General features: G+C 43.1%; 3 protein-coding genes across 4 annotated transcripts; 2 read left to right on the forward strand and 1 right to left on the reverse strand.

Annotated features, from left to right (window-relative positions):
• Window positions 1-6,748: 6,748 nt before the first annotated feature.
• LOC115119893 (versican core protein-like) lies at window positions 6,749-66,970 on the forward strand. Its single transcript, XM_065011419.1, has 12 exons — window positions 6,749-6,812; window positions 10,884-11,270; window positions 12,634-12,808; window positions 13,148-13,275; window positions 15,962-16,255; window positions 52,659-52,772; window positions 53,695-53,808; window positions 56,507-56,665; window positions 57,115-57,197; window positions 64,098-64,242; window positions 64,742-64,924; window positions 65,010-66,970. The coding sequence occupies exons 1-12, from the start codon at window positions 6,749-6,751 to the stop codon at window positions 65,213-65,215; spliced, it is 2,052 nt and encodes a 683-aa protein (XP_064867491.1). The 3' UTR covers window positions 65,216-66,970.
• On the forward strand, window positions 35,945-40,101 carry LOC135565340 (mucin-2-like). Its single transcript, XM_065011805.1, has 5 exons — window positions 35,945-36,045; window positions 36,371-36,491; window positions 36,537-38,890; window positions 38,963-39,684; window positions 39,980-40,101. Exons 1-5 carry the CDS (start codon window positions 35,945-35,947, stop codon window positions 40,099-40,101), a joined length of 3,420 nt encoding a protein of 1,139 aa, XP_064867877.1.
• A 12,857-nt stretch (window positions 66,971-79,827) lies between the features above and the next one.
• Window positions 79,828-103,544, reverse strand: LOC115119892 (hyaluronan and proteoglycan link protein 1-like). Of its 2 annotated transcripts, none has more exons than XM_065011421.1 (4): window positions 103,247-103,544; window positions 87,979-88,329; window positions 82,573-82,875; window positions 79,828-82,357 (listed from the first exon to the last, which is right to left on the reverse strand). In XM_065011421.1, the coding sequence occupies exons 1-4, from the start codon at window positions 103,344-103,346 to the stop codon at window positions 82,068-82,070; spliced, it is 1,044 nt and encodes a 347-aa protein (XP_064867493.1). In that variant the 5' UTR covers window positions 103,347-103,544; the 3' UTR covers window positions 79,828-82,067. The 2 variants fall into 2 exon arrangements, with proteins under 2 accessions (XP_064867493.1, XP_064867492.1); XM_065011420.1 differs by having other exon boundaries at window positions 87,958-88,329.
• Window positions 103,545-144,179: the final 40,635 nt, after the last annotated feature.

Raw genomic sequence — 144,179 nt, forward strand, 5'->3', positions numbered from 1 at the left:
CCTGGCCTAACCAAAATAGAGAATAAAAGCCTCTCTATGGCCAGGGAGTGACAAAATCAGCCCTTGCCTTAACAGGAAGCCAGTGTAGAGAGGCTAGCACTGGAGTAATATGATACAATTTTTTGGTTCTAGCCAAGATTCTAGCAGCCGTGTTTAGCACTAACTGAAGTTTATTTAGTGCTTTATCCGGGTAGCCGGAAAGTAGAGCATTGCAGTAGTCTAACCTAGAAGTGACAAAAGCATGGACTAATCGTTCTGCATCATTTTTGGACAGAAAGTTTCTGATTTTTGCAATGTTATGTAGATGGAAAAAAGCTGTCCTTGAAACAGTCTTGATATGTTCGTCAAAAAAGAGATCAGGGTCCAGAGTAACGCCGAGGTCCTTCACAGTTTTATTTGAGACGACTGTATTGTACAACCATCAAGATTAATTGTCAGATTCAACAGAAGATCCCTTTGTTTCTTGGGACCTAGAACAAGCATCTCTGTTTTTTCCGAGTTAAAGTAGAAAATGTGCAGCCATCCACTTCCTTATGTCTGAAACACAGGATTCCAGGGAGGGCAATTTTGGGGCTTCACCATGTTTCATCAAAATGTACAGCTGTGTCTCATCCGTATAGCAGTGAAAGTTAACATTATGTTTCTGAATGACGTCACCAAGAGGTAAAACATATAGTGAAGACATTAGTGGTCCTAAAACAGAGCCAAAATGTACAATTGGTTTGTCAGAGGACAAACCATCCACAGAGACAAACTGATGTCTTCCCGACAGATAAGATCTAAGCCAGAACTTGTCCGTTTAGACCAATTTGTGTTTCCAATCTCTCCAAAAGATTGTGGTGATCGATGGTATCAAAAGCAGCACTAAGGTCTAGGAGGACGAGGACAGATGCAGGGCCTCGGTCTGACGCCATTAAAAAGTAATTTACCACCTTCACAAGTGCAGTCTCAGTGCTAAGACATTAATTGTCTTCAGAAAGGCAGTGAGTTGCTGTGCAACAGCTTTTTCTAACATTTTTGAGAGGAGTGGGAGATTTGATATAGGCTGATAGCTTTTTATATTTTCAGGGTCATGGTTTGGCTGTTTCAAGAGTGGCTTTATTACTGCCACTTTTAGTGAGTTTGGTACACATCCCTTTGGATAGAGAGACGTTTATTATGTTCAACATAGGCGGGCCAAGCACAGGAAGCAGCTCTTTCAGTAGTTCAGTTGGAATAGGGTCCAGTATGCAGCTTGAAGGTTTAGAGGTCATGATTATTTTCATCAATGTGTCAAGAGATATAGTACTAAAAAACTTGAGTGTCTCCCTTGATCCTAGGTCCTGGAAGAGTTGTGCAGACTCAAGACAACTGAGATTTTAAGGAATATGCATATTTAAAGAGGAGTCCATCATTTGCTTTCTAATGATCTTTTCCTCAAAGAAGTTCATGGATTTATCACTGCTGAAGTGAAAGCCATCCTCTCTTGATGAATGCTGATTTTTAATTAGCTTTGCGACAGTATCAAAATACATTTAGGATTGTTCTTATTTTCCTCAATTAAGTTGGAGAAATAGGATGATCGAGCAGCAGTGAGGGCTCTTCAATACTGCACGGTACTGTCTTTCCAAGCTAGTCGGAAGACTTCCAGTTTGTGTAGCACCATTTTCATTCTAATTTTCTGGAAGCTTGCTTCAGAGCTTGGGTATTTTCTGTATACCAGGGAGCTAGTTTCCTATGACAAATATTTTTTAGTTTTTAGGGGTGCGACTGCATCTAGGGTATTGTGCAATGTTAAATTGAGTTCCTCAGTTAGGTGGTTAACTGATTTCTGTACTCTGACATCCTTGGTAGGTGGAGAGAGTCTGGAAGGACATCTAGGAATCTTTGGGTTGTCCAAGAATTTATAGCACGACTTTGATCCTTGGTTGGGGTCTGAACAGATTATTTGTTACGATTGCAAACATAATAAAATGGTGGTCCGATAGTCCAGGATTATGAGGAGAAACATTAAGATCCACAACATTTATTCCACGGGACAAAACTAGGTCCAGAGTATGACTGTGGCAGTGAGTATGTCCGGAGACATGTTGGACAAAATCCACTGAGTTGATGATGGCTCCGAAAGCCTTTTGGAGTGGGTCTGTGGACTTTTCCATGTGAATATTAAAGGAACCAGAAATTTGAATATTATCTACCATGACTACAAGGTCCAAAAGGAATTCATGGAACTCAATGAGGAACGCTGTACATGGCCCAGGAGGCCTGTAAAACAGTAGCCTTAAAAAGTGATCTTTTTTTTTGTAAATTGAAATTTGCTATCATAAATGTTAGCAACACCTCCGACTAGGCAAATACAGTGCAAAAGTAGGCTACATCATTCACATACTTTACAGAGAAGGAACACACACGTTCCCACTGTTGTTGTCAGTTTTATGTGATCAACGATCATAGACTGTATTAATGTTTATTAACACATCTAAGCACATAACAGGTGTGGAGGTCCCCATTATACTATGTAGACATCCCAAATGGAGCTGTTAGCCATCTCCACTATCCAAATGGTAAGACTTAAATCACCTATAAGGCATGTAGGGGATGAATTATGTTGGATTGGACATCCCTGTGTAAATAGTTGACGGGATAGTCTGAATACAGTGTCTGTTGGGAATAGTTATTTTAAGGAACTAACAATTCCATAACACATATCATGATAACATTGTTTAATGACAAATTTGTGAATACATATTATTGACCAACATGTCATGCAAAAGTAGGTGAAACATTCTAACATTTATATTATCTTAAAGCACATTTAAATGACAATAATTCATCCAAAAACAATAACTACTTAAACAAATATATGTTCCTATGCCTGGCCAAGCATGATTTTCATAATGAATTGTTTTATGGAGAAGTGTGGTATTCGACCTAAGAATACTGTAAGTAGCTCTGGATAAGAGTGTCTGCTAAATGACTAAAGTGTAAAATGTGAAAATGTTAATATATTATTTCTCCCAAACAAACAAAATGTACTTTATAAAATGACAGTACACATACTGTATCAAGAACTATGAGATTTGATTATAGTCTACATGAGAAAGGCTGCATGTGCATCCCTGGTTTGATTTAACAACGAACAAGCTCTTCTGACAACGATTTCGGAATGGAATCCCTTTTTTGAGTTTTGGTCACACACACACCTCCCCCAGAGGTTCATCCAGCCTCTGTATCATGACAGTAGCCAATGAACGTTACTATCAGCTCGGAGGTAGAGCGGTCCGGCCTCTCCCCCGTGTGGAAAGGACAGGCAAAGGGGCTTCACTGTCAGATCAGTCACTGGCTCTCAGGCTCTGGCTCTGTCGGGTCATGTCAGTGGTCTCAGTTATCCGACCAACTTAGAGCCGTGAAGTAGCCTTGTTCTTAGATCATATTTGCGTTGCCAATGGTGAACTTAATGAAATGCCTGCAACAAATGAAGTGAACTTGCCAACTACTCATGCAGTAGGCTACATTAGATGTTTTCATTTAATTATAATACATTTGCTTGCGTTTATCGCCGGACCCCAAGGTTGGCAGGAATAGGCTTTCGCGCAAAAGTGTATGTTTACGCAACATTTGTAGCTTATTGATTCGATTGGGTTGTATCGAAATTTTGTCAAAAGTGGGCGACCTCATCCCTCTACAGTTGTGTGTGTTGTCCGACCTGTTAGCACAAGGAACTTTATCCAGTTGTTGAATTACACATCAGTCCTTAAAGCGCTCCGTTCCATTACGCGCACCCTTAGGTAGGAGCGGTCTACACCTAGCATCATTTTGGACACCCTTTTATTCCAAAGGAATCCGTCATCTTCAGTATTTTCTTGGATCAAAGTATGGAAAAAACATGATGGCTCTGACTAGTGATTTGAATATTGAACAGAAACATATCATTATTTTGTATTGATTAATTTAATTGACGCATGGGTACATCTGGGTTCCAAATGGAAAGTTAAATGGTTTCATTGCCAACGGTCTGACCAGTGCAAGTGAATTGTGTGGTGTAGCAACAACGTTATTGGATGTGGATGTTCGTGTTAGACAAAGGGTCTAATTATGTATTTTTTTCTCCCTCCCAAAGGTGTCCACAATTTTTGGGGATGGGCAGTGGGCCCCTCCTCTCCAACAGTGACGAAATAACAGTGGGTGTAAAGAGAATTTGAACTTGCAGCCGGTTACCACTTCTTGGTTGCTCTTGCCCGGATCAGAACAAGCAACATACTGGAGTGGGACACTGAACCACAGAAGCAGTGATTGGAGAGGATCGGCGCACCCGGGAAATAAGTGCTTAGTGACCGACTTTCAGATCAAATATTTATTGGCCACTTTTTACGCATGACTACACTGGGAGTAACTGGAATTCCAAGGATATAAACTGATTCTCTTTCTATATTTCATGGAGTTAAAACCTTGTTTAAGGTAATGTTTGTAGTTGTTATTTTATTATACTATATAAATGACGCCTTTACTTAAAGCATCCAGGTATAATACTTTCTAACTTGTTATAAGCATGTATGAGCCTCTATGTCTTATAAAAAATCGTATCATATTTTATGTCTCTATTGGCCTATACATTTTCTTGGACTAGGGATACAATAATTAGTTATTCATTTATTTTTACATTCTATTTGAGCATCCTTTGCGGATGATAGCCTCATTGGACAAACAGTTCAGTGCGTGCATATGTGTAGACTAAGTTGTATTGTATTGTCTGTGTAACTCACAGTCAGTGTTATAAAAAGTACTAAATGTCATACTTGAGTAAAAGTAAAGACACCTTAATAGAAAATGACTCAAGTAGAAGTGAAAGTCACCCAGTAAAATACTAGTTGACTAAAAGTCTAAAAGTATTTGGTTTTAAATAGACTTAAGTATCAAAAGTAAATGGAATTGCTAAAATGTACTTAAGTATCAAAAGTAAAAGTATAAACCATTTCAAATTCCTTTTATTAAGCAAACCAGAAGGCACATTTTTTTTTCAATGTATTGGTGGATAGCCAGGGGCACACTACAACACTCAGTTGAGTGAGTCCGCCAGATCAGAGGCAGTAGGGATGACCAGGGATGTTCTCTTGATAAGTGTGTGAATTGGACCATTTCTCTGTCAAAATGTAACGAGTACTTTTGGGTGTCAGGGAAAATGTATGGAGTAAAAAGTACATCATTCTTTTAGGAATGTAGTGAAGTTAAAGTAAAAGTTGTCCAAAATTTAAATAGTAAAGTAAAGTACAGATACCACAAAAAACTACAAAGGATTTTTACTTATTAAGTACGGTACACCACTGCCCACAGTTCACATTTTGTCCACACTTGTTGGACACCAAATGTTTGTTCTTCTTCTGTAGACTACGGTTGAGGTTTGTAGTCTGACAGGTGAACCAGTTTCACTCAGTTATGCATCACCTTTCTCAAAGTTGGTATTTTAACGATATTGGTCATATCAAGTCCTGATTAAATGTATGTGACATTTACATTAGGTAGCCCACAGGTGTCCCTATATATATGTGATAGTGGGAAATGTTGACAGTGAAAATAATCAATGTTTCACATTTTAGCAAACTCAGAACAAGGAAAGTTCTTGGGGATTTAAACAAGTGTATAGTCTACATTTCTTGCAATGCGCTTTTATGCACAACCCGAGAAAGCATTACAAACACTGGGCTATTGTAAGCCTATTTGGTTACCGCTGTTAGCCTATCCAGTGGTATAGGGAAGTCTAGCAAAATTGAGTTTGAGTCGCTTTAGACATTCACTGGTCGATGAGAGAGTAATCTCGTCCACCCAGCCGAGCCGGCTCTCTCTAGCAATTGAGCCTGGAAACAAGGTTAATGATAGAGCAAGCTGACAGAACGCGGAGCGTTACATCAAACAGACAGGTTTTAGATTAATACATGGTTAATGTGAATTGGCAACTCATCGACTACCCCTCCCCTCAACAAAAAAATAAGGTAAAAAAGTAACCAGCCGCCAGAGATTCTTTTTTCTTTGAATTACTGTTTTAGGGTGGAGTGCATTGAATCAGGACAGCCTGCCAGCCAGCCAGCCAACCCAGCCCCTCTAGACGAACATGTCACACAGCCTACCCGCCCTGAACTCTCTCCCACAATCAACTCAAATAACCGAGTGCCTGCTATCAGAAACATTTATTACCTTTTAATTTCACGTCGGGAAACGTGCCCAGCCGACCGAGAGGCTATAATGTTCCAACTGATTTACCTGTCACTCGTGTTTACATTGCCGAGGTGCAAATTAAATTAGGCCACTCACAGCCAGTCTGTTGAGCGTCCCCCCTTTTCCCCCAAACATTTGTGATTTGACCCAACAGGAGGCTACCTCCATGGGGTTCTCAATCCCACCACCCACATTCGGAGGAAGTGACAAGACAGACAAATTGTCCTTAGCGACCACCGGGGCATCATACTAACCAAGAGCCGCTGGACACTCGTTCTGGGCTGTAGAGTGACACCGCAGAAACGGGGACGGACAGAACCATTCCATTAACCACTATCAGGATTATATTTTCTAATCGATCCGTTGGAGTTCGCCTGTAACAATTAGCTAATTTTGTTGGTCCACCGCTATCGCACACTTTTGAACATGCTGACATGTCAATGGACGCATCACTGTAATGAATGAGGAATGTGTATCTTGCTAGACCTTATAGCAAAAGGCTGGTGTCTCATAACAATCTGTTCATTCATTGTGTTTCCCTCCTACCTTCAGGTTCAAGATGATACTGAAAATAAAACATATCCTCTGGTTATACTGCCTGTGTCAAAGTGCATCTGGGTTCGGTAAGTGTTGCCTACTACTACTTCTACTATTACTACTGCTACTACTACTATTAATAATAATACTTAAGTATTAAGTGGGTTAAAATCCTCCTAGAAGTGGCACAGGTTTTGACAGAGGGACATGTCAAAATGCTGAATTTTGGAACTTTAGCAAGCCTTTATTGAATTTTCCATGTGGTTTATTTATTTTTCAAATTTGACCTTTATTTAACTAGGCAAGTCAGTTAAGAACAGATTCTTATTTTCAATGACGGCCTAGGAACAGTGGGTTAACAGACAGATTTGTACCTGGTCAGCTCGGGGGTTTGAACTTGCAACCTTCTGGTTACTAAGTCCAACGCTCTAACCACTAGGCTACCCTGCCGCCCCAATCCCAGTGGGTAAAGGGCACTATATTAACGGGCACTTAATTGAATATACAGTTGAAGTCGGAAGTTTACACACACTTGTGTATGAGCCAAGTTGAACAGTTTAAAGGCAATGCTACCAAATACTAATTGAGTGTATGTAAACTTCTGACCCACTGGGAACGTGATGAAAGAAATAAAAACTGAAATAAATATTTCTCTCTACTATTATTCTGACATTTCACATTCTTAAAATAAAGTGGTGAATCCTAACTGACCTAAGCCAGGGAAGTTTTACTGGGATAAAATGTCAGGAATGGTAAAAAACTGAGTTTAAATATATTTGGCTAAGGTGTATGTAAACTTCTGACTTCAAGTGTATATAAACATCAAAGCGATGCAAAATGCACTTATTTTGAGGAATGACCCATGCATGTGTTTCAGCACAATTCAGGTAGGCAATTAGTCAAACACACTTTTTGGTACTAAGTCAATTGGAAAGTATTGTGCTTTGGGTGGCAGATATTCTAGCGGTTATAGCATTGGGCCATTACCCGAAAGTTTGCTGGTTCAAATACCTGAGCCGACAAGGTGAAACATCTGTGGTTGTGCCCATGTGCAAGGCACTTAACTCTAATCTGTTCCAGGGGTGCCGTGCTTCCTTTGCTGACCTGTTAAAACAACAGATTCACAGGTGTATGTGAAAATATAATTTGTTTTTATATGGTTGACAGTAACCATTACTGTTATAAGGTCCTAAACGATATCATAACCGCCATCAATAAGAGACTTTACTGTGCGCCGTATTCATCGACCTGGCTAAGGCTGACAAGCTGACAAGGTACAAATCTGTCGTTCTGCCGCTGAACAGGCTGTTAACCCACTGTTCCTAGGCCGTCATTGAAAATAAGAATTTGTTATTAACTGACTTGCCTGGTTAAATAAAGGTAAAATATATATTTTTTTAAAACACCAGATGAGCTTCAATGCCATATAACTCTCCTTCCATGGCCTCCAACTGCTCTTAAATGCACATAAAACTAAATGCATGCTCTTCAACCGATCACTGCCCGCACCTGCCCGCCCGTCCAGCATCACTACTCTGGACAGTTCTGACTTAGAATATGTGGACAAGTACAAATACCTAGGTGTCTGGTTAGACTGTAAATTCTCCTTCCAGACTCACATTAAACATCTCCAATCCAAAATGAAATCTAGAATTGGCTTCCTATTTCACAACAAAGCATCCTTCACTCATGCTGCCAAACATACCCTCTTAAAACGGACCATCCTACCAATCCTCGACTTCAGCGATGTCATTTACAAAATAGCCTCCAACACTCTACTCAACTAATTGGATGCCGTCTATCACAGTGCCATCTACAAGTCCGTTTTGTCACCAAAGCCCCATATACTTCCCACCACTGCGACCTGTATGCTCTCGTTGGCTGGCCCTCGCTTCATACTCGTCGCCAAACCCACTGGCTCCAGGTCATCTACAAGTCTCTGCTAGGTAAAGCCCCGCCTTATCTCAGCTCACTGGTCACCATAGCAGCACCCACCCGTAGCACGCGCTCCAGCAGGTATATCTCACTGGTCACCCCCAAAGCCAATTCTTCCTTTGGCCGCCTCTCCTTCCAGTTCTCTGCTGCCAATGACTGGAACGAACTGCAAAAATCTCTGAAGCTGGAGACACTTACCTCCCTCACTATAGCTTTAAGCACCAGCTGTCAGAGCAGCTCACAGATCACTGCACCTGTACATAGCTCATCTGTAAATAGCCCATCCAATCTACCTCATCCCCATGCTGTATTTATTTATCTTGCTCCTTTGCACCCCAGTATCTCAACTTGCACATTCATCCTCTGCACATCCTACCATTCCAGTGTTTAATTGCTATATTGTAATTACTTTGCCACCATGGCCTATTTATTGCCTTTACCTCTCTTATCTTCCCTCATATGCACATGCTGTATATTGATTTTCCTACTGTATTATTGATTGTATGTTTGTTTATTCCATGTGTAACTCTGTGTTGTTGTATACAGTATGTCAAACTGCTTTGCTTTTTCTTGGCCAGGTCGCAGTTGCAAATGAGAACTTGTTCTCAACTAGCCTACCTGGTTAAATAAAGGTGAAATAAAATAAATGTAAAAAAATAATAATAACTCCATGTCTCACAGCAATGAGGTTTCACCCCAATCAAGAACAAAAAAGCAGACAGACAACGCCAAGTCAATGCCTGTGAGCCCTGCAAGCAGAGTAAGGTCAGCCCTATGATGGGCAGCAGTGGGCAGCTAGAACCTCAGGCCCTCCTTAGCTCTGTACAGACAGGATACCTTTCAATTAGGCCCAGGTCCCAGTCTGGATTCAGCTAAAACAGCTGGTTTCACCTCTCAGCCCTAGTAAGGCCCTCTGTTTAGAGTCCTTGCTCACGGCTGTCCCACACCGCTTCCAAAGCATTCTGTACATCGTTGATCCGAGCGTTCATTGATTCCCTTCAATGTGATAATCCCGTGCCGGTGGCCAAGGGCGATTCATCCCGTTGCCACGGCAATGCATCTGGCATCGTGAGGATGTGCGCTGTGTGTGGTGTGGTTCTAACCGGAACATAAACAGAGACTGGGAGTTACTCTGTGTTGATTACTTTATAAAAAGCAATACTTGAGGGAATTGTGAATAACCTTGCTCCAGAGGACTGTTTGCCTGTCCGACCTGCTGCCAGAAAGTCTGAGTTGTTTAGAAAGACCAGATGCGATGCTCATAAACTGTCATAGCTGTGTCATACTGTAGCTGTGCCCCACATAGCAAACCTGCGGTGTTGGCCTTCATAGAGAGAGAGAGTAACAATATATTTTAAGATAGGTGGACCAAATAAGAGCTTTTACTCTGATGACTTGAAAACTCTTAATTTATGACTTGACATTGCATTTGAAGTATCATTCGTAGTTTATAGGGTTTCCCATACACAGATTAAACCTAATCCTGGATTTAAAAGCATGTCAATGTAGATTATCTGTTGAACGTGCTCCTTAGTCCAAAACCAAGGTAAATCTATGTCTGGGAAACCAGCCAATTCTGTATTTTTAGCTCTGATAGCCTGGAAGAACAGTGAATCCGTTTTTCTTATGGTTCCTGACAGGTAGTATAGTAGTGGAACAACTTTTAAGGCTGCAGACATGCCTTCCCTGTTTGACTATTTTATGTCATACACATTTTTATGACCATACATCACATTCTGTGTATGTCACTGGGAGGCTCCCCACCCATAGTTTTGAGGATGAGGCTTGACTTTCCAAGGGCTACTTTGGTGCTATGATGCATGTCCTTTAGTTGTCTGGGACTTAATGTTACACCCTCTGTGTCTGTTATTGAATAAGAGGTTCATAGCAAACTAGCAATACGCTTGACTAATTAGAAGTCTTTGCAGAGTGTTTCAACTTTGAATAAAAGGTTGAACTTTTTATGAAGACCTTGTCCCAGACTATATTTAACAGATGTTTTAAGCTAGAGGAAAAGCTTGGGTAGTGTGGTTGAAGGGGACAACCTTGAATCAATGTATTGTTTCTTGTTGCTTTTATTGTTGTTGTCCTTTATCACCCATACTGATACTGCACCAGAGTTAAAGTTGTTATTCGCTGAAAAAAACATGCCATTGTTCAGTAATCTCTCTATACATTTTCAGCTGCCTTACCTAGTCTTTTTTGTTTTAAATATTTCCCAGCATCCAACACGTTAACTATGATGAGGCCTGTGAGTGGCTCCCTCTCGGGGAAGGTGGTTTTGCCGTGCCACTTCTCCAATATGCCCACAGCCAAGCCCTCCATCAACGCCAACGGCACAGTGACCCCCACCAGCACAGACTACCTGCGCATCAAATGGACCAAAATGGATGGAGAAAAGGAATCCACGGTGCTGGTGGCCCAAAATGGCATCATTAAGATAGGCTCCATCTACAGAAACCGTGTGTCAGTGCCCAGCCACCCAGAGGATGTGGGGGATTCTTCTTTGACCATGGTGAAGCTCCGAGCCAGCGACGCCGGCACCTACCGCTGCGAGGTCATGTATGGTATCGAGGACACGCAGGACATGGTCAACCTCGACGTCAAGGGTTGGTGTCATCTGTTTTTCTGTATAGTTAGTTTCTCTGCCTATTCCCTTTTGCTGGAGAAAATATCTGCTAAGCACATTGACATTTTGGCAAGTTCACAATGGAAAATGTTTGATAAGCTTATGAAGTGGATGAGCCAACCTTTGAATGAAGTGGTGGATACGTATTAGTAACAAATCAAAGCAATTTCCTCAATGTGTCATTCAGTAAATATGAAAGTAGGGAGCCCATGTGTCGACTGTAGACTTGGGGTTTCCTGCATTTTGTGCTAGAGACACCCAACTCTACATATATCGTCATATGGGGCACATCACTTCTGGAGTGGCTATGCCATAGGGAGGAGTTACTCAGCTACGTTATAGGCCTAAGTATTGTGTGCATTTGATGATACTGGTGCCTGTTGATGGTTCCCATCCTTTTTACCTGAATGGTGAGAGACACTATGCTCTTATAATAAGACATCTTGTTTTATCCCCTTGATTTAGAATAGGAAACAATCATGTTGGAATCATTCATCAGGAAGTACATCTGGTATTAGTGTAACATTCTTTCTCCCAATGTTTTGCAAGAAACAGTTTCTCATTGAAAACAGTGGCATGCAAAGTTAATCTTCTCACCAGGAAAACTAGATATGATCTGATAAAAGACAAACACAGTAAGGTCAGTCACTGATGAGGTGTCAACATACAATTTTGAATCTTGGCATGTTTACAGTCTATGTCCCAAGTGGGATATTATGCAGAACAGTTCCAGAGCTATGGCAACTGAGGTGTAAATCTTAATTTTTGTGTATAAGGATAACTGTGTCCCAATCATTTAATATGACTATATTCTCAATCTTTATTTGGGGAGTTACATTATCTGGCAGACATAACTCATATTCGGGACATTGAAAACAGGGATGGGTTGATTTGGGATCTCTTTGGCTTTCACAGAGACATAACCACCCATTTCTCCAACTTGTTGCAATTATCATTCATTTCTTCAGAGTCAGTCTACTGCCACAAATATGGGAAGTCAGGGTCATGGTATCGTCTCTAAATCATTCAGTGCTATCTTCATTTGTGGTCATTGCAGAGGGTTCTAGTCATCTTAAGCTAAGCTCATCACAATTAACATATTAGACCCCAATTTATTTCACACGTGTGTGCTATTAGACAGGAGTCATGACCCCCAGTGTTTTACTCTTTGATTATTAATAGTTTATTTACTAGAGCACTTTTCTACACAGGAACTCATTTGTGTTTTTGTGTGTGTGTGTGTGTGTGTGTGTGTGTGTGTGTGTGTGTGTGTGTGTGTGTGTGTGTGTGTGTGTGTGTGTGTGTGTGTGTGTGTGTGTGTGTGTGTGCGTGTTTGTTCCCAGGTGTTGTGTTTCACTACCGGGCAAGCACCAGCAGGTACAATATGAACTACAAGAGCGCTGTCCAGGCCTGCCAAACCATAGGAGCCTCCATCGCCACGCTTGACCAGCTTAAATCAGCCTATGATGACGGCTTTGACCAATGTGATGCAGGCTGGATCGCAGATCTGTCAGTAAGGTGAGATGATCTTCCATGTTCTTTTCTGTTTGTGTCAAAAAGTAAATAGACGTAATTGGCTAAATCAGAAAAGGACTCTCTCCCAGGCTACTGGTAACTGGTTGTTACAGGGCCTGAAGTCTAAAACTCTTTAGTTTACCCTCTCTGCCATAGCTGTCCTTGGTCTGAATTTGCATGTGTACTGACATATACTGAGTTTAAGCCAGTGACAGTACCAGCTCTATTCTGACTCCCTGGCTTTCTCATTTATGATATGATGTACAGGTTAGCTGGTACAATCACCTTTCCCTTTGGAGATCAATTACATGACGTGATCTTATCCTCTGTTTGCATGTGTAGATACCCAATCACCAGACCTAGACCTGGCTGCTATGGCAACCTGCAGAGGAAGGCTGGGGTGAGGACGTATGGAGCCAGGAAGGCCACAGAGACCTATGATGTCTACTGTTATGTGGACAAGCTGGATGGTAAGAGAACAACATGTTGGATGTAGGGTCGGCTAGTGGTACGTCCAATGAAAACCAAGATGAGCACATCCAATTCGAACCATACACAGACAAGCTGCTAAACTACACTGATGCTAGTCAGGGGAAGAAATGGGTTTCTACACACCTGGTGATGGAAAGAGTTGGCAATGTACCAATTTAGGGCTTTATTCTGGTATTGTAAGCAAGTAAATGCATGTGGCAAGGCATTTCCTCTCTAAATATTTACTGGATTCTATTTTGTTTGTTGCCTGTTTATAACATACTTGCAGTCTGTAAATGGGAATGAGTGAAGGCTACAGTAACTCTACGTAACTTTGACAAGCAGCATGGTGCTAAACGTTATTCCCCTGACAGGCACAACCATCAAAAGAGACAAACTGCCAGGCTCTTAATGTTGGACCAGATCCTTCCTTCCTTCACAAAGGCTCTAAAAACGACACCAGAAACTATGTGGTGATGGGAGCTTTAAATGCTTCTGGCACCATAAAGGGAAAGCCTGAGAGCGGCCAATACACTTTATTATCTGTGTTTATCCTTCACGCTGAGCCTGCTGACAAATTGAATGTGAGTCGCAGCGTGCTCCATCACTTGTCTCTGAGCGCTAACGTCACTCCTCCACTCATGCTGGGAAAGTATCACACGTGTCTTCCTTGTGGTATTATCAGGTCAAATCCTCTTGGATCATAAGGAGTATGATAATACCATTAGGGTTTTTATTTTATTTTTTATTTTTTCATCTTTATTTAACCAGGTAGGCTAGTTGAGAACAAGTTCTCATTTACAACTGCAACCTGGCCAAGATAACATTTAGTAGTGTTGATCTTAAATGCACAGTTATGGAGGCTAGCTGAGGAACGCATGTAGTTACTCCAGTATAATGTCAGCCAGGAAGCAGCACCCCACCCCACCCGTACCTCACCATGTTCTGCTCACAGTTCAACCCTCTCATTTACAATGCACATACACTGTATGCATGTCAATAATGCACAGTACACAAATACACATTTCTGACGGAATTTAGGAAGGTGAGCTTATATCAAATGTTCATTCTTTTAATGCATTTTATAAAAGTTCAGACACATAGCTTCAAAATTGTATATCATACACTGCAGTTGGGGGAAACATGATAAAAGTTATGCTTCTTTGAAATTGGATAAACTTGTTATCCCACTTTGGAGAGAAGTAGGAGAAAACAGACCTTGAACGATTTTCACACTTCCTAGAGAGCTCCTTTTTGTTTATGCCCATTCAACATTGTTAACGCCCTCTAAAGCCTTAGGCCCACCCATCTCTTAAAAAAAACACATTTAAACGCATGAGTCAGCATGGCATTGTCCTCCAAAAAGTAGTCTGTCTATTGTCCCCCCTCTATTATCTCAGCCAATCATGGGTCCTAACTTTCTCCCTATATAGCTCAGTGTTTTCTCCTTGGCTAAACTAGGCTCATAATTTAAATGTTTTATTCATATTTACGGAACCCATACACATTTGTAATTCAGGCATATGAAAGTTCACATGTTCAAGAAGGCATAATATATATATATTTTTTTTAAATATTTTTTTTATTTATTTTGCTGTGAAGTAGGAAATAGCATCAAACACCCCTGATCCTGAATCCAAAAGGGTATCTGTATTGTATGTACACTGTCATACTGTACCTTATACATACTTCCGCTGTATGGTATATACACTGTCATACCTTATACTACAATGTTTCTGTATGGTATTACTGTGCATATCAATGCATATTTATGGATTCTGAGACTTTCAGTGAACATTTTTCAATGTTTAGCAAGCCAGAGTATACTTCCCTTGACACTGAGACACATGGCAACAGAACAGAAACAGACGGTTGTGTGTTGTGGTATTTAATATGTCTCACGCCTGCTTTATTAAAGACAAATTTAACACCAGACACTGCGACTGGGGATGTCCGAAACTTACGGCAGTAAATCTGTAAGGTTTAAAGTATGGGACAATTCATATGGAAACTACTGAGAAGACAGTGAACGTTACACCCAAATCTTAACTGAAAACATGCCGTTTTTTTAATCCCCACTGTCGCTTGTTTTGAACTAGATTCCACTCCAGGCTGGCTGAAAACATAATCAATAAGTGTTGACATCTTTAAAAACAACTTTGGATGATGAGTAATGAAGTTGACTACATTAACTATGGACTGCCACACCCACTGTGGGGGACCTAATGGCATGAGGGACAGACTGTCTTTGATAGTGAAAACACATAGTCAGCATTGCTAGCCCACCTCAGGATAATGGAATGAATGCTGTACTGTAGTCCTAAATGAATTAGTGGGAGAAGGTTTAGGCCCAGAGCCCTCCACTGCACTGCCACTGGCTTATAGTTATGGCTCTATATCTTCATGACACTGCTACCATGGTCAAAATGGAGTGACATATTTGTTATGGATGATACCAGTATTGTGATACTCGTTAGTATCATGGCAGGGAAACAAACATCATTATGTTGTCATCCAGAGTCACATGTATTTATTTTCCAAGCTACAGCACACAATATTATGCTTGCAGCAGCTTTTTAAAGGACCAAAAAGTCAGTGATAGCACACATATAAGTTGTATTACAACATCCTGATGCCCATTCGCTAGAAAGTCACAATTTACATGTAATGCCTGTTTGTTTTCAGGTGAGGTGTACTATGCGCCTGTGACCCGTAAGATGACGTTTGAGGAGGCGAAGAAGGAGTGTGAGAACAGGAACGCCGTACTGGCGTCGCCGGGTCAGCTCCACTCCGCCTGGAGACAGGGTCTGGACAGATGTGACTACGGCTGGCTCTCCGACGGTAGCGCTCGCCATCCCGTCGCCGTACCCAGAATGCAGTGCGGTGGAGGTCTACTGGGCGTCAGAACCATGTACCGCTACAGGAACCAGACTGGCTTCCCAAAACCCTCCACCCAGCTGGGAGCCTACTGCTTTACAGGTAAACATACATAGGCATCTATGTGGAAAGAGTTCCTTTGGGATTTTAACAGAGTACTCTCGGAGCACACTACTCAGACACAGACTGAGGTCAGAGAATGTTTAATATTTCTGGTCAAGGACAGTGCTGTGATGTCCCCCCTTTAGAGTGCAGCTGCTTCACTCCCACCCACCAATCCTCATCCTGTCTGCACCTTCTCTGACACAAATACTGAAATGTCTACAAAACAGTCCACTCTCAATATGTTGTGTATAACTCACCTTGTATTGAGTGTATGGTTTATTTGTATGTTAATTTTCATGTTTCTTTTGTCAACAAAACAAACTTAACAGATCCCTATGTAGAGTGTTGTTCGTTTCGTGCTAGATAGACTATGTAGCCCGTTACAGTGAATTACTCACCTCATTGTATGTCCTTTTGTGTCCCGCCCTCAGCAACTAAATTGGGATTGGATAACAGTAGAATGAAATCATGACTCTAAACTCTTGCTGCCTTTGATCTCGATGCATAGCCCAATCTAATGGGTGTTTTACTTGATGCATAGCCCAATCTGATACTAATGGACAATTTATTTACCAATAGTGTGTTGGAGGGTCCTACACAGTAGTGTGTTGGAGGTCCTACACAGTAGTGTGTTGGAGGTCCTACACAGTAGTGTGTTGTGGTCCTACACAGTAGTGTGTTGGTGGTCCTACACAGTAGTGTGTTGTGGTCCTACACAGTAGTGTGTTGTGGTCCTACACAGTAGTGTGTTGTGGTCCTACACAGTAGTGTGTTGTGGTCCTACACAGTAGTGTGTTGGAGGGTCCTACACAGTAGTGTGTTGGAGGTCCTACACAGTAGTGTGTTGTGGTCCTACACAGTAGTGTGTTGGAGGGTCCTACACAGTAGTGTGTTGTGGTCCTACACAGTAGTGTGTTGTGGTCCTACACAGTCATTATTTGTCTGGCTGTAATAGCTGTATTACTTCAAAGCTGGGCACATTTAGTGTTTTCTTTCTCTGTGGCTAGCTTTGAATAACCCCATTGGTGCAGTTGAGCAGAGAAAACAGTCACATACTACCTCATAAACTATACAAATATAATATAATACTTAATATACTTATTTGATCCAAGTTATTTAAACTCTATCTAAACATGACATCTCCAGGTGATGCCAAATGACTTGGCCACCAAAAGAAAGTGCAGATACAGGTCTGCCACCGTTTCTCCTTTCCTTATCTTTCTCTTTTCTCCTCTCTCCTCTCGTTTCCGCTGTCAGAGTTTGCCCCTTTTCTGTAACACTCACTTGGAGCTACTGACCAGACTTCTAAAACCAGTCAGCCTTGGTGACCTCTGACCTGGCCTTTCCATCTTTTTAAACGAGGGTCGGCTAGATAAGCCGACCTCTGACCTAGCCATTCCATCTTTTTAAACGAGGATCGGCTAGATAAGCCACCCCCTGCCAGGCCATTGGGCCTCCCTGAGAGACGCTAGAAGTCACAGGGTTAGGAGGTCACATAAAGAGGGCATCCTTACCTCCACATTCCTCTATTCCATTTTAGATCTCCCTGTGTTGCCTTTTAGCTCTCCCTTTTTGGTTTTGTTCTCACCTAAGTGCTTTTCAAGTACCCCCTTTTCCATTAACTCGAACACTTCATCATTTCCCCTTCGAGGAACACAAAAACACCAAATAGACATTATATAAATATTAGTCAGTTAGATGAGTGGCAGAGGAGGAAAATGGAGGGATAATTTGGTCCCTGGACTGGAGAAAACAAAGGACCGGGTAACAGTGACAGCACACAAACATCAGTGAGAAAGTGCACTCCCTCTGCTTTCTAACAGACCACGGTCTGTTTTTCCTGCTAGGGAAAAAATGGTCTCACACCTTACATCAGAGATAGCTGGTAGAGAAGGAGGGAAAGTACGTAATGCTGAACAGCTGTCATTTGCTTTACACAGCCTGTTGCGCCGCTGAGGAGAGGAATGTGTGTGTATGTGTGTGTATATATATATGAGGGAGAGAGGGAGAGGGGGAGAGTGAGTCAGACATAGGGACAGGGAGAGAACGAGCGAGGATGTGCCTTCTGAACAATCAAGCTTTGATCCAGTCACTGAGACCAGACTGGGAGGAATATAGTCTTGATCACTTAGTAGCTTAACCTTTCAGCTTATAGGGAGGGATCATAATTCTGATTAGTCTATGTAATGGGACTATTGGAGGAGCTGTTCCAGTAGCCACATGAAGTCAGGAGCTGGAGCACGGCGAGGAACAACACTAGTAAACCCAGAGACCGTGCGATGACAGGCACAAAGAGACCAAAAAGCAAGAGCTCATCCACAAAACTACAACAATAGACATCTAAAAGTGAATGTGCTGTTTTATTCCAGTGGTGGAAAAAGCACCCGATTGTCATACTTGAGTAAAGATACCTTAATAGAACATGACTCAAGTAAAAGTGAAAGTCACCCAGTTAAATCCTATTTGAGTAAAAGTCTAAACGTATTTGGTTTAAAATATAACAATGTAAATGTAATTGCTAAAATATACTTAAGTATCAAAGTAAAAGTATAAATAATTTCAAATTCTTATATTAAGCAAACCAGATGGCACAATTTTCTTAATTTAGGAATAGCCGGGGGCACACTGCAACACTCAGACATAATTTACAAACGAAGCATGTGTTTAGTGAGTCCGCCAGATCAGAGGCAGTAGAGATGACCAGGGATGTTCTCCTGATAAGTGAATTAGACCATTTTCATGTCCTGTTATGCATTCAAAATGTAACGAGTACTTTTGGGTGTCAGGGAAAATGTATGGAGTAAAAAGTACATCATTTTCTTTAGGAATGTAGTGAAGTAAAAGTAAATAGTAAAGTAAAGTACAGATACCCCAAAAAACGACTTAAGTAGTACATTCAAGTATTTTTACTTAAGTACTTCACACTACTGTTTAATTCACACTTAATGGCTACATGCATGCCGATAGACACTGTTGGAAATGTAAAATTACTGTTCGAAGTTTGTACTTGTTTTAACATTTAAAATGGAAAACTTAAAAAATGACCTCACATACATTACAGTATCTGCCTGTGCTAGTGGGGAGAATGGGGGGAAAGAACGTTCTGAGTGGATCAACATGATAATACTGGACTTCTAGACACAATTTATGACCATTGTTTGGTCATTTGAACCTTTGTTATGATTCCAAACCTCAGGGGTGGGCTTCCAATACTGATGCTCTAGGGACTGTCAACTCCATAACATGTCCAAAAATCATTTCAGAATAGAATTTTAGAATTTATGGAGTGACTAGTGATAAACACTACAGCTGTGTCTCTAAGCGTCATGTTTACACAGAGTTCTTTCATGCCCTACACTCAAATGCCATGGCAACACTCATTTATTAAGCCATGCCCGGTATTTTACTCTGATTTGGTTATTTTTTCACAAGAAGAAACACTTTTGACCAAGTGTTACAAATTATTATAAACTCTGCAAGTATATTTAGAACGTTGTAAGATGAGCCCCAAATTTAGTAAGGGGAATTACTTTTGAAGGGGATTACTTTGCATTGTTTCATAAACAATTAGCCAATAATGCTAATCAATCATTCTTTTGTTGCTCTCCTTTTATTCCAGAGTTTGCATTATTAGACTTATTGTGGCTGTGTGAGATGATGTCATGATAGAGGCTGGGTCTTCTGAGGACACTCACTGTAGGGTTTATAGTGAAGTCTATACTGGCGTCGTGCCATACACCAGCGTGTGTGCTGTATTGTAAGTGGGTAGTGCTGTGTGAAATCTGGCAGATTGAGTGAGTTGGCAAGGTACAGCCAAGACAAACGTACCATTCTGGTGCCAGCCAGTGAGCCTCAGACAGGAACTGGGTAGTTTGAAAATAGAATGAAAGATCCCAGATTAAATAGTTAAGTGGTCCAAAAATAAGACAGTGGGATATGATTTTACTGTCTATTAATCATGCTGTTCTTATGTAACAAAGTATTTTTGGGCCTGACCAAATTTTTATATGTCGGTCATTGGTTCTTTTTGTTTCAGGCACTTTTTTTTGTGCTGGGGATTTCATTGACAGTAATACACTCTATTTCTATTCTTCTGTCCGCAGCTAGGAGGGAGCTGAGAAATCAGACTACCTGGGTGGATGTGTCTGTGGAGGGTTCTACCACGTCCCCCCCCATGCTGGCCACGTCCCCCATTGGTTCCACAACAGAGCTCTCTTCTCTGGACAGAGGCAGCACTACCCAGACCCTGATTTCTGAACTTGTCACAGAGATAGGAGAATCAGCTGAGACAGCAGTGACTCCGTCTATGTTCTCAACCAGCATGGTCCCGCCTCGCCCCACCCCGGTAACACATGAAGATGATCTTGAGGAGGTGACCCCGCTACACACAACCGCTGCTACAGAGCCACACACGACCATTGCCACCATCACCAAGCAGACCATTGACAATGTCATTACAACGCCCTTCCCCGATTCCGATGTCAATGACTTTGAGGGAATCTCAAGCCATGTTGAGTCGTACCCAGGCCGTGGAGACTCGTTCCAAGCTCCACCCACTACAACAGGAAGTCCAACAGCTCCACATCCTGGTGATACTACCTCCACTGCTCTCCCTCCGGCCACTGCAGCCATCCAGGTAGAAGATGCCAAACCTGAAGAGTCTTTAGGCACCATTGTGGCCCAGCCACAGAGCACAGAATCTGGGCAGAGATTGGCCGAAGCCACAGAAGAACCAGAGGATCACTCCATGATTGAAGTCGGCACAGTTCAGCCTGACATTCTTCTAGAGGCCTCTCCAAGCACAGAACCCATGTTTGCTCATGGAAACACAGAGGAAACCGTCCTGGAAGGGATCACTCCAGAGATGACCTTAAACCTGAAAGACGCCCAATCAGTTTCGACAACCGAAACAACTGAATCAATCACCACTGAAGAGACTACAGAAGAACCAATCACCTCTGAGCAAACTACAGATGAACCTATTAGTACCGAGGACACTACAGATGATTCCAGTCTACGTGTAACTGAACTGTCCTACACTCTTGAAACCACAGATGATTCCACAATGATGACTTCCTCTACCACTCTAGATGTGTCAGTAAGTGGTGCTACTTCTCAACCAATTGATCATATTGACGTTGAGGCTAGTGCCCAACCCTCAGCTGTAGAGGTCCTTGAGGGATCCGCTGAAGGAATTGTAGAGAGACTTCCACCAGTTCCTCCAACTCAAGAGGTACATGATGACCCCTCAACCAGCACATCTCCCACCACTTTCCCAATTGTGTGTGATACAGATCCCGGCACCTGCACAGAGCCCACCACCACCCCGACACAACCAGGAACCACACACTCAGCAATACCAACGGATTCATCATTGAAGCCTTTAGATGGCTCAGAAACTGATGCCCTCACCACACACTCATCCCAAGATTCAACCGTGCAAGCCGTCGCTCACCCGGCTGAGACAGAGGGTGTTTCTGAAGCTGAGGCCACCCAGAAACCTCTTCCTCATGATGTAGAGACACCAGCCACCGTGTACAGGGAAGAGACAAGTCAAACACAGGCTCCACCAACTGAATCCACCACACTACATGCAACCGTGACATCCAAGCAGCCTTCCTCTGTGAGCACAACAGCAGTTGCCATTCTCATCAACATTGAGACGTCAGCTGAGGATGTGACCTCAGGCGTCCAGGTCATTGAAGAGTCCACCACTCACATCCCTGAGTTCCCCTGTGAAACCCTGACTGAAGACCCAGACACCCCCACAGACATCGACACAGAATACTTCACATCTGCCCCCATGACCTCCACCGTGATCAAGCCCACCAGGGCTCCAGCCACCGTGGGCCCAGACGGACTTCCAATCCATGTCATCATTGTCAATGTTGACGAGCAGAAGCAGAACAAGTCAGGTAAGAAGAATACCTCTTGTTCACTGTATTCCATTACGTCTAATGCTATGGTCATATGATATAGGCAAACAGAGGTAAACGTTGATCTGTAACAATTCAACGTTTGGTGACCTATATAAAGTATGACATATAAAGGTTAAACTTCCAGTAGCTCTCCAGATTATGTTTATTTTCATGACAGTGATAACCTGGATGTCTGCAATTAAGTTGATTGCAGTGGTTAAGGTTTGCTGTGCATCACCTGGAAAGATCAGGACCTCCCTATAATAGGATTAGGCCTACTACACAGTCATGTGGTGCACATGTGCTTAGTAGTCTTTCAGGTCTGTCCCTACCCAGGATCCTTTATGTCTGCTCTAGTAGGAGGTCAGATGTGTTAGGCTACTGTTACTAGGGTGGGTCTTCAACATGATCACTCTCCTCCTGTCAACTTGCATTTTAAAACATAAGCACAGTACATGTTTTGGTTTAACTGTGAATAACAGCTATTTTCCTTTTCAATATGTTTAGGCATAGGCCAATATGACAGAGAGTCCGTAACGCAGGCATGTGTTAACACTTATTGCCTACTGTGCTGCTGCTCTCTGCCAATGAACATGAATGTACAGTAGAGGGGGTTTTGGCAAGAGACAGTAAGACCATGTGCTGTCCAGGGTGCTGAAAGGGGGGGGGGGTTGACTCTCTGCCAAGGAGAATGCATGTGCTGCTCTCTCTCCCTCTCTCTCTCTTTCGCTTTCTTTCTCTCTCTCTCTCTCTTTCTCTCTCTCTCTCTCTTTTCTCTCTCTCTCTCTCTCTCTCTCTCTCTCTCTCTCTCTCTCTCACACACACACACACACATGGAGGCGCTGCCATATCAGCCTTAGCTTTGGTGTGACTGTTGTTCATTTCAATACCATTATGTTTGTAGTTTTTGGCTTTGCAAATGGTGTAGCTGTTTTCTTTTGGAGATGCTGTAGTCTGGAGGAGCATGGAGCGCTAATATTTTATACTCTCTTGATCGTGAAACAAAGATTGTCTTTGTGTAAACCTATGTGCAAAAACTAAGCATAGTCGAACCGTATTCTGATTTAGCATGGGTGAAGTTAATTCTATTTGACTGGAAACATGCATCTCTATGTATATTGCCACAATGGCTTTTTTTGAGCTGGATACTTGAAAAGGAAGATTCTGACTTGTCTTGTCATTTGGATAGCCAATTATAGTGTGGAACCACTACTGCACTGAACACATACATTGCTATAGCAAATTAGCTTGTCTAAACAATGCTGAAGAATACCGACGTTGCTTTGCCTTTATAGTGTCATACTATTCTCATATTTTACAACATTTTACTCTATATAGGCTACTTGAGTGTGTTTCATGAAAACCTTAGACCAGGCAAGAATCATGTAGGTTATTTACATCAGAAGACCATTTGAAAATGACAGAAGACAAAGGCAACATTAGCATATTTTCACAATTGTACATCTTCTGACACTTACAGAGCAACAAAAAACAAAAAAACATTATTTCTAATCATTAAATATATTAAATATATTTCCACCCCTGTAGACCTGTCAAGGGTCCCCTTGAAAAAAACATTTTTTTGTAAATGTTTTCCTCTCCCCTGCTAGCTAGTGAATTCCTCAGTGGATCCTCTCTCCCCACATCTGTTAAGAGACTACTTGGTTCTTAGTGCCTGGACCACCTCAGTTCAGTCAGTCAGTCCAGCTGAACAGATGTCCAGACAGACTGTGGGTTCAGAGGGAAATTAACACAGAATGAGAAATGGAGAACTTCACACTCTCTCAGAAAGCAGCTGTTTATTTGATTAACAGGTTTTGTGGTCAGCATAGCAGTGAGGCCTCCAGGACCTGAGTTATGTAAATTACCAATGTTAAGAATAACTCTCCCCACGTCGCGTTTTGCTATCGCTGGTATTCTTCTTCACTGAGGCAGCCGCAACAGTGTAGGACGAGGGAGTGTGTGGCCTCACCTCACAGTCAATCGGCCAGTGGGAGGGATTACTGTACAGGTGCCTGATGATTTATTCAGCAGGTTATTGATGGTTGCTCAGAGTGCCAGTGTGTTTCAGGTGTGATTACTCATGCTTTTTGAGTAATGCTGGATTATAGATTAATAGCATGATTGTAATATTTTACCAAGTGTCAATATGCCACTTTTCCTCTTTAATATCAATCAGTGTAAGGCAATAAAATCCTTAATGTGTTGTAAGCAAATTGGCATGCAGTTTCTGCTGAAGTGGCCTTTTACATGTGTCAGTAACATTACCTCACCCACATCAGATTACAGTAAATGGGGATATTTGCTACTTGTCCCTCAGCATTTATGCCAAAATGAGGAGTAGGCTGGCCTTGAGGATGAGAAAGATGAGAAGGAGAACACAGGGGGATACTCCAGTGTTACTGACCCGCTGTGGTGCTAAACTAGTTGTAAAGGAGTGTGGTGATCTGGCACAGTGCTACAGGACGTGCTTGGTTTGGCTGCCATTGAGCCTGGGTACAGGTGATCTGGACTCCCTCTTAGAGTGCAGGCCTGCTGGGGAGAAAGCCAACACTGTGCTCAGAGGAGCCACACAACAGACCCAGGGCACAGCCTGTGCGTGTGTGTGTGCACACACGCACGTAGCTCCCTCTGTCAGCCTGACAGTAAAGGAGGAGGCTTGGCAGCCTACCTGAGTAAGTACAGATGCCTGTCAGCACACTGAAGCCTGGACACCACCTCTAGGGTGATGTCACCACTAAGAAAAAATCTCCCCTCTCTGTGAGGGCATCTGAGTAGCTGGTGGCATGGTGGCTTTTGTGCCACCACAGCAGACACCACTTGCTTATGGGAATTGGCCTCAGTTTTCTGTGCTCACTGGAGTCATTGTAGCCTATAAAAGGGCTTGATAAGTGACAATAATCACTCACATCTCCCTGATCAGAATGAACAAAATGATCCCATAAGGGTACAGTGATATTTTATTGCATGTTAAAATATCACTGTGCCCTTAGGGATAATTTTGCTCATTCTGATCAGGGAGATGTGAGTGATTATTGTCACTTATCAAGCCCTTTTTATAGGCTACAATGACTCCAGTGAGCACAGAAAACTCAGTTATGTGCCCTCCAGTACAAAATGATTCCTCCAAAGCAACCACATGACCTACCTGCCCACTGAATTAGAGTCAGGAGATAGGTCTGGACTCTGGAGCAGTGGTGCTGTGCAGCTGGTGAGTTTTGTGGCTGAGGTCATGATTCGCACACAGCAGAGTGTTTGTGCCTGTCCTCAGCATGGAGCACTGCTCTCCCTCCAGAGCCACTGCTGGCCTGGGTTTATGTGGGCTGCTGGTTTTATTTTAACAGATGTGTAATATGTCACCAGGAGCTTGGGCACCCGCCACGGAGCAACTGAGGCAGGGAGGGCCAAGAGGGAGGCGGGGAGGCATGGTGGTGGGGGTGAGGGTAAGTTAGTGGTAGTGGTGGTGGGGGTAGTAGTAGTGGTGGGTGTAGTGGTAGTGGTGGGGTTGGTGGTAGTGGTAATGGTGGGGGTCGTGGTAGAGGTGGGGTTGGGGGTAGTGGTGGGCGTAGGTCTAGTGGTAGTGGTGTGGGTGGGGATAGTGTTAGTGGTGGGGTGGGGTAGAGGTAGTGGTGGGGGTAGTGGTGTGGGTAGTGATAATGGTGGGGGTAGTGGTAGAGGTGGGGTTGGTGGTAGTGGTGGGGGTAGTGGTAGTGGTGTGGGTAGTGGTAATGGTGGGGGGTAGAGGTGGGGTTGGGGGTAGTGGTAGTGGTGTGGGTGGGGGTAGTGTTAGTGGTGGGGTGGGGTAGTGGTGGGGGTAGTGGTGGTGGGGGTAGTTGAAAGGGTAGGGAGGTTGGCAGTGTGTGGTGAGGTAAGATGCAGTGATTAAAGAGGGTGTGTGTGTGTGTGTAACAGGTGGGTTATTGCTCTCCTGTGTTCCCAGGCTCCACTGGCCTTAAACAAGTGTCAGCCTCTGCAGCTCTCGGCTCCTGCAGGTGTTCTCTCTTCCAGCCATTAATCTATCTGAGCCACAGCTTGTGGGAAACTTTTCTTTTCAGATGGGAGAGAGAAATAGATGGAGGAGGAGTGTGTGGTGAATGGTGAATGAATAACCATTATCCCCTACCCTGGCGCTGGTTGGATTGCAAGTAGAAAATGGTAAACAGATCAAGCCAAAGAATGGTGAGCTGATTACCATGACAGAGAGACGACCACACTGCTCTGTGTTCTGCCAAGCCATTTACCACCTTGTTTATAATACATTTTAGTGCCGTCAGATCAGGGCGTGAAGCACTGGCTGACTCACAACGTTTGTTATTAATAAGGGGAAGGGAAAAACGAGTGTGCATCTCGAGGGGACGTGTGAGGACTTATTTTCCAAAGGCTGTACGGTTGTGTGGGCCGATCATCAGATGTGGCACGCGTTCCTCTCCAGGGAGACACTCTGACATCCAATGGATCTGCTCAGGGTTTGACTCCGAACAGCCGTTCTTGTTTGCAAAGCAGGGCAGGAACAGGATGTCTGTCTTTACTCAGGGCCTTAGTTGACTTGGGGTCTGAGGGGAACCTTTTAGCCCGCAGGACATGGGCTTAAGGGCCGTGTTACACCGAGCATACGCATTCTTTAATGCTCCCCATAACAGCCTGATTGAAACATCACTGCCAAGTATTGTGAGGTATACCAGATGCCATCCTCTTAACTGGTGAAGCATGTCACTTAGTGTGCTTTCCAAAGCAAGGCGTAAAGCGTGTTGGACGATGGGGATAGCTTGTTCGATGTTCCACGATGTTCCACGAAGATGTTTGGAATCCTCAATGTTAAGCCTAAATGTTACATTTCTGACTCACTTAGATGGCTTGTGGTCATATTTTCTTTATTAATTGGGGATATAAATCTGTGGATTATGGTTTGGATAGTATTCAGTTGGCAGACAAGCCAAAGTTTCCAAGTATGTACGAGAAGATTTGATGTATAATATTTGTATTATTTGTAGGCTGGCCTTTAAAGTGACTAGTCCTCTCATGCTATCTTTGTTGTGACGATACTGTGACCATATCAAATCATTAAGTCATAAGCACATAACAGGCATTAGCTGCTGAGCTCTACTTAGTGCCGGATCTTGCCACTCGATTTTACCATCCCCTGCTATTTGTGACTAGACAGAGGACCTAGAAATAATAAAGGTTAACAGGAGTAGAAGCGGACTCCTTCCCCCCCACTGATCACCTAGGCCTAGGTGATCTTACATGATTTCAGGTCCAATGTTTTTGTAAACCATGGAGCTGAATAGAGTTCAGCTGAAAGAGGAAGGGCAAACGTGGAATTGTTTTTTTTTGGATTTCCACTCACTAAATACAGCCTGGACGGAGAACTGTGAAAGTTGAGACAACCCACTGGGCAAAAACTGGTTGAATCAACGTTGTTTCCACGACATTTCAACCCCCTATGTGATGACGTTGAATCAACATGGAAAATGTGTTGGATTTGCAAAAGGTCAGAGCATTTTGTATTTTTTTCACCCAACTTTCAACCTAAATCCAATGTCATGGTGAAATGTGTTGTTGATTTCACTTTGAATTCACAACTTAATTAAATGGAAATGGAAACTAGACGTTTGTGCCCAGTGGGAATGCTTTTCAATTTCCGTATGGATAGGAATGTGTATATTTTCACATAATCTACTCTTTGTATCTTTGGAAAATCCACACCTTAGTAAAATTATAGAGAATGACCATTACTGTGTTCAGTGAGGTTACATTTCAGGAAGAAAGAAATCTAATCATAAGTTTAAGAACAATGTCACAATTGTTCATTTTGTGCACTTTATCAATCACTTTCAATAATTATTGAGTAATAAGTATAAATAAATGCATGAACTAATGTTAGCAACACAATTACTTTTTATAGTGTCATTGTCATGTATGCTAATCAGTCTCTTTCCCCCCTCTTTCTCCCTCTATCCCTCTCTCTCTCTCTTTCTCTTTTGCACTCTTCTTTTCTTTCCATTTCTCTGTCTATTTTCAGTGGATGCGACTCTGCTGATCTTAGACACTTTGAGTCAGTTCCCTATCATCCCTGCCGTTCCTGACCAGGCCACCCCCTCCCTGGTGAATGGTGAGCCCATGCTGGCCAGTGGAGAACCTGACTTATTCTCCTCTGCTGCTGTCACCATCACCCCAATGCTGAGCTTCATCAATGGAAAACATGAGGTGACCCTGGAGCCAGAGAGAAGACGGGTAGAGGAGGAGGTTGGGAGGAGACCAGGAGGAGACCAGTTCCAGTTTGAGGGCAATGTGACCACTCTGGGGGGCAGCGAGGAGGAGATGACCCCCACCGTTTTTGATTACTCTGTGATAGAGATTGGTACTATAACAGATGAGACTGAGGTTCAGAATGAGATCTCTTTGGCGCCCAAGGAGGAACTGTTCTCAACTTCCCCACTGCCTTTGTCAATGTCCACTCTGGACACATTTTTTGAAAGCTATGGCTCTGAGATGGTTCATGTGGAGTCAACTCCTCCTCTGTCACCTCCAGAGCAGGTTGAGGAAACCACACAAGGCCCCGCTGTAAAGACAGAAGTGACTGCAACCTCTGCACCTGTCACAACAATTGTGGAAACCACCCTATCCAAAACAGAGCAAACAGCTGAGGGTGTATCATCTTTTTCAGAAACCAGAGAGGGACCAAGTGACATCATAACTACGTCCACTGAAGCAGTGTCCACTGTTTCACCATCTGGCACAGCAGTAACCAAATCTTCAGAACAAACCCAAACATCTCATACACCCACACCCCCTGAAGGAAGCCAGCAAGTCAGCACCTCTGTGTTTGACAAAGAGGTGGAGGGATCAGAGACACAACCCCCGGATGATGACAGTAATGCTGAGGTGACTCAGCCAGAAGGGTCTGTGGAAGAGCTCTCTGTCTCTCCCACAACTGATCTGCACGTGTCCACAGATGTGCCTGAAAATGCTGAAGGAACAAAGAGCACCTCTGCTGTTCCAGATGTTGTAATCTCCACTCAAACCCCTTTACTGTCCGTCTCTACACCCACTTCTGTTGATGTTGAAGATGGCTCACTGCCAGCGACCCCCAGTGACATTGAGGGCTCCACCTCAGGCGAGGAGGAAGGATCAGCACAGGACACACACACTCCTCAGGAACCAACCAGCACCACTCTGCCTTCCTTAACAACAAGTGCCCAAACAACTTTAGGAGAAACAATCACGACTGAGGTGACGCCATCCAAAGAGGCAGGCAGCACGAAATCGCATTCCTTGAGCTCTACCACTGCTGAATTTTTGACAAGCCAGAAAGAGGGAACAACAATTAGCCAGCCTCTTGTGTCTCCCACCGTGAAAGACACGACTGCAGCACATATGGTTTCCACACCAGAGCAGGAGACCACAGGAGACCAAACTCCTGATATGTTCACAACCAGCTCTCCATCATCCAACATGGAACAGATCTTGTTAGGATCCACAACAACGTTACCAAGAACAAGCTCAGCAGACACTACACAGGAAAGTGAGATAACAGCACCGACCAAAGACCGAACAGGCACAGAGAAACCAGTAGTTGTTCCTGTCATTGATGAGACTGAGACAACTTCAGATGAAGAGGGTTCTGAGAGTCCGGCAATATCTCCAATGTCCAGCAAAGAATTTCCTTCAACAACTCCAATATATAATACTATTCAGATGATTAAGACAACCATGGCAACTCTCTCAGACTTAGTCAGCCGATACACCACACAGGGCACAATTCTGACAAGTGAGGTACCTAAACAAGATGAAGAGACCACAAGCAAAGATAAACCTTCAGTTACCCCAACTATTACGGAGGAAGAAAGTTCAGGTGACTCGGGTATGTTTACTAGCATATCTACTGCAACACCGCTCTCTCCTCTTCATAGTACAGTCAAAACAGAACATGATGTGACCACAAGCTCAATAGCAACCAGTGAGGCTACAGGGCAAACAGAGAAACCATCAGCTACTCCGATTAGTGATGACACAAAGACTAGCACAGCCGTCACCCCAAAAGATGAAGATGAGATTTCTCCGATGTCCACTAAGGAGTCTCTTGTGACAACAGGATCTCCTATGTTCAGCATGAGCAAAATGGAGGATGAGAAATCAACATTATCATCAAGCATTGAACCCAGTAAAAAAGTTGATGTGTCACCAACAGTCTCACCTTCTGTGACTTTCAGCCCAGCTGTTTCTAGTGGAGCTAAAGTGGATACTCAAGTAACTGAGGCAAGCTCAACCCTATCCTCGACAGTGACCTCAGGTGACCAGACAAGTGAGATTTACACCAAAGACACTGCAACTCCCACAGTGTCTTATTTTTATAGCACTGAGAAACCAGTAATTACTACCACAGTGTCATATGAAACAGCAGAGAGTGCAGGTAGAGAGCAGGTTGAGAAACTGGCAGGCTCAGAAAAACCTTCATCTATTCCTGTTACAGAGACAAGCTCAGCTCTCACCACAGATGAAGAGAGCTCAGGTGATCAGACTCCCGATATGTTTACCAAAGAGCCTGTCACTTCAACAGTTTCTTCTGTTTGTAGCACAGTCAAAGCAGAACAAATGACAACCACTGAAATGCCACATGTAATGATCACAACAGGAAAGAGTGAAGATACAGGGCAGACTGAGAAATCATTGGGTTCAGAAAAACCATCAGTTACACCTGTTATTGATGAGGTGGTGACGAGCACAGTTATCTCCTCTACAGACGAAGAAAGCTCAGTTGACCAGACAAGAGATACGTTCACCATAGACTCTGCAACTACAACAACCACCACTTTTCCTCTGTTTAGTACTGAGAACCCAGAACATGTAGAGACTACAGCATCACATGGAACTGCAACAGGGGAGTTTCCACAGACAGCTACTTCTCTGTATAGCACTGAGAAACCTGGACAAGTAACCACTTCATCACATGAAACTGCAACACCTGACACTGCGACTGCTACTACTACAGTTTCATCTGTATATAGCACAGAGAAAACAACGTCACAAGAAAATGCAACAGCAGAGATAGTCACAGAAGTCACAGAGAGGCCAACAAGCACGGAAAAACATTTAGGTACCCCTGTTACTGTTCACACAGAAGAGGATACAAGCTCAAGTGGAGCAACAGCTGAGATGTTCACCAAGGAGTCTGTTGCAACAACTACATCCACATCAGAGTCACTTAGTGCTTTCACTACATCAAGACTAACAGTGACCTCAAGTTCAATCATGACCCTGACAAAGGAGGATGGTTCTGGTGACCAGACACTTGATATGTTTACCGAGGCACCAGTCTCAACAATTGAGTTTTTCAGTAGATATACCACTGTTCATACATCGACTGGACAGGTGATGGAACAAACCGGGGCATCAACACATTCTACCCACAGCACCTCTTCACCCAGAGACTTGGAGGGATCTGGAATCTCAAAGACAGAGGATGACCAAGAGACAACTCAGCCAGAAGGATTACGTGTGGAGGTAGTAGTTGAAACCACCAGTAAACCACAGGACCAGTTCGCTGTAGCCACAGATGAGACAGAAATCAGAGAGACCGAGAGTAAATCTGAGGCTCTAAGTGTTGCATCCTCAACACAGTCCACACAGCTCAGCCAAGAATCTACATCAACCCAAAACCCTATATCCACTAGCACAGCTGAGACAATAGAATCACCTACTGCTTCATTGTCCGAGCAAGGAAGTGGAGACTTGACAGAGCCCTCTATTTCAGAAAGTGATGCCACAGAAGGTGAGAGTTCAGGTGATGACACATCTGCTATTACAACAGTCCCACTGCATACTACATCATCTTCAACAGATTCATTGGTTACAAAATCAGTAAGCACTGAAGTAACTAATGGAACCAAGGGGGTTGAGCAGACAGAAGAACCAACAGGCACAGATGGACCTTCAGCTGGCCCTGTCTCAAGTGTGACAGCCTCAGTGGTCACATTCACTGATGAGGAGAGCTCTGGCTACCTGACACCTGAAATGTTTACCAAGGAATCTACTACATCAACATCACTAGGTTCAGAAGCTTTGATGATCACATATTCCTCCCCAATCATCAGCATTGACCAATTCCAAAGCACAACTGTAGGAAAAGTCATCACACCCACAGAAGAAATAGATGAATCACCCATAGAATCTCCCACTGCAGCAGTTGAAACTTTGGAGCCTTCTGTGGACCAAGCAACTGGACTAGCAAGCACATCATCACCATTTGTCACTGCATTCACTTACGTAGACATGGGGGTCTCGGGAATCTCAGCAGCAGATGACGACCAGGAGACAAGTAAACCTGAAGGGTCAGTTGAGGAGGCACCAGTGGAAACCACCACTAAACCACAGTACCAGTTCACTGTAGCAACCGATGAGAATGAAATCAGAGAGACTGAGAGCACATCTGAGAGTCAAAGGAATGTTTCTTCAATAAAGATCACACAGTCCCAAGAATCCACATCAACCCAATCTCCTTCCATGTCAAGCACAGGTAAACCAACAGAGGCTTCCACAGCTTCCTTCACAGAGCAGGGTAGTGGTGACATGACAATAGACTCTATAGCTGAGGATGAACGGAGAGAGCACGAGAGTTCAGATGAAGACATCTCAGATGTGTCCACTAAGCAACCTGCAAACACGACTGCTCCTCTCCTGTCTAGTCCAGCAACAACAAAGGAGGGATTTACCACATTGTCTGTCAGTGGTGACGCCACCCTTGAAACAGCTGTTGAGGTTGATGCTACTCTATCAATCGGCACAACTGCAGAGGTACCTAAGTTTATTTCTAGCGCAGTTCAGACACCGGAAAGTGAGGTGACAGAAAACGATGCAAGCAGCACAGAGAAACCATTAGTTGCTTTAATTTCAAATGTAACACTCACAGGCGATAAAAGCTCAGGTGACCAGACCCCTGATATGTTTACCAAAGAGTCTGTTACTACAACGGTTTCTTCTGAATACAGCACAGTCAAAGCAGAACAAATGACGTCCACGACTAAAGTTTCTTCTCTGTTTAGCACTGAGAAGCTAAAACAAATATTGACCAGAGAACCTCATGAAACTGCAACAGCTGAGACTGCAAGAAATGCTACAAATACAACTTCATCTCTGTATAGCCCTGAGAAACCTACCACAGTGCAACAGGACACTGCAACAAAAGACAGTGAAAAGACTGCTACAATTTCAGCAACTTCTCTGTTTAGCACTGAGAAACCAAGTCATACAACAACTTCAGTATCAAAGGAAATTGCAACAGTGGAGTCGATAATGACTGCTGCTGCTAATACATTTTCTTCTCTACATAGTACAGAGAAAATAGCTCATTTTGAGACTACCATCCTAGAGGAGGAGAGCTCAGGAGATCTGACTTCTGATATGTTTACCTCTCAGTCAGCTGCCACCCCTCTTTCTCCAGTGTATGGTACAGTCAGACCAGAACAGCCAGGGGCACCATCAAGTTCTGAAATGCCATCAGTTGTTCCTTTTATTGATGAAACAGAGACAAGCACTGCCCCCACTTCAGAAGGGGATAGAAGGTTAAGTGGTTCAACACCTGAGATGTTCACTAAGGAGTCATTTTCAAGAACTGCAACCACATCAGAGTCAGTTAGTGTTTTCACTACAACAAGACCAACTGTGACCTCAAGTTTAATCTTGACCATTACAGAGGACGATGGTTCTGGTGACCAGACCCCTCATATGTTTACCAAGGTATCTACTATTGCAACATCTCTGGATGTCACCTCACAGACAACAATTGCAATTGCCCAGCCTTCAGTCACTGCCATTGTTGAGAAAACAACAGGTTTGATTTATACCCTCAGAGATGAGGGATCAGGGGACACAGCTGAAATTATTCCCCAAGAATCATCTACGACTCCCATTGTTACCCTGATAGATCAGACACGGGAACCAATGGAGACATCAGCTACAGTGATCGGAACCTCACAGAAAGCACTCACTGATATAACAGAATCTGGACCGATTAGAGAAACTGGAAGGACATCAGGTATTCCCCTTATTGATGATATAGAGAAAAGTTCAATTCTTGATATGTTTACCAAAGACAATGAAACCACCACGGTCTCCGCTCTTTTCAGTCCAGAGAAACCAGGACATGTCGGAATCACAGCGTCACATGAATTTGCAACAGATGAGACCTCAAAGACAGCTCCAACTTCTGCTTCGTCTCTATATGGCACAGAGAAAGCAGGACAAGTAACAGAGAAATCAACAGTTACCACTATTACCGGTGACATAGAGTCAAGTTCATTCCTCACCTCTACAGATGAAGAAAGCTCAGGTGACCAAACAACTGAGATTTTTACGAAGACTTCCTCTGTGACACCTATATCTTCTTTGTACGGCACAGAAGCAACAACTTTAGCTTACATTGCTGTCACATCATCCATATCTCCAGACATTGAAGAGGTGTTCAATGACAGTACTGCAGAGGCTTCACTCGTTGAAAATAAACCTTCAACTGCTCAAACTACCAAACAACTTGAGGGAGAACTTACAATCCTCAGCACTGCCCCTGACAGAAGTTCAGTCCTCACCACAGAAAAAGTGAGCTCAGGTGATCAGACACCTGATATGTTTACCAAAGACACAGGAACAATAACAGTTTCTTCTCTGTTCAGTACTAAGAAGCCAATACAAGTAGTGACTACAGCATCACATGAAACTGCAGCTGCTGAAATATCAAAGATTACAATCACTTCAGCTTATTCTCTGTATAGCACTGAGAAGCCTACCACAGCGTCACAGGAAACTGCAACATCAGATAGTAAAAATACTTCTACAACAATAGCAACTTCTCTGTTTAGCACTGAGAAGCCAGGACATATAACGACGTCGGTATCACAGGAAACTGCAACAGTGGAGTCGAAAATGACTGCTGCTGCTTCTACAGTTTCTTCTCCACATACTACAGAGAAAACTGCTCATGTTGAAACTACCATCCTAGAGGAGGAGAGCTCAGGAGATCTGACTTCTGATATGTTTACCTCTCAGTCAGCTGCCACCCCTCTTTCTCCAGTGTTTGGTACAGTCAGACCAGAACAGCCAGGGGCACCATCAAGATCTGAAATGCCATCAGTTGTTCCTTTTATTGATGAAACAGAGACAAGCACCGCCCCCACTTCAGAAGGGGATAGAAGGTCAAGTGGTTCAACAACTGAGATGTTCACTAAGGAGTCATTTGCAAGAACTGCATCCACATCAGAGTCAGATAGTGTTTTCACTACAACAAGACCAACTGTGACCTCAAGTTCAATCTTGACCATTACAGAGGACGATGGTTCTGGTGACCAGACCCCTGATATGTTTACCAAGGTATCTACTATTGCAACATCTCTGGATGTCACCTCACAGACAACAATTGCAATTGCCCAGCCTTCAGTCACTGCCATTGTCGAGAAAACAACAGGTTTGATTTATACCCTCAGAGATGAGGGATCAGGGGACACAGCTGAAATTATTCCCCAAGAATCATCTACGACTCCCATTGTTACCCTGATAGATCAGACACGGGAACCAATGGAGACATCAGCTACAGTGATCGGAACCTCACAGAAAGCACTCACTGATATAACAGAATCTGGACCGATTAGAGAAACTGGAAGGACATCAGGTATTCCCCTTATTGATGATATAGAGAAAAGTTCAATTCTTGATATGTTTACCAAAGACAATGAAACCACCACGGTCTCCGCTCTTTTCAGTCCAGAGAAACCAGGACATGTCGGAATCACAGCGTCACATGAATTTGCAACAGATGAGACCTCAAAGACAGCTCCAACTTCTGCTTCGTCTCTATATGGCACAGAGAAAGCAGGACAAGTAACAGAGAAATCAACAGTTACCACTATTACCGGTGACATAGAGTCAAGTTCATTCCTCACCTCTACAGATGAAGAAAGCTCAGGTGACCAAACAACTGAGATTTTTACGAAGACTTCCTCTGTGACACCTATATCTTCTTTGTACGGCACAGAAGCAACAACTTTAGCTTACATTGCTGTCACATCATCCATATCTCCAGACATTGAAGAGGTGTTCAATGACAGTACTGCAGAGGCTTCACTCGTTGAAAATAAACCTTCAACTGTTCAAACTACCAAACAACTTGAGGAGAACTTACAATCCTCAGCACTGCCCCTGACAGAAGTTCAGTCCTCACCACAGAAAAAGTGAGCTCAGGTGATCAGACACCTGATATGTTTACCAAAGACACAGGAACAATAACAGTTTCTTCTCTGTTCAGTACTAAGAAGCCAATACAAGTAGTGACTACAGCATCACATGAAACTGCAGCTGCTGAAATATCAAAGATTACAATCACTTCAGCTTATTCTCTGTATAGCACTGAGAAGCCTACCACAGCGTCACAGGAAACTGCAACATCAGATAGTAAAAATACTTCTACAACAATAGCAACTTCTCTGTTTAGCACTGAGAAGCCAGGACATATAACGACGTCGGTATCACAGGAAACTGCAACAGTGGAGTCGAAAATGACTGCTGCTGCTTCTACAGTTTCTTCTCCACATACTACAGAGAAAACTGCTCATGTTGAAACTACCATCCTAGAGGAGGAGAGCTCAGGAGATCTGACTTCTGATATGTTTACCTCTCAGTCAGCTGCCACCCTTCTTTCTCCAGTGTATAGTACAGTCAGACCAGAACAGCCAGAGGTACCATCAAGCTCAGAAATGCCATCAGTTGTTCCCATTCTTGATGAAACAGAGACAAGCACCATCCTCCCTTCAGAAGAGGATACAAGCTCAGCTGGAGCAACAACTGAGATGTTCACCAAGGACTCTGTTGCAACAACTTCATCCACATCAGAGTCAGTTAGTGCTTTCACTGCATCAAGACCAACAGTGACCTCAAGTTCAATCTTGACCCTTACAGAGGAAGATGGTTCTGGTGACCAGACCCCCGATATGTTTACCAAGGCACCAGTTTCAACGATTGAGTTTGTCAGCAGTTATTCCACTGTTCATACATCGACTGGACAGGTGATGGAACAAAACAGTGCATCAACACAGTATACCCACAGCACCTCTTCACCCAGAGACTTGGAGGGATCTGGAATCTCAAAGACAGAGGATGACCAAGAGACAACTCAGGCAGAGGGATTAGGTGTGGAGGTAGTAGATGAGACCACCACTAAACCACAGGACCTGTTCTCTCTAGTCACAGATGAGACAGAAATCAAAGAGACCGAGAGTAAATCTGAGGCTCTAGGTGTTGCATCCTCAACACAGTCCACACAGCTCAGCCAAGAATCTACATCATCCCAAAACCCTCTATCCACCAGCACAGCTGAGACAATAGAATCAGCTACTGCTTCATTGTCTGAGCAAGGAAGTGGAGACTTGACAGAACCTTCTATTTCAGAAAGTGATGCCACAGAGGGCGAGAGTTCAGGTGATGACACATCTGCTATTACAACAGTCCCACTGCATACTACATCATCTTCAACAGACTCATTGTTTACAAAATCAGTAAGCACTGAAGTAACTAATGGAACAAAGGGGGTTGAGCAGACAGAAGAACCAACAGGCACAGATGGACCTTCAGCTGGCCCTGTCTCAAGTGTGACAGCCTCAGTGGTCACATTCACTGATGAGGAGAGCTCTGGCTACCTGACAACTGAAATGTTTACCAAGGAATCTACTACATCAACATCACTAGGTTCAGAAGCTTTGATGATCACATCTTCCTCCCCAATCATCAGCATTGACCAATTCCAAAGCACAACTGTAGGAAAAGTCATCACACCCACAGAAGAAATAGATGAATCACCCATAGAATCTCCCACTGCAGCAGTTGAAACTTTGGAGCCTTCTGTGGACCAAGCAACTGGACTAGCAAGCACATCATCACCATTTGTCACTGCATTCACTTACGTAGACATGGTGGTCTCGGGAATCTCAGCAGCAGATGACGACCAGGAGACAAGTAAACCTGAAGGGACAGTTGAGGAGGCACCAGTGGAAACCACCACTAAACCACAGTACCAGTTCACTGAAGCAACCGATGAGAATGAAATCAGAGAGACTGAGAGCACATCTGAGAGTCAAAGGAATGTTTCTTCAATAGAGATCACAGAGTCCCAAGAATCCACATCAACCCAATCTCCTTCCATGTCAAGCACAGGTAAACCAACAGAGGCTTCCAAAGCCTCCTTCACAGAGCAGGGTAGTGGTGACTTGACAATAGACTCTATAGCTGAGGATGAACGGAGAGAGCACGAGAGTTCAGGTGAAGACATCTCAGATGTGTCCACTAAGCAACCTGCAAACACGACTGCTCCTCTCCTGTCTAGTCCAGCAACAACAAAGGAGGGATTTACCACATTGTCTGTCAGTGGTGACGCCACCCTTGATACAGCTGTTGAGGTTGATGCTACTCTATCAATCGGCACAACTGCAGAGGTACCTAAGTTTATTTCTAGCGCAGTTCAGACACTGGAAAGTGAGGTGACAGAAAAAGATACAAGCAGCACAGAGAAACCATCAGTTGCTTTAATTTCAAATGTAACACTCACAGGCGATAAAAGCTCAGGTGACCCGACCCCTGATATGTTTACCAAAGAGTCTGTTACTACAACGGTTTCTTCTGAATACAGCACAGTCAAAGCAGAACAAATGACGTCCACGACTAAAGTTTCTTCTCTGTTTAGCACTGAGAAGCTAAAACAAATATTGACCAGAGAATCTCATGAAACTGCAACAGCTGAGACTGCAAGACATGCTACAAATACAACTTATTCTCTGTATAGCACTGAGAAACCTACCACAGTGCAACAGGACACTGCAACAAAAGACAGTGAAAAGACTGCTACAATTTCAGCAACTTCTCTGTTTAGCACTGAGAAACCATGTCATATAACGACTTCAGTATCAAAGGAAATTGCAACAGTGGAGTCGAAAATGACTGCTGCTGCTTCTACAGTTTCTTCTCCACATACTACAGAGAAAACTGCTCATGTTGAAACTACCATCCTAGAGGAGGAGAGCTCAGGAGATCTGACTTCTGATATGTTTACCTCTCAGTCAGCTGCCACCCCTCTTTCTCCAGTGTATGGTACAGTCAGACCAGAACAGCCAGGGGCACCATCAAGATCTGAAATGCCATCAGTTGTTCCTTTTATTGATGAAACAGAGACAAGCACCGCCCCCACTTCAGAAGGGGATAGAAGGTCAAGTGGTTCAACACCTGAGATGTTCACTAAGGAGTCATTTGCAAGAACTGCATCCACATCAGAGTCAGATAGTGTTTTCACTACAACAAGACCAACTGTGACCTCAAGTTCAATCTTGACCATTACAGAGGACGATGGTTCTGGTGACAAGACCCCTGATATGTTTACCAAGGTATCTACTATTGCAACATCTCTGGATGTCACCTCACAGACAACAATTGCAATTGCCCAGCCTTCAGTCACTGCCATTGTCGAGAAAACAACAGGTTTGATTTATACCCTCAGAGATGAGGGATCAGGGGACACAGCTGAAATTATTCCCCAAGAATCATCTACGACTCCCATTGTTACCCTGATAGATCAGACACGGGAACCAATGGAGACATCAGCTACAGTGATCGGAACCTCACAGAAAGCACTCACTGATATAACAGAATCTGGACCGATTAGAGAAACTGGAAGGACATCAGGTATTCCCCTTATTGATGATATAGAGAAAAGTTCAATTCTTGATATGTTTACCAAAGACAATGAAACCACCACGGTCTCCGCTCTTTTCAGTCCAGAGAAACCAGGACATGTCGGAATCACAGCGTCACATGAATTTGCAACAGATGAGACCTCAAAGACAGCTCCAACTTCTGCTTCGTCTCTATATGGCACAGAGAAAGCAGGACAAGTAACAGAGAAATCAACAGTTACCACTATTACCGGTGACATAGAGTCAAGTTCATTCCTCACCTCTACAGATGAAGAAAGCTCAGGTGACCAAACAACTGGGATTTTTACGAAGACTTCCTCTGTGACACCTATATCTTCTTTGTACGGCACAGAAGCAACAACTTTAGCTTACATTGCTGTCACATCATCCATATCTCCAGACATTGAAGAGGTGTTCAATGACAGTACTGCAGAGGCTTCACTCGTTGAAAATAAACCTTCAACTGCTCAAACTACCAAACAACTTGAGGGAGAACTTACAATCCTCAGCACTGCCCCTGACAGAAGTTCAGTCCTCACCACAGAAAAAGTGAGCTCAGGTGATCAGACACCTGATATGTTTACCAAAGACACAGGAACAATAACAGTTTCTTCTCTGTTCAGTACTAAGAAGCCAATACAAGTAGTGACTACAGCATCACATGAAACTGCAGCTGCTGAAATATCAAAGATTACAATCACTTCAGCTTATTCTCTGTATAGCACTGAGAAGCCTACCACAGCGTCACAGGAAACTGCAACATCAGATAGTAAAAATACTTCTACAACAATAGCAACTTCTCTGTTTAGCACTGAGAAGCCAGGACATATAACGACGTCGGTATCACAGGAAACTGCAACAGTGGAGTCGAAAATGACTGCTGCTGCTTCTACAGTTTCTTCTCCACATACTACAGAGAAAACTGCTCATGTTGAAACTACCATCCTAGAGGAGGAGAGCTCAGGAGATCTGACTTCTGATATGTTTACCTCTCAGTCAGCTGCCACCCTCTTTCTCCAGTGTATGGTACAGTCAGACCAGAACAGCCAGGGGCACCATCAAGATCTGAAATGCCATCAGTTGTTCCTTTTATTGATGAAACAGAGACAAGCACCGCCCCCACTTCAGAAGGGGATAGAAGGTCAAGTGGTTCAACACCTGAGATGTTCACTAAGGAGTCATTTGCAAGAACTGCATCCACATCAGAGTCAGATAGTGTTTTCACTACAACAAGACCAACTGTGACCTCAAGTTCAATCTTGACCATTACAGAGGACGATGGTTCTGGTGACCAGACCCCTGATATGTTTACCAAGGTATCTACTATTGCAACATCTCTGGATGTCACCTCACAGACAACAATTGCAATTGCCCAGCCTTCAGTCACTGCCATTGTCGAGAAAACAACAGGTTTGATTTATACCCTCAGAGATGAGGGATCAGGGGACACAGCTGAAATTATTCCCCAAGAATCATCTACGACTCCCATTGTTACCCTGATAGATCAGACACGGGAACCAATGGAGACATCAGCTACAGTGATCGGAACCTCACAGAAAGCACTCACTGATATAACAGAATCTGGACCGATTAGAGAAACTGGAAGGACATCAGGTATTCCCTTATTGATGATATAGAGAAAAGTTCAATTCTTGATATGTTTACCAAAGACAATGAAACCACCACGGTCTCCGCTCTTTTCAGTCCAGAGAAACCAGGACATGTCGGAATCACAGCGTCACATGAATTTGCAACAGATGAGACCTCAAAGACAGCTCCAACTTCTGCTTCGTCTCTATATGGCACAGAGAAAGCAGGACAAGTAACAGAGAAATCAACAGTTACCACTATTACCGGTGACATAGAGTCAAGTTCATTCCTCACCTCTACAGATGAAGAAAGCTCAGGTGACCAAACAACTGAGATTTTTACAAAGACTTCCTCTGTGACACCTATATCTTCTTTGTACGGCACAGAAGCAACAACTTTAGCTTACATTGCTGTCACATCATCCATATCTCCAGACATTGAAGAGGTGTTCAATGACAGTACTGCAGAGGCTTCACTCGTTGAAAATAAACCTTCAACTGCTCAAACTACCAAACAACTTGAGGGAGAACTTACAATCCTCAGCACTGCCCCTGACAGAAGTTCAGTCCTCACCACAGAAAAAGTGAGCTCAGGTGATCAGACACCTGATATGTTTACCAAAGACACAGGAACAATAACAGTTTCTTCTCTGTTCAGTACTAAGAAGCCAATACAAGTAGTGACTACAGCATCACATGAAACTGCAGCAGCTGAAATATCAAAGATTACAATCACTTCAGCTTATTCTCTGTATAGCACTGAGAAGCCTACCACAGCGTCACAGGAAACTGCAACAGCAGATAGTAAAAATACTTCTACAACTATAGCAACTTCTCTGTTTAGCACTGAGAAGCCAGGACATATAACGACGTCGGTATCACAGGAAACTGCAACAGTGGAGTCGAAAATGACTGCTGCTGCTTCTACATTTTCTTCTCCACATACTACAGAGAAAACTGCTCATGTTGAAACTACCATCCTAGAGGAGGAGAGCTCAGGAGATCTGACTTCTGATATGTTTACCTCTCAGTCAGCTGCCACCCTTCTTTCTCCAGTGTATAGTACAGTCAGACCAGAACAGCCAGAGGTACCATCAAGCTCAGAAATGCCATCAGTTGTTCCCATTCTTGATGAAACAGAGACAAGCACCATCCTCCCTACAGAAGAGGATACAAGCTCAGCTGGAGCAACAACTGAGATGTTCACCAAGGACTCTGTTGCAACAACTTCATCCACATCAGAGTCAGTTAGTGCTTTCACTGCATCAAGACCAACAGTGACCTCAAGTTCAATCTTGACCCTTACAGAGGAAGATGGTTCTGGTGACCAGACCCCTGATATGTTTACCAAGGTATCTACTATTGCAACATCTCTGGATGTCACCTCACAGACAACAATTGCAATTGCCCAGCCTTCAGTCACTGCCATTGTCGAGAAAACAACAGGTTTGATTTATACCCTCAGAGATGAGGGATCAGGGGACACAGCTGAAATTATTCCCCAAGAATCATCTACGACTCCCATTGTTACCCTGATAGATCAGACACGGGAACCAATGGAGACATCAGCTACAGTGATCGGAACCTCACAGAAAGCACTCACTGATATAACAGAATCTGGACCGATTAGAGAAACTGGAAGGACATCAGGTATTCCCCTTATTGATGATATAGAGAAAAGTTCAATTCTTGATATGTTTACCAAAGACAATGAAACCACCACGGTCTCCGCTCTTTTCAGTCCAGAGAAACCAGGACATGTCGGAATCACAGCGTCACATGAATTTGCAACAGATGAGACCTCAAAGACAGCTCCAACTTCTGCTTCGTCTCTATATGGCACAGAGAAAGCAGGACAAGTAACAGAGAAATCAACAGTTACCACTATTACCGGTGACATAGAGTCAAGTTCATTCCTCACCTCTACAGATGAAGAAAGCTCAGGTGACCAAACAACTGAGATTTTTACGAAGACTTCCTCTGTGACACCTATATCTTCTTTGTACGGCACAGAAGCAACAACTTTAGCTTACATTGCTGTCACATCATCCATATCTCCAGACATTGAAGAGGTGTTCAATGACAGTACTGCAGAGGCTTCACTCGTTGAAAATAAACCTTCAACTGCTCAAACTACCAAACAACTTGAGGGAGAACTTACAATCCTCAGCACTGCCCCTGACAGAAGTTCAGTCCTCACCACAGAAAAAGTGAGCTCAGGTGATCAGACACCTGATATGTTTACCAAAGACACAGGAACAATAACAGTTTCTTCTCTGTTCAGTACTAAGAAGCCAATACAAGTAGTGACTACAGCATCACATGAAACTGCAGCTGCTGAAATATCAAAGATTACAATCACTTCAGCTTATTCTCTGTATAGCACTGAGAAGCCTACCACAGCGTCACAGGAAACTGCAACATCAGATAGTAAAAATACTTCTACAACAATAGCAACTTCTCTGTTTAGCACTGAGAAGCCAGGACATATAACGACGTCGGTATCACAGGAAACTGCAACAGTGGAGTCGAAAATGACTGCTGCTGCTTCTACAGTTTCTTCTCCACATACTACAGAGAAAACTGCTCATGTTGAAACTACCATCCTAGAGGAGGAGAGCTCAGGAGATCTGACTTCTGATATGTTTACCTCTCAGTCAGCTGCCACCCTTCTTTCTCCAGTGTATAGTACAGTCAGACCAGAACAGCCAGAGGTACCATCAAGCTCAGAAATGCCATCAGTTGTTCCCATTCTTGATGAAACAGAGACAAGCACCATCCTCCCTTCAGAAGAGGATACAAGCTCAGCTGGAGCAACAACTGAGATGTTCACCAAGGACTCTGTTGCAACAACTTCATCCACATCAGAGTCAGTTAGTGCTTTCACTGCATCAAGACCAACAGTGACCTCAAGTTCAATCTTGACCCTTACAGAGGAAGATGGTTCTGGTGACCAGACCCCCGATATGTTTACCAAGGCACCAGTTTCAACGATTGAGTTTGTCAGCAGTTATTCCACTGTTCATACATCGACTGGACAGGTGATGGAACAAAACAGTGCATCAACACAGTATACCCACAGCACCTCTTCACCCAGAGACTTGGAGGGATCTGGAATCTCAAAGACAGAGGATGACCAAGAGACAACTCAGGCAGAGGGATTAGGTGTGGAGGTAGTAGATGAGACCACCACTAAACCACAGGACCTGTTCTCTCTAGTCACAGATGAGACAGAAATCAAAGAGACCGAGAGTAAATCTGAGGCTCTAGGTGTTGCATCCTCAACACAGTCCACACAGCTCAGCCAAGAATCTACATCATCCCAAAACCCTCTATCCACTAGCACAGCTGAGACAATAGAATCAGCTACTGCTTCATTGTCTGAGCAAGGAAGTGGAGACTTGACAGAACCCTCTATTTCAGAAAGTGATGCCACAGAGGGTGAGATTTCAGGTGATGACACATCTGCTATTACAACAGTCCCACTGCATACTACATCATCTTCAACAGACTCATTGGTTACAAAATCAGTAAGCACTGAAGTAACTAATGGAACCAAGGGGGTTGAGCAGACAGAAGAACCAACAGGCACAGATGGACCTTCAGCTGGCCCTGTCTCAAGTGTGACAGCCTCAGTGGTCACATTCACTGATGAGGAGAGCTCTGGCTACCTGACACCTGAAATGTTTACCAAGGAATCTACTACATCAACATCACTAGGTTTAGAAGCTTTGATGATCACATCTTCCTCCCCAATCATCAGCATTGCCCAATTCCAAAGCACAACTGTAGGAAAAGTCATCACACCCACAGAAGAAATAGATGAATCACCCATAGAATCTCCCACTGCAGCAGTTGAAACTTTGGAGCCTTCTGTGGACCAAGCAACTGGACTAGCAAGCACATCATCACCATTTGTCACTGCATTCACTTACGTAGACATGGGGGTCTCGGGAATCTCAGCAGCAGATGACGACCAGGAGACAAGTAAACCTGAAGGGACAGTTGAGGAGGCACCAGTGGAAACCACCACTAAACCACAGTACCAGTTCACTGTAGCAACCGATGAGAATGAAATCAGAGTGACTGAGAGCACATCTGAGAGTCCAAGTAATGTTTCTTCAATAGAGATCACAGAGTCCCAGGAATCCACATCAACCCAATCTCCTTCCATGTCAAGCAAAGGTCAACCAACAGAGGCTTCCACAGCCTCCTTCACAGAGCAGGGTAGTGGTGACTTGACAATAGACTCTATAGCTGAGGATGAAAGGAGAGAGCACGAGAGTTCAGGTGAAGACATCTCAGATGTGTCCACTAAGCAACCTGCAAACACGACTGCTCCTCTCCTGTCTAGTCCAGCAACAACAAAGGAGGGATTTACCACATTGTCTGTCAGTGGTGACGCCACCCTTGAAACAGCTGTTGAGGTTGATGCTACTCTATCAATCGGCACAACTGCAGAGGTACCTAAGTTTATTTCTAGCGCAGTTCAGACACTGGAAAGTGAGGTGACAGAAAAAGATGCAAGCAGCACAGAGAAACCATCAGTTGCTTTAATTTCAAATGTAACACTCACAGGCGATAAAAGCTTAGGTGACCAGACCCCTGATATGTTTACCAAAGAGTCTGTTACTACAACAGTTTCTTCTGAATACAGCACAGTCAAAGCAGAACAAATGACGTCCACGACTAAAGTTTCTTCTCTGTTTAGCACTGAGAAGCTAAAACAAATATTGACCAGAGAACCTCATGAAACTGCAACAGCTGAGACTGCAAGAAATGCTACAAATACAACTTATTCTCTGTATAGCACTGAGAAACCTACCACAGCGCAACAGGACACTGCAACAAAAGACAGTGAAAAGACTGCTACAATTTCAGAAACTTCTCTGTTTAGCACTGAGAAACCAAGTCATATAACGACTTCAGTATCAAAGGAAATTGCAACAGTGGAGTCGATAATGATTGCTGCTATTAATACATTTTCTTCTCTACATAGTACAGAGAAAATAGCTCATTTTGAGACTACCATCCTAGAGGAGGAGAGCTCAGGAGATCTGACTTCTGATATGTTTACCTCTCAGTCAGCTGCCACCCCTCTTTCTCCAGTGTATGGTACAGTCAGACCAGAACAGCCAGGGGCACCATCAAGTTATGAAATGCCATCAGTTGTTCCTTTTATTGATGAAACAGAGACAAGCACTGCCCCCACTTCAGAAGGGGATAGAAGGTCAAGTGGTTCAACACCTGAGATGTTCACGAAGGAGTCATTTGCAACAACTGCATCCACATCAGAGTCAGTTAGTGTTTTCACTACAACAAGACCAACTGTGACCTCAAGTTCAATCTTGACCATTACAGAGGACGATGGTTCTGCTGACCAGACCCCTGATATGTTTACCAAGGTATCTACTATTGCAACATCTCTAGATGTCACCTCACAGACAACAATTGCAATTGCCCAGCCTTCAGTCACTGCCATTGTCGAGAAAACAACAGGTTTGATTTATACCCTCAGATTTGAGGGATCAGGGGACACAGCTGAAATTATTCCCCAAGAATCATCTACAACTCCCATTGTTACCCTGATAGATCAGACACGGGAACCAATGGAGACATCAGCTACAGTGATCGGAACCTCACAGGAAGCACTCACTGATATAACAGATTCTGGACAGACTAGAGAAAAAGGAACAACATCAGTTGTTCCCATTTTTGATGAAACAGAGAAAAGCACCATCCTTACTTCAGAAGAGGATACAAGTTCAGCTGGAGCAACAACTGAGATGCTCACCAAGGACTCTGTTGCAACAACTCCATCCACATCAGAGTCAGTTAGTGCTTTCACCTCATCAAGTTCAATCTTGACCCTTACAGAGGAGGATGGTTCTGGTGACCAGACCTCTGATACATTTACCAATGCACCAGTCTCAACGATTGAGTTTATCAGTAGATATACCACTGTTCATACATCGACTGGACAGGTGATGGAACAAACCGGGGCATCAACACATTCTACCCACAGCACCTCTTCACCCAGAGACTTGGAGGGATCTGGAATCTCAAAGACAGAGGATGACCAAGAGACAACTCAGCCAGAGGGTTCAGGTGAGGAGGTAGTAGTTGAGACCGCCACTCAACCACATGACCTATTCACGGTAGCCACAGATGAGACCGAAATCAGAGAGACTGAAAGCACATCTTGGACTCCAAATGTTGATGCTTCAAAAGAGATCACACAGTCACAGGAATCCACATCAACCCAATCTCCTTCCATGTTAATAACAGGTAAACCATCAGAGGCTTCCACAGTCTCTTTCACAGAGAATGGTAGTGGTGACATGACAATTGACTCTACAGATGAGAATGATGGTACAGAGGATGAGAGTTCAGGTGAAGACAATTTAGACGTGTCCACTAAGCAACCTGCAAGCACAACTGCTCCTCTACTGTCTAGTCCAGCAACAACAATGGAGGAATTTACCACATTGTCTGTCAGCAGTGTCACCAGCCTAGAAACAGCTGTTGAGGTTGATGAAACCCTATTATCTGGCACAACTGCAGAGGTACCTAAGTTTATTTCTATCACAGCTCCGACCCCGGAAAGTGAGGTGACAGAAAGAAAAACAAGCAGTACAAAGAAATCATCAGTTGCCTTAATTTCAGATGAAAGCTCAGGTGACCAGACCTCTGATATGTTTACCAAGGAAACAGCCCAAACAGAATCCATTGTGTCAAGCACACCAGGCCCAGATGATGAGGGTCATGTCAGCCCAGATACTGAAACCCCCATCAGTCCAGATGCTACACAGCCCCCTGCTACTGTGAATGATCGCACAACTATGACTGATAGCACAACTATGAGTGAACGTACAACACACCGATTCCATATAACCGAAAGAGACCATACTACGACGAGAGCCCGTACAACAGTGAGTGATCATTCAACTGTTGGAGACCACACAGTAGCAAAAGACCACACAACTGTCAGAGACCATACAACAGTGCCTTTTAGATCACAGTCATCCACATTCACTGCTCCCCCCTCTATTATGTACCAGGGTGTTACTGACCAGCAGGTCATGATAGTCACCTCAACAAGCAGCCAAACCAAAACTGACCAGACCCCCACCATGGTGGTGCACGGTACGAAACCATCAACAAGCACAGTTATCATATTTACAGAGGAGGCCGGAGATGAGGACACACTGTTCTCCACTGTTACAGAGAGCATGACCACAACCCCTGAGATTATCACTAAAGATGAAACCATAATTGACGCTGATACTGTGGCAATGGTTGAACTCTCCTCACCTCTCTACCCCACCATCTTTACAGAGGAAGCATGGGGAGTCACAGCCATTACCATGACACCACAGTCCTCAATTACAATGACAAAAGAACCTGAAGGGTCTGGGACAGATGACTGTTTGTCTTCCACAATTGACTCACTGAGTCTGGCCACAACACAAATCCCATCAGTCACCTCTGTAGATATATCTGCAGAGGCAAGTGCTAAGACAACAAGAAGGTCTGTAAAAGTTAAACATTCAGAGACTGTGAGAACGACCACCTCGTCATCTGTAGAGGATGTTTTTAGTGAGGCGTCTACTTCAGTGTTTGTGTCCTCTGTAACTCAAACCACCCAAACCAGAGCTCTATCCACGGAGTCCAGCTCTCAGACGGCATTCTCCACACCAACTGTGTTTATTGATGAGTTCTCCGGAGATGGTGTCACTGGTGAGGAGTCTGATACCGAGCCTACTCCTTCTGCCCCTGTATCATCCCAAGCATCAACTCTCCCCATAGATACAAGCTCACAGACCACAGTTAGCAGTGAGGAATTCCGGACAGATGCAATTGAATTATCCACCACCCCTTCTCCTATTACTGTTAAAGCTAGAGTAGAAGACACATCTGATGAGCATTCTGAAGTGGAGGCCACAACAACTTCATCTAGTTCCACCCAAGCCACCAAGGTGTCTGACACTCCTACACAACATAAGCCAGTGTCCACTGAAGAAGACAAAGAGACTGTGAAACCAACCAGCCCATTGCCTGTTGATGAGTCTTCAGGAGAAGATGACTCTGAAGGCTCTGGATCTGAGACCTTCACCTCTGTAGTGGAGACCTCCCAAACCACAATCCCCACCTCAACAGCTGCTAAGGAGGGTGATGCGACAGAGATTAACATTCTAGTACCTTCATCTTTAGAGGAGGGCATCTCTGGGGATGACATGAAGACTTCAAATCCCAAACCCTCTGAAGCCACTTCCTCCCTGTATAGCAAAGATAAACCATCAGTTGCTTCCATTTTGGATTTAACCTCCACAGATGAAGAAAGCTTTGGTGACCCAACCCCTAAAACGTTTACCAAAGAGTCTGCTACTGTACGTTTACAAATGACGTCCACAACTACGGTTTATTCTCTGTTCAGCACTGAGAAACCTTCAGTTTCTTCCTTTTCGGATATAACCTCCACAGTCGAAGAGAGCTCTGGTGACCATACCCCTGATAATTTTAGTAAAGCGTCTAAAACAACCACAGTTTCTCCAGTTGACAGCACTGTCAAAATGGAGCAGGTAACAGCCACAACAATGTCACCTGAAAAAGCAACAGCAGAGATTGAAAAGACTACAACTACTACAGGGTTGTCTCTCTTTAGGACTGAGAAAACAGAGAAAGCTTCCTCCCAGGCAAGTTTGTCTGTCCATTCCACTGTTGTGCCATCTCTAATGCTCGATGTGGTGGACCAGTTTGTCACAGATTTTGTCCCCGAGGTGGACGTGACAAAACCTGAAGAATCTTTCCAACAGGCTAGGTCTGAGATTGCATTTACCCAACATGCATTTACCCATACCTCTGCTATGTCAGTCACTACAACAGCTTCTTCTGTACACAGCACTGTCAAAGCAGAACAAGTGACAACCACAGTAAGGCCACATGTGATGTCACCAGAAGAGACTGCAGCCATTGATCCGACAGAAACACCAACAGACTCAGAGGAGTTAGTAACTCCTGGTGTTGATGACATAGAAACAGGTTCTACAGATGAAGAGAGTTCTGGAGATGAGACAAGTCCGATGACCACCCAGGAGTCTCCTGTAACAGAAGCTCATTTACACAGTAGCACAGCCAAGCCATTGCAGACATCAACATCAGCTGTCTATGAATCCGTGGCTGACCTTACCTCTCCTGAAACAACTGCTGATAGCGAAGAAACCAAACAGACAGACCTAACTAACACAGGACAGCCATCAGATATTGCCAGTTCAGTGAAAAGCACAGTGATCTCAGTCCTACCTGATAAAGATGAGAGCTCAGGTGACCAAACCCTTGACATTTTTACCAAAGACTTACCAACTACTACAGTTTCCTCTCTGTTTAGCACAGTGGAACCTACAACAACATCACAGGAAACTGTAACAGAGGAGAGTGGAGTCACTGAGCAAACTGAGAGACCACCAGGCTCTGGAAAACCATCAGCTACCATCTCTGTCTTACCTTCCACAGATGACCAGAGCTCAGGTCACCAGACAAGTGAGGGTTTCACTACAGACGCTTCTTCAACAGAAGATCCTCTCTTGGCTAGCACAGTGCAGGCAATTACCTCTGTCTATTCCACTGAGGCAGCATCAGAGTCTGACGTGGTGGTCCAGTTTGTCACAACATTTGTCCCCAAACCAGACATGACAACACCAGAGGAATCGTTTGAACAGGCCAGGTCGGAGATAACATTTACTCATCGTCCTCATACTGATCTCTCTTCTGAGGAAACAGCATTGCCTACAACCAGTCCCATGCTGCTTAAGGAAGATTCAAGCCAGTCTTTAGAAACTATAACTGCACCTGCACAGAGCTCAGAATCAACTTTTGTCTCTACTGCTTCTCCAGTGAAGACTGATGCTGTTTTACCCACACCAGAGGCAGAGGAACAAGTTGAAGCTTCAAGCCAGGTACCTACAACAGAGGAGGCAGAGGGCAGCTCCGAACAAGAGGCTGTGGTTGAAGAGACAAGCGTTCCTATCATTGTTTCTCCTCTAACTGAGAAGGTATTAGAAACTAAAGTGAACAGCACACCATCTGCAATGACATACATTGATGAAATGGTGGACTATGAAAGTACCTCAGAGCCAGTACAGGTTAAATCTATACCTTCCGTCGTTATAACCACCACAAAGCCTGAGATGGAAGCAACAGCGCTCAGAACTGTCCCGACACAGATTGTCCCAACACAGACTGTCCCAACACAGAATATTCAGAGTGTGTCATCGAGTTCAGAGAGCAGTTCAGAGAGCAGATCAGATGAACTGTCCAGCCCATCTGTGACTCAATCAGTATTAGCCTCCTACAACTCAGAAAGCAGTTTGGAGGAAAAGTTGACAATTGCTTCAACCTTGAAGCCAGAGAATGACACAACAGAGGAGACCACCCCATCCCTCTTTGTGACTCAGACAGAACTGACAGCCGCCGTCACTGGTTCACCCTCTCTCACGACTTCTAGTGTTGAAATTAAGTCAGCCAGTTCTGAGAGCAGTCCAGAAGAAAATAACGTTTCTGAGAAGCCAGAGATTGACACTGTGGAGGAAACCACCCAATCGTTGGCACAGATTCAGACCGGGGTTTTGCCAGGTGTCACCAGTCCACCATCTCGCCAGACTCCAGCCGACCCCGGAGCGGAGTCCCTTAGTGTCGTAAGCTCCTCTGAGAAACATGAAGCACAGGGTGAAATTGAGGAAGTTGTTACTCCTACCACGGAGATGCCAACGAGGGAAAAGCCAGAGTACACAACTGAATCGCCAGCAGGAACACAGAACCAGCCAGAATCAGTTGCTACAATCCACAGTATTCCTTCATCTGTGTCTGCGGAGGAGGAAACCGTGGACTATGATAATGTATCAGGACCTATGTTAGTCGAGGGTGAACCCCCCATCAAGGGAGTAGAAACTACCTCTTCAGCTGAGACCAGACTGGATTTGGGGCACACGATCGTTGGCGAGACAATTGAAATTGCAGGTATGTGGTTGTCAATGATACAATGTTATTGTGTGCTATGGAAATATCATCATATCATAATTTTAAACGTTTGTCATTTAACGTTTATCTTCTCTAGAATGTGAAGTCAATTGAATGTTTGTTTTCCTTTTTCTACTTCTCATTTAAAACACAGGCATCCACTCCTGCACTGAGAACATTTGTCTGAATGGAGGCTCTTGCTACAGACGCGGAAGTCTCCCCTCTTGCAGCTGTGCCCCTGGCTACAGTGGAGATCGTTGTGAAACAGGTATGCCAAAAATGGTTTTCAGTCAGTGGAGGACTAGGCATTTTAGAGTAAGCTTTCAGTCTCAATGTGCTAATGAGATTCATCTCAACGAAAGGACCAATTATTTCCTGAAGGCCACATTTATGTGTAGGCCTTTCATTTTGTTGGCTTACTGGTGCAGTAGCCATGTGCCAAAATTAGACAACGGGTATTATCTGCATGCAGTACTTAAATAAAAATACTTTAAAGTACTACTTATGTCGTTTTTTGGAGTATCTGTACTTTTCTTTACTATTTATATTTTGCACAACTTTTGTTGTACTTTTTACTCCATAAATTCCCTGTCAGCCAAAAGTACGTACATTTTGAATGCTTAATGGTACAGGAAAAAGGTCAAATTCAAGTACTTGTGAAGAGAACATCCCTGGTCATCTTTACTGCCTCTGATCTGGCGGACTCACTAAACACAAATGCTTTGTTTGTAAATGATGTGGAGTGCAGAAGTGTGCCCCTGGCTATCCGTAAATCTTTTTTTTTTTTTACTAGAAAACCGTGGCGTCTGGTTTGCTGGTTTGCTTTCAAAGCTATTTGAAATTATTTATACTTTTACTTTTGATATTTAAGCATATTTTTGCAATTACATGAACTTTTAGTACTTAAGTATATTTAAAACTTAATACATTTACACTTTTACTGGGTGACATTTACTTTTACTTTAGTCATTTTCAATTATGGTCTTCAGTTTTACTCAAGTAAAAATGACAATCGGGTTCTTTTTCCACCATTGTCTACATGTTGTAATTTGAATTCCGAGTTCATCAGACATGCATTTGTTTTGCATGTCCATCTCCTCCACATCTGAATGGTTATGCAGTTGTTCTTTCGGTTTGTTTTATATCTTGTGCAGTATAATTTACCCATGCTTTTTCACGTTTCTTTTCAGACATTGATGAATGTCAGTCCAACCCCTGTCACAACGGAGCTACATGCATTGACGGCCTGAATTCCTTCACCTGTGTTTGCCTCTCAAGCTACGCTGGACTCTATTGTGAAGAAGGTAGGTTAGTTAGAATATCCATGGGATCTGTCAGTAGGATTCTCTCCTCATTAAACATCAGCTGAATGAAAACATTCGAGTAGATATTTGTTAAAGGTTGTTCCAGCTTTTTCTCCATCATTCAGGCACTAGTACTTATAAAGGCTTGCCATGCAAATGAGAATATGACATAGTAAAATAAACAATGGCAGTGTTCTTAGCAACGGTGTGAGGCGCTCCAACGCTGGCCTGTATTTCACACAAAAATACATCACTGATCATTGAATTTAGATCACAGAGGAATGGACGTTGGCTTTGTTGGAGGAAAGTCATAGATCTCCAGATAGCTGTGTGTGATATGATCAGTTACCTGAGCCCTTGGGAAATAGAGTGAGACTCTTAGACTCTGAGTCATTCAGATACTGAAGGCAGCGTAGAAATGTGGTCAGAAAGCCAGGGGCTATAGTCTCTTCACATATCAGACAGACCACAGATTGTCACAGTTTTCCATGTCTGCAAACACAATGGTCTATTAAAGAAATCACAGACAATCGGTTAATACCCACGAGTCCAGGTGTTTTAGACTTCACGTCCTCTCTTGTTCAGCTCAACAATGATCCAATCGTTCACTGGCCCTAAGCAGGGTATGTCACTGCATTTGTTCAACAGAACCTGGGTTGAGACTCTCAAGCTACATGTTTAAAGTTTGAAGGTTTAATGTCACATGCACAAGTACGATGAAATGCCTGATTATGTCATTCAGACCAACTCATAGCCTCTTATTCTCTATTGAGTCTATAGCTTGACTGCACCCCGTTTCTTCCCTGGTGTGTTGACCCAGGGCATTATACATGCTGGCCAGTCTGTCCTGACCATACTCCGAATGTTGCTGCCATTACTCATCACTGAGTCAGGGCTGGATCCCGTATGCTTAGACCCAGCTGTTTTCTCAGGGTCTCTTGCCAGAAGACAAACAGAGAAAAGGCTATGATAACACTCTTTGTTTAGCCCATATACAGCTGTATTAAGGGAATAAGAGAGTGAGAAGGTAAGTAGTAAATATAAGTAAATAAATGTGTCACAGTAGTACACACACACACGCACACACACACACATCATGACAGGGTTGCCATCAAAATGGTTCATGAAATCTGACGTTGAAAAAAATATACTTAGATAACCACTAGTGTCGACACTCCAGAGTCTTTCTCTGGGGGCTAGAGGGGAGAGAGAGAGGGAGTGAGAGAGAGTGTCTCTGGGGGCTAGAGGGGAGAGAGAGAGAGGGAGTGAGAGAGAATGTCTCTGGGGGCTAGAGGGGAGAGAGAGAGGGAGTGAGAGAGTGTCTCTGGGGGCTAGAGGGGAGAGAGAGAGGGAGTGTCTCTGGGGGCTAGAGGGGAGAGAGAGAGGGAGTGAGAGAGAGAGAGTGTCTCTGGGGGCTAGAGGGAGAGAGAGAGGGAGTGAGAGAGAGTGTCTCTGGGGGCTAGAGGGGAGAGAGAGAGGGAGTGAGAGAGAGAGAGTGTCTCTGGGGGCTAGAGGGAGAGAGAGAGGGAGTGAGAGAGAGTGTCTCTGGGGGCTAGAGGGGAGAGAGAGAGGGAGTGAGAGAGAGTGTCTCTGGGGGCTAGAGGGGAGAGAGAGAGGGAGTGAGAGAGAGTGTCTCTGGGGGCTAGAGGGGAGAGAGAGAGGGAGTGAGAGAGAGTGTCTCTGGGGGCTAGAGGGGAGTGAGAGAGAGTGTCTAGGGGCTAGAGGGGAGAGAGAGAGGGAGTGAGAGAGAGTGAAGTGAGTGAGTGAGAGAGAGAGAGAGAGAGTGAGAGAGTGATCGCGCAAAAGAGAGAGTGAAAGAGAGAGCAAAAGAGAGAGAAATGACCATATTAGTAACACATATTTCTCTCAGATTACACAGACCCACAAATAATTCGAAAAAACAAATCCAATTTTGATTAACTCCCATATCTATTGGGTGAAATACCACACTGTGCAATCACAGCAGCAAGATGTGTGACTTGTTGCCACAAGAAAAGAGCAACCAGTGAAGAACAAACCCCATTGAAAATACAATATTTACGTTTATTTATTTATTTTCCCTTTTGTACATGAACTATTTGCACATTGTTACAACACTGTATATAGACATAATATGACATTTGAAATGTCTCTATTATTTTGGAACTTGTGTGAGTGTAATATTTACTGTCCACTTTGTATTGTTTATTTAACTTTTAAAGCCCCTTGAATTGAATTGAGGGGGGGGGGGCTCTGATTAGAGAGCAGTCTGAGATAACAGCAGAGCCAGGGGGCTCAGGGTGACCTTATAAAGACACACAGTACCCCGCTCTCTGTCTCCTAGTTATCTCCTGAAAATAATTGGTGTGCACTGGAGGATAGGGATGAAACCTAGATCCACATGCAGATAGGACCATGTACCTACAGGTGTTGGGTGGATTAGACATTCTTAAGGGGAGAGTCTCTTTTTCATTTTCAGTGAAAATATAGTGAAAGGTATTACAATGTGTGTAACCCTTTTATTCATTAATCACATTACCTTTTTTTGCCAAGTTGTAGACTCATGCATTGTTAACAATCTCCCCCCCCTCAATCAATAACAGTTTTTGAAAATGTTATTGTGTCATTGTCCGCGGATTCTCAGCTGCTGTTATCTTTTTTATTGTACCGTTGAAGCACAAATGTCTGTGATACACATCCATTCTCTCTCTCTCCTCAGACACTGAGACGTGTGACTATGGCTGGCACAAGTTCCAGGGCCACTGCTACAAGTACATCCCCCAGAGGAGGAACTGGGACACAGCGGAGAGAGAGTGCCGGGTACAGGGGGCACACCTGGCCAGCATCCTCTCCCATGATGAGCAGCAGTTTGTCAACCGTAAGTCTGATATCACACGCATGCACGTACACGCCAGGAAAACAATACTATTAGTTGTACACAAGACAACACAAGACACAAAGCCAACCATAAAATAATGCTCAATGACACAGTCTTAACCGTCTGAAAGTGACTACAGTATTTCACAAGTGTCTCGTCTTAAAGTCAGTATACACTAATCTCATTAAATGAATATGGGCTGTGGAGCAGAGAGGCATAGTGGATTACTACAGTAGGTTTTTTGGGGTGGTTGGCAGCAACAGTGGAGTAGACGACAAATGTCTTGGCTGAAAGAGAAAGAAAACGCAGGCATTTGGAACAGGAAGAGTGATGCATGTGTAGAAAAATGCCTCTCTCGCTCTCTCTTTATGGAGGGACTGAAAATCGCCTAATAAGGCATTGGAATCAACTCATTGACCTCCTGTGTTCTGTTGTGCCCTTCACGGCAGGCCTTGGACAGGACTACCAGTGGATCGGCCTGAACGATAAGATGTACGAGAATGACTTCCGCTGGACCGACAGCACGCCCATGGTAAGAAGAGGTTCTCACACTTTTTAGCCTCGACAAACAGTGTTGAATCCCGGTAAATATTTACAGGGATACTGCTGACAAACACAGTCATCTTGGAGATGTGTGATTTCCTGCAGTGGTAAATGAGAAACTCTCTGGTCACTTTCTCATGACATACCCTACTATCTCCTCTACACCCTGTTGGACAAGCTCACTGGCTTGGCATCATGCTCATAGGAATATAATGAATAGAACAGGCATCCCCATTCAAGACAATGATGGCATAATGGGGCGATTGCGAGTGTACCCATAGAGGCAAAGCAGGAAGTAAAAGCAGGAAGTGTACCTAATAATCGATGCTGTCCCAGGTGGCGCAGTGCTAGCTGTGTCACCAGAGATTCTGGGTTCGAGTCCAGGCTCTGTCGCTGGCTCTGCGACCGGGAGGCCCATGGGGCGGTGCACAATTGGCCCAGCGTTGTCCGGGTTAGGGAGGGTTTGGCCGGCAGGGATATCCTTGTCTCGCGCACTAGCGACTCCTGTGGCGGGCCGGGCGCAGAGCACGCTGACCAGGTCGCCAGGTGTACGGTGTTTCCTGCGACACATTGGTGCGGCTGGCTTCCGGGTTGGATGGGAATTTGTGTCAAGAAGCAGCGAGGCTTGGATGGGTTGTGTTTCGGAGGACGCGTGGCTCTCGACCTTCGCCTCTCCCGAGTCCGTACGGGAGTTGCAGCGATGAGACAAGACTGTAACTACTACCAATTGGATACCATGAAATTGGGGAGAAAAAAGGGGTGTAAAACAAATAAAAAATAAAATAAAAAATAATCGGTGCTGTGAGTTGTTGAATCAACTGACATTACAAAAAAATACATTCCATTGCATGAGTCACATCAGTTAACATAATTTGAATGACCGTTCTACATTACCATGGGAATTATTGCATCATAATACCAGGCAGGCATTGCAAGTGTACCCATGAGTTTCCCAGTCAAATTGCCAGGGTTAGAGGTTCCAAGACCGTTCTTTTCATTCTATTGCTATGGAAATGCTACTCTACATGTCCAGTGACATGTGGTGCCTTTCATTAACAACAATCTCTGTCATTCACAAACTATAACAATAACCACACTGGCTTGAATTGTGTGTCTGTTGATTGTAAGAGATGGAGAAAAATAGACATAATGAGCCTCAGTATATGTAGTGTATGTGTCTGCACAAGTGGAAGCATGTTTGTTTGTGGTCATGTAAACGCACTGCAGATTCCCCTCACTAGACAGGAAAGTGGTTAATTACTACTTTCGGCCAGGTTGTACAGATTGGCTCTTCACTTCAAAGATAAGACCACACCATCACCAGAGAGAGAGGGGTGGGGGGAAGGGCGGAGGACTGAGAGGGCCTGGGGGGAAGGAGATAAGCGGTGTCATTTTGCGGGCAGATTGAACCCCCTCTCAGTTGAGAGAGATGGGAATAAAGGTGTCAATGACGCAGCAGAGAGAGGAGCTGACAGGCGCAGACAGGTACAGGCCTCCCCCTCTCCCCAGGAAGCACATCAGGCAGCCAGACACACAGATGGGCAGCACCTGTCCCCGGCAGCAGAGAGAGATAGGAGGGGGTGGGGTAGGGTAGTGGGCCTGGGTGGGTGGTCAGCATTACTGTATTGCGGCTTTATGTGGGAACAGAGTGAATATACCTTAACAGTATTACATTCTCTCTTGTGTAAAACAACAAACACATTTAACACACACAACATTGATTCTCAATTCATTCAGGAAATGTAGGAATTATAATTAGCATGTTTGGGGTCATTTTGGTTTTGTGGGAGGGAGAGGCTGTTTGATTATTTTGGGGAGGATGCGTGGGGGCTGTTGTGGGCATTTGCTACGTCAGTCAGCTGAGCAGGAAGCTGAGGTTGTGTTTGCTAACCGTAATAACAAGGTTCCTTGTGGGATCTTGCATGGGGCCTCGGGGGAGGAACAAGGTGGGGGGAGGGGGGGGGGGTCAAGTCTTTGAACAGACTGTTTGAACCTAAAGCCTAGCTGAAAGATGGTAGCTCTGATCAATGCAGCGGTACATTCCACGCAGCTCTGCAGCTGTGTGTATACAGCTGCAGCAAGTCTGCTACAGCAGGAAAATAATCCTGCAGCAACAGGAAATGTGAATTATTATGTGGATTATATTTAATGTACATTTTTGTATATGTAGTGTTGACACATTTTTCAATTAGGAAAATCAAGTCTGACATTTCAAAGAGGAAATTAGACAATTCAGAAGCTTTTTTTGTAGCTCAAATACTCTAGTATTACAGGGTGATCAAATTAAGATCTTACATATGTATGATATTATAAACTGGGTACTTTGGGTCCTGGATGCTGGTAGGCTGAAATAGCATTTCAGCTGTGTGTACACCGAGTGTACAAAACATTAAGAACAGCTGGTCTTTCCATGACATAGACTGACCAGGTGAATCCAGGTGAAAGATATGATCCCTTATTGCTGTCACTTATTAAATCCACTTCAATCAGTGTAGATTAAGACAATAGAGACAATTGAGACATGGATTGTGTATGTGTGCCAGTCAGAGGGTGAATGTGAAAGACAAAAGTTTTAAGTGCCTTTGAACAGGGTATGGTAGTAGGTGCCAGGCGCACGGGTTGTGTCAAGAACTGCAACGCTGCTGGGTTTTTCACGCTCAATAGTTTCCCGTCTGTATCAAGAATGGTCCACCAACCAAAGGACTTCCAGACAATTATCCTGCAACAGGGTGATCAAATTAAGGTTCTTACATCTGTATGTGTGTGTGTCTACGACAATTACCGTGTGTTGAAGCAGAGTTACACTAGTAATGCCAGGCATGTATTGAATGACACACCATTACTGTGTAATGTGGAGGGACCATAGCAAAGCATTGAGAAGCCTCCTATTAGCTCCTCTCCCACCTTGTTAGAAATACAATTGTTCCTGTCACAGGGAAATTATATTATTAATGTGGCATTGTAAATATACTTTACTTGGATCAATAGAGAATTAAGCAATAAGGCACGAGTGGGTGTGGTATATGGCCAATATAACACGGCTAAGGGCTGTTCTTAGCACGACCCAACGCAGAGTGCCTGGATACAGCCCTTAGCCATGGTACATTGGCCATATACGACGGGTATGACAAAACATTCCTTTTTACTGCTCGAATTACATTGGTAACCAGTTTATGATGGCAATAAGGCACCTTGTGGGTTTGTGGTATATGGCCAATATACTGTACCACGGCTAATGGCTGTATCCACGCCCTCCATGATGTGTCATGCATAAGAACAGCCCGTAGCTGTAGTAAATTGGCCAGATACCTCACCCCCCCGGGGCTTATTGCTTAAGTATAGCACGGCTAAGGGATGTTCGCAGGAACAGGAGCATTCAGGGCTCGAACCACCCAGTTTTATAACGGCCTTCGGAAACTATTCAGACCCCCTTGACCTTTTCATATTTTGTTACGTTACAGCCTTTTTCTAAAATTGATTAAATAAAACAATTCCCTCAGCAATCTATACACAATACCCCATAATGACAAAGAAAAAACAGGTTTATAGCAATTTTAGCAAACTAATTAAAAATTCAAACAGAAATACCTTCTTTACATAAGTATTCAGACCCTTTGCAATGAGACTCAAAATTGAGCTCAGGTGCATCCTGTTTCCATTGATCATCCTTGAGATGTTTCTAAAATTTGATTGGAGTCCACCTGTGGTAAATTCAATTGATTGGACATGATTTGGAAAGGCACACACCTGTCTATGTAAGGTCCCACAGTGGACAGGGCATGTCAGAGCAAAAACCAAGCCATGTGGTCGAAGGAATTGCCGAGACAGGATTGTTTCGAGGCACAGATCTGGGGAACGGTACCAAAACATTTCTGCAGCATTGAAGGTCCCCAAGAACACAGTGGCCTCCATCATTCTTAAATGTAAGAAGTTTGGAACCACCAAGCCTCTTCCTAGACCTGGCTGAGCAATCGGGGGAGAAGGGCCTTGGTCAGGGGGGTGACCAAGAACCCGATGGTCACTCTGACAGATATCTAGAGTTCCTCGGTGGAGATGGGAGAACCTTTCAGAAGGACAACCATCTCTGCAGCACTCCACCAATCAGGCCTTTATGGTAGAGTGGCCAGGCGGAAGCCACTCCTCAGTAAAAGGCACATGACAGCGCGCTATGAGTTCGCCTAAGGCACCTAAATGACTCTCAGACCTAAAGAAACAAGGTTCTCTGGTCTGATGAAACCAAGAATGAACTCTTTGGCCTAAATGCCAAACGTCATGTCTGGAGAAAACATGGCACCACCCCTACGTTGAAGCATGGTGGTGGCAGCATCATGCTGTGGGGTTGTTTTTCAGCAGCAGGGACTGGGAGACTAGTCAGGATCGAGGCAAAGATGAACGGAGCAAAGTACAGAGAGATCATTGATGAAAACCTGCTCCAGAGCGCTCAGGACCTCAGACTGGGACGAAGGTTCACCTTCCATCAGGACAACGACCCTAAGCACACAACCAAGGCAACGCAGGAGTGGCTTCGGGACAAGTCTCTGAATGTCCTTGAGTGGCCCAGCCAGAGCCCGGACTTGAACCGGATCGAATATCTCTGGAGACACCTGAACATAGCTGTGCATCAACACTCCCCATCCAACCTGACAGAGCTTGAGGCGATCTGCAGAGAAGAATGGGAGAAACTCCCCAAATACAAGCTTGTAGCGTCATACACAAGAAGATTCAAGACTGTAATCGCTGCCAAAGGTGCTTCAACAAAGTACTGAGTATAGGGTCTTCATACTAATGCAAACATGATATTTTCATTAAAAAATTTGTTTAAAAAAAGCAATAATTTCTAAAATAGTTTTTGCTTTTACATTATGTGCTATTGTGTGTAGATTGATGAGAAAAAAACAAACAATTTAATACATTTTAGAACAAGGTTGTAACCTATCAAAATGTGGAAAAAGTCAAGGGGTCTGAATACTTTTACCAAAGGCACTGTACCATACCCCTCGGGACATATTGCTTAATTCTCTATTCATCCAAGTAAAGTATATTTACAATGCCACATTAATGATATAATTTCCCTGTGACAGGAACAATTGTATTTCTAACAAGGTGGGAGAGGAACTAATAGGAGGCTTCTCAATGCTTTGCTATGGTCCCTCCACATTACACAGTAATGGTGTGTCATTCAATACATGCCTGGCATTACTAGTGTAACTCTGCTTCAACACACAGTAATTGTCGTACACACCCTGTTCCTGGATAAATTATCTGCAATTAAAAAATTGTCTGGATGTCCTTTGGTTGGTGGACCATTCTTGATACAGACGGGAAACTATTGAGCGTGAAAAACCCAGCAACATTGCAGTTCTTGACACAAACTGGTGCGCCTGGCACCTACTACCATACCCTGTTCAAAGGCACTTAAACCTATTGTCTTTCACATTCACCCTCTGACTGGCACACATACACAATCCATGTCTCAATTGTCTCTATTGTCTTAATCTACACTGATTGAAGTGGATTTAATAAGTGACAGCAATAAGGGATCATATCTTTCACCTGGATTCACCTGGTCAGTCTATGTCATGGAAAGACCAGCTGTTATTAATGTTTTGTGCACTCGGTGTACACACAGCTGAAATGCTATTTCAGCCAATCAGCATCCAGGATCCAAACTACCCGGTTTATAATATCCAATACTCCACATTGGATCAATATTTCCTCTGTCTTACAAATGTGCAATATGACAGTGTACATGTGTTAGAAACATTCTATTTCCCATGACTGTTTCCATCCTGCACAGTACAACTGTACCAGTATAATGTTTATCTGAGCAGGACTCACAGGCTCAGTTTATTTAGTGATTTGGCCTCTTTTCTGTTCCTTTGTTTGGCTTTGGAGCAAAGTCTCTCACAGGGTCCCAGTGAAAAGTCTGGAGGGTGATGTCATAGTGTAGCTGAGCAGTGGGTTACAGTGTCCTTTGGGAACTGAGGCAGCAGTGTGGAGAGGTGAGGGTGGAGTATAGAAGTGTGGAGGGGGTGAGGAGAGAGGGGGAGAGGGGTGGAGGAGGTGGGGATAGAGGAGAAGGGGTGGAGAGAAGGTGGAGAGGATGAGGAGAGAGGGGAGGAGGGGGTGGGGAGAGAGAAGAGAGGGTGGAGAGGTTGAGGAGAGAGGGGAGGAGGGATAGGGAGAGAGGAGAGAGGGTGGTTGGAGAGACAGAGGAGTAGGATAGTCTGTTTGAAAGTAGGAGAAAGTCAAAAGTGATTTAAATTCCTCAAAGTCACAGTACATTCTACCGTTATCGATCAAATCAAATCAAATTTGATCACCCCTGCAACTCTTCACCAGGTCGTCGCTGTAAGTGAAAAATAGTTTTCACTCCATCTACCTGGTAAAATGAAGGTTAAATCGGATTTTAAAAAGTATTGTCGTAATGACTCTAGTTCCAGATGTGTCAATACGTCTGTGTTGATCTGAACAGGCAGAAGGAACATAGAGACCTCCAGTGGATGATATCAGCATTACATTAAGCTGCCACTTATAAGTCATTCAGAAATGGCCCCACCAACCTAACTACACACCGGAAAGCTATTTTAACCTCTTTGATAACCAATTTAATGGCCTTTACCCCAGAGGAGACTTGAGACTGGACTATCACTGGCCATATCTATTGTTCCAATTATACCCCAGAGATAACGCGTGCTGCCAGCATGTTGTTAGCTGTTATTCTTAAATAAAGAGAGTGTGTATCTGTACTGATTTCAGCTCGGACAAAGTGAGGCACTTGCTAGAGGAAATTTACTAAAGTGTCTTTACTGTGATCCTGGTCCGATCCTTCTTATAATGATGATGATGATCCAATCGTAATGGTCTGTTTCTTCTTATTTTCCCATAGCAATATGAGAACTGGCGTCCCAACCAGCCAGACAGTTTCTTCTCATCTGGAGAGGACTGTGTGGTGATGATCTGGCACGAGGACGGCCAGTGGAATGACGTGCCTTGCAACTACCATCTCACCTTCACCTGCAAGAAAGGCACAGGTAAGACAGAAATACAGTTTAAAAATGCCACAAAAGTACTTTAATGTTAGCCATAATTGTCCCATAATAATTGTCCCCCCTAGATATCCTAAGATGGATGCACTAACTTTAAGTCTCTCTGGACAGGAGCGTCTGCTAAATGACTGAAATGTTGAGAGCTATTTCAATCCACTGACAGTGTACATCTATCTATCTATCTATCTATCTATCTATCTATCTATCTATCTATCTATCTATCTATCTATCTATCTATCTATCTATCTATCTATTAATCTATCTATCTATCTATCTATCTATCTATCTATCTATCTATCTATCTATCTATCTATCTATCTATCTATCTATCTATCTATCTATTAATCTATCATTCATTCATTCATTCATTCATTCATTCATTCTTCCACCCACCCATTCATCAATCCATCCATTAATTCATTTGTTTATCCATCCATCCATTCAGCCATTCATTCTCCCATCAACCCTTGTGTGTTCTTCCCAGTGGCCTGTAACCAGCCCCCTCTGGTACAGAACACTCGTACCTTCGGCAGAAAGAGGTCACGCTATGAGATCAACGCACTAGTGAGGTACCAGTGTAGGGACGGTTTCATCCAGAGGCACGTGCCAACCATCCGTTGCCGTGAAGACGGCCGATGGGACATCCCCAAAATCGCCTGCATGAGTCGTGAGTACAGTAGATCGATTGATTGATTAATTCTAGTGAGGATCTCTCCACATTTTCTGACCAAGTGCTATTGTTTCTTCCCCAGCATCAAACTTCCAGAGGGCCTTTGCGAGGAGGCAGAGTTACAGCCTGTTCAGTAGCAACAAATATAAGCGGCGGTCTGACGAGGCGGCGGCCCGACATCATACTCACCATCGAGGAAGGAGAGAGCGGAGAGGCAGAAGACAAGCAGAAGACAATGATCGCCATGGTTACGCTAGGTTACGTTTACTCAGCACTAGCAGAGCCTAAACCATAGGAACACAGGACTGTTAGTTATGTGGATATATATATATTTTATTTTATATATATCGAATTAAAACATTTTAAGAACTTTAAAGAATGAAAGGACAAAAAGAAGAAACCCAAAGGATATTTACAATTTTTCTTGCAATTTTGATGGAATCTTGGAATGATGTGATTTTAAAGAATATTCTTATAAAGGGACACTATTTTATAACAAAGCCAAAGTGGATACCTTCAGATGGCTACTGGGAAAGTGTCCTGGAGATGTACTTTGGACCAAATAATGCATTCATCCGCAACTATACGATTTTCTCCATTTTATACAGACAGGAGAGCGTTCAACTCTTACATTGGGAAAAAGATACCGGCAAATTCCAGCTTTTGTGAAATTATAGCGCTTATGTTATGCAAAAGAATACAATTAATTTACAAATAGTCTGTGCTACGCAGGCACTGACAATCAAATGAATCCACAGTACACAATCCATCTCTCTCTTCTCTACATTATTCCTGGAATGACATTTCAAAGAAAGAGGTTCTATACTTTGTTTATCTTGTTGTTACACATGATTACTGTATGCAATATATACAGAGTTTTTCATCCAATCAGATTTCAGATCACAGAAAGAAAAACTGAAACATGGCGAAGGCCCATCCAATCCTTTTATCACTAGCTCTTTGTCATCAGCTGCAGTCTTCATCCCGTCTCATCCATAGATATATAAAGAATATATGATGCGATGATAATGGGTTAATATTTGTGCACATCCATTTAACACTTTTGCTTTCTATTGTATGTTGAGAAACTAGAGAGGAGATTTCTAAGTATTATTTGACTGAGGGCCAAATGAGTGTCTCCTCCTAAGCCCTAAAGGCCTTATACATTGAAGTGAAGCCATCGACCTGTAAATTATTTGACTGTGTTGAATGAAACTATAGAAAGGAAAGGAGGGTTATGGAATGTATGTTTTCTAGACAATATAACCTGGAATTCCTTGCTACGTTTACAACAAATGCGAGGTATTTTAATGTTACTAAAACAATGTTATAAAAATCCTTTAAAAAATGAGCTTTGCTTCTGTTCTGCCCGAGGGGGTAACTTTTCTGTTTCCTGACACTGTAGGCGACTCAAGCTCTTCGCTTCCATGTGCTGTTTTCTTAGGTCAATGTAAAACTACTATTGAGAGAATGTACTTAGTGAAACACTTCGAAAGACTTGAACAAACACCTTTTTTAACAAAATACAAATAATTTATTTTTTCAAGCTGCTCTTCTTGCTACGTAATTGTTTTGTAAGTGAAATATTCTGACGATGCAATCACTTGGTCTTACTTGTCTCAATACTAGAATGTATTTACATGCTTTGTAGGAGACAGCTAACATCGCAGTATCTGAGTCAATGTGATGAAGATATTCCTTTCCTACACACTACGCTCGATAGGCCTTATAGTATGACATTTAGGGGTCAACAATGGACCAAAGAGTAGGGCTTCAATCAGCTGAAATTGCAGTGTTTCTGTCACAAAACACTTTGTACAGATTTAGTGTTGCACAATTGATGACGGTCATCCAGCAGTTGTTGTTTGTCTTTTTTTATTTGTGTTTTAGCATCAAAGTGCACATAATAACATTTACAGTATAACTTTTTTTTTTACAATGTGAAAGTCTGGGATGTTCGAGAAATACATTTCTAAATGAAACAAAACTGTTTTACCTGCTCTCAGTCACCAAAGAAATAAAATAAAAAGTTTGCCAATTTTACTCGCGTCTCCTTTTTGTATTAACAGTCTGGGGCAGGCTAGGTTTCAAACCATGTTACAATCCATGATTTAACGTTCAGCTTTGACTTTTACTGTGATCGTGGTGGTCAATAGGACTTCACTTTGTTAGTAGTACAGTCCTACTACCAGCAGGTAGCGCTGTTCAACATTGAACTAGTTGCAAGACATGCCATTTCCTGCTCAAAGCTTTGTCTACAGAAACAGTTGCTGTCAATGAACTGGGATGGCTACTTTCACTTGAAAATCTTGAGTAACTCCTGAACATTTGTTCCTTGCGACAATGCAACATGTATCCAGGAGGTGTCCTATTGCTGCCTGAATGTTTGAATTAAAATAGATATGAAAGTGTGAGAGATACGAGAAAAGAAATGTATTGAATTAGAGAAAATATGATGGCTACCAAAGCAAGACTCCATATTGTTGTACAGTTCACATTGTAACACAACCCTCTCACAAGTCATTACATTTAAGGTATTCTTCTGCTTTCCATACCATTATCATCTGAACACAAATCCCTGATGGGTTGGAGCCCTGCACAGCACACTATTACAGTTCACCAGCGCTTTTGTGCACACATCCTTGCAGGGAGAAACATTACATGTGAATCTGTAAAGTGTATTACACTTATTCCACAAGCCCCTCTACTGACATACATTCAGGGAGAGGTCATTGGTAGACTGAGTTTGAATTATGGTCAGCATATGGAACAGAGAGATGAGAAATTGTCACTCATGTCCAAATGAATGACATTGAAGAAAGAGTAGTGTTCATACATCATAACGTTCATTAACGTGTTAAATTGTTCCTCTTGGCTCCGGAGCGCTGGTCTGTGCTGTGAAACACAGAGAAAACAGGCTGATACTCAATCCTTGGCCAGTGACCCGAGGTCAAAGACAGTACAGAACAGAGGATATATCACCGCCCTGTCTCCACAGCACACAATGTTCACTTTTAGGAGACAAAGGTGACCATACTCAATTCCTTTAACATATGAGGTCAGAAGCACATGTCTTTTCAGGTACTGAGCAGGAAATATCAGTGAGGCTCAAAAGGTTGGTATGGGTTGGTGCCTTCAATGTTTTGTTGGAGCATCTGCGTGTGGGGGCTTAACTTTTCTATCTATGCAATGCCTTAAAAATAATTCAGTACAAATAATGATTTAAAATAGGGGGGCCAGTACCCCCTTCAGTTCCACTGAACATCACGCCATTGGTCCCCAGTGGATGGTCGGGGTGGCCAGAACATATTAACAAATAATTTGTAGACTGACCAAATTGACCGCAAGAAGCTCAAACATTTGCCCAAAATATAATAATTCCAAATGTGATTTCCTGGTGTTTGTACAGTATTTTATGTGCAACAATAAAAAATTAAACCATATAAAAAATAATGTAAAAAATAGTCCTAAAAAAAAACAAATCAATCCTCAGAAAACTTGGAGGTCCAAATAAAACCATCCACAGACCTCCAGTTGGGGAGCCCTGATCTACGATGATGCAATGGTGTGAAACACCATTACCAATTCACCATTATTACATACAATAACAGTGAGTAGATGAATGCAATCTTTGTATTGATTGAGGTTTGTGTACAGTTCTTATTGTGAACATTGCTGCTCTAGCTGTCATTAGCATTACAGGCCTCTGGCTGGATGTCCCACGGAGAGAAACCCTTCAATCTTCCTCATGAAACAGACATCCCGTTAATAAGCTCAGGAAAAGAACACTCTCTCGGCTGGTTTCTCTGGGATATCGGAGTCTTTTTTCCCTCTTTAGAAAAAAAGAGAAACATTTTGAAAATGAAATGTGCGCTGGATTATCCTGATAGTCTCAGGGTCTGTTTCAGTCTAATGCTCCATGTCCATCGTTTATTCATTACTTTGGCATTTCCTCAGCCATGTAACATAATCTGGATATCAGTATCAAGCATGAAACATGGAGAGGATTTAGCCCTGACGCACACACACACATGAATGCGCACACGCATGCACGCACATGTACACATACGCACAGACATTTAACAAGCCCCCACGTTGTCTGTATACTCATGACTGCTTTGCTTTGTATAATAAAACAGCATTGCTCTTCACCTCTCCGCCATTGTTTTTTGTGGCTTTAGTGATATTCCCAGCCGTATCCCTGGCATGTGCAGCAGTGTATTTTGAAGTAGTCTTGAAGGAGTCTCTAACACAACCTTTGGAAGTGGCATGTCAATGGGTTCTTGGGCTAGTCAAACAACACCCTTACATTTGTCTGGCGTTTCCTTCTGCTAACACAGTAAATGTCTCCCCGCTGAAATATACCACAAATAGAACCGCTTGGAGAAACAGCCCCCTGTAATCTACTTGGTTGGCTAGGCAACACTTAGCATACCAAAGCAAAGGAGGTAGAAGTTGTCTGTCCTGCTGCTCTCTCACTTCTTAAATAATAGTCAGTTGAAGGACAGCTGGCAGCTCTCCCATGGAGAAGTATCAACAGCTGGCCGATCTCCCATGGAGAAGTATCAACAGCTGGCCGATCTCCCATGGAGAAGTATCAACAGCTGGCAGCTCTCCCATGGAGAAGCACTGTATTAACAGCTGTCAGATCTCTCATAGAGAAGTATAAACAGCCGGTAGGTCTCCTATAGACAAGAATAAACAGCCAGGGAAGATTAAGGGGAAATACAATTATTTTCTATATATCAAATCAAATGTTATTTGCCACATGCTTAAACAACAGGTGTAGACTAACAATGAAATGCTTAGTAACAAGCCCTTATCAACAACGCAGAGAGAATATATATAACTAATAGAAAATAGAAACATAATAAATACACAATGAGTAACAATAACGTGGCTATATACCCTGGGTACCAGTACTGAATTGATGTGAGTCAACAGGATAGATAAGAAACTGTACCAGCAGCATATGTGATGAGTCAAAAGAGCTGGTGCAAAAAAGGATCCATGCAGATTTGTCCAGAAAGCTATTGGTTAACTATTTAACAGTCTTATAGCTTGGGGGTAGAAGCTGTTTAGGGTCCTGTTGGTTCCAAACTTGGTGCATCGGTACCGCTTGCCGTATGGTAGCAGAGAGAACAGTCTATGACTTGGATGGCTGGAGTCTTTGACAATTTTTAGGTCCTTCCTCTGACACCGACCGGTATAGAGGTCCTGGATGGCAGGGAGCTCGTATGGATTACCCTCTGTAGCGCCTAGCAGTCGAACGCCAAGCAGTTGCCATACAAAATGGTGATGCAGCCAGTAAAGAGGCTCTCAATGGTGCAACTGTAGAACTTTTTGAAGATCTGAGGACCCAAGTCAAATATTTTCAGGTTCCTGAGTGGGGAGAGGCGTTGTCGTGCCCTTTTTACGACTGTGTTGGTGTGTGTGGACCATGATAATTCCTTAGTTATGTGGACTCCGAGGAACTTGAATCTCTCGACCTGCTCCACTACAGCCCCGTCGACATGGATGGGGGTGTGCTCGGTCCTCCATTCCCTGTAGTTCACGATCAGCTCATTTGTCTTGCTGACGTTGAGGGAGTGGTTGTTGCCCTGGCACCACACTGCCAGGTCTCTGACCTCCTCCCTGTAGGTTGTCTCATCGACATTGGGGATCAGGCCTATCAACGTCATGTCATCTGCAAACTTAATGGTGGAGTTGGAGTCGTGCACTGCCACACAGTCATGAGTGAACAGGGAGTACAGGAAGGGACTAAGCATGCACCCCTGAGGGGCCCCCTTTTGAGGGTCAGCATGGCAAAGGTGATGTTGGCTACCCTCACCACCTGGGGGTGCCCTTCATTTGCCAACTCCTTTGCTCCTGACCAAATTGACCGCAAGAAGCTCAAACATTTGCCCAAAATATAATAATTCCAAACGTGATTTCCTGGTGTTTGTACAGCATTTTATGTGCAACAATAAAAAATAAAACCATCTAAAAAATAATGTAAAAAATTGTCCTAAAAAAAACAAATCAATCCTCAGAAAACTTGGAGGTCCAAATAAAACCATCCACAGACCTCCAGTTGGGGAGCCCTGATCTACGATGATGCAATGGTGTGAAACACCATTACCAATTCACCATTTTTACATACAATAACAGTGAGTAGATGAATGCAATCTTTGTTATTGATTGAGGTTTGTGTACAGTTCTTATTGTGAACATTGCTGCTCTAGCTGTCATTAGCATTACAGGCCTCTGACTGGATGTCCCACGGAGAGAAACCCTTCAACCTTCCTCATGAAACAGATAATCCAAGATGGCGTAGCAGTCAGACGTCTTGTCGTGTCGTGTCCCTTGTATATATCGTTTTTTTAAAACATATTTTTCTTCGCATATCTTTTAAAATATTTTGCTAAACCTCAACTTCTAAATACTCTCCTGCAACCCGCCTCACCCAATGTAGCTATTTTTTCTAAAGTATTTATATTTACTTCGGATCCGGAACCCCTCAACTGAAGCTAGCCAGCTAACTACCAGCTATCAGTCAGCAAACCATTGCTAGCGGTCTTCAGCTAACCGGTCATCAGCTAACCTTTAGCTCGGAAAGCTCTCGCCAGTTCGAACAACGCGACTCTAACCAGAGCATAACGGACCTATTATTTTTTTATCCCCGGATTCCCACCGGACTCCCACCGCAAACGGAACATTTTCAGCTGGATCTTCACAACTAGCTATCTAGCTAACCGCAACCCCGGATGATTACTCCTGGCTAGCGTTTCCACCCACTTAGCTTGAAGCTAGCCCGGCCAGAGTTCCTGTGCTACCACCGAAGCATACTCCTGGCCTACAATATCCGGACCCACGACCGGTCTATCGATGTCACCGCATGAAGAGGAATAAACAGACTCACCCTATCCCGACGTCCCCCAAAGGCTAACTTTCTAGCCCTTGCTATCTCCTTGCTTGCTAATTCGGCCTGCTAACTGCTAGCTTGTTTAGCCCCGGTCCGCTAACTGCTAACTTGTTTAGCCCCGGTCCGCTAACTGCTACCTTGTTTAGCCCCGGCCTACTAACTGTTAGCTTGTTAGCACAGGCATGCTAACCGTCTGAATCGCCGCATCCCAAACACTCACTGGACCCATATTTACTTTCTATCTCTTTTCGATTTTTAATTTGTTTATACCTTCCGGTAACCTGCCTCACCCAATGTGATACGGAATCGCTATTATTTTTAATTTTTAGAACACACTCAAGAACCTCCAGAAGCTAGTCAGCTAACTAGCTACAAGCTATTTAGTCATTGTTAGCCACTGCTAGCGGCTTTTACCTTTTACCTTCTGCACAGCCAGACAGTTTTTTTAACCTGGATAACACTCGTCAGTCCAGCTTCCCTGCCCCATCCACCGCTGCCCCCTGGACACTGATCACTTGGCTTACATAGCCGATGCATGCTGGACTGTCCATTAATCACGGTACTCCATTCTGCTTGTTTATGTTTTATCTGTCGGCCCCAGCCACACTCAGGCTCTGTGTAGTTAATCCGACCCTCCCTGCCTAGTCAACGCCATTTTACCTGCTGTTGTTGTGCTAGCTGATTAGCTGTTGTTGTCTCACCTACTGTTTTAGCTACTGTTTTAGCTAGCTCTCCCAATTCAACACCTGTGATTACTGTATGCCTCGCTGTATGTCTCTCTCAAATGTCAATATGCCTTGTATACTGTTGTTCAGGTTAGTTATCATTGTTTTAGTTTACAATGGAGCCCCTAGTTCCACTCTTCATACCCCTGATACCTCCTTTGTCCCACCTCCCACACATGCGGTGAACTCACCCATTACAACCAGCATGTCCAGAGATACAACCTCTCTCATCATCACCCAGTGCCTGGGCTTACCTCCGCTGTACCCGCACCCACCATACCCCTGTCTGCGCATTATGCCCTGAATATATTCTACCATGCCCAGAAATCTGCTCCTTTTATTCTCTGTCCCCAACGCTCTAGCCGACCAGTTTTGATAGCCTTTAGCCGCACCCTCATACTACTACTCCTCTGTTCCGCGGGTGATGTGGAGGTAAACCCAGGCCCTGCATGTCCCCAGGCACCCTCATTTGTTGACTTCTGTGATCGAAAAAGCCTTGGTTTCATGCATGTCAACGTCGGAAGCCTCCTCCCTAAGTTTGTTTTACTCAATGCTTTAGCACACTCTGCTAACCCTGATGTCCTTGCCGTGTCTGAATCCTGGCTCAGGAAGACCACCAAAAATTCTGAGATTTCCATACCCAACTATAACATCTTCCGTCAAGATAGAACTGCCAAAGGGGGAGGAGTCGCAGTCTACTGCAGAGATAGCCTGCAAAGTAATGTCATACTTTCCAGGTCCATACCCAAACAGTTCGAGCTACTAATTCTGAAAATTACTCTCTCCAGAAATAAGTCTCTCACTGTTGCCGCCTGCTACCGACCCCCTTCAGCTCCCAGCTGTGCCCTGGACACCATTTGTGAATTGATTGCCCCCCATCTAGCTTCTGAGTTTGTTCTGTTAGGTGACCTAAACTGGGATATGCTTAACACCCCGGCAGTCCTACAATCTAAGCTAGATGCCCTCAATCTCACACAAATCATCAAGGAACCCACCAGGTACAACCCTAACTCTGTAAGCAAGGGCACCCTCATAGACGTCATCCTGACCAACTGGCCCTCCAAATACACCTCCGCTGTCTTCAACCAGGATCTCAGCGACCACTGCCTCATTGCCTGTATCCGCTACGGTGCCGCAGTCAAACGACCACCCCTCATCACTGTCAAACGCTCCCTAAAACACTTCTGTGAGCAGGCCTTTCTAATCGACCTGGCCCGGGTATCCTGGAAGGACATTGACCTCATCCCGTCAGTTGAGGATGCCTGGTCATTCTTTAAGAGTAACTTCCTCACCATATTAGATAAGCATGCTCCGTTCAAAAAATGCAGAACTAAGAACAGATACAGCCCTTGGTTCACTCCAGACCTGACTGCCCTCGACCAGCACAAAAACATCCTGTGGCGGACTGCAATAGCATCGAACAGTCCCCGCGATATGCAACTGTTCAGGGAAGTCAGGAACCAATACACGCAGTCAGTCAGGAAAGCTAAGGCCAGCTTCTTCAGGCAGAAGTTTGCATCCTGTAACTCCAACTCCAAAAGTTCTGGGACACTGTGAAGTCCATGGAGAACAAGAGCACCTCCTCCCAGCTGCCCACTGCACTGAGGCTAGGGAACACAGTCACCACCGACAAATCCATGATTATCGAAAACTTCAACAAGCATTTCTCAACGGCTGGCCATGCCTTCCGCCTGGCTACTCTTACCTCGGCCAACAGCTCCGGCCCCCGCAGCTCCTCGCCCAAGCCTCTCCAGGTTCTCCTTTACCCAAATCCAGATAGCAGATGTTCTGAAAGAGCTGCAAAACCTGGACCCGTATAAATCAGCTGGGCTTGACAATCTGGACCCTCTATTTCTGAAACTATCCGCCGCCATTGTCGCAACCCCTATTACCAGCCTGTTCAACCTCTCTCTCATATCGTCTGAGATCCCCAAGGATTGGAAAGCTGCCGCAGTCATCCCCCTCTTCAAAGGGGAGACACCCTGGACCCAAACTGTTACAGACCTATATCCATTCTGCCCTGCCTATCTAAGGTCTTCGAAAGCCAAGTCAACAAACAGGTCATTGACCATCTCGAATCCCACCGTACCTTCTCCGCTATGCAATCTGGTTTCCGAGCCGGTCCCGGGTGCACCTCAGCCACACTCAAGATACTAAACGACATCATAACCGCCATCGATAAAAGACAGTACTGTGCAGCCGTCTTCATCGACCTTGCCAAGGCTTTCGACTCTGTCAATCACCATATTCTTATCGGCAGACTCAGTAGCCTCGGCTTTTCGGATGACTGCCTTGCCTGGTTCACCAATTACTTTGCAGACAGAGTTCAGTGTGTCAAATCGGAGGGCATGTTGTCCGGTCCTCTGGCAGTCTCTATGGGGGTGCCACAGGGTTCAATTCTCGGGCCGACTCTTTTCTCTGTGTATATCAATGATGTTGCTCTTGCTGCGGGCGATTCCCTGATCCACCTCTACGCAGACGACACCATTCTATACACTTTTGGCCCATCACTGGACACTGTGCTATCTAACCTCCAATCGAGCTTCAATGCCATACAACACTCCTTCCGTGGCCTCCAACTGCTCTTAAACGCTAGTAAAACCAAATGCATGCTTTTCAACCGATCGCTGCCTGCACCCGCTTGCCCGACTAGCATCACCACACTGGATGGTTCCGACCTTGAATATGTGGACACCTATAAGTACCTAGGTGTCTGGCTAGACTGCAAACTCTCCTTCCAGACCCATATCAAACATCTCCAATCGAAAATCAAATCAAGAGTCGGCTTTCTATTCCGCAACAAAGCCTCCTTCACTCACGCTGCCAAGCTTACCCTTGTAAAACTGACTATCCTACCGATCCTCGACTTCGGCGATGTCATCTACAAAATGGCTTCCAACACTCTTCTCAGCAAACTGGATGCAGTTTATCACAGTGCCATCTGTTTTGTCACTAAAGCACCTTATACTACCCACCACTGCGACTTGTATGCTCTAGTCGGCTGGCCCTCGCTACATATTCGTCGCCAGACCCACTGGCTCCAGGTCATCTACAAGGCCATGCTAGGCAAAGCTCCGCCTTATCTCAGCTCACTGGTCACGATGGCAACACCCATCCGTAGCACGCGCTCCAGCAGGTGTATCTCATTGAGCATCCCCAAAGCCAACACCTCATTCGGCCGCCTTTCGTTCCAGTACTCTGCTGCCTGTGACTGGAACGAATTGCAAAAATCGCTGAAGTTGGAGACTTTTATCTCCCTCACCAACTTCAAACATCAGCTATCTGAGCAGCTAACCGATCGCTGCAGCTGTACATAATCTATTGGTAAATAGCCCACCCATTTTCACCTACCTCATCCCCACAATTTTTATTTATTTACTTTTCTGCTCTTTTGCACACAAATATCTCTACCTGTACATGATCATCTGATCATTTATCACTCCAGTGTTAATCTGCAATATTGTAATTATTTGCCTACCTCCTCATGCCTTTTGCACACATTGTATATAGACCCCCCTTTTTTTTTTTTTTTTTTTTTTTTTTCTCTACTGTGTTATTGACTTGTTAATTGTTTACTCCATGTGTAACTCTGTGTTGTCTGATCACTCTGCTATGCTTTATCTTGGCCAGGTCGCAGTTGCAAATGAGAACCTGTTCTCAACTAGCCTACCTGGTTAAATAAAGGTGAAATAAAAAAATAAAATAAAAAAGATAGAACTGCCAAAGGGGGAGGAGTTGCAGTCTACTGCAGAGATAGCCTGCAAAGTAATGTCATACTTTCCAGGTCCATACCCAAACAGTTCGAACTACTAATTTTGAAAATTACTCTCTCCAGAAATAAGGATCTCACTGTTGCCGCCTGCTACCGACCCCCTCAGCTCCCAGCTGTGCCCCGGACACCATTTGTGAATTGATCGCCCCCCATCTAGCTTCAGAGTTTGTTCTGTTAGGTGACCTAAACTGGGATATGCTTAACACCCCGGCAGTCCTACAATCTAAGATAGATGCCCTCAATCTCACACAAATCATAAAAGAACCCACCAGGTACAACCCTAAATCTGTAAACAAGGGCACCCTCATAGACGTCATCCTGACCAACTGGCCCTCCAAATACACCTCCTCTGTCTTCAACCAGGATCTCAGCGATCACTGCCTCATTGCCTGTATCCGCTATGGAGCCGCAGTCAAACGACCACCCCTCATCACTGTCAAACGCTCCCTAAAACACTTCTGTGAGCAGGCCTTTCTGGAAGGACATTGACCTCATCCCGTCAGTTGAGGCTGCCTGGTCATTCTTTAAAAGTAACTTCCTCACCATTTTAGATAAGCATGCTCCGTTCAAAAAATGCAGAACTAAGAACAGATATAGCCCTTGGTTCACTCCAGACCTGACAGCCCTCGACCAGCACAAAAACATCCTGTGGCGGACTGCAATAGCATCGAATAGTCCCGCGATATGCAACTGTTCAGGGAAGTCAGGAACCAATACACGCAGTCAGTCAGGAAAGCTAAGGCCAGCTTCTTCAGGCAGAACTCCAAAAAGTTCTGGGACACTGTGAAGTCCATGGAGAACAAGAGCACCTCCTCCCAGCTGCCCACTGCACTGAGGCTAGGTAACACAGTCACCACCGATAAATCCATGATTATCGAAAACTTCAACAAGCATTTCTCAACGGCTGGCCATGCCTTCCGCCTGGCTGCTCCAACCTCGGCCAACAGCTCCGCCCCCCCCCCCCGCAGCTACTCGCCTAAGCCTCTCCAGGTTCTCCTTTACCCAAATCCAGATAGCAGATGTTCTGAAAGAGCTGCAAAACCTGGACCCGTACAAACCGTGAAACTATCCGCCGCCATTGTCGCAACCCCTATTACCAGCCTGTTCAACCTCTCTTTCATATCGTCTGAGATCCCCAAGGATTGGAAAGCTGCCGCAGTCATCCCCCTCTTCAAAGGGGGAGACACCCTGGACCCAAACTGTTACAGACCTATATCCATCCTGCCCTGCCTATCTAAGGTCTTCGAAAGCCAAGTCAACAAACAGGTCACTGACCATCTCGAATCCCACCGTACCTTCTCCGCTGTGCAATCTGGATCCCGAGCCGGTCACGGGTGCACCTCAGCCACGCTCAAGGTACTAAACGATATTATAACCGCCATCGATAAAAGACAGTACTGTGCAGCCGTCTTCATCGACCTTGCCAAGGCTTTCGACTCTGTCAATCACCATATTCTTATCGGCAGACTCAGTAGCCTCGGTTTTTCGGATGACTGCCTTGCCTGGTTCACCAATTACTTTGCAGACAGAGTTCAGTGTGTCAAATCGGAGGGCATGCTGTCCGGTCCTCTGGCAGTCTCTATGGGGGTGCCACAGGGTTCAATCCTCGGGCCGACTCTTTTCTCTGTATATATCAATGATGTTGCTCTTGCTGCGGGCGATTCCCTGATCCACCTCTACGCAGACGACACCATTCTATATACTTCCGGCCCGTCCTTGGACACTGTGCTATCTAACCTCCAAACGAGCTTCAATGCCATACAACACTCCTTCCGTGGCCTCCAACTGCTCTTAAACGCTAGTAAAACCAAATGCATGCTTTTCAACCGTTCGCTGCCTGCACCCGCACGCCTGACCAGCATCACCACCCTGGATGGTTCCGACCTTGAATATGTGGACATCTATAAGTACCTAGGTGTCTGGCTAGACTGTAAACTCTCCTTCCAGACTCATATCAAACATCTCCAATCGAAAATCAAATCAAGAGTCGGCTTTCTATTCCGCAACAAAGCCTCCTTCACTCACGCCGCCAAACTTACCCTAGTAAAACTGACTATCCTACCGATCCTCGACTTCGGCGATGTCATCTACAAAATTGCTTCCAACACTCTACTCAGCAAACTGGATGCAGTTTATCACAGTGCCATCCGTTTTGTCACTAAAGCACCTTATACCACCCACCACTGTGACTTGTATGCTCTAGTCGGCTGGCCCTCGCTACATATTCGTCGCCAGACCCACTGGCTCCAGGTCATCTACAAGTCCATGCTAGGTAAAGCTCCGCCTTATCTCAGTTCACTGGTCACGATGGCAACACCCATCCGTAGCACGCGCTCCAGCAGGTGTATCTCACTGATCATCCCTAAAGCCAACACCTCATTTGGCCGCCTTTCGTTCCAGTTCTCTGCTGCCTGTGACTGGAACGAATTGCAAAAATCGCTGAAGTTGGAGACTTTTATCTCCCTCACCAACTTCAAACATCTGCTATCTGAGCAGCTAACCGATCGCTGCAGCTGTACATAGTCTATCGTTAAATAGCCCACCCATTTTTACCTACCTCATCCCCATACTGTTTTTATTTATTTACTTTTCTGCTCTTTTGCACACCAATATCTCTACCTGTACATGACCATCTGATCATTTATCACTCGTGTTAATCTGCAAAATTGTAATTATTCGCCTACCTCCTCATGCCTTTTGCACACAATGTATATAGACTCCCATTTTTTCTCTACTGTGTTATTGACTTGTTAATTGTTTACTCCATGTTTAACTCTGTGTTGTCTGTTCACACTGCTATGCTTTATCTTGGCCAGGTCGCAGTTGCAAATGAGAACTTGTTCTCAACTAGCCTACCTGGTTAAATAAAGGTGAAATAAAAATTTTAAAAAGTAAAAAAACATCCCGTTAATAAGCTCAGGAAAAGAACACTCTCTCGGCTGGTTTCTCTAGGATATCGGCGTCTTTTTTCCCTCTTTAGAAAAAAATATAAACATTTTGAAAATGAAATGTGCGCTGGATTATCCTGATAGTCTCAGGGTCTGTTTCAGTCTAATGCTCCATGTCCATCGTTTATTCATTACTTTGGCATTTCCTCAGCCATGTAACATAATCTGGATATCAGTAACAAGCATGAAACATGGAGAGGATTTAGCCCTGACGCACACACACACATGAATGCGCGAGTACAGGAAGGGACTAAGCATGCACCCCTGAGGGGCACCCCTGAGGGGACCCCTAGTGTTTGATACACGTGCAATATTAAAGCCTTATGCAGGCAATTTACTTTCAATATAAAACACCATTGTACACAGAACATGGAGATAGGAGAGTGCCCTTCATTTGCCAACTCATTTGCTCCTTCCAGCAGCTTTCTACTGCACCAATGTCAACCTTGGCATTTATAGAAAGTAGAAACATAATCCATGTATGTTGGTCCAGATCCAACGACAACAGAAATACACAGAATTACCATTAAAAGGAGGGGAAAAAGTCAGTGTCAAAAGTTTATTACCAAGTCTTTATTTTCAGTTTTGTCTTATGTTCAAAATGGTAAATGGCATTAGAAAACAAAAAACACCTCCACCAAGGGATGTGTGAATAAAAAGGTAACACAAATGTGAAAAACGCCAATTATGTGTATCATGCTTTAGAAAAATCTGGTTTATTTTTTATGTGACTGCAGTTAGTAAACCAGGTTCAATCAAATAACCACATGCTACTGTGTCAATGCCATCTAGGAGAGTGAGAGAAAGGTAAGCCTAAATGCAACACAAAAAGAAAATAAGTTTCACCTCCTTCATTTGTATATTCAGTTTTACTGACCAATATTGTCTCCACTAGGCTAGTGGTTATGGCTATTGTCAACACACATCTCAGTTGTCAACCTCCTGCTTATCCAATGGGTCAATTGTAGTGTTGTAATGCTGAGGGAACACTAAAACATTTAATATAATATGGAGACATAGAAGTCACGTGGTATTACTAATCACTCTCTTTATTTACCACTTTATATGCACTGCATATACAATTAATCTGGTTACTGCCCTTGGATATTATCATTCCAGAATTAACCTCAGAAGAGGATAATCTCAAGTCTGAGTTCAAATTGGTAGGAAATACTTTGTGATTTTTTTGCTCTTCGAGTCTGGACTGGCCCAACTTCTTCGAGTCAGGATTTAAGTCAGACCCTGCGTTTCATTGATTTGAAGACAAAAACTGTTCAACATTGTTTACATTTTTTTTTTCAATTGGAAACTCTCAAAGTGGATGCCTCTTATGTGATGCCGTACAATCAACACTATAGATTTTTCCTTCACTGAAATTTAGCTGAAATTATACCTAGGAATTGTAGCGATTTCGATCTGAGAATTTTGTCCAATATAATACTGTACACTAAGTAAGGTTTGGGTGAGGGGCATGTGTGGGGAGTACATATTAAGATTCTCTCAAAGGAGTTACAAAAAAACTATTAAAAACAATTTGACAAAGCAATATGCCACACATAGTGACATAAAAAGAACATTAGAAAAAGGCAATACAAACACTTTGTAAAGAATAACAAAACGGGTTATATTAGTTACAATAATTGCTCAGTATGACTTATGATTATCTATTGATCTAAACTATCTATGAAGAGGAGTGACAATCCGGGACACATACATTCATGCTATGCTTTAAACAGAATTGTTAAAAGATTGGATCACAGCACCCCGGAGGATTCTTAGTAAGAGGGGGAAGTATTTAGATGTTGAGGAGAGACATGCATTATTACAGTAACACTTGCAACTCTTAGAAAAAAAGGTGCTATCTAGAACCTAAAATGGTTCTTCAGCTGTCCCATAGGAGAACACCTTGAATATCCATTTTTGGTTCCAGGTAGAACCCTATTGGGTTCCACGTAGAACCCTTTCCCCATAGAGTTCTACATTGAACACAAAATAGTTCTACCTAGAACTAAAAATGGTTCTACCTGGAACCAAAAAGGGTTCTCCTATGGGGACAGCCAAAGAACCCTTTTGGAACCATTTTTTCTATGGGTGTGGTTCACCGTTTCAGGACATACAGGAAAGTTAGCTTGCTGACTTGAATCTCCTTTGTCAAATGTTAGATGAAGATTCAGTTGAGATGGGGATTAAAATGTGATTTTGTTGTTGTTGTTTTAGTTTTTTGTCTGTCGTAGTTTGTGGAGCATTACTGTGCAAGTGTTACTGAAAACACAACTTCCATAGTCAAACTGTGGTTATTATGTTAATGAAATTTAGTCCATAAATTGCTTGATATGCATGTTAGTTAGACGTGATGCTTTTTGTCACAGACAATTTTTTTCATTTTTTGAAACTTCAAAAGCATTCCCTGGCCAAATAGAGCATAAACGCTCCAACCATTATTTCTTCACACACTCAATTTGTGGAGGACAAAACAAACGAGGATGATGTAACTCATCCAGGCCTTGTCTCTGTCACAATTTCAACCATGGTGTTGTGTTATTACGAGGAATAACTCTTGTTTCAGCTTACAAAATATATTTAGGTCATTGCAGTATGAAAATTAGTTTTTACAATATTCATAGTTTGTAAGAATTCAAAAATGAGCACAGTTTTGGTAAGGTAATGAGCTCATGCTAGTTCATGCGAATTAATTCCCGACATGTATTGGTGTTATTGGTGTTGTTGTCATTATTTTTCTTTGGTGGTTAAGTTGGTTTTGTGCACAGGGCTAAGTCCTAGCATTCCCTCTTCACTGCTGGCCCTTGAAGCAGTAGACACCAAAGAGCTTTTGCTTCTTGTCAGGGAATCCCACAAAGCGCACGGCTGCCTCTGTTGGGCTGCAGTTCCTGCGGGGTCTGGAGATGGGGTAGCGGACGCTGCCGTCAGCCAGCCAGCCAGAGTCGCAGCGGTCATAACCGTTCAGCTTCCAGGCAGCGTACATCTGGGCCACATTGGCGATCTCAGCCCCGTCATCCTGGCACGCCTGAACAGCCTCTGTGAACGTCAGCTTGTCGGGTTGCACCAGCCAGTAGAGATGACCTGAGGTCAGCCAAAAGTCAACAGAGGATTTGGGTTGGGGGTATTCTGCCTCACTTTACAAAAAGGTCTATTAGCTAGGTTGATGAACTCTGCCCTACTGCAATGTATGTCCATCTATTTCTGCTACTTGAATAATTGTGTCTCAATGATACATAACACACTGCATTTTTAATGATCAATAGGAAAACAACCACACAAAGGAAACACCAACTCACCCTTGAGGCCAGAGGTGAAGCAGAAGACATCATAGTGGCTCTTGGACTTTTCACGCTGGCCGTAGTTCCTCAGGCCCGCCCTGGCGTTGGCACCTCCACAGGGCCCTCTAGGTTTGGTGACGGGGTACTGCACGGACCCGTCATTCAGCCAGCCGGCATTGCACCAGTCCATGCCACTCCTCCAGGCCTCGTAGAGCTGGTCAAAGGAGGCCACCACAGAGTCCTGGTCCAAGCAAGCTTGCTCGGCATCGTGGAAGTTGAGGTTGTATCGGCCCAGGCGTGGAGAGTAAGGGAACACCACACCTGGGAATGAGAAAGGAGTTGGGGTTAAGTGAAAATGCTCTCGAAGCCGGTGTTTGGAGGATATATTGACAAGGGGGTTGTTTCGTTGAGGGCCCGGCAAACTGTGACAATATATTCTCCCAAAAACTGGCTTCGAGGGCATTATCACGTTTATACAACAGGTTAATAACATATTCAAATAATTATTGATGAAAAAAATATTTTGATTAATTTATTTTTGTTCTTAATCTATGGACGTGACCCAGTCGTTCTAAATGTTCCATTGTCATGATGGCTGTTATCCCTTGCTTGCCAGCTAGCCAATTTCGGCTAACACAGTCATGACAAACAGTGCAGCCAGAAAACCAGCAAAGTAGCTGCATTTGTGTTTGTTAAGCTGTTTTCTAGTGATTTTTTGGGGGATGTATCCATAACAATGAGCTAATGATGCACAATATCGCCTGGCATAGAACATTTGCTTTCTCGCCGGAAGCGCTAGCCAACTACACAGCAAACACAATCACTTCAAACTGAAACTGAAATGACAGCAAACTAGCTGCGTTTCGTATTTTCATATTGACAATTCTTTGTTTATATCCATAAAAATAATGCTGATTCATGATTTCGACTGGCTGAATAAAGCTGCCAGCCTGTCTGTCTCATCCGGATTTTAGGATTGAAACAACGTTGCAAATTTTGGAGAGAGACAGACAGTAAGGTTTATACAAATCTCCGCTGTTGAAAACCAAATGCTAGTCTAAAAGAAATGGGAGATCATGTCTAAATGCCTTTTAGAGTGGAGATTAACTTCATAAATTGCCTGGCTGGTCTGATGAAACAGTAGATTGCGCAGTCAGATGGAACAGTAAATAGGCATTTTAATGTCACAGTTTTAGCCGGGCGGTAACTTGACGAATAGACACTGGTTGGAACGCGGTTTTAACCAATCAGCATCCAGGATTAGACCCCCCATTGTATAATATAAGATTAATTGTTCTCTTTTAACAAGGTGGAAAATATGTTTTTATCCTTTTTATGACATGTACTATTTTGAATGTATCTTTTAATGTAATCACTACAGTGGACAGAAACCCAGTGCATAGTTACCCATGCTTTATACAGTCGAAGTCGGAAGTTTTACATACACCAAATACATTTTGGCCAAATAAATTTAAACTCAGTTTTTTACAATTCATGATATTTAATCCCAGTAAAAATTCCCTGTTTTAGGTCAGTTAGGTCAGTTAACACCTTATTTTACGAATGTGAAATAATAGTAGAGTGTCAGAATAATAGTAGAGAGAATTATTTATTTCAGCTTTTTTTTCTTTCATCACATTCCCAATGGGTCAGAAGTTTACATACACTCAATTACTATTTGGTAGCATTGCCTTTAAATGGTTTAACTTGGGTCAAACGTTTCGGGTAGCCTTCCACAAGCTTCCCACAATAAGTTGGGTGAATTTTGGTCCATTCCTCAAGACAGAGCTGGTGTAACTGAGTCACGTTTGTAGGCCTCCTTGCTCGGACACGCTTTTTCAGTTCTGCCCACAAATCTCTATAGGATTGAGGTCAGGGCTTTGTGATGGCCACTCTAATACCTTAACTTTGTTGTCCTTAAGCCATTTTGTCACAACCTTGGAAGTATGCTTGGGGTCATTGTCCACTTGGAAGACCCATTTGCGACCAAGCTTTAACTTCCTGACTGATGTCTTGAGATGTTGCTTCTATATATCCACATAATTTACCTTGCCATCTATTTTGTGAAGTGCAGCAAAGCACCCCCAAAACATGATGCTGCCACCCCCGTGCTTCACGATTAGGATGGTGTTCTTCAGCTTGCAATCCTCCCCCTTTTTCCTCCAAACATAAAGATATTATGGCCAAAGAGTTCCATTTTTTTTCATCAGACCAGAGGTAATTTCTCTAAAAAGTACAATCTTTTTCCCCATGTCCAGTTGCAAACCGTAGTCTGGCTTTTTTATGGTGGTTTTGAAGCAGTGGCTTCTTCCTTGCCGAGCGGCCTTTCTGGTTATGTCGATATAGGACTAATTTTACTGTGGATACAGATACTTTTGTACTGTTTCCTCCAGCATCATCACAAGGTCCTTTGCTGTTGTTTTGGGATTGATTCGCTATTTTCGCAACAAAGTACGTTCATCTCTAGGAGACAGAACGTGTCCCCTTCCTGAGCGGTATGAAGGCTGTATGAAGGTCCCATGGTGTTTATACTTGCGTACTATTGTTTGTACAGATTCATTTGTACCGTCAGGCATTTGGAAATTGCTCCCAAGGATGAACCAGACTTGTGGAGGTCTCCAATTTTTTTCTGAGGTCTTGGCGGATTTCTTTTGATTTTCCCATGATGTCAAGCAAAGATGCGCTGAGTTTGAAAGTAGGCCTTGAAGTACAGCCTCAGGTGCACCTCCAATTGACTCAAATTTAGTTGATTAGCCTATCAGAATTTTCTAAAGCTATGACATCATTTTCTTGAATTTTCCAAGCTGTTTAAAGGCACAGTCATCTTAGTGTGTGTAAACTTCTGACCCACTGGAATTGTGATACAGTGAAATAAGTTAAATAATCTGTCTGTAAACAATTGCTGGAACAATTACTCACGTCATGCACAAAGTAGATGTCCTAACCGACTTGCCAAAACTATAGTTTGTTAACAAGAAATTTGTGGAGTGGTTGAAAAACGAGTTTTAATGACTCCAACCTAAGTGTATATAAACTTCCGACTTCAACTGTACATACAGTAGATAGAAATATACAGTAAACATACAGATACACATAAAACATCATTACATACTGAGGTGAGGAATATGATTCTAAAGCTGACCATTATTCATTTTAAACCAGTGGCACCGTGTTTGTAATTCCAGTTTCAGGAAGTGTATGGAACAAAGGATTTTGGATTTATGTTTAACACACTCCTCCTACTGTTGGTTTACAGACCCAGACATCCAGTGGGATGAAGAATGTGTGTGGTCCTGGGTCTAGACCGGACCAGTCATGAGGGAATGGGGGTTTCTGACATACGATCTGATAGTATATGTTAGTGAGTGTAAGCCATTACTCTTCTTGGTCGTTCGGCTCCTGGTGAGTGTTAAAAGAGCAGCCGTCTCCAGAGAGACAGAGAATCTCCAGACTTCGCTAACTATCTAACTTCGTGGCTGTCTGCCGCTCAGCAGGGAAGGGAGATTCATCTCACGCAAGCTAGGTGTGATCTCTGCTCTTTTACCAAACAAGCTGTTCATGTTTTAATTAGGCTGCAACTGCCAAGCTACAGATGCATGACCTTGATTTGATCTCCCTGTGGCTTGAGATATTTCCTGCAATGCAGGAAATCTAAAACGTGTAGTGTATTTGAGGTATAAAAGGCCTCTGAAGTTTGTAATTTCTTCTTTGAAATTTCAGACTTGATATACCCTTACGAAAAATGTGTCAACTCCTACAAAAATGTCTATTAATTATAATCCACATAATAATTCACATTTCCTGTTGCTGCAGGATTATTTTCCTGCTGTAGCAAACTGGCTCACATTAAGATCTATGTATGTAAGTATGTATGTAAGTATGTTAGGCCAAAACAACCTGAATGCACTATAATACAAAGTACAAATGGAACTTCTGGTGTCAATCATTGGGTGGTTCAGTTATGTAATTAACAGCTGTAAAACTGCACCTTGAGTGTGATGGTTTTGTAATGGAAGTAATTCCTTTGACTCAGACTTTGCTGGTCCACTCCTCTATTGTCCTGTTAAATATTTCATTTGTCCGGCCTCCACCCAAATGTAATCCCTTATAAATGTGAAAATCTTGAGGGGAAGGTGGTTATCATCAGGCTTTAGTGATTGTTGACATGTTCTTGGAGAGCACAGAATTTGACCTCAACATCACTTCTTCAGCCTTCATTAATGTTCTTTGTGTCAGAGATGTAAGAGGAAGAGAGACATTCCACTCCCTCATTTTATCTGGTTCATGTACAGTCAATGAACTAAGTAGACCAGACCCAGATCTGTAGTTACATCTGTTACAAAACCCTGCATCCCATCGTAGCCTAAGTACCCGAGTGCTGGATTGTCATATGTGCACAGCCGCAAACAGAATAACATTTTGATTTGATTACCGGTACTTTGAAGAAAAATCACAACCAACATTAAGGCTTTTTATTGGACTATTTTGTTCCAATGTTAACAATGGCTAGTTGTACCAGCATGTTTTCATTATGGCTAGCGAACTAGCTTCTCTCTGTTAAAGATCCCTTTTCTTACCCAAGACCCAAATCTGCTCAGGCGTTCTTGGCGGTCTTGGCCCAAATAGGAACGAGGACCATATAATAGTATTGAATGCATTTAGGCTGACTCACTTTTACCGATAGATAATTTGCCATGTGGTTGTATTTGTGCCACATATTAAAAGGAAGAACAGGACTCACTTCATCATTATACAAATGGTATAAGTAATGAGGATGTCTGGATATATGTGGAGAGGTATTAGTTCAGTTGGAAAATGTGTTTTAGTTTACTGCAGTGTTAGACTGCGTGAATGTATTCAGCACAAGATCTGAATAAATGAACGAAAGATGTCAGCTCTTTCGTCTTTTGTCTCTCTGCAAAGAAATCAATAATGTGGTGGTGAGGTGTTGAAAATAAGGGAACAGCCAGTCCGTGAAAGAGATTTATTGGCTCTGGTCTTTAAACCATTCATTTCCACCAGACAGTAGTTCATGGGTAGGACTAGGGCGGCTTAAGAGCGTTGGGTCAGTAACCGAAAGGTCGCTGGTTCAAATCCCAGAGCCGACTAGGTAAAAATATATATATGCCGATGTGCCCTTGCGCAAGGCACTTAACACTAATTGCTCCTGTAAGTCACTCTTGATAAGAGTGTCTGCTAAAATGCTAAATACTTTTTTCCCCTGCAGGTCAGGCTACTTGGTCTTGAAAAACTCCTCTCTATTTACGGGGTAAAGTATAACCACAACATAGAGACAAAGAAGACAAGATAAAATGGTGGGGGGTGATGAGGAAATGTGGGATGATGTGATGAGATGATGCCCATCGCAGAGCCGGAGGCAGAAGTAAAGAGACAAGGATTTACCATCGCTGTAGCCTACACTACCTTGCACCTCCAAGGTAACCTCATGGATGACATCATCAATGCCATCAATGACCTCACAACGGAACTTTCCCACATCATCTAGGGACACGTCGCTAAGGACCAGCGAGGCGTCGTCATCGTCGGCTTCCTGCAGGTGGACGCGACCCTGGAAGCTGTCGTAGCTCTTTTTGTGGAAGCCCATGGACACTAGCACATCCTCCTCCAGAGACTCGTCTGCAGACAGCTTGGTCCACTTGATTCTCATGCCCACGCTGCCGAAGGACATCCCATGCTGGCGGTGGAGCCGGCATGGTAGAGTGACGTTGGAGCCACGGCTGGCAAACACCCGGTTCTGATCACCTAGTTCAGTCTCTGTGAAAGACAAGAGAAGATGTAGAGTGTGTTAAGATTCAAGAAGGCATCAGGACAACAGGGTAGAATACTGAACAATGTATTAATTACTGGTGTCAGTTCAAAAAGGACCGCTTCCAAAAAGCAGACTGACATGTCTGGTAATGTTTTGAGAGAGTAATGGGTTTATGCATATGTATTAATGATTGACGTTCGAGGACATTCAAGTGTACCAGAATAAAGATGGCCCACAAGAATTGTGGCTTTGCATGTGGGTGGCAAGCAAAAACGTATTAAAGGATCTCTGAAAAATGCACCTCTCTACATTGCCTATAAACCACTTTTTAAAACCCATAATGACTGTGGCTTGGAGTTGAACAATGTTAATATAGCTATGGGAACTTCAGACTGTTTGTCTCAAAACCTCTTTCCCATTGTGGCATGGCTCTGTCCCTTGCTATAATTTGCAGAGCAATTTTCCATGTTCCTGGCACTAGTGGTTGAGTACGGGAATGGGGGGCAGTTTAAATGGACTTTACTGTATAAGCTGTACAGTGTCTTGTGGTAGGGGTGTACCAGCGTGAAACTGACTGTCACCAAAGATTCCTTAGCACAATCTGGGTCTTGCAGTAGGTAACATATTGCTTGTTACACAATTGGGTCACACTACATACTGTAGGCTTATTATTTGAATAATTTATGGTGTCTGTGTGTTATAAAACATATGCACAGAAACACACACACACACACACACACACACACACACACACACACACACACACACACACACACACACACACACACACACACACACACACACACACACACACACACACACACACACACACACACACACACACACACACACCTTTCTGTTGGATCCAGTAAGCTCTATCATCAAAGTGGGCCTCTAGTCCTGATTAGATTCCACTTTGGGGCACCAGCCAGTCTCCCGCCTCTGGAGTAAATCACCAGCCACTGGCTTTCACCAAACTGTATACCACCTGCTGCTCTGGCTTTCACCAAACTGTATTCCACCTGCTGCTCTGGATCTCACCAAACTGTATACCACCTGCTGCTCTGGCTTTCACCAAACTGTATTCCACCTGCTGCTCTGGCTTTCACCAAACTGTATACCACCTGCTGCTCTGGCTTTCACCAAACTGTATAACACCACCAGCTCTGGCTTTCACCAAACTGTATACCACCACCAGCTCTGGCTTTCACCAAACTGTATAACACCACCAGCTCTGGCTTTCACCAAACTGTATACCACCTGCTGCTCTGGCTTTCACCAAACTGTATACCACCTGCTGCTCTGGCTTTCACCAAACTGTATAACACCACCAGCTCTGGCTTTCACCAAACTGTATACCACCACCAGCTCTGGCTTTCACCAAACTGTATTCCACCTGCTGCTCTGGCTTTCACCAAACTGTATAACACCACCAGCTCTGGCTTTCACCAAACTGTATACCACCACCAGCTCTGGCTTTCACCAAACTGTATTCCACCTGCTGCTCTGGCTTTCACCAAACTGTATAACACCACCAGCTCTGGCTTTCATCAAACTGTATACCACCTGCTGCTCTGGCTTTCACCAAACTGTATAACACCACCAGCCCTGGCTTTCACCAAACTGTATACCAACTGCTGCTCTGGATTTCACCAAACTGTATACCACCTGCTGCTCTAGCTTTCACCAAACTGTATAACACCACCAGCTCTGGCTTTCACCAAACTGTATACCACCTGCTGCTCTGGCTTTCACCAAACTGTATACCACCTGCTGCTCTAGCTTTCACCAAACTGTATAACACCACCAGCTCTGGCTTTCACCAAACTGTATACCACCTGCTGCTCTGGCTTTCACCAAACTGTATACCACCTGCTGCTCTGGCTTTCACCAAACTGTATACCACCTGCTGCTCTAGCTTTCACCAAACTGTATTCCACCTGCTGCTCTGGCTTTCACCAAACTGTATACCACCTGCTGCTCTAGCTTTCACCAAACTGTATAACACCACCAGCTCTGGCTTTCACCAAACTGTATACCACCTGCTGCTCTAGCTTTCACCAAACTGTATACAACCTGCTGCTCTGGCTTTCACCAAACTGTATTCCACCTGCTGCTCTGGCTTTCACCAAACTGTATACCACCTGCTGCTCTAGCTTTCACCAAACTGTATAACACCACCAGCTCTGGCTTTCACCAAACTGTATACCACCTGCTGCTCTAGGTTCACCAAACTGTATAAAACCACCAGCTCTTGCTTTCACCAAACTGTATACAACCTGCTGCTCTGGCTTTCACCAAACTGTATACCACCTGCTGCTCTGGCTTTCACCAAACTGTATAACACCACCAGCTCTGGCTTTCACCAAACTGTATACCACCACCAGCTCTGGCTTTCACCAAACTGTATAACACCACCAGCTCTGGCTTTCACCAAACTGTATACCACCACCAGCTCTGGCTTTCACCAAACTGTATAACACCACCAGCTCTGGCTTTCACCAAACTGTATACCACCTGCTGCTCTGGCTTTCACCAAACTGTATACCACCTGCTGCTCTGGCTTTCACCAAACTGTATAATACCACCAGCTCTGGCTTTCACCAAACTGTATACCACCTGCTGTTCTGGCTTTCACCAAAATGTATACCACCTGCTGCTCTGGCTTTCACCAAACTGTATTCCACCACCAGCTATGGCAGTTACCAAACTGTATACCACAGCCAGCTCTGGCAGTTACCAAACTGTATACCACTGCCAGCTCTGGCTTTCACCAAACTGTATAACACCACCAGCTCTGGCAGTTACCAAACTGTATACCACGGCCAGCTCTGGCAGTTGTCAAACTGTATACCACCGCTAGCTCTGGCAGTTACCAAACTGTATACCACCTGCTGCTCTGGCAGTTACCAAACTGTATACCACCTGCTGCTCTGGCAGTTATCAAACTGTATACCACCTGCTGCTCTGGCAGTTACCAAACTGTATACCACCTGCTGCTCTGGCAGTTATCAAACTGTATACCACCGCCAGCTCTGGCTTTACCAAACTGTATAACACCACCAGCTCTGGCAGTTACCAAACTGTATACAACCTGCTGCTCTGGCAGTTACCAAACTGTATACCACCGCCAGCTCTGGCAGTTACCAAACTGTATACCGCTGGCAGTGGTATACAGCGTCACCTGAGTGGGTTGATTCACTGATGTAGTCATCCTGTCTGGGTTGGCGCCCCCCCTCCCTTGGGTTGTGCCATGGCGGAGATCTTTGTGGGCTATACTCAGCCTTGTCTCAGGATGGTAAGTTGGTGGTTGAAGATATCCCTCTAGTGGTGTGGGGGCTGTGCTTTGGCAAAGTGGGTGGGGTTATATCCTTCCTGTTTGGCCCTGTCCGGGGGTGTCCTCGGATGGGGCCACAGTGTCTCCTGACTCCTCCTGTCTCAGCCTCCAGTATTTATGCTGCAGGAATTTATGTGTCGGGGGGCTAGGGTCAGTTTGTTATATCTGGAGTACTTCTCCTGTCCTATTCGGTGTCCTGTGTGAATCTAAGTGTGCGTTCTCTAATTCTCTCCTTCTCTCTTTCTTTCTCTCTCTCGGTGGACCTTAGGACCATGCCCCAGGACTACCTGACATGATGACTCCTTGCTGTCCCCAGTCCACCTGGCCGTGCTGCTGCTCCAGTTTCAACTGTTCAGCCTTATTATTATTGGACCATGCTGGTCATTTATGAACATTTGAACATCTTGGCCATGTTCTGTTATAATCGCCACCCAGCACAGCCAGAAGAGGACTGGCCACCCCACATAGCCTGGTTCCTCTCTAGGTTTCTTCCTAGGTTTTGGCCTTTCTAGGGAGTTTTTCCTAGCCACCGTGCTTCTACACCTGCATTGCTTGCTGTTTGGGGTTTTAGGCTGGGTTTCTGTACAGCACTTTGAGATATCAGCTGATGTACGAAGGGCTATATAAATACATTTGATTTGATTTGATATACCACCGCCAGATCTGGCTTTCACCAAACTGTATACCACTGCCAGCTCTGGCAGTTATCAAACTGTATACCACCGCCAGCTCTGGCAGTTACCAAACTGTATACCACCTGCTGCTCTGGCTTTCACCAAACTGTATACCACAGCCAGCTCTGGCAGTTACCAAACTGTATACCACCGCCAGCTCTGGCAGTTACCAAACTGTATACCACCGCCAGCTCTGGCAGTTATCAAATGCTAGTTTATTACTCATTAACCCCCGAGAGTAAATGTTTATCTTTCATCCGGCCCAGTTGACTTATGTAAAAAAAAAGTTGGGCATCCCACCAGGGCAGGAACCAAAGTCTTCCATTCATCAGTTTACAGAAAAAGGTGACAACTATTCCCTCCTTCCCTCCCTTCTTCCCGGCCTCCCTCCTAATAAGGCTACCCTTCAGTTCAGAGAGTTAGGTGCTATTAGTCACGCCACCTTTCAGTTCAGAGGGGTAGGTGCTATTAGACATGCCACCCTTCAATTCAGATAGGTAGGTGCAATTAGTCATGCTACCCTTCAGTTCAGAGAAGTAGGTGCTATTAGTCACTCCATGTGAGTTCCCACAATCTCCCTGACCTCTGTTAAGTCTTCATGAGAGTGGTGCTTTGTGGGGATTCCACCTAGTGGTTGCCTACACACATGTCTCTAAGCCCATGCCAAAACATGATGGATGCACTTGGTCCATGACCCCCTCACCACTGGTGTTGCCCCAATCAATAAAGCCTTGGCAAGATTCCCAGGAAATACAGCACCCTGGGCCAGTCAGAGCAGTCAATGGTCACCACACATCAGCCTCTTCTTAAATACACTCGCTAGCCAAAGATAGAGTTGAAGTCTGAAGTTTACATACATTAGTCAAATACATTTAAACTCTGTTTTTCAAAGTTTCTGACTTATAATCCTAATAAACTTTCCCTGACTTACGTCAGTTAGGATCAACACTTTATTTTAAGAATGTGAAATGTCAGAATAATAGTAGAGAATTATTTATTTCAGCTTTTACTTCTTTCATCACATTCCCAGTGGGTCAGAAGTTTACATACACTCAAATAGTATTTGGTATCATTGCCTTTAAATTGTTTAACTTGGGTAAAATGTTTCAGGTAGCCTTCCACAAGCTTCCCACAATAAGTTGGGTGAATTTTGGCCCATTCCTCCTGACAGAGCTGGTGTAACCGAGTAAGGATGCTAGGCCTCCTTGCTCGCACATGCTTTATCAGTTCTGCCCACAAATTTTCTATGGGATTGAGGTCAGGGCTTTGTGATAGCCACTCCAATACCTTGACTTTGTTGTCCTTAAGCCATTTCGCCACAACTTTAGAAGTATGCTTGGGGTCATTGTCCATTTGGAAGACCCATTTGAGACCAAGCTTTAACTTCCTGACTTTTCCTTTCTCATGACGCCATCTATTTTGTGAAGTGCACCAGTCCCTCCTGCAGCAAAGAACCCCCACAACATGATGCTGCCACCCCCGTGCTTCACGGTTGGGAGGGTGTTCTTCAGATTGCAATCCTCAGTTCTACAGTTCTATTTTTGTTTCATCAGACCAGAGGACATTTCTTCAAAAACTATGATCTTCATCACCATGTGCAGTTGCAAACTGTAGTCTGGCTTTTTTATGGCTGTTTTGGAGCAGTGGCTTCTTCCTTGCTGAGTGGCCTTTCAGGTTATGTCGATATAGGACTCGTTTTACTGTGGATATAGATACTTTTGTACCGGTTTCCTCCAGCATCTTCACAAGGTCCTTTGCTGCTGTTCTGGGATTGGTTTGCACTTTTCGCACCAAAGTATGTTCATCTCTAGGAGACAGAACGCGTCTCCTTCCTGAGCGGTATGACAGCTGCGTGGTCCCATGGTGTTTATTCTTGTGTATTATTGTTTGGACAGATGAACATGGTACCTTCAGGCATTTGGAAATTGCTCCCAAGGATGAACTAGACCTTGACTGATTTATTTTGATTTCCCCATGATGTCAAGCAAAGAGGCACTGAGTTTGAAGTTAGGCCTTGAAATACATCCACAGGTACACCTCCAATTGACTCAAATGATGTCAATTAGCCTATCGGAAGCTTCTAAACACATGACATCATTTTCTGGAATTTTCCAAGCTGTTTAAAGGCACAGTCAACTTAGTGTATGTAAACATCTAACCCTCTGAAATTGTGATAAAGGGTAAGTAAAATAATCTGTTTGTAAACAATTATTGGAAAAATGACTCGTGTCATGTATTTTGATTTATTCCACATTTTGTTGTGTTACGGCCTGAATTCAAAATATATTAAATATATTTTTTCTTAACCATCTGAACACCCCATAATGACAAAGTGAAAACATGTTTTTAGACATTTTTGCAAATGTATTGAAAAGGAAATACAGAAATATCTCATTTACATCCCTGAGTCAATACTTTGTCAAAGCACCTTTGGCGGCGATTACAGCTTGGGTATGTCTGTATCAGTTTTGTACATCTGGATTTGGGGATTTCCTCCCATTATTCCTCGCAGCTTTTCTCAAGCTCTGTTAAATTAGATGGGGGAGATTTTCAGTGGGATTCAAGTCAGCTTTGGCTGGGCCACTCAAGGACTTTCACATTCTTGTTCTGAAGCCTTCCAGCGTTGCTTTGGCTGTATTCTTGGGGTCATTGTCCTGTTGGAACATAAATCTTTGCCCAAGTCTCAGGTCGTTGGCACTCTGAATCAAGTTCTCATCAAGGATTTGCCTGTATTTGGCTCCATTAATTGTTCCTTCTATCCTTACCAGCCTCCCAGTCCCTGCTCCTTAAAAGCATCCCCATATCATGATGTTGCCACCACCATGCTTTACGGTACTGATGGTGTTAGGCGGGTGATGAGATGTGTCTGGTTTACTCCAGACATAGTGCTTTTCATTCAGGCCAAAGTGCCTTCCTTCTGGCCTCTCTCCCATAAAGCCCAGATTGGTGAAGTGCTGTAGAGACGGTTGTTCTTATGGCAGGTTCTTCCATCTCAGCCAAGGAACCCCCTCTTTTGCCCTCAGAACAGCCTCAATTTGTCGGGGCATGGACTACAAGGTATCAAAAGCGTTACACAGGGATGCTGGCCCATGTTGACTTCAATACTTCCCACAGTTATGTCAAGTTGTCTGGATGTCCTTTGGGTGGTGGACCATTTTTGATACACACTGGAAACTGTTGTGTGAAAAACCCAGCAGCGTTGCAGTTCTTTACACAAACCGGTGTGCCTGGCACCCACTGCCATACCTCGTTCAATGGAACTTAAATATTGTTTCTTGCCCGTTCACCCCCTGAATGGCACACATACACAATGTCTCGACTGGCTCAAAGCTTAAACATCCCTCTAACCTGCCTCCTCCCCTTTATCTACACTGATTGAAGTGGATTTAACAAGTGACATCAATAAGGGATCATAGCTTTCACCTGGATTCACCTGGGTAATCTATGTCATGGTGTCCTTATGGTTTTGTACGCTTGGTGTATATATATTTTTAAACAGGACAAATCTGTTGGCACATGCCCCTGTGCCCCCTATGGGTATCACACCTCTGCTGACATTGCTTGTTCTGATATTGCTGTAGTGGAGGATGCTGAGGGGAGGACAGCTGATGATAATGGCTGGAATGGAGCAAATTGAATGACATCAGACAGATGGAAACCATGCAAACCATGTGTTTGATGTATTAGCTACCATTCCACTTAGTTCTCCACAATTAAGGTGCCACAAACATTAACATTCCACCAACCTCGTTCTGATAGGTCTTAATTTCTTGTTCTTTTTGGATTAACTTTTGGATTAGGTGTGTATTGTTATTGTATCGCTAGATATTGCTGCATTGTTGCTATAACATCTGCCAAACTGTATACACGACCAATAAACTTTGATTTGATGCAAAGCAGACTTTTCACATCCCTTTCCCTTTCAGCAGAATATGTCTGGAGAAATAATCGGCAGCATTTGGTAAAAACTAAATCCCTTTTTGAGTGATAGATCAAATTATGTCAGTACTAACTGGTGTCCCCAGTGGCATCCTAGCCACTATCCCTTCCTCCCTCTCCTTCTGTGCCTGACTATCTCCTGGTGCCTCTTTAATTTGCTCTAAATCTCTCTACATCTGTCTCTTCCTCTATTTTTCTTCCTCTTTTGTATCTCTCTTGGGTTCTGTTCCACATCTGTCTGGCGAAGGCTCACTCAGAGAGTCATACAACCGCGGGCTTCTTGAGCCATACCAAAGCCATGACTTGAAAACGGTTCTACTGGCTCTTCAACGGGAAAATACTTTTCAACATGGATGCAAGAATCACTACCAGGCACTCCAGGTTAACTGCCTCCCGGTTCAGTCATCTCCCCACCCCCACCCCTCTTCCTCCACCCCTGTTTCCCACCTCAACCCAATTCTTCTATGCACACAGAGCACATAGTCGACGCGTGGCTGGATTTACTAGCACGGCCTATACATGATCAGTTGCAAGCTATCCTGTAGACTGATTTAATGATTAGTAGTGGGGCTGCCTTACACATTTAATCTTCCCCTATAGCCCTAAATCCAACCACTCTTTCCTTCACCCCTCCCCTCATTACCCACCAAACGCACGCCAAAGAGTTTATCCCACTTCTGCTATAGAATGACACAATGGCTCCTCATCAAAAGCACCAGGCGTGCATGACCCCAGCGTCCCTGTGGACCACCTTCGACACCTGGTAGTGTCCATGCCCCGTCGAATTGAGGCTGTTCTGAGGGGAAAAGCGGGTGCAACTCAATATCAGGAACGTGTTCCTAATATTTTGTACACTCAGTGTTTATCAAGCCTTAGCTTATTTACACATGGCTATTTGTTTGGGGTCAAGGGTTCCCCCTAATTGGGGTGGCAGGTAGCCAAGCAGTTAAGAGCGTTGGGCAAGTAACGGAAAGGTTGCTTGTTCAAATCCCTGAGCCGACTAGGTGAAAAATCTGTCAACGTGCCCTTGAGCAAAGCACATAACCCTTATTGCTCCTTTAAGTCGCTTTTGATAAGAGCATCTGCTCAATGACTAAAATGTCAATGTAACATATACAAACATTTCATGAAAGCATTACCAACCATTTCCCCCTCCACTTATTTATTAATCGAAATCTGTCTGTGGGAGGTGGCAGAGCTACAGCACCTTTTGGTCTTCTCCAAAAAACATCTGAATTGTACAAATTAATATGGCCCCTCGATGGAAAGACGAGACTCACACGAATATGATGGTGTTCTCTGTTTTTCTCTCCGACACCCATCTTTCTTTCCATGTATGAATCTGTTATTCAAATCAAATTGTATTTATCACTTGCACCGAATACAACTGGTGTAGACTTTATAGTGAAATTCTTGCTTACCAACTTTTCCATGCTGAGTAAGAGGAATAAAATAGGAATAAAATAAAATACACAAGAATGGAGCTACATACAAGTACAAAAAACAGATCAATGTGAAGAGGTATGAGGTACTTGAGGTAGATACAGTTGAAGTCGGAAGTTTACATACACTTAGGTTGGAGTCATTAAAACTGGTATTTCAACCACTCCAAAAATGTCTTGTTAACAAACTATTGTTTTGGCAAGTCGGTTAGGACATCTACTTTGTGCATAACACAAGTAATTTTTCCAACAATTGTTTACAGACAGATTTTTTCACTTATAATTTACAAATCCAGTGGGTCCAAAACATTACTGCTCTAGAGGAGATCTGCATGGAGGAATGGGCCAAAATACCAGCGACAGTGTGTGAAAACCTTGTAAAGACTTACAGAACACGTTTGACCTCTGTCATTGCCAACAAAGGATGTATAACAAAGTATTGAGATAAACTTTTGTTATTGACCAAATACTTATTTCCACCATAATTTGCAAATAAATTCATAAAAAATCCTACAATGTGATTTTTTTCTCATTTTGTCTGTCATAGTTGTAGTGTACCTATGATGAAAATTACAGGCCTCTCTCATCTCTCAAATAGAGGAAGAGACAGATGTAGAGAGATTTAGAGCAAATTAAAGAGGCACCAACCTTCCCATGACCCGGATGACGCTGGGCCAATTGTACGTCACCTTATGGGCCACTCGGTCAAGGCCAGCTGCTACACAGACCGGGATCAAACCAGGATCTGTAGTGATGCCTCAAGCACTGCAGTGCCTTAGACCTCTGCGCCACTCGGGAGGCTACTTTCTCATATAGTCCACGATTAGCTCTTTGGTCTTACTGACGTTGAGGGAGACGTTGTTGTCCTGGCACCACACCGCTAAATCTCTGACCTCCTCTCTGTAGGCTGACTAATCGCCATCGATGATCAGGCCTATCAACATTGTGTTATCAGCAAACTTGATGATGGTGTTGGAGTCGTGTGTGACCACACAGTTGTTGGTGAACAAGGAGTACAGTAGGGGACTAAGCACACACCCTGAGGGGCTGCCGTGTGAGGGTTGTTGCAGTAGGATGGTATCAGGTGAGCCAAAGCTAGAGATTTCCTTTGCACTGGAAGTAGCACACCAGTTGATATTTATTTTAAAAAACACACTTATTCTCCTTTCGATTTCCCTAAATCCACCGACCGATCCTGCCACTGGATGGAGAATCCACTGAGTACTACTTGCATAGCTTCATCATCCAGCCACTTTTCAGCAGTAAGACATATAATATAGCAGCTTTCAAGTCTCTATGACAGAAGACTCTTGTTGAAGTTGAAATCAAGGATTAGTAACTGGCAATCTGATGTCCAGAAGTGCTTCGCAGTCATATGTGGTAATAGTATGAACTGTACAAAAAAAGTTAAGATAAACATGATAAATGTCACTATATTGGAACTCGTAAGACGTCGTCCTTCTCTGTCTGCTCCATCTTCAGTGTGTTTCTACGGGGCTAACAGCAGTAAGGCCAAATTCAATGCTTCATCAAATAGGTTTTTCTCATTTATTTTTTGTACCTATAGGGGTCCAAAAATGTTAAATGAAATAGTTCAATGATCTGGGTATGACCATCAACATGTTAGCTTAGTAGAAACCCAGCTCCGGGCCCTTAGAACTAAGGGTTTTGAGTGTGGGGGTTGAATGAAAAAGAGGAAAGAGAATAAGTAAATGACCACATGTGCATGACAATAAAAAGTACCGTGGTAGCCATGACCTACTGCCATTTTATGATCATATACAATTCTCTCTCACTCCGTAAAATGTTATAGTACTGAGTGATTGAAAACAGCTGTATCTGAGAGAGTAATAAATTGACAGTAACATCATAATGGTCCAACGTTGCCATGTGACATACATGTTTAGAGTCTACAGGCACTTCATAATGTTATCCTAACCTAGTGTTCATTAACTTAGTTTTACTGTGGTCTTTGAGACATTGAAGGAGCAACAGTATGTATACAGAGAGTATGTTACACAGCTGTAAATACATGTGTGTCATTCAGTGTAAAACCACACCCACCCCGACCAGCTAGACATGCTATCCTTTACAACATCCTGCAGCTCTGCAGCTATGCTCCTGAGTCAACAGGGAGATCTAGTTAACAGGCAGCTGTGACCAAGGTACACGCCTACACACACACCCCCGCACGTGCCCAAAAAACGTGCACTCACTCTCATATACACGGACACAGGTGTGTACGAACACATGCACACACATACACACCTCAACTCTCTTAAACACACACATACTCTGGGAATGGTACTATGATGTCACCATGACTTCTTGGCTGTTGCCATCGCCTTATAAATCAGACCTGTCTTAAAGTAATTGTTCAGTGAAAAGCTCCCGTTTAAAAGTTAATATTCTCTAAACTCATACCCAAATAATGTTGTTGTCTCATCCTATACAGGTATTTGTGGCCAAAGCATAAATAAAACATTTATTAAAAACCAGCTCAAACTTGTATCTCAAATAGACCATTTAAAAAATGCTTGATATTTCCTCATAGAGAATGATGTCTCCTGCCTCATTGGCTGAGATGGCCAATCAGCGGTCTACTCGCAATAATATTTTTAATGACCGGTATATGTCCACACCATTCTTTTGTTGGGGTTGTCCCGTATCATTACAACACAGAAAATCTGCTTTTTAAAATAGTTCATTATACTTTTGGGAAAGGAAACATTTTCACTCATATTTTTATTCATTATAGGTCATATTTCATAGAAATGTGGAAAAACTGGACAGTTACTTTAAACTTTCACATCAAACTTCACTTGCTGTACCACCATCACAGCCCCCTCCTGACACAGCACCAACCCCCTCCCAAACAAGCCCGAGCCCAAGCCCCTTCCCAGGCACGAACTATGTCAAAGCCACAACCTCACCCCCAACCCTGTATAAGTCCCATCCCAGGCCCAGTTCCAACCAAACCCTACTTAAGTCCAATCCCCAGTCCTGTCCAATGCCCAGCCGTGTCCAAGCCCCAGCCCTATCCAAACCCCAGCCATGTCCAATCCCCAGTCCTGTCCAAGCCCCAGCCCTGTCCAAGCCCCAGCTCTGTCCAATCCCCAGTCCTGTCCAATCCCCAGCTCTGTCCAAGCCCCAGGTCTGTCCAATCCCCAGCCCTGTCCAAGCCCCAGCCCTGTCCAAGCCCCAGCCCTATCCAAACCCCAGCCCTGTCTAATCCCCAGTCCTGTCTAAGCACCAGCCCCCCAAAATCTCCAGAGTTAACAGACCATTACCTCAGTGGGAAAGGGAGAGTCATTTGGCTAGAGTTCAGCTCTATATGTTTTACTGTGGCTTTTAATCTTAACCCTGTGCATGTACCACTAAGGATTCCCACAGGCTCAGATGCCTGGGTGAGTCAATGGAGCAGGCAATGCCCCTGGCATAACTGTACTTTAAGGCTTTTTTCCCATAGTGTTAGAATAAAGATCTACTGTATAGATTTGGACTGGGTGCCGGCCAGAGCCAAGGTTATGACATCATGGGGCTACACACACACACACACACACACACACACACACACACACACACACACACACACACACACACACACACACACACACACACACACACACACACACACACATTTCTGACATCATCAGCCCACATGAGTAGAACAAACTTTTGCACAGACAGGACAGCATCTCATCTACAGATTCTGAGAAAGTGCATTTTTCCTACGTGGCCGTGTTTCTCTGTCTGCCGTGCTACTGCTCAAATCCCCTGAGTCAGCCTGACAGATTGAAGGAATTACATTTCATACTACTCTTAACCTTGTCCATTGAGACTCTGGTTTGAGCTAGACCAATGTGTTTCTAGTGGTATTTGACTATTGCATTTGACAGTAAGATATCCCACAGTATTTGATTTAAGCTACAGGTGCTATTTCAAATAATACTTAAGGATGTAGCTGGAGCAGGTGCAGTCTGAAAAAGTGCTGTTCCAATTTCCCCGTTCTCACTCCCTCCTAATAGGAATGCAGTGTGGGAAAGAAAAGAACAAGTGGTCTGATTGTAGACATAAAAAGCACGTAGCTGCAGTTTATCAGAACACAATTTTGACAAATTCTGACCTATAAGTCCATTTTTAAAATGCATATTGCCGAACTTTGTAAACGGCTCAAAATCAAGCTAGACTTCCTCTATAGAAACAGGACATGTTTGTCCTCTACAAATAGAAGACAAATTGTGCAAGCTACTTTTATATCTGTTATGGATTATGGGGATATTATTTACATTCATGCTACAGCATCAACACTTAAATCGCTGGATGCTACTTATCATATCGCACTTAGGTTTATTACGGGTGCTAGCTACAGAACTCACCACTGTGTTTAATATCAAAATGTGGGTTGGACTTCGCTGTCCATGAGACGAGAACAACATGCCCTCGTGTTTGTCTATAAAGCACTTCTGAATAAGCTACCTTCTTATTTATCATCACTCATCAATATTAGAATTAGAATTCCTAAAACCAGGTCTCAAACATGGATTACACTTGAGGCCCATGCGATTTCCACAGAGTTGGGTATGGCTGCCTTTTCCTGTTACGCTCCTTGCCTATGGAATAGCCTACAAACTAAACTTAAACTTGAGACTCTTGTCCCCCTTGCTCATTTTAAACATTTATTGGAGCATTTTTATTTTTGTATTGCTTGCAACTGCTTCGGGTAATGCAAGTTCTTGTGCTGTTAGTAGAATAACCTGTTAGTAGAATAACCTGTTAGTAGAATAACCTGTTAGGGGAATAACCTGTTAGTAGAATAACCTGTTAGTAGAATAACCTGTTAGTAGAATAACCTAAGTGTAAATGTAATCTGTTAGTAGAATAACCTAAGTGTAAATGTAATCTGTTAGTAGAATAACCTAAGTGTAAATGTAATCTGTTGCTGTATTTTTTGTGTGTTATCTGTGATCGTTTTGTTTGTAATGTTTAGTTTTTTTTATTCATTGTACCTAAACTGTATGTGTAAACATGTATACGCAGGGCCCAGCTGTAAAAGAGACCTTGGCCTCAGTCTTTGTTCCTTGTTGAAATAAAGGTATACTAATAATAATATTTTGAACTACAATGGAAACAGTGACTAATTTTCAGAGTAAAAAGGAGGGTTTGGTCCACATTTAATAGTTTTGTCCAAATATGCAGTGTAAAACTAGTAGATTGTGACGTGTGGACAGTGAGCCCTTGTGAGTGACAGGCTGATTTATGCTCAGCCAGTGGCCAGCATGGTGAGTCAGACTGAGTATGAGAGCCCAGAGAGGCTTCTATTACCAACCACTACAATTACGCTGCTGTTATAAGTCTATGGTACCACTTTACTGAGGCCCCATAGCACACACACATGTTCAGACACTACATACACACCCCTGCACCCACACCCACACACCCACACACACACACACACACACACACACACACACACACACACACACACACACACACACACACACACACACACACACACACATAATCTTACCTGCTGTGTAGGCTGGTGGAGAAGCAGGGCTGTTGGTCTCGCTGTACACACTGCTGGCCAGGGTCAGGGAAAGAAAAACGGTGCAAAGCATGGTGATCATTTTCTCTTTCTTTTTTTTCACACCAAGGGGCCTCTTCACTGGAAATGCAAAAATAAAAATCACACTAATTAGCAAGGTAACAAAGGAATCAGAATCAAAAGCTCTTTGTTTGTTTTCTTTATTTTCTTTATTTTCTTTCTTTTATGAGATGTGCCAGTAACCCTGGAACAGCAGCCACCGGTGGTGCTACTGGACAGTTTGGACTCCTCAGATATGTGGTCTCTTTTATTGTAGCCCAGCATGGCTGAGACCACTCCCCCTCCCCATCGCTCTGGCTCGACATAGCTCTGTATAGGCTTCACTCAGTCACGTCATTTATGAACAGCTCTCCTCAACCTCCCCACAACGTTATGTTCCTTCACTTGGCCTCTCAGAGGGGCAGAAGAGAACACTAAATTGCCCTCAAATTGTACCCTTTGTTGATATGACACCTGCAGGACTTAGTCCACTGAATAAAGAAACACCTCCAGGACATAGTCCACTGAACAAAGAAATACCTCCAGTACTTAGTGGACTGAACAAAGAAACACCCCAGGACTTAGTCCACTGAACAAAGAAACACCTCCAGGACATAGTCCACTGAACAAAGAAACACCTCCAGGACATAGTCCACTGAACAAAGAAACACCTCCAGTACTTAGTCCACTGAATAAAGAAACACCTCCAGTACTTAGTTCACTGAACAAAGAGACACCCCAGGACTTAGTTCACTGAACAAAGAAACACCTCCAGTATTTAGTTCAATGAACAAAGAAACACCTCCAGGACTTAGTTCACTGAACAAAGGAACACCCCCAGTACTTAGTCCACTGAACAAAGAATCACCCCCAGGACTTAGTCCACTGAACAAAGAAACACCTCCAGTACTTAGTCCACTGAACAAAGAAACACCTCCTGTACTTAATGTACTGAACAAAGAGACACCCCCAAGACTTAGTTCACTGAACAAAGAAACACCTCCAGGTCTTAATGTACTGAGCAAAGAAACACCTCCAGGACTGAGTCAACTGAACAAAGAAACACCTCCAGGACTTAGTCCATTGAACAAAGAAACACCTCAATTACTTAATGTACTGAACAAAGAAAGACCTTCAGGACTTAGTCCACTGAACAAAGAAACACCTCCAGGACTTAGTCCACTGAACAAAGAAACACCTCCAGGACTTAGTTCACTGAACAAAGAAACACCTCCAGGACTTAGTCCACTAAAGAAAGAAACACCTCCAGTACTTAGTCCACTAAAGAAAGAAACACCTCCAGGACTTACTGTACTGAATAAAGAAACACCTCCAGTACTTAGTCCACTGAACAAAGAATCACCCCCAGGACTTAGTTCACTGAACAAAGAAACACCTCCAGGACTTAGTTCACTGAACAAAGAAACACCTCCAAGGACTTAGTTCACTTAACAATGAAACACCCCCAGTACTTAGTCCACTGAACAAAGAATCACCTCCAGGACTTAGTTCACTGTACAAAGAAACACCTCCAAGACTTAGTCCACTGAACAAAGAAACACCTCCAGTACTTACTGTACTGAACAAAGAAACACCTCCAGGACATAGTCCCATGAACAAAGAAACACCTCCAGGACAAAGTCCACTGAACAAATAAACACCTCCAGTACTCAGTGTACTGAACAAAGAAACACCTCCAGTACTTAGTCCAGTGAACAAAGAAACACCCCAGGACTTAGTCCACTGAACAAAGAAACACCTCCAGGACATAGTCCACTGAACAAAGAAACATCTCCAGGACATAGTCCACTGAACAAAGAAACACCTCCAGTACTTAGTCCACTGAATAAAGAAACACCTCCAGTACTTAGTTCACTGAATAAAGAGACACCCCCAGGACTTAGTTCACTGAACAAAGAAACACCCCCAGTACTTAGTCCACTGAACAAAGAATCACCCCCAGGACTTAGTACACTGAACAAAGAAACACCTCCAGGACTTAGTTCACTGAACAATGAAACACCCCCAGTACTTAGTCCACTGAACAAAGAATCACCCCCAGGACTTAGTTCACTGAACAAAGAAACACCTCCAGGACTTAGTTCACTGAACAAAGAAACACCTCCAGTATTTAGTTCAATGAACAAAGAAACATCTCCAGGACTTAGTTCACTGAACAAAGAAACACCCCCAGTACTTAGTCCACTGAACAAAGAATCACCCCCAGGACTTAGTACACTGAACAAAGAAACACCTCCAGGACTTAGTCCACTGAACAAAGAAACACCTCCAGTACTTAGTCCACTGAACAAAGAAACACCTCCTGTACTTAATGTACTGAACAAAGAGACACCCCCAAGACTTAGTTCACTGAACAAAGAAACACCTCCAGGACTTAATGTACTGAACAAAGAAACACCTCCAGGACTTAGTCCACTGAGCAAAGAAACACCTCCTGTCAACTTAATGTACTGAACAAAGAAACACCCCAGGACTTAGTCCACTGAACAAAGAAACACCTCAGGACTTAGTCCAACTGAACAAAGAAACACCTCAATTACTTAATGTACTGAACAAAGAAAGACCTTCAGGACTTAGTCCACTGAACAAAGAAACACCTCCAGGACTTAGTCCACTGAACAAAGAAACACCTCCAGTACTTACTGTACTGAACAAAGAAACACCTCCAGGACATAGTCCACTGAACAAAGAAACACCTCCAGGACTTAGTCCACTGAACAAAAAAACACCTCCAGTCCTGAACAAAGAAACACCTCCAGGTAGTCCACTGAACAAAGAAACACCTGAACAGTACTTACTGTACTGATCAAAGAATCACCTCCAGGACATAGTCCACTGAACAAAGAATCACCTCCAGGACATAGTCCACTAAACAATGAAACACCTCCAGTACTTAGTCCAGTGAACAAAGAAACACCTCAAGGACATAGTCCTCTGAACAAAGAAACACCTCCAGGACATAGTCCACTGAACAAAGAAACACCTCCAGTACTTAGTGTACTGAACAAAGAAACACCTCCAGGACATAGTCTACTGAACAAAGAAACACCTCCAGGACACAGTCCACTGAACAAAGAAACACCTCCAGTACTTAGTTCACTGAACAAAGAAACACCTCCAGGACTTAGTTCACTGAACAAAGAAACACCTCCAGGACTTAGTTCACTGAACAAAGAAACACCTCCAGGACTTAGTCCACTGAACAAAGAAACACCTCCAGGACATAGTCCCCTGAACAAAGAAACACCTCCAGGACATAGTCCACTGAACAAAGAAACACCTCCAGTACTTAGTCCACTGAATAAAGAAACACCTCCAGTACTTAGTTCACTGAATAAAGAGACACCCCCAGGACTTAGTTCACTGAACAAAGAAACACCTCCAGTATTTAGTTCAATGAACAAAGAAACATCTCCAGGACTTAGTTCACTGAACAAAGAAACACCTCCAGTACTTAGTCCACTGAACAAAGAAACACCCCAGGACTTAGTACACTGAACAAAGAAACACCTCCAGGACTTAGTTCACTGAACAATGAAACACCCCCAGTACTTAGTCCACTGAACAAAGAATCACCCCAGGACTTAGTTCACTGAACAAAGAAATACCTCCAGGACTTAGTTCACTGAACAAAGAAACACCTCCAGTATTTAGTTCAATGAACAAAGAAACATCTCCAGGACTTAGTTCACTGAACAAAGAAACACCCCCAGTACTTAGTCCACTGAACAAAGAATCACCCCCAGGACTTAGTACACTGAACAAAGAAACACCTCCAGGACTTAGTCCACTGAACAAAGAAACACCTCCAGTACTTAGTCCACTGAACAAAGAAACACCTCCTGTACTTAATGTACTGAACAAAGAAACACCCCCAAGACTTAGTCCACTGAGCAAAGAAACACCTCCAGGACCGAGTCAACTGAACAAAGAAACACCTCAATTACTTAATGTACTGAACAAAGAAAGACCTTCAGGACTTAGTCCACTGAACAAAGAAACACCTCCAGGACTTAGTCCACTGAACAAAGAAACACCTCCAGGACTTAGTTCACTGAACAAAGAAACACCTCCAGGACTTAGTCCACTAAAGAAAGAAACACCTCCAGTACTTAGTCCACTGAACAAAGAAACACCTCCAGGACTTACTGTACTGAATAAAGAAACACCTCCAGTACTTAGTCCATTGAACAAAGAAACACCTCCAGGACTTAATGTACTGAACAAAGAAACACCTCCAGGACTTAGTTCACTGAACAAAGAATCACCTCCAGTATTTAGTTCACTGAACAAAGAAACACCTCCAGGACTTAGTTCACTGAACAAAGAAACACCTCCAAGGACTTAGTTCACTGAACAATGAAACACCCCCAGTACTTAGTCCACTGAAAAAAGAATCACCTCCAGGACTTAGTTCACTGTAGAAAGAAACACCTCCAAGACTTAGTCCACTGAACAAAGAAACACCTCCAGTACTTACTGTACTGAACAAAGAAACACCTCCAGGACATAGTCCACTGAACAAAGAAACACCTCCAGGACTTAGTCCACTGAACAAAAAAACACCTCCAGTCCTTAGTGTACTGAACAAAGAAACACCCCGAGTACTTACTGTACTGATCAAAGAATCACCTCCAGGACATAGTCCACTGAACAAAGAATCACCTCCAGGACATAGTCCACTAAACAATGAAACACCTCCAGTACTTAGTCCAGTGAACAAAGAAACACCTCCAGGACATAGTCCACTGAACAAAGAAACACCTCCAGTACTTAGTGTACTGAACAAAGAAACACCTCCAGGACACAGTCCACTGAACAAAGAAACACCTCCAGTACTTAGTTCACTGAACAAAGAAACACCTCCAGGACTTAGTTCACTGAACAAAGAAACACCTCCAGGACTTAGTCCACTGAACAAAGAAACACCTCCAGTACTTAGTCCTCTGAACAAAGAAACACCTCCAGGACTTAGTCCAGTGAACAAAGAAACACCTCCAGGACTTAGTTCACTGAACAAAGAATCACCTCCAGTATTTAGTTCACTGAACAAAGAAACACCTCCAAGGACTTAGTTCACTGAACAATGAAACACCCCCAGTACTTAGTCCACTGAAAAAAGAATCACCTCCAGGACTTAGTTCACTGAACAAAGAAACACCTCAGACTTAGTCCACTGAACAAAGAAACACCTCCAAGACTTACTGTACTGAACAAAGAAACACCTCCAGGACATAGTCCACTGAACAAAGAAACACCTCCAGGACTTAGTCCACTGAACAAAAAAACACCTCCAGTCCTTAGTGTACTGAACAAAGAAACACCCCGAGTACTTACTGTACTGATCAAATAATCACCTCCAGGACATAGTCCACTGAACAAAGAATCACCTCCAGGACATAGTCCACTAAACAAAGAAACACCTCCAGTACTTAGTGTACCGAACAAAGAAACACCTCCAGGACATAGTCTACTGAACAAAGAAACACCTCCAGGACACAGTCCACTGAACAAAGAAACACCTCCAGTACTGAACAAAGAAACACCTCCAGTTCACTGAACAAAGAAACACCTCCAGGACTTAGTTCACTGAACAAAGAAACACCTCCAGGACTTAGTCCACTGAACAAAGAAACACCTCCAGGACATAGTCCCCTGAACAAAGAAACACCTCCAGGACATAGTCCACTGAACAAAGAAACACCTCCAGTATTTAGTCCACTGAATAAAGAAACACCTCCAGTACTTAGTTCACTGAATAAAGAGACACCCCCAGGACTTAGTTCACTGAACAAAGAAACACCTCCAGTATTTAGTTCAATGAACAAAGAAACATCTCCAGGACTTAGTTCACTGAACAAAGAAACACCCCCAGTACTTAGTCCACTGAACAAAGAATCACCCCCAGGACTTAGTACACTGAACAAAGAAACACCTCCAGGACTTAGTTCACTGAACAATGAAACACCCCCAGTACTTAGTCCACTGAACAAAGAATCACCCCCAGGACTTAGTTCACTGAACAAAGAAACACCTCCAGGACTTAGTTCACTGAACAAAGAAACACCTCCAGTATTTAGTTCAATGAACAAAGAAACATCTCCAGGACTTAGTTCACTGAACAAAGAAACACCCCCCAGTACTTAGTCCACTGAACAAAGAATCACCCCCAGGACTTAGTACACTGAACAAAGAAACACCTCCAGGACTTAGTCCACTGAACAAAGAAACACCTCCAGTACTTAGTCCACTGAACAAAGAAACACCTCCTGTACTTAATGTACTGAACAAAGAGACACCCCCAAGACTTAGTCCACTGAGCAAAGAAACACCTCCAGGACCGAGTCAACTGAACAAAGAAACACCTCAATTACTTAATGTACTGAACAAAGAAAGACCTTCAGGACTTAGTCCACTGAACAAAGAAACACCTCCAGGACTTAGTCCACTGAACAAAGAAACACCTCCAGGACTTAGTTCACTGAACAAAGAAACACCTCCAGGACTTAGTCCAGTGAACAAAGAAACACCTCCAGGACATAGTCCACTGAACAAAGAAACACCTCCAGTACTTAGTCCTCTGAACAAAGAAACACCTCCAGGACTTAGTCCACTGAACAAAGAAACACCTCCAGTACTTAGTCCTCTGAACAAAGAAACACCTCCAGGACTTAATGTACTGAACAAAGAAACACCTCCAGGACTTAGTCCACTGAACAAAGAAACCCCCCAGTACTTAGTCCACTGAACAAAGAAACACCTCCAGGACGAGTCAACTGAACAAAGAAACACCTCCAGGACTTAGTCCACTGAACAAAGAAACACCTCCATTACTGAACAAAGAAATGTACTGAACAAAGAAAGACCTTCAGGACTTAGTCCACTGAACAAAGAAACACCTCCAGGACTTAGTCCACTGAACAAAGAAACACCTCCAGGACTTAGTTCACTGAACAAAGAAACACCTCCAGGACTTAGTCCACTAAAGAAAGAAACACCTCCAGGACTTAGTCCAATGAACAAAGAAACACCCCCAGGACTTAGTCCAGTGAACAAAGAAACACCTCCAGGACATAGTCCACTGAACAAAGAAACACCTCCAGTACTTAGTCCTCTGAACAAAGAAACACCTCCAGGACAAAGTCCACTGAACAAAGAAACACCTCCAGTACTCAGTGTACTGAACAAAGAAACACCTCCAGTACTTACTGTACTGAACAAAGAAACACCTCCAGGACATAATCCACTGAACAAAGAAACACCTCCAGTACTTAGTCCTCTGAACAAAGAAACACCTCCAGGACTTAGTCCACTGAACAAAGAAACACCTCCATTACTTAATGTACTGAACAAAGAAAGACCTTCAGGACTTAGTCCACTGAACAAAGAAACACCTCCAGGACTTAGTCCACTGAACAAAGAATCACCTCCAGGACTTAGTTCACTGAACAAAGAAACACCTCCAGGACTTAGTCCACTAAAGAAAGAAACACCTCCAGGACATAGTCCACTGAACATAGAAACACCTCCAGTACTTAGTCCTCTGAACAAAGAATCACCTCCAGGACATAGTCCAATGAACAAAGAAACACCTCCAGGACAAAGTCCACTGAACAAAGAAACACCTCCAGTACTCAGTGTATTGAACAAAGAAACACCTCCAGGACTTAGTTCACTGAACAAAGAAACACCTCCAGGACTTAGTTCACTGAACAAAGAAACACCTCCAGTACTTAGTCCAGTGAACAAAGAAACACCTCCAGGACATAGTCCACTGAACAAAGAAACACCTCCAGTACTTAGTGTACTGAACAAAGAAACACCTCCAGGACATAGTCCACTGAACTAAGAAACACCTCCAGGACACAGTCCACTGAACAAAGAAACATCTCCAGTACTTAGTCCACTGAACAAAGAAACAACTCCAGGATTTAGTTCACTGAACAAAGAAACACCTCCAGTACTTAGTCCATTGAACATAGAAACACCTCCAGTACTTAGTCCACTGAACAAAGAAACACCTCCAGTACTTAGTTCACTGAACAAAGAAACACCTCCAGGACTTAGTCCACTGAACAAAGAAACACCTCCAGTATTTAGTGTACTGAACAAAGAAAGACCTCAGTACTTATTTCACTGAAGAAAGAAACACCTCCAGTACTTAGTTCAGTGAACAAAGAAACACCTCCAGTACTTAGTTCACCGAACAAAGAAACACCTCCGGTACTTAGTCCACTGAACAAAGAAACACCTCCAGGACTTAGTCCACTGAACAAAGAACCACCTCCAGGACATAGTTCACTGAACAAAGAAACACCTCAAGTACTTAGTTCACTGAACAAAGAAACACCTCCAGTACTTAGTCCATTGAACAAAGAAACACCTCCAGGACATAGTCCACTGAACAAAGAAACACCTCCAGGACACAGTCTACTGAACAAAGAAACACCTCCAGTACTTAGTCCACTGAACAAAGAAACACCTCCAGGATTTAGTTCACTGAACAAAGAAACACCTCCAGTACTTAGTCCATTGAACAAAGAAACACCTCCAGTACTTAGTCCAGTGAACAAAGAAACACCTCCAGGACATAGTCCACTGAAGAAAGAAACACCTCCAGGACATAGTCCACTGAACAAAGAAACACCTCCAGGACACAGTCCACTGAACAAAGAAACACCTCCAGTACTTAGTCCACTGAACAAAGAAACACCTCCAGGATTTAGTTCACTGAACAAAGAAACACCTCCAGTACTTAGTCCATTGAACAAAGAAACACCTCCAGTACTTAGGCCACTGAACAAAGAAACACCTCCAGAACTTAGTTCACTGAACAAAGAAACACCTCCAGGACTTAGTCCACTGAACAAAGAAACACCTCCAGTACTTAGTGTACTGAACAAAGAAACACCTCAGGACTTAGTTCACTGAAGAAAGAAACACCTCCAGTACTTAGTTCACTGAACATAGAAACACCTCCAGTACTTAGTTCACCGAACAAAGAAACACCTCCGGTACTTAGTCCACTGAACAAAGAAACACCTCCAGGACTTAGTCCACTGAACAAAGAACCACCTCCAGGACATAGTTCACTGAACAAAGAAACACCTCAAGTACTTAGTCCACTGAACAAAGAAACACCTCCAGGACTTAGTCCACTGAACAAAGAACCACCTCCAGGACTTAGTCCACTGAACAAAGAACCACCTCCAGGACATAGTCCACTGAACAAAGAAACACCTCCAGGACTTAATGTACTGAACAAAGAAACACATCCAGGACTTAGTCCACTGAACAAAGAAACCCCCCTAGTACATAGTCCACTAAAGAAAGAAACACCTCCAGTACTTAGTCTACTGAACAAAGAAAGACCTCCGGGACTTAGTCGACTGAACAAAGAAACATCTTCAGTACTTAGTTCACTGAACAATGAGACACCCCCAGGACTTAGTTCACTGAACAAAGAAACACCTCCAGGACTTAATGTACTGAACAAAGAAACACCTCCAGAACTTAGTCCACTGAACAAAGAAACCCCCCTAGTACTTAGTTCACTGAACAAAGAACCACCTCCAGGACTTAGTCCACAGAGCAAAGAAACACCTCCAGGACTTAGTCCACTGAACAAAGAAACACCCCCAGTACTTACTGTGCTGAACAAAGAAACACCTCCAGGACTTAGTGTACTGAACAAAGAAACACCTCCAGGACTTAGTTCACTGAACAAAGAAACACCTCCAGGACTTAATGCACTGAACAAAGAAACACCTCCAGAACTTAGTCCACTGAACAAAGAAACCCCCCTAGTACTTAGTTCACTGAACAAAGAAACACCTCCAGGACTTAGTCCACTGAGCAAAGAAACACCTCCAGGACTTAGTCCACTGAACAAAGAAACACCCCCAGTACTTAGTCCATTGAACAAAGAAACACCTCCAGTACTTAGGCCACTGAACAAAGAAACACCTCCAGTACTTAGTCCATTGAACAAAGAAACACCTCCAGTACTTAGGCCACTGAACAAAGAAACACCTCCAGAACTTAGTTCACTGAACAAAGAAACACCTCCAGGACTTAGTCCACTGAACAAAGAAACACCTCCAGTACTTAGTGTACTGAACAAAGAAACACCTCAGGACTTAGTTCACTGAAGAAAGAAACACCTCCAGTACTTAGTTCACTGAACATAGAAACACCTCCAGTACTTAGTTCACCGAACAAAGAAACACCTCCGGTACTTAGTCCACTGAACAAAGAAACACCTCCAGGACTTAGTCCACTGAACAAAGAACCACCTCCAGGACATAGTTCACTGAACAAAGAAACACCTCAAGTACTTAGTCCACTGAACAAAGAAACACCTCCAGGACTTAGTCCACTGAACAAAGAACCACCTCCAGGACTTAGTCCACTGAACAAAGAACCACCTCCAGGACATAGTCCACTGAACAAAGAAACACCTCCAGGACTTAATGTCCACTGAACAAAGAAACACATCCAGGACTTAGTCCACTGAACAAAGAAACCCCTAGTACATAGTCCACTGAAAGAAAGAAACACCTCCAGTACTTAGTCTACTGAACAAAGAAAGACCTCCGGGACTTAGTCGACTGAACAAAGAAACATCTTCAGTACTTAGTTCACTGAACAATGAGACACCCCCAGGACTTAGTTCACTGAACAAAGAAACACCTCCAGGACTTAATGTACTGAACAAAGAAACACCTCCAGAACTTAGTCCACTGAACAAAGAAACCCCCCTAGTACTTAGTTCACTGAACAAAGAACCACCTCCAGGACTTAGTCCACAGAGCAAAGAAACACCTCCAGGACTTAGTCCACTGAACAAAGAAACACCCCCAGTACTTACTGTGCTGAACAAAGAAACACCCCCAGTACTTACTGTACTGAACAAAGAAACACCTCCAGGACTTAGTTCACTGAACAAAGAAACACCTCCAGGACTTAATGTACTGAACAAAGAAACACCTCCAGAACTTAGTCCACTGAACAAAGAAACCCCCCTAGTACTTAGTTCACTGAACAAAGAAACACCTCCAGGACTTAGTCCACTGAGCAAAGAAACACCTCCAGGACTTAGTCCACTGAACAAAGAAACACCCCCAGTACTTACTGTACTGAACAAAGAAACACCTCCAGGACTTAGTTCACTGAACAAAGAACCACCTCCAGGACATAATCCACTGAACAAAGAAACACCTCCAGGACTTAATGTACTGAACAAAGAAACACATCCAGGACTTAGTCCACTGAACAAAGAAACCCCCCCAGTACATAGTCCACTAAAGAAAGAAACACCTCCAGTACTTAGTCCACTGAACAAAGAAACACCTCCAGCACTTAATGTACTGAACAAAGCAAGACCTCCGGGACTTAGTCGACTGAACAAAGAAACACCTCAAGTATTTAGTTCAATGAACAAAGAAACACCTCCAGGACTTAGTTCACTGAACAAAGAAACACCCCCGGGACTTAGTACACTGAACAAAGAAACACCTCCAGGACTTAGTCCACTGAACAAAGAAACACCTCCTGTACTTAATGTACTGAACAAAGAAAGACCTCCGGGACTTAGTCGACTGAACAAAGAAACATCTTCAGTACTTAGTTCACTGAACAATGAGACACCCCCAGGACTTAGTTCACTGAACAAAGAAACACCTCCAGGACTTAATGTACTGAACAAAGAAACTCCTCCAGAACTTAGTCCACTGAACAAAGAAACCCCCCTAGTACTTAGTTCACTGAACAAAGAAACACCTCCAGGACTTAGTCCACAGAGCAAAGAAACACCTCCAGGACTTAGTCCACTGAACAAAGAAACACCCCCAGTACTTACTGTGCTGAACAAAGAAACACCCCCAGTACTTACTGTACTGAACAAAGAAACACCTCCAGGACTTAGTTCACTGAACAAAGAAACACCTCCAGGACTTAATGTACTGAACAAAGAAACACCTCCAGAACTTAGTCCACTGAACAAAGAAACCCCCCTAGTACTTAGTTCACTGAACAAAGAAACACCTCCAGGACTTAGTTCACTGAACAAAGAAACACCTCCAGTACTTACTGTAGTGAACAAAGAAACACCTACATCACTTAGTCCACTGAACAAAGAAACACCTACATCACTTAGTCCACTGAACAAAGAAACACCTCCAGTACTTACTGTACTGAACAAAGAAACACCTCCAGTACTATGTCCACTGAACAAAGAAACAACTCCAGAACTTCATTCACTGAACAAAGAAACACCTCCAGTACTTAGTCCACTGAACAAAGAAACACCTCTAGGACTTAGTTCGCTGAACAAAGAAATACTTCCAGGACTTAGTTTACTGAACAAAGTAACCTCCAGGACTTAGGGGGGTGAGTGGCGTGAGGAGTGGTTGGTGAGGGGTGTCAGGAGGGGGGGTGGTCTGTTCTAAAAGTTTTCTCAGCTTTCCGGATGGTCCTTGAGTGACAGCTGCATTGGAATTGGAGGAACACCCTGTAGACGGTGCCCTGGGCCTCTCGATCATAAGAGTTGCTACAGCTGGGGAAATTGAAACTTTTTTCTCTCTCTATCTTTCTTTTACACCCCCTGAAATGTGACAATGCCCCTGTCACAGAAGACCCTATGGGCCCCTGTTGTATAGACTAAAGCCCTAGCTAATGACATCCTCCCCACCTAGACCGCCATCCACCAGATATCTTACATAAAATCTGAACGCCGAACATAATCTAATCCAAAGCGAATTACAGTAGTGAGTGCATACATTTTCATATTATTTCATACTGGTCCCACATGGGAATCGAACTCACAACCTGACCTAAGTTAGTGGTAGTCATGGGATTCAGTTGAGATTGACCTAAAATGCAAGGGAATTCAATGTACGGTGCATGAGTTGCAATATCACATAGATTACTGCCCGACAGGCTGACGTTAATGCTATCGGTGCACGATCGTTGCAAAATAAATGGAGAAATCTATATTATTAAATTATTGCACCCACACTGCTCGCACGCGGCCAACAAGTAGAGTAGAGTAGAAGACCTTAAAATAACAACTCAGTGTTTACATCCCAGGACAAATGAACTAGCAACAGCAAGCTAGCTAAATAGGACAAATTAGCTAGCAAGTGCAAGCTGGCTAAAAGTTTAATGCTTTTCGACTTGTCCCCAAATTAATGTAATTGGTTTTGGTTCAGAGTTTGTTTTGATACTTTAACCTGCGTGTCGTGATCGCGTTTGGTGTGGGGGGACAAAATCCATTTATGCAAGATGGTGCACGGTGGCGCACGGTAGCGCATGCATGCAGACAGTTTCGGTACTATGTGAGGCTTATTCTTTCAACAGACTCTGATCCTGTGGTAGTTTAAGTTTCAGCAATCCCAAAGTATTTACGGGGAGAATGATTGGCAGTTTGTAGGGTATGTACAGCAGAACTTCAGTCCTGCTCCAGGCTAGAAAGTAGATATAATGTATGACTCTGGGGGATTTTACCACAACATAGTGTTCTCCTCTAATAAAGGCTAGCTAGCTAGCACAGCTATGATTGAGATACTTTTCACCCACAGTGAAGGAAACACTTACAGACAAACCTCAGGGACAAACGTAGATCCATGAAACACAGCCACCATTATGCAGCCAAACTTACCATTGAACCAGTTCATTTTGGATGTGAGCAGATTTCAGCAGTATTGTTTTGCTAGATTAATGCTGCAAACTAATTTTCTATTGGAAAAATGGTGTAAGTATATTTGGACACACAATCAACGTTTAAGGATGCAACTAATCACTTCTGTTCCCTAAACATTGCCGTTCTAGGTTACTTTGGCATTTCATGAATTTTAAATAAGGTCAATGCTTAAAAATCTGATTTTCCCAGACATTTTTCTTTCTGTTGTACAGATTTTTTTCATCAACTTTGATCTTCATGTGAGTGTCCAAGCCAAAGATCACTGACCATGAAACAGATCCCTCCCTAACAGTGCAATGAAAACGAATTTATTGTGTAGAAGTTCAGCACTGGCGAATTGACCTATTACAGACCTGATGAAAGACTGTTAAAAAGCCACCCATTTAAAAGATGAACTCACAGCTAGGGCGACATGACAACAGCACGAGTAACGTAAATGTCCTGCAGAGTGTCCATGTGACGTGACATGACCCAAATGATGTAATCAGCACATAATATGTATGGGACTGCAGAGTACAAAACTATACGTGAAGAAAAAGGGTTAATGCATTAATTTGGATGGATGAATAATGCTGAACGCCCCTGATTTAATAGCACTGCTTAGCAATGGGAAAAAGTCCAACGGAAACACAATTCAACCAGCTCTAGTCGAAGTGGCAATAAAGGCTGCAATGGAAAGTAGTCATCAGCACTTTGACAGTTGGGGCAGTTATATGCAGTGCATAGGCAGAGTCATTTGTGTGGTTGGGTACTGGGTATGTGTGCATGTGAATGTGTAGGTGTGTATGTGTGTGTGTGACGTGTATGTGTGTTTATGACTATCTGCAATAACTCATTGTGCATGCATACGTAAGTATTTCTTAGTGTGTCCATTAGCTTGTCCATCTGTGTACTTGTGGGAGTGTTTGTGTGGGAGAGTACATGCTGACCTGAAAGGATGTATATTGAATGTCCCACTCAAAGACCCTTCGCCTAGTGTCAGGGCCATAAGCGGATTCCCAGCTGGCTGAGGTCTGTGCTTCCTGCACTTGACAGGGTGGTATGGTTCCCGTTAATATACATATAGCAGCTTCCTGGGATCCTGCCATCGGGGGTCGCAGGACAATGGTCGTCTCAGACCCCTGGTGTTCTTTACATAAAACTTCACACAGAACTGAGGAGAGCAGGTCAAGGCTGAACTAGGAGAGGGTGTCCATGTTAGCCACCGCCAAACATGTGCTTCTAATCATCGTCACAGACACGACATGTGATTGGGGACAGGACTATTGCTGGTTAATAACACTCAGACAACGTGCTGCTTCTCTCAACATGAGGACAGGATGGGGACAAAAAGGGGAGGATGAGCTTAGTGCGTTTGGAGAGGGCTGGACCCATGCATGAGCAGAAGTGATGAGACGCCTCACAGATGGTGTATCATGGTTTCAGCCTCGCTTCAGATCAGGGAGGAACAAAAACACTGTATTTTGTTACGCCATGTTATAATGGACGTACTTTGTCATCTGATCCTTATTAAGGATGGCTCGACGCACGGTAGAGTCGCCTTGGCACTGCGTCCCCATTCATGTGCCATCTGTGCGCAATGCCTGGCATCCAGGGTGGAAATAACAGGAGTGTCCTATGCCCATGCCAGCTCCTTGTCACTGCACATCATATCAAATGCAACAAATGCTAAAGATTAATTTGGCTCATCCTTTTTATTTCAGATGGAAACACACAACCATACATTACAGTTATAAAAGCACCACTCCATGAGGAACAAAGGCAAATGGATGGAGCGCAAGTACCCACAACTCCCTCCAAGAACAGCACCGATCAGTCTTTGATACTCGACAAAGCTTGTAAATAAGCAATAGGGTCAGAGGAGTGTGATATATGGCCAATATACCACGGCTAAGGGATGTTGTTATGCACGGTGCAACGCAGAGGTGCCTTATTGCTAATATTAACTGGTTACCAATGTAATTAGAGCAGTGAAAATAAATGTTTTGTCATACCAGTGGAATAGGATCTGATATACCACGACTGTCAACCAATCAGAATTCAGGGCTCGAATCACCCAGTTTATAATATATAGTACACATAATACGCAAGAAGGAATAAAACACACCTATAAGATCCCAGTGTAAAGTCCCCTTTCCCTTTCCCTGTCTTTCCCAACTCCCTTCTTTCTCTCTTTCTCTCTCTTTCTTCCTCTTTCTGAAATCCTGGCTCTTTCCCTTGGCCACTGTGGGTTTTCTTTGGGGAGCATGGAAGTATACGGCTCCGCTTTGGCCAGAGATGTCCAACATTCTGGCCAAGGACCGTGGGAGCATCACCATAATTGATAAGAGCCCAACATGAGTTATTACACCACGTATGACTGCTTATGATAGTACAGTTGAAGTTAGAAGTTTACATACACTTAGGTTGGAGTCATTAAAACTCATTTTTCAACCACTCCACAAATTTCTTGTTAACAAATTATAGTTTTGACAAGTCGGTTAGGACATCTACTTTATGCATGAGACAAGTCATTTTTCCAACAATTGTTTACAGACAAATAATTTCACTTATAATTCACTGTATCACAATTCCAGTCAGTCAGAAGTTTACATACGCTAAGTTCATTGTGTCTTTAAACAGCTTGGCCGCTCAGCAAGGAAGAAGCCACTGTCCAAAATCCATAAAAAAGCCAGACTACGGTTTGCAACCGCACATTGGGACAAAGATCGTACTTTTTGGAGAAATGTCCTCTGGTCTGATGAAACAAAAATAGAACTGTTTGGCCATCATGACCATAATTATGTTTGGAGGAAAAAGGGGGAGGCTTGCAAGCCGAAGAACACCATCCCAACCGTGAAGCACGGGGGTGGCAGCATCATGTTGCGGGGGTGCTTTGCTGCAGGAGGGACTGGTGCATTTAACAAAATAGATGGCATCATGACGGAGGAAAATTATGTGGATATATTGAAGCAACATTTCAAGGCATCAGTCAGGAAGTTAAAGTTTGGTCGCAAATGTGTCTTCCAAATGGACAATGACCCCAAGCATACTTACAAAGTTGTGGCAAAATGGCTTAAGGACAAGAAAGTCAATGTATTGGAGTGGCCATCACAAAGCCCTGACCTCAATCCCATAGAAAATTTGAGGGCAGAACTGAAAAAGCAAAAAGCAAGGAGGCCTACAAACCTGACTCAGTTACACCAGCTCTGTCAGGAGGAATGGGCCAAAATTCACCCAACTTATTGTGGGACGCTTGTGGAAAAATACCCAAAACGTTTACCCAAGTTAAATAATTTAAAGGCAATGGTACTAAATACTAATTGAGTGTATGTAAACTTGGGAAGGTGATGAAATAAATAAAAGCTGAAATAAATAATTCTCTCTACTATTATTCTGACATTTCACATTCTTAAAATAAAGTGGTGAGCCTAACAAATCAAATCAAATTTTATTTGTCACATACACATGGTTAGCAGATGTTAATGCGAGTGTAGCGAAATGCTTGTGCTTCTAGTTCCGACAATGCAGTAATAACCACCGAGTAATCTAGCTAACAATTCCAAAACTACTACCTTATACACACAAGTATAAAGGGATAAAGAATATGTACATAAAGATATATGAATGAGTGATGGTACAGAGCGGCATAGGCAAGATGCAGTAGATGGTATCGAGTACAGTATATACGTATACATATGAGATAAATAATGTAGGGTATGTAAACATTATATTAAGTAGCATTGTTTAAAGTGGCTAGTGATATATTTTACATCAATTCCCATCAATTCCCATTATTAAAGTGGCTGGAGTTGAGTCAGTGTGTTGGCAGCAGCCACTCAATGTTAGTGGTGGCTGTTTAACAGTCTGATGGCCTTGAGATAGAAGCTGTTTTTCAGTCAGCTTTGATGCACCTGTACTGACCTCGCCTTCTGGATGATAGCGGGGTGAACAGGCAGTGGCTCGGGTGGTTGTTGTCCTTGATGATCTTTATGGCCTTCCTGTGACATCAGGTGGTGTAGGTGTCCTGGAGGGCAGGTAGTTTGCCCCCGGTGATGCGTTGTGCAGACCTCACTACCCTCTGGAGAGCCTTACGGTTGTGGGCGGAGCAGTTGCCGTACCAGGCGGTGATACAGCCCGACAGGATGCTCTCGATTGTGCATCTGTAGAAGTTTGTGAGTGCTTTTGGTGACAAGACAAATTTCTTCAGCCTCCTGAGGTTGAAGAGGCGCTGCTGTGCCTTCTTCACGATGCTGTCTGTGTGGGTGGACCAATTCAATTTGTCTGTGATGTGTACGCCGAGAACTTAAAACTTACTACCCTCTCCACTACTGTTCCATCGATGTGGATAGGGGGGTGTTCCCTCTGCTGTTTCCTGAAGTCCACAATCATCTCCTTAGTTTTGTTGGCGTTGAGTGTGAGGTTATTTTCCTGACACCACACTCCGAGGGCCCTCACCTCTTCCCTTGATCGTAAACAGCATTGGATAACCATGTAGGGCTCATAATAAGACAAATCTGATCTTTACATTTTCCTGTACCCTTTTGATTGTTTAAAGAGACTAACTTTAATGATTACACCTCTTAAGACTATTACATGTAAAAGTTAACCAGGTCATCGTTGGATGGAGACTCTGCTATTGGAAGGGTTCACTCTGTCTGTGGCTCTCTCTTTTGTTATTCTATTTGATGAAACAAATATTGGTTAAATACGTGGGGGTTGCAATGGAAGAGATCAGTCTTCACATATTATTGAGATGTGATTTCTTGCAAAGCCTTGGTTATTTGTGGTGGTGCCTAAGCTGGCAGTCAAGGGGCAGTGAACTTTCTTTCATGCCTGCTACTTGCTGGCTGAAACCCCACAGCTGGCGTAGAATAGAGACATTGAGAGTGCTACAGAGGGAAATGTCTCCATGGAACAGTATATATCTGAGTCAGTAACCATGTTTCCATCAACAGTTTTTCTGCGAGTAAAGTCTTACCGTATAAATAAAAAATCATGACAGCTGCGATGGAAACAGGAAAATTTGCTAGAATTTTTACATTTTTATTTAACCAAGTCAGATAAGAACAAATTCTTATTTACATTTTTTTTTATAAATTCCGACAGATAATTTGTTGGTTCGACATGGTGGGATCTTCTTGGGTCTGTAAAATGTATTACATGAGAAATGGCGGTGGAAATGCCTTTATGTGTGAATATTGATATAATAACAATTGCATCGAAGTAAACTTGGAGTCACTTGATAATATGGTGTTTGGTCCTCCCACTATGACTCGGGAAAGCATGCAGTTTATTAGGCTACAGATGAAATAAATGATGATGAACTTCACAGAGTGGTGAAAGTGCGCTGTGATCTTATTGCTCCATTCCAATACATATCAAGGGTCTTATTCCGGTGACATGATCGATACTCGACTGCCATTTGACCAATAAAAATATTCTCGCTCTTATCCATAATAATCTCCTCATGTAGACTAGCCAAACCCGCCCAGCCTATCTGCACTTTATGTGCGAGCTGTTGGCTAAAGCCCACATGCCAAGACCAGACTAGGCACAATTTCTATTTAACACAACTTTTTTTGTGACAAAACTGTTGGTATATCGGTAGAGTTAAAAATGCGATGGAAACATATTGAACATTTTATTTTTATTTGGTACATGAAAACCTATCTGAAAAAGTACATTTTGGGTGCACTATGTCATCACGCACCAAACTTTATCTGCAACTTTAGTCCATTTGTTGGAAGTACACCACTAGTGGGAAATGCGCATATTTTCATCATGCAGATTCTACAATATTCGCATGAAAATCTGTCGCCAGTTGAATGGAAACCTAGATACAAACGGTCTAAATGCATTACGTTGAATAACTAGAGTTGCCATATAGTCAGCCATATTGGATTGGGACACAAGGTGAGGCTCTGAAGTGGGCACACTCTCCCCATCATTTCCAGTCAGGCTCTGGTAGAACCAGTATGGGGAGGAGGAAGTGGTGATCTGTAGCCTGTACATAAGAGTTGGCAGGCTTCCCAACATGTGTCTGGATGGAGACAGACATGTCTATGTTCCTTAACAGTCCGGGGAATTCACTGGTGAGGAACAATAAAACACTATGTTTTTCTCTTCATCAGTTTCAGTTGCTTTTGGAAGGGAGGGCTAAGCATCGGACAATTATGTCTCATTGTTAGTTCTGAATGTATGGCATCTGAAAGGAAAACATTCAAACCCAAAACAATTATTTTGCAAAAAATATCTCTGAAGATAAAGAAAGTGTACACTCCATAGAACCCAGATGTGATTACAGTGCAGTGTCAGTCTCTTAGAGTTTTGTTTAAGTTCACTGGCTCTCTTCACTGAGCACACTGGTGTAGTTAAAGCACATTTGTTTCCTTGAGCGGTAAAGCGTTGTACAGTACAGTCATCATTATCATGTTATATTCCTGTATGTAATCATACCGTTAACATGCTAGCCGCACAAATGTGGTGGTGGTCTAGCCTTCTTTACGGTGGACTGTAAGCTTCCCTCTCATGCTCTCAACATCCCCCTTCCCCCTGAACCATCAGCTGAAATATCACACCCTATTGTAGGATTATAGACAAACGTCCACTGCTCAAGGGACAAGTTCCATGTACATCATTTGCTCTTCCCTGAATAATTTAAGCATGATGAAATGAGGCCTCTCTAAGGTCCAGGTTCAGATGCTGAGGTGGCGCCCATATAAATATAATTAATAGAACGGGCGTCCCCATTCAAGTCAATGATGGCATAATAGGTTGCCTGGCGACCAAAGGAGGAAGTAAAAGCAGGAAGTGTACCCATCAATATAACCTGTGATTTGTTGATTCAAGGCAACTGACATTACAAAAAATACATTACATTGCATGAGCCACATCAGTTAACATCAATTTAATGAACATTCTACATGACCATGGGAATTATGGCATCACAACATCAGGCAGCCACAGTCCCAGTTGGTATTCATGGGTTGCACCTCTGTCACTCGGTCACTTCGTTGCCATTGTTATCAACATTCTACAGACGCCACAGCCACACGGATACTCAAAAATAGAACATGGGCTAATATTGCACCGGGGCTAATGACTGTTTCATCTAAATTACATTATAGGGGCTTGGGAATACAATGACATTGGTGAAGTCTACACATATTTAGTTGGACGCAACTTTGCCATCATCATCATCATCTTGTTAAATTTACTTTGACAGATGGCAATGTTGTCATTGGCTAGCAAAGGTTTGTCAAAAATAGCTAGCAACGCTAACATTAGCTAGCTAAAATCAGGAGGTCTCCCCTCAATCTTCGCCAACTAGCTAACGTTAAACATACAACCCATCAATAGAGGGTTACAGTTGCGTCACAAATCACCTAGCAACCACTCTAGGTGCCATGTGGGAAGGACAGAGTCAGTCTGGAGAAGTCCTCTGATCGTCCACATGGCGGGCTGCGTTTTGCTACCACCGGAAACATCGGAAAGATTGCCCATTATGATTGCTCATTATTTTGTTTTTTGAAGGACCCAGACAATGGAGGCAGTGGGAGAACCTATTCAAGTAAGTAAATATATTTAGCTAACTTTACATACTGTATAGCTAAGTGAATTAAATATCACCAGCGAGCTAACTTCATATTAACTAGTTAGCTATCTTGACATATTTGATCAATGGAAACAGGACGCACCTGAGCCCAACTTCGAGTCTCATAGCAAAGGGGCTGAATATTTATGTTAATAAGGTATTTCTAAAAACATGTTTTGGCTTAGTCATTATGGGATATTGTGTGTAGATTGATGAGGGGAGGAAAAAAGTTTAATCCATTTTAGAATAAGGCTGTAACATAACAAAATGTGGAAAAAGTCAAGGGGTCTGAATACTTTCCGAAGGCACTGTAAGTGTCCACATCTAACATGTAGTACATGTGTTTTTACAGAACAGCCTTGATTCATTCTGTTTTGAAATTTAATTCCAGACTCTGGCAGTGGGGATGGAGAAGATTCTACATGGGGCCTTGATCCTGAAGGACATCTCACAACTGTGATCTGACTACCGGACATCGGGCTAGAGGCATACCACTTTCTGATGCTGCGCTTCTTGCCGAAGCACACCGACTTCTACAAGGGAATGCAAGCAAGGTTGGTAAAGCCATTTCAAAGTAAAAGTGTAGTCAAGTGTATCAAAGCCCTTTTTCCATTGTTTGTCTGTCAATTGTCACCTTCCCATCAAATGTATCCTGTGCTTCTTTTTTGAATCCTTTTTTATTTTCGATGATACCTTTCAGCCTTGCATTACAATGACAAGAGTGGACAAGTGAAGACCAAACCCACCTACGGTAACATTTCTTCATATTTTATCAAGTCATTATATAAAACATGATTATTTATTTTTTGTCTTTCTCCCTCCCTCTTTCTCTAGGAATCTGATACCACCTCAGTCCAACATCAGTCTTCTAATGTCATCAACACCTGAATTCACACCAGTCTTTCCATGCAGGAAGCATTGTTATCATATTGGTAACATGCGGTGTCATAATGATTCAAAGCCTATATGTTTTACAGGACGTGAGAACTTGAGTAACATTCAAATTCATTTTTCTTGCTCCCTCTTCCTCTACGAACCTGAATAGCACCTCAGTTCAACATCTGCCTTCTTAGGTCGCACCGCCATCTATGCCATCTACACACCTGCATCCAAACCTATGCTGATTTCTGTCTGCTAGAGTAGAGTTGTTCCTCTCATTAGGGTTTTGTTACACAGAGTTGTTCTCTTGTACCCTCTGTCCTTGTTTACTTGCCATTACTTAGCTGAGATAATTGGATAAGTGTAAGCAGCACTTTGAGTCGGTAGCAAGCCTAACTCCACACATACACACCCACCCGCAAACTATGTTCATCGGACATTGGGCTCCTTGAAACTCCTCACACCAAGTGCTGCACGTCTCAATCATCCATAAGGAAATCTATAAAAATATATACAATTATTTCATTGTATTTCAAAATGTTATTGTTATTGTATATTAACTATAATTATTATGGGGACTGTGACCACGAAGTGGAATGTGACAACAACAAAAAAACACCCATGACAAAAGTAGTGCATCAGTATTGGTACAGCAGGGCTACCGAGTGGTGCAGCGGTCTAAGGCACTGCATTTCAGTGCTAGAGGCATCACTACAATTCCTGGTTCAAATCCAGGCTGTATCATATTCGGCTGTGATTGGCCCAGCGTCGCCCTGGGTAGACAGTCATTGTAAATAAGAATTTGTTCTTAATTGACTTGCCTGGTTAAATTAAAAATATATATATTTGTAGAAGTGTTGTTAAAAACATGTTTTAATTATTTGAATGGTAACTTGATGCCTGTGCGGGGCATGTTCTCCTCATATGGGAACCTATTTCATATCCCGTTGACCGCACATGCTGGAATTGGCACACCATTGTACTGCCCGAGATAGACCCAATTCCAGCTGATGAACTGCCTATAGGAAACATGTCTGAAATATCTAGGGAGAAACTTTATTGGTAGGGGGAGTGGTGTAACATTATTTGACTTCATTATTGCACACAATTAGGATTCTATTTGTAGATGAACTAACTTTGTTGACTATGGACTCTGTCAGCCTTCGGGGCACAGTCTTGCTGGCAGTGTTGCCAATTTAGCGACTTAGTTGCTATATATATATATATATATATCTTTTTTTTTGCCGGAATTAGGCCCGACTAGTTAACAAAATTCTCTCACATTGCCATTGACAGTTTGTTTCTATTGTCTCTTTTTGGTCCATTTAGATTGTTAATGTAGATTGTATACAAAAAAAATGTAATACAAATTATGGTTAAAAATGTTCATGTTTTACTGTGACTTGTTGTAGGCTCCTAAGTGGACCATAAGGTTAAAAACCAAACCAAATTAAGAAAACTAAACTAAAAAACAAACAAACATAGTAACTCCGCCAGAGTGTCTCTATTGGGTCACTTTTGCCGGTCCCAAGCCCGGATAAAGGAGGAGAGTTGGAATTGTGACATTAAAAAAAACAAGAATAGACAGAAGAAAGTTCATTTGTAGTTCAAAATATATTTAGGGTGTTTTTTGCTCACTTTTTGTCTCTCCCACGACGTTATTCCCCTCTCCTACAGCGTCCATCACAATTACATGCACATGGCCAATTATGCAAATAGGTGTTGATGTCATTTAGTGACTTCTAGCGACTTTTAGGACAGGCAATAGCTATGTTCCTTACTGAGGAATTGGCAACACTGCTTGCTGGTAGATATTGTAGGCAGTGCGCATCACATTGCCATCATGGCACACCACGGGGAAGCTAGAATATTGCGTTATACAACCCATTCCTTCCTCTATCAACTTGGACATTGTCTGCTTGTATTCCTGACAGCACACAGACTTCATGGCTGTCGACATGTGAATATACCTGCTTCACGAGCACCTACAACAAGTTATTTGTACACGGTTCAGACCTAGTTATGAAGGGAGTGACATTATAGGGTGTATTTTCAGTAGTAAACTAACTAGCTAGCCATATTACCAATCAACATTCCGTACTTGAAGCTACCCTACCCCCAGTGCGTTCTCGGTACCTTGCTTCGGGCTCCAAATTGAGAAGGATCCCTGCCTCAGCTGCATGCTCTAACATTAACAACACCTGGTCTTCATCATATTCTCCAAAAAGGTCAGGCCCAGTAGAAACAGAGTTCCTACTATGCTTGGAGTTGCTGCTTTTGTCTCACATTTTGACATTTCATATCTGGCAGAAGTTTCCTCTGCAGTGATATGCTAGCTGGCAAGGCTAGTTAGTGCCTCATTGTCTGGCTCGTCCTTTGTTTGGTAGCTAACTCAGCCTACAGTTTTTTTTACCTTGAGCGCTAGGCAATATTTAAGTGTCTGCACTCTCTTTACTTTTATTTTATCAGCTGGAGGGTTTTGTTTTAGTTATGTTCTGTGGGTTAATGCTGGAAAAAGAGGGTTCATTAGAATGAGGCTATTTTACAGGGTTCAATAGAATGAGGCTGTTTTATAGGGTTCAATAGAATGAGGCTATTTTATAGGGTTCATTAGAATGAGGCTATTTTATAGGGTTCATTAGAATGAGGCTATTTTACAGGGTTCAATAGAATGAGGCTGTTTTATAGGGTTCAATAGAATGAGGCTATTTTATAGGGTTCATTAGAATGAGGCTATTTTATAGGGTTCATTAGAATGAGGCTATTTTACAGGGTTCATTAGAATGAGGCTATTTTACAGGGTTCAATAGAATGAGGCTGTTTTATAGGGTTCAATAGAATGAGGCTATTTTATAGGGTTCATTAGAATGAGGCTATTTTATAGGGTTCATTAGAATGAGGCTATTTTACAGGGTTCATTAGAATGAGGCTATTTTATAGGGTTCATCAGAATGAGGCTATTTTACAGGGTTCATTAGAATGAGGCTGTTTTATAGGGTTCATCAGAATGAGGCTATTTTACAGGGTTCATTAGAATGAGGCTATTTTACAGGGTTCATTAGAATGAGGCTATTTTACAGGGTTCATTAGAATGAGGCTATTTGACAGGTTTCATTAGAATGAGGCTATTTTACAGGGTTCATTAGAATGAGGCTATTTTACAGGGTTCATTAGAATGAGGCTATTTTACAGGGTTCATTAGAATGAGGCTATTTGACAGGTTTCATTAGAATGAGGCTATTTTACAGGGTTCATTAGAATGAGGCTATTTTACAGGGTTCATTAGAATGAGGCTATTTTACAGGGTTCATTAGAATGAGGCTATTTTACAGGGTTCATTAGAATGAGGCTATTTTACAGGGTTCATTAGAATAAGGCTATTTTACAGGGTTCATTAGAATGAGGCTATTTTACAGGGTTCATTAGAATGAGGCTATTTTACAGGGTTCATTAGAATGAGGCTATTTTACAGGGTTCATTAGAATAAGGCTATTTTACAGGGTTCATTAGAATAAGGCTATTTTACAGGGTTCATTAGAATGAGGCTATTTTACAGGGTTCATTAGAATAAGGCTATTTTACAGGGTTCATTAGAATAAGGCTATTTTACAGGGTTCATTAGAATGAGGCTATTTTATAGGGTTCATTAGAATGAGGCTATTTTACAGGGTTCATTAGAATAAGGCTATTTTACAGGGTTCATTAGAATAAGGCCTTGCAAGCTGATTTGTAATATATTCATAAATTATTTGCTTGTGAGTTGGAATATTTATTTGATTTGATTGAAACCAGAAGTCATGAGTACAAACGACTTGGTTTGATTTAAATTATAGGGAATAGGTTGGATTTCTGGGTCTTCCATATTACGTCACACCCCGCAAATGTTGTTTCCCCATTCTTTAGAATTCTGATCAGTTTTTTGTAATAATTCAACAAATTGAAAGGAGAGTTGTAACTTTGCATTGGGACTTCTGATGCGTATTCTAATGTGAATCCATATGTCAGGTGGTTACATTTATGCGACCTACCCTTTAACAGTCACACACAATGTATAAACGTATTACAAATGGAGCAGGCCAACCCTACTGGGTGTGCAGGCTTCTGGTACAGCTCACCATTAACACAACTGATGCAATTTATTCAACCTAATTAGTTAATAATCAAGTGTGCTATTTCTGAGATGGAATAGAAATCCGCTCACCAAGTAGATCAGGGATCAGTGGAGCGAGGTTGGCCACCTCTGATATTGACTTTTTTTTGTTCACCTGAAATAATGCTTTAGTAATAATAGCCTACTTGTTACTAAGATTTCTAACCTTTACATACGAGTTAACTGTACAAGTAAAAAAAAATAATAATGAAATTAAGTGTGGACTCTTTTGAAGTGAAGTGTTTAAACTTGTTTACATTTTTTACTTAAATGTATTATTCAAGGTGAACTAGTGTCAATGTTGATTAATCACATATCCCAATCCTGCATTAAAGAGGGTAAGGAAATCTGTTTCTAATTTGTCTGTATTTCTGTGTTGTATTCGCAAATGAAACATACATTTTTTTTCAGTTGTTAGCTCTCCAATTCAATTTATTTGATTGGCACTCTGTCTTAGGATATCAGCCATGTGAACCCATTTTGCAGCTGATGAAAATGCACACCTGATGATAGAATATCACTTCACCTATAACACCAGAACTCTTGATTTGTGCCTCTCCTTTTCGTAGACCTAGATTAGATAGTTGCATTCAAGACAAGGTCATTGTCATTGTTTGCCAGTGTCAGCAGAGTAGTCCTGGGCTACCCTGTGATTTGTCAAATGCTAAAAGATTTTGCTAATGTTGATCAAAGGCCACATTTTCCTGTGCAAAGGAAAAAAAGAAACATATCTGATATAGCCTATAGGCCTATTCCACTACACGCTAAGCCATGCATAGTAATTAGATTGAGTTATATTAATAGCCTAATAAATTTTGACTATACAATCCACTCATCACATTAGGAATAGTAGGCTTACATTAGTCAGCAAATGCGATGATAGATGCAATGTTTTATTTGTGGTGAAAAGGTGCATTTTTATGGTGAAAAATGTGCTTCTCCAAAACTTGAAACTCACACACCAACTATGAGAGAGACGCATGCTATTAGCTAGACTACAAGCTATTTACGTAGCTAGCTAATGTTGGCTAACTTGTCTTGTTGTCAACACTTGGTTAGCATAACAACTAAACTCGAAATCGATCAGAGCAGACCCTGTACTGACAACTGTCTGGGTTCAGGTCTTAAAGGGCAAAAAGATTTCTTTGCTTTTCTGATAGTTATTTAGTCTTATCTCCTTGGTGTTTCATGATTGCAGGTCATCTTTAAAACTATTGTTTTCCTGTTGTCTTTCCTGCCTTGTTAGAGCAGCCAAATACAGCTACAGAAATTGACCATGATGATGGTCAACTAGTTTTAGGCACTGTTATCATGCAGTTTGGAGTAGCCAGTCAGCTGTTGTTGTCTGAAGAATTGATGCGGTGGGTGGTCTTCCAAAGTGGCTGCCAGAAGGCGGTGTACGTCACAGGGCAACCCCCTATTTGATAGAACACCACAGCCCCTGCCCACCTGTGGGGAACACCTTGTTACCCTATTGGCTCACAGCAAAAATGTACAATGGGGGTCAATGGGAAATAATGTTTGTTTTCCCCAATTTGTGGGCGTCTTCGAAGCGAATCCCTTTTTATGATGCGAATATCGAGTTGGATTATAGTCCCAGTCGGTAATAGAGAGAAGTCGTGGCCCTGCACGCCTATGGGAAAGACAACCTGTGGTTACCTAGGTGTACCCCATTGGCTCACAGCAAAAACGTAACCTTTTTCAAACGTAATTTTCTTTTGATCTGATTGTTTTAGTCAATTACAAAAATACATTTAAGAAAAGTACAACATGTCTGATGATTACTTTCAACATTGCCTGCTCCCAATTGTTCTCACTACTTAGAAAAATGTAATATTCTAGGGAATCCCTCATGCCCATTTTCATGAAGGTCCTAGCAGCCACAAGAGTGAATGCTAGCTACTGATGGGAACATTAAATTAGCCAGACCAACAACACAAACAATCGGACTATACAGCTAGTAGTAAGTGGAGTTACAATCGGACTATACTAAACAATCTTCTAGGCAGAGTTGCAAAGAAAAAGCCATATCTCAAAAAATTAAGATGGGCGAAAGAACACAGACACTGGACAGAGGAACTCTGCCTAGAAAGCCAGCATCCCGGAGTCGCCTCTTCACTGTTGACGTTGAGACTGGTGTTTTGCAGGTACTATTTCATGGATCAGCCAGTTAAGGACTTGTGAGGTGTCTGTTTCTCAAACTAGACACTCTAATGTACTTGTCCTCTTGCTCAGTTGTGCACCGGGGCTTGCCACTCCTCTTTCTATTCTGGTTAGAGCCAGTTTGCGATGTTCTGTGAAGGGAGTACTACACAGCGTTGTATGAGATCTTCAGTTTCTTGGCAATTTCTCGCATGGAATAGCCTTCATTTCTCAGAACTAGAATAGACTGACGAGTTTCAGAATAAAGATCTTTGTTTTTGGCCATTTTGAGCCTGTAATCGAACCCACAAATGCTGATGCTAGTCAAAGAAGGACAGTTTTATTGCTTCTTTAATCAGAAAAACAGTTTTCAATTATGCTATCATAATTGCAAAAGGGTTTCTAATGTTTAATTATCCTTTTAAAATTATGAACTTGGATTAGCTAGCACAACGTGCCATTGGAGCACAGGAGTGATGGTTGCTGATAATGGGCCTCTGTACGCCTATGTAAATATTCCATAAGAAATCAGCCGTTTCCAGCTACAATAGTGATTTACAACATTAACAATGTCTACACTGGCCTCTATACGCCTATATGCTTTCAAAAACAAGAACATTTCTAAGTGAGCCCAAACTTTTGAATGGTAGTGTATATATATATATATATTATCCCTGTTTGTCTGTCTCTCTGTCTATCTGTGAGTTTATGTGTCTGTCTGTATGTCTGTCTAGAAATATTATAGAGGGGGAAAGGAGGGAGATTGACCGCAATGTATTGATAAAAATCCCTGTGACATTTAGCCTTTTGCAAAAATGTGCCAGGATGAGTTTACCAGTCAGTTAGAGGTTCCAAGGCTGTTCTATTCATTCTATTTCTATGATGGTGCCATGAAGAAACATGGCTTTAGGGAGACGTCTAACCGATAACATATTTAGATCCCTAATGACCGTGGAAAAATACACCTCCCTTCCCCAAATTGAACCCCGGGAACTAAGTCACAGACCCAACCCAACCCAAAGGACAGTATTATGACAATGGTGGTGAATCATTAGGTCTGCAGTCTGGGACATGGTTTGGACTGTGAAAGGACAGGAGAAGATGGAAGGCAGGGGGCTTGGAATGCTGGAGACACAGTGCCATTACGATGTAGATGAGCTTCTGTCCTCATCCTGCAAGTCTTTGGATGATGGGTTGGATGAGAGTTTTACCTCTTCTTTTTGATAAGCATTCTGTGGTCCTATTGAAACTAATTGATTAGTCTGTGAGTGCTTTTCACAGAGCGTTGCTGAGGCTGGATGCCAGATGTAGCTGAAGTCAGCTACAATGGATGGGAAAGATGAAACTGAAGACAATTGGAATTTGAAAGGGGTGTGTCTTGGGGTAGTGGGTAGAGAGGTGGATTCATGACTGTCACTGTGCTTCTAGATGATTCAATGAATGACCAAAGAGTTCGGACAGGGCCAAGTTCACAGCCACATGTTTTTTATTCATAATTGATTTAAGAGGTCGAAAAATTCATACCATCTTTTGGAGTCCAGGGTCCCTTGCCAAGGACATGGGTGGGGCTAGGCAGAGCCACCTGGCATTGCAAACAAAAGACAAACTTCAAATGTCTTCTGCGCGTCATGTCAGTTGTTTAATGTTGGTTTTCATTAGAGTTTAATCAACAATCTTTTATTGTCAGTGAATAGCTTTTACATCATCTACTGTAGTTCTCTAGTTCCAATTGTTAAAGGCTTTTCGGTATACACTTGCATATTGAAAACACATGGCCAGTGAACAGTGCTGGAGCTGAATCAGAACTGGATGCATTGATAGACGTTAGACGTAAAGGGACTGGAGGGATCACACTAGATTATATACTGGGAGCCAGAACACTTTGTCAGTGACCCTAGCGATCTCCTTTAGATTCATTTGAGAAGAACCCCGTCAGAGAACAGCTGGAGAGGGCCAGGGAACAGATGTAGAACAGTGTGTGGCTCAGATGAATCACTTTACCGATCTAATAGTCTACAATGTACCCGAGCAGAGAGCCAAGCTCTCTCCTATGTGAGTACGTCATAGAAAGAAAAAGAGCTTTCAGATGAAAGGGTAACACGGTGGAAAGTAAGTTCTTACCACGTTCGTTATTATGAGATAGGAAAGGAAAATAAGGAGATGAAATGCAGTCGTAACAAAACCTGGGTTTAGTAAAGATTTGTCAGTCATTTCCCCCACAGCTGTTAATCTTCTTTCACATTACATTTAATTAGGTCTCTGTACAGCACGGGGAGCCACACACGAAGCAGAACTGATCGGTAGAGTCACCCCTGGTCTAGGTTGTCTCTGCTCATAGCAACACCACTCAACATCTCTCACTCAGTGCCGTCCGACCATGACCAAACCAATACCAATGCAGCCCCACAAGCAAAATAGCCTCCGTGCACAGCTTTGAAGATGAGTGAGGAAGGGAGATCAACAGTTGCTTACAATTTGTCAGCTGGGAGGTTCAAACAAACATCCACATTGTCTCTCATTAAACTTCTCACATACGATCTTCTCCATCATTCATCAGCTCATCCTACAGACCCAGATTAATACTTTTTAATGGAGACTCTTCATTTAGTATTCTTTTTAGTCCAAGAGCGGGCATAATCTGCCTCCAGCAAAACAGCCCTATATTATGTCGCTGTTTTGTAACCTTAAAGATATGCTTGTGGACAAATCATGTCACAGACACTTGTGTCCTATTCTGGGACAAAAGACTATCCTCAACAATCACTCAACATTTACACTGGGACAGAAACAGCACTAAGATTTGGATTAGCCAAAGTGAGAGCAGGCTAGGGTTTGGGAAAGAGTGCGGGTAAGAATCGAGTCATTAGAGTACAAACCGCTCTGAAGGTTGTGTATTTTAGTTATCTATCCTATGCTCAAGGGGCTCTTAAAAGCCATGTCTCTCGTGGGAGCTAAGTGAAATAAAAAACAAGGCATTGCAAGAAAAGTTGCTACTTGTTGTGTGTGTAATATCTCACGTAATTGGTTAGCTGCTCAATGAAGTTCTGGGTCCATACTTAAAGAAGAGATCAAGAAATACTAGAACGAGGAGCGAACTGGAACAAGGAGATTCATTGGCTTATGTTATTCATTGGTATTGTGTCTATACCTAGGCTTTAGCTCAGTGGGCTAATAGAATATCAGGTACATAGAAGGTATGTGTACATAGAAGATCTGCGTTCAAACCCCATCAGTTAAATGTACAATTCTGTCAATGGAATTGTTTCATAATCATTTTGTTGGGAAATTGTGATTAGCGTGATTGTTCAGAGGGCGTAGTCTAAACTATTTTAGTCCAAGATATATACTCATTTCTGCTAATAGATGGTTCATTTGCCTGAGAAAATAAGCACTGCTAACAACATCGGTCTCATGAGCATTAAAAGGCAGTTATTTCACTCACTCATACTCACTCATCCATATCATACTGGCTGATGAATAGGACTGTAACAAACAATAACTCTTAAGTACTTTACAGTAATAGATTTACAATTAAAATGGGCAAAAAAGATTTTTGCCCATTTTTTGCTAAGACTATCTGGGAGTGGTCTTGAGTGGGGAAGGGAAAACTAAAAACTAGCTGTTGTTGGCCGAGAGGTTTGGAACTCTTTGTTATTTCTCTATCAACCAATTTACTGCATGGTGATGTCGAAAAAGAATGCAAAAGAATACAGTGAGTCGCTCTGGATAAGAGCGTCTGCTAAATGACTAAAATGTCAAATGTAAAAATGTAATGTCACCATGGAAAGCCAAAACTCCTGCCCATGCAAGCCTGCTGATTAGAAAGTCCTTTGTATTGTATTTTCAACCAGCAACTATCAGGAAATAACACTGATCAAATGTTTTCACACTTCTACAGTGTTAGTTTCATCAGCTGTTGTATAATATGGTATAAACACAGGAACAACAGAATTTTGACCTCACACATTGGTAATGCAAATATTCAAGCATCAATCCCCAAAATTGTTATGCAACATGTTACTGACTGAGTGTAACAAATGCATGGTTAATTACTCTGCTGTGACACCAGTCCTGTCCTAACCACATCCTAAACAAACCTCCTCTTTTGACAGAGGACCCTTTGTGTACCTGGAACAATCCATGCAAACAAGGGAGTGAGTATCCTTTCCCTATTTAACTCTTCCTCCTTTACTGGTCCCCCTGAACGGACCCCTGTTTGAATGGCTTTGCTCGGTTCTTGTACAAACCCAATCAATCTCTCAACGTCAGTGCCCCAGTAATTATAGCCATGATACCAGAACCCTCCCACTCCCGTTCCCCCTGCCCATCAGATGTGGCTTCACATCCACATGCAGAGCTCCAGGGCAAAATGGAGGCACCCTGCTCTCCTCCACCCAACACAATCTACCTCCTTCCTCCCTTTTCAAAGACCAGGACGAAACACACAAAAGGAAATGGCAAAGCATTCATGACAAACAGTCTATAAAAAATAACAGGGAAGGGGGAGGACGGGGGGGGGGGGGGGGGAATAAAAAACTAAAATATATTATAAACACTCTCGCTCCAAATCGCTGGTCCAAACTTACTTTAGTTCATTATAGGTTTTATAGCGAAGCAGGGGCATTTCCCAACATCTGAAGAGTGGCACATGTTCCAGGCCTTTAGCGGGATGTTTCACCTAGGCAGGGTGGCTATCATCACACTCAGAGGTTAGTCCTGGCGGTTTAGGGTCAACCCACTGACGTGTATTAGCCCTACATGAGAGCTCCACCGCTTGGCACTGACTACACAAACTAACGGGTGGCGATATAAATGTTTCGAACGATTAGTGCTAACGTGATTCAGCAAAAATAATGATAATTATGTTTTACTGCAAGCCCCTCATGCGAGGTTGGAGCTTTTTAACTTCCCACAAGAGCCAAACAGGAAGTGATTGTTTTTCTGGAATTTTAACCCTTCAATTTCCATTCTGCTTGACTACGTCTGTAAACTCAATGTCCATATGTTTAAAAAACAATCAATTAGACAGTGTGTCTCTCTCACCATCTCGGGTCCATTATCACAGCCCCATAAGGAAGTGAGGTTCAGAAATGTTGAGAAAGGGGAAGCAGACCACCCTAAAACACCCAAACACCATAAGGGCTAGAGACCATCCGCAAAACCTCAAATGGGTTCAGTGACAGTGTTGTGGTACAGTCCCCATCTGTTACCATTCTGTGCTAGGCATTTCTTTAGAGGTCCTGTAGATTCATCTCGTCACCTAAAGAACCATGTGGGTTTAATGGGGACTTTTGCTTGTGGCTCTTTATCTGTTCCCCTGCCATCAATCATAGCCTAACTCCTGCCTCTCAGAGACAATGTAACACATACAAGAGAGAAGCCTGACTGACGAAATGACTTCCCTCGTGAGTACTTGACCTGCCAACTTCAGACAAACGGAATCAGACAAACCTATACAGTTTTACATGCATTGGAACAATTCTCTGTAACACAAAGAGAATGGAACATGCTACTTATTTTCTAAAACCCAAGGAACTTTACTCCCAAAGTGTCTCTTAATAAAATTTAAATACATTATTTCCTTTGTATGAAATCACATCTGTGTCTATCATGCCAACCAGACAAGGAGACGGTCATTCTTACTTCAGATGCAGGCTCAGAAATACTGGGGTGCTACTGGGCTGTGATCACTTAGAGTACATGAATACAACGTTGCCCTGATGTTCATCTTTGTCCCACTGAAAGTATTGTGTTCCTCCCTCTCTCAAATCTCTTCAAATACTTTCCTTCCATCTACCTCCCTATCCCTGTTAAAATTCCCTCTCCCCTTCTATTAAACCCTTTCAAACAACCCCTATCTTCCATTCACATGAACACAAAGAGAACGCAAGCAGTAGTTAAAGTGGAAAACTGATCAGAAGATTCAAAAGTCCTGTCCTGTCCTCTCCTCTCTTGTCGTAGTGGCTGGCTGTACAGCATGTTCTATGGGTCTCAGCCTGTTTTAAATCAGCCTGTTTAACTGGTTGATTGTGCTGCCAATACAACAGAGCTACAGCTGTCTCCTTCTCTCCCTGCCTGTGTCCCATTCTGTTCCCATCTAACCAGGAGTCCCTCTACCGCTGCAGCATGTGAATGGCTTCCACATGTTCTCACACAAGAGGGTTAGGGGGGGTGGGGGTGAGGGGAGGAAGGTGGGGGTCTGCACTGTGCTCGGCGAGTTCATATTAAAGAGCTTTCATCAGTCTTGTATAATGAACCAGATGCTGCAACAGACGAGCACTATTGCACTATCGATGGGGGCAGCTATAGGGAGGAGGTTACTTCATGGAATCCATTACTTACAGTGCCTTCAGAAAGTATTCATACCCCCTGACTTATTCCACATTTTGTTCTGTTACAGCCTGAATTCAAAATGGAGTAAATAGATTATCTCGCCCATCTACACACAATTCCCCATAATGACAAAGTGAAAACATGTTTTAAGAAAATGTAACAAATTTATTGAATGTGAAATGCAGAAATATCTCATTTACATACGTATTCACACCTGAGTCAATGCTTTGTAGAAGCACATTTGGCAGCGATTACAGCTGTGAGTCTTTCCAGGTAAGTCTCTGAGAGTGTTCCACACCTGGATTGTGCAATATGTGGCCATTATTCTTTTCAAAATTCTTCAAGCTCTGTCAAATTGATTGTTGATAATTATTAGACAATCATTTTTTTAGGTCTTGCCATAGATTTTCAAACATATTTAAGTGACAACTGTAACTCGGCCACTCAGGAACATTCACTGTCTTCTTGGTTTTCCTCAAGGATTTTGCCTGTGCTCAGCTCCATTCCGTTTATTTTTTAGCCTGAAAATCTCTGCAGTCCTTAAAAGAGAAGTTAACTGAAAATACTTGCCTGGGCTTTTGTCACTAAACCCCAGACAGTTTTTAGATCCTTTGCTTGAGTATTTAGATGTAGATAATAAGCTGATTCTACCCCTACCTTCCACATGCAACGTCAAAGTCCATCATAAATACCTCCCAAACACACCGCTCTGACCTCCCATGACCGCAATGGCCCTTGTAATGACTTTCTAGGCATAATTTTTCAGCTAACTTATTTCAGTAGGCACATTTTTGCCAATGTATTTTGTTATTTTCTTATATTGAAACCCATGAAGTAGATTAATGCGCGCCGCAAGAAAACAATCATATTCTGTTCTCACGCCCTCATAGTATTTGGTAACTTTGTCAAATTTAATTACAGTAAAGAATGTCACCTGTAGAAAGAGGAGGAAATTGCAGGCCTGCCTTGTTTTCAGAATGTTACTGTTGTGCCATATTGATTTGAGCCGGAGTACAGTGATGCTCTCGATGGTGCAGCTGTAAAACCTTTTGAGGATCTGATGACCCATGCCAAATCTTTGCAGTCTCCTGATGGGGAATAGGCTTTGTCGTGCCCTCTTCATGACTGTCTTGGTGTGTATGGACCATGATAGTTTGTTGGTGATGTGGACACCAAGGAACTTGAAACTCTCAACCTGCTCCGCTATAGTCCCATCGATGAGAATGGGGGCGTGCTCGGTCCTCCTTTTCCTGTAGTCCACAATCATCTTCTTTGTCTTGATCACGTTGAGGGAGAGGATGTTATCCTGGCACCACATGGCAGGTCTCTGACCTAGGCTGTCTCATCGTTGTCGGTGATCAGGCCTACCACTGTTGTGTCGTCAGCAAACTTAATGATGGTGTTGGAGTCATGCCTGGCCATGCAGTCATGGCTGAACAGTGAGTACAGGAGGGGACTGAGCACGCGCCTCTAAGGGGCCCCGTGTTGAGGATCAGCGTGCAGATGTGTTGTTACCTACCCTTACCACCTGGGTGCGGTCCGTCAGGAAGTCCAGGATCCAGTTGAAGAGGGAGGTGTTTAGCCCGAGGCTTAGTGATGAGCTTTGAGGGCATTATGGTGTTGAAACCTGAGCTATCGTCAATGAACAGCATTCTTACATAGGTGTTCCTCTTGTCCAGATGGGATAGTGCAGTGTGCAGTGCGATGGTGATTGCATCGCCTGTGGATCTATTGGGTTAGTAAGCAAACTGAAGTGGGTCTAGGGGGTCAGGTAAGGTAGATGTGATATGATTCTTAACTAGCCTCTCAAATCACTTCATGATGAGAGAAGTAAGAACTACGGGGCAATAGTCATTTAGTTCAGCTACTTTTGCTTTCTTGGGTACAGGAACAATGGAGGGCATCTTGAAGCAAGTGGGGACAGCAGACTGGGGGGAGAGATTTAATATGTCCGTAAACACTCCAGACAGATGGTCTGCATATGCTCTGAGGACCTGTTAGGGATGCCGCCTGGGCTCAAGCCTTGCGAGGGTTAACACTCTTAAATGTCTTACTCATGTCGGCCATGGAGAAGGAGAGCCCCCAGTCCTTGGTAGCGGGCTGCATCGGTGACACTGTGTTATCCTCAAAGCTGGCCAAGGTGTTTAGCTTGTCCTGAAGCAAGACGTCGGTGTCCGAGACGTAGCTGGTTTTCCCTTTGTAGTCTGTGATTGTCTGTAGACACTGCCACATATCTCTTGTCTGAGCCATTGAATTGCGACTTCACTTTGTCTCTATACTGACGTATGCCTTACAGTGGGAGTAACTACACTGTTTGTATTCGGCCATATTCCCAGTCACCTTGCCATGGTTAAATACGGTGTTTCATGCTTTCAGTTTGCACAAATTTTTTCCATCTATCCATGGTTGCTGGTTAGGGTAGGTTTTAATAGTTACAGTAGATACAACATCTACTGTAACTAGATACTGTAACTAGATACAACATCTCCTATACACTTCCTGATAAACTCACCGTATCCGTGTATTGTCAATGTTATTCTCTGAGGCTACCCGGAACATATCCCAGTCCGCGTGATCAAAACAATCTTGAAGTGTGGATTCCAATTGGTCAGACCCGATGCACCAAGTCTGCAAACAAGAGGACCCTAAACAGCTTCTTCCCCAAGCCGTACTTTTTTTGACTCATCACGTACGCTGTTGTTACTGTTTATTATCTGTCACTTTTTTCCTAGTTATGTGTACATATCTACCTCAACTACTATGTACCCCTGCACATCGACTCGGTACTGGTACCCCTTGTATATAGCCAAGTTATCATTACTAATTACTTGACTAGGTATAGGTGTTAGCAACTTAGCTAGCTAGCAACATACCTTCAATGTTTGGTGCTTTCCCGTCCGTGGTGGAAAGACAGTGGGAACAGAACCTGGCCACAAAGTGATCACTGGACACGGTTAACCTAAGCTGGTGAATGACTTTAGGCGTCGTATTGACACCATAAGCACAATGTCGGATGGCCTGCAGCCATGCCTGACAGAAATCTCCATCGCGGTCAGGACAAGAGTGGAAATGTCTAGTGTATTTGTATCTGACTGGAATAGCACTGCACTTTATTTTGACAAATGTCACGATTACTCGATTACTAACGTTATTCGCCGAGCCTTACTTTACTTCAGAGATTACTAACCGCTAGTCTAGCTAGCTACCATCTCTTTCGTTCTGATTTATTTTCTTGAAGACCAATAATAAGACGCTCCTTTGTCCTGCCTTCTGTAATTATCAATTTTAGAAACATGAAGAAGAGTATCTACTGGATTACAGACAACATGGAAGACCTTTGAGCTAGCACGAAGTAGATCTTTGTTTTTATACTTTTTACATTAAACAAATGTATTTGGCAATTCAATGCTGAGACACCAATTGTTGTTTATGTAACAATAAATACACACTTTTTAATGCATTTTTTGGTAATATGGGAAATTCAGCATTTTTCCTAAGGCAACACAGAGGCAAGTTTGATCCCGGGCTGTATCACAACAGGCTGTGATTTGAAGTCCCATAGGGCGGCGCACAATTGGCCCAGCGTCGTCCGGGTTAAGGGAGGGTTTGGCTGGGGTAGGCCGTTATTGTAAATAAGAATTTGTTCTTTACTGACTTGTCTAGTTAAACAAAGGTTAAACATTTTTACCCATCTACCAAGGTGCCCTTCTTTGCGAGGCATTGGAAAGCCTTCCTGGTCTTTGTGGTTAAATCTGTGTTTGAAATTTGCTGCTTGATTGAGTGACCTTACAAATAATTATTTGTATGTGTTACTTTGACATTATAGTGTGTGTGTTTGCCAGTGACAAGAAACTTAAATTTGATCCATTTTAAATTCAACAAAATGTGTAAAACGTCAAGGGGTGTGAATACTTTCCGAAGGCTCTGTACGTGTCCCATATGCACACTGTGCTTAGATCATACCATGAAAGGAAAACAAATGACCAAAGGCTGCATATTGATATAATTATGTTTCAGTTTACAGCCTATAGAATACAATTCCCTTTTGGGCAGTAAAGCTCATTGGCTACGCACATCAATCTGTTTCTCATCCATTGCTCTGTCTTTCCCACCAGCAGGCAGTAATGGGATTAAAGGCATAAAAACGTAGGGAGAATTGTACGGACGCATTGTTAAAAAGCTTATTGATGAACGAGCTCCAGGACAATTAAGAGAGAGACATGAGACACCCCCCCTATACAGTATGCACATTCTCTATCCCTCCTCCCCCTGGCTATAAGTAGATAGTCATCCCCCAGCTACACGGATCTGCTGGATGCATATATATTTTCCACAGGCATTTAAGGCCAAGTAAAAACTTTAAATGGCTGGCAGGCTTCTTGAACCAGTATTTTGAGTACAAAGTGCAAAATGAGCCAAAATGCACCCTACTGTCTAATGCACTGTATCCACTCCTCTGAGTGGGAGGCTGGACAGCATATGAGGTCTTATGTAGACTCCTTGTTCACTTCTTGCTCAATTATGAATTGGGCTGTTGGAGCTCTTGCTGCAATTATTTTACTCAAAATTATGACTTTTCAACACCTCTTCATTCGTGTTTAGAGCACAGATCAAATATGCAGACAAATATGGTAACTAAATGATACTGTTCAATATATTTCTAGTGAATTTTGGAGTATGTAAACCTCTAAAGACCAAGCGATGGTAGTTATTAGTAGTTGTGTGTTCAGGTTTGGCGACCAGGGAGTCTGGAGGCAGTCTGGGTGCACTTTGGGCCAACCCCGTGGGTCTCCAGCCTCCTCTCCCCGCTCCACGACCTCCTAGGCTAAAACAACCAGACCTCAGTGGCCCCAACTTCATAGGAGCAGGCCTGCGGTTCTCTGCCTCTCATCCTCAACTCTCCCTAACCCCCCAAACACACAAAGAAAAATAAACTGCCGTGTAAACTCCCAGCTCCGAAATGCCATCCTTCTGAAGATCTTCCTTCCCCCATGCCACGCTTGATGCTTGAGTACCTCCCTCTCACCACACCCCAAATCGCAACACGGTCTCCTAAAGGGTCATGGCTTCCAAAGAGGAAAAGGAGCCTCTGTTATGTATAGGGGTGACACACAGGTCTAAGATGGATTTTTGGCCTGTGCTATGAGCCGAGGGGATGTGCTCGGGATGGTAGTGCTCTATGGGTCATTCATAGCATGGGGTACTGTGAGGGTAGGCCCAGCTCAGGGTACTGTAGGTAGCGGCATGCATGAGAAGAGTCCCCCAAGCTTCTGTGTGCTTATGTAATGCAGTAGCCAAGTTATCTGCCCCACAATACAATGTCAACGTTCTAATGTACAGCCCCTGCTTTCAGTTAACACAATCAATGCATAGGGGGAAAATTAAACAAGAGACATCTGGATGTAATCGCGCTCCCCGCTCTCTGTAAAGAGGTTGCTGACTTTAAACCTATCGCCATACAATAGTCGGTAGAGGATGCAACTATGAGAGATCAATCTATCACAAAATACTGATCCATGGACTGTGTCAGAAGACTTTGTTTCCAGCACTATCATCTCCAGACTCTCCATCTCCTGTTGCAATGTACAGAAGGAAATTGAACCTATGAAAACTGCCAGAGTGTGATGCAATTAGGTTGGTTGCCAATGTGGGGATTTTTTTGGTTTGTGAACCTTTAATGCCTTCCACTAACGTCAAGAACCTTAAGTGCTCAAATCTCCATTTTACTATTATACGACCCCAGGTCTATAAACAAGCAAGTTCAACAGTGGCCTATTGTTGCCTGAGAAAAAACATTTGGTACCACTTAATTCTGAGGGATCCCATGTGAGCTCGTTCATGGACGCAAGAGTGTATGTAAAGAGTCCAGATATTTGTCGCTATTGAATAACGTCCCATGAAAGTCCCAATGTTAGATTATACTTGCAGAGAATGTGGCTAGTCCACGGATAAACAATTTAAAAAATATTACTGTGAAATGTAAATTGTAAAATATCTTATTACTGCATAATAGTATAAAAAATATGTTGTGCAGTGTCTACAGTACATGAAATTTGAAATAATCTCAACATGT

Source organism: Oncorhynchus nerka, linkage group LG27 (assembly GCF_034236695.1).
Source record: "Oncorhynchus nerka isolate Pitt River linkage group LG27, Oner_Uvic_2.0, whole genome shotgun sequence".
Taxonomy (NCBI): Eukaryota; Metazoa; Chordata; class Actinopteri; order Salmoniformes; family Salmonidae; genus Oncorhynchus; species Oncorhynchus nerka.

Coding starts and splice junctions, on each gene's coding strand:
- LOC115119893 (XM_065011419.1), top strand. CDS start 6,749: ATGATACTGAAAATAAAACATATCCTCTGGTTATACTGCCTGTGTCAA. Junction 6,813..10,883: donor TCAAAGTGCATCTGGGTTCG/GTAAGTGTTGCC, acceptor AATATTTCCCAG/CATCCAACACGTTAACTATG. Junction 52,773..53,694: donor TGGAGATCGTTGTGAAACAG/GTATGCCAAAAA, acceptor GTTTCTTTTCAG/ACATTGATGAATGTCAGTCC.
- LOC135565340 (XM_065011805.1), top strand. CDS start 35,945: ATGTCGGAATCACAGCGTCACATGAATTTGCAACAGATGAGACCTCAA. Junction 36,046..36,370: donor GCACAGAGAAAGCAGGACAA/GTAACAGAGAAA, acceptor TGCCCCTGACAG/AAGTTCAGTCCTCACCACAG. Junction 39,685..39,979: donor CATTGTCGAGAAAACAACAG/GTTTGATTTATA, acceptor CGCTCTTTTCAG/TCCAGAGAAACCAGGACATG.
- LOC115119892 (XM_065011420.1), bottom strand. CDS start 103,346: ATGATCACCATGCTTTGCACCGTTTTTCTTTCCCTGACCCTGGCCAGC. Junction 82,876..87,957: donor TAGTGTAGGCTACAGCGATG/GTAAATCCTTGT, acceptor TCTCATTCCCAG/GTGTGGTGTTCCCTTACTCT. Junction 82,358..82,572: donor CTTCACCTCTGGCCTCAAGG/GTGAGTTGGTGT, acceptor GGCTGACCTCAG/GTCATCTCTACTGGCTGGTG.